A 144,179-nucleotide genomic window follows, 5' to 3' on the forward strand; every position below is an offset into this window, starting at 1 on the left:
CCAATGAAAAAGCTGCAAAAGTTTTTCCTGGTATATTAAAGATTTGGTTGGCTGTATGAACTGCTGTGATAACATTAGGGAATTTGGTGCACAGTGTTTTGAGAAAATTATGCTTTTGATTTGTAATTTGTATGAAATGAAGGAAAATTTACTATCTGTTTAGGACAATTACGAAGTGTACAGATCACTGTGTTAAATGTTTTGAGAGCAGTTACCCGAGTTTAGAGAAATGTACCAAATCGATTGAGAAAAACTGTAATAGCGTAAGAAACCAGATCCAGAGCTCCGTACGCCGACCTCAACATCTTGTGCACAAAACACAATGTCGTTAACACTCAACAGATAATTTTTTGGATCATGAACTTCTCAAATAATTTTGAGAAGAAAATTAACTCAAAACAAAACATTACCAAATGCACATAACACCAAAATAAACTATAAAAACTGTGTAAATCAACTTAAATACAGTGAAACCATGCAAGCTCATTAATTATTCACGAATTCGCTTATTTATATTACCTGATTAATTTACTCAAATTAGCAAATAAATATGACAAGATTTTCTACTTTTGGTTTTGTACATGATGATGCATCGTTAAGATAACAAACAATCATAAATAATATTTACTAATAAGCTGTTAGAGAATTAATTTGTACATGCGAGTACAAATATAAAACTTACATAATATTTTCAAGTTCATGCTTAAACTAACTTATTCAGTGTAGAAAGTACTTAATTTCTGCTATATTTAATTTACAACAAAAAAATGATACAAAAAAATGTAGTCTACATAAAGTGGGGACCAAACATCTGAGACGATAATAAAAATATTTATATTTTTGGCAATAATTTAATAAGTTAATAAAAAACTAAAACTAATTAAACATTATACACTCGTTGTAAGAAAATGTAGTTGAAAAAGTAATGAATTTCAGAATTATTTAGTGTTTGCTACAGTATGTCACCCTTTTGCTTTAATGAAAGCATGCACTGGAATTGGCATGGGCTCCTTAAGTTTGTGCAAAACATGATGATCCATATTATCCTAGCATGATTTAGCAGACATGTACTCTTGACATTTTCTCAACCAACTTCTTGAGGAATCACCCTGGGATGCTTTTTAAATAGTATTGAAGGAGTTCCCATCTATATGCTGGGCACTTATTGGCTGCTTTTCTTAATTATTTGGTCCACATCATTAATTCCAAAACCTATTTTTTTCAACTATGTTCAATATTGGGTCCAAAATGGCAAAAAAGAAACAGCTTTCTCTAAAAACTCATCAGTCAATCATTGTTTTGAGGAATGAAGGCTATACAATGCTTGAAATTGCCAAAAAACTGAAGATTTCATACAAAGGTGTACACTGCACTCTTCAAAGACAAAGGACAACTGACTCTAACAAGGACAGAAAGAGATGTGGAAGGCCATATGTTCAACTAAACAAGTGGATAAGTACATCAGAGTCTCTAGTTTGAGAAACAGACACCTCACATGTCCTCAGCTGACAGCTTCATTGAATTCTACCCGCTCAACACCAGTTTCATGTACAACAGTAAAGAGAAGATTCAGGGGTGCAGGCCTTATGGGAAGAATTGCAAAGAAAAAGCCACTTTTGAAACAGAAAAACAAAAAGAAAATGTTGAAAAGAGTGGTCAAAGAAATGGACGTTGGACAACAGATAATTGGAAAAGAGAGTTATGGATCTTAACCCCATTGAGCATTTGTGGGATCAGCTAGAGAGTAAGGTGCGTGAGAAGTGCCCAACAAGACAGTCACATCTATGGCAAGTGCTACAGGAAGTGTGGAGTGAAATGTCACCTGAGTATCTAGACAAACTAACAGCTAGAATGCCAAGGATCTGTAAATCTGTCATTGCTGCACATGGAGGACTATTTGATGAGAACTTTGAAGTAGTTTAAGAAGCTATACATTGATATCAGTGCATATCAGTGTTATCAGAGCATAAAACCATGTGAATATAGATCAGGAGCTTCAGTTAATGTTCACATCAACCATCGGAATGGGGAAACAATTTGATCACAGAGATTTGGACCGAGGTATGATTGTTGGTGCCAAATGGGCTGGTTTGAGTATTTCTGTAACTGCTGATGTCCTGGGATTTTTCATGCACAACAGTCTCTAGAATTTAATCAGAATGGTGCTGGAAACAAAAAACATCCAGAGAGCAGCAGTTCTGTGGATGGAAATTACTTGTTGATTATAGAGGTCAACAGAGAATGGCCAGACTGGTTCGAACTGACAAAGTCTGCGGTAACTCAGATAACCACTCTGTACAATTGTGGTGAGAAGTATAGCATCTAAGAATGGTTGGCACTGTTTTGGCGGCACTTTATTTTAAGCATAAATCTAATACAATTATATGAGGTTTCTTTTTAAAACAAGAAAAAAATGCTGATGGGGTAAGAAAAATATTATTTGACAGCAAGTCCAACACACAATCCTCACACAATGTTAATATATCTTGTGTTTATATTTTTTTTACAACACAAAAATACTGATTTAGAAACAGATTTTTTGCTGTGTTGTCTCTTTAATCACAGTTCAGTGGTAAAATATGCCACCTGGAAAGTAGGGATAGGAGAGATCAAAGGTGGGCACAAATATGATTTGTGTTTCATTGTTTCAAATAAAGCTGTGATTACAATCCAGCAATTCAATGTTGTTTTAATAGCACTATGCCTAGAAGGGTTGCTAGGGGTATGCTACTTGTCTAGCAGGCCATGTAGCCATAGTAACAGTGGAAAAGCAATGAGGCCAGGAAGAGACGAACAAGAAACAGGAAATTATAACATACAGGAGGAGGTGATAACAAGCAGACATATCCTCCATGGAGTGTATGAACCGAATTGACTTTGCAAATGGTCAAGTTGTTATCCATCGTGCAGCAACCCATATCACCATTTTCTTTAATAAATCAGTCCATGCACAGCAAGATTTAAGACTAGCTTCAGCCTCCAATTGAAAGATGCATATATACCACACATCTTGTGAGCACAGATTGGAGGGAATAAAATCCAGTTTTCTGTCACAGTTTTCTCAGTATTTGCAAAAAATGTATGCATAATTATTTTAAAAAGTCAAAATAACATTGTGTTGGGTTACCACTTGATGTACAAAGTGAAATCTGGGTCCTGAAGCAAAACCACTGATCTTAGAGGTTTGTTCACTCTGAAAGTGTACTACTAATTTACATTTGGATATCTTGTTACCTCACTTTGAACAATCAACAGTGTGTCTTTTAAAATCTCGCTACACACTTACAAAGCTGCTTATAAATAACCACAAATATGCTGGGTTTAACCTCAAATGTCAGTGCTGGAAAGAATCAGAGCTTGTTGCCTGTGTATGTGCTGTCTGTGTATAAGTGTGTTTCTCAGTGTTGAGTCACAGAGAGGAAAAGACAAGCAATGGAGAATGATGGTACAGGCCAAGATTTTGCCGATGTGCAAAAGGAGAAAAAAATAAACCAGCTGAAGGACAGATTTACTAAAAGAAAACATACTCTATATAAATAAAATAAAAAATAGGGTGAATAAGCATCGGTCTGCCATTGCTTATCCATTCAGACATTTAAGCTAGGCACATTAAAACCAGTTAAAGCTTTTTATTACTTATTTTTACTTTCTACTTGTCATTATTCTTCATCTCAGCTGACAATAAGGTTAAGCAACATCCACAAAATACATCTTTTATTAGCTCTGCTAAGAGTTTGCCAACAGATCAGTTGTTGCCCTTTGTGCTTTTGGACTAAATCAGATGAAACCCTACTGAAATACACAGCTTAAACTAGACTATGGTGGTTTCCTGGATTTAGCTGGTTTTACATCCTGATCAGGCCAGTCAACTGATTTTAGACATAACTGTTCAGATAAGTATTTTTATAAGCTCTACTGCTAACATTGGGCTAACAAAGCTAACCTAGCGGGCTAACAGATCATTTGTTGATCTTTGTATTCTTAAACCAAATCAGACGAAACCTTGCTGAAATAAACAGCTTAAACCAGCCTATTCTGGTTTGCTGGAATTAGCTGGTTTCCCAGCCTGATCAGGCCAGTCTGGTTAACTTCTTTTAAACTTAGCTGGTCATGGATACCAGTTGGCACATTGCACAAATCTAACAAAATACATATTTTGATTAGCTCTACTGCTAACAGTGTGCTAACATACCTCACTTGCTAACAAATCAGTTGCCTTTTGTGTTTTCAGACCAAATCAGAAGAAACACGAGGAAAGGATGATGGTAACTAGACATTCCTGTAAGCACTATGGGGAATGTCCATCCTCACAACCTTGCTGAAACCTTTATACAATCATGCCAATCCTTTGATTGGCAGTGGTGTCAGAGCCACGCCCCTTCAGCCATTCAGTCACTCCTTTTATGAAACTCTAAAGTAGTAGAGCGGACAGATTTCGCAATGTCTCATTCCCTGATTTCAGGGAACTGAGGTTACATGTGTAACCGGAGACGTTCCCTTTCGATTCAGTTCACTCGACATTGCTGTAAGCACTATGTGGCACTACATGACATCACACTCCAGGAGTTATAACACTAAATAGAGATTTTCATATGGAGTCACAGGCCACAGGCAGATGACTTATAAGTAATTTTTAAGTGTATATGAATAGTTCCACGTGGCTGAGACCAGATGGAATTTAATGTATTCTGAACCAAATGGATATACACAGTATGGTTTATTAACCCTCTCATAATATGGTTGGAAAAGTAGGTTTTAGGGGCAGTTCCTTCTACCAACACCCTGTGGGTAGAAGGCCGGCACTGTCCATGGTGCTAGAGCAGCCAGGCAATTGATGCAAACCAGTTCTGAGTACCAAATCTGTTTCTGAGTTAGCATTTCGAATGGGCGCTTCACGAGCATGTGATTGAAGCGTCTCAGATCTACATTGGGCTAAAGCCTGCCATCTTTCTACAGAAAGAGAAAATAACGGTGAATCTCTGCATGCAACACCGGTGCATCCTGTGGTCAGACCACAAATTGCTTAATGCAGGTGAAGTGTGGTGGCCGGCTTACAAACTGAATAATTTACCACACTCGATTGTTTTTAACACCCAGTTCGTGCAGCAGGACAGTGAGCTTGTTGATTTGCTCACTATGTTTTGTTGAAGAAACGGTTCACTGAGAGCGTCTTTGATGTGGAGAACTCTTAACCAGAACACACAGGGTAGCTGTAAGTCTCCCGGTGCAGGCGCTGAGCACAGATGACAAGTTATCCTGTTCATGTCTTGCCGAGAATTTCTGTCCATTGTAAGAGTATCTCGACGGTAAAGCAGAGAGTGTTCCAAGATGAAGACGAAGTTTGCAGTCTTGAAAGAAGAAAATTCTGAAGAAACGGTGACTGAGCATCCGCTTATATAGACCAACTGTATGTCTGAAGGGGCGGGGCTCAGACACAATTGCCAATCAGAGGATTGCCGTTATTGTATAAGGGTTTCAGCAAGGACACTCCCCATAGAGCTTACAGCAATGTCGAGTGAACTGAATCGAAAGGGAACCAGGTCATGCTGGGATGCCAGCTGACCAACCACCAAAACAAGCTGTACACCAGCTTGGTCAGGTTGGAAGACCAGCTAGACCAGCTTAAACCAGCTAAGACAGGGAATGTATTTCAGTAGGGAAAACAAGCACACAAATAGAAAAATCTTTCATTCATTCTATAAAAAATAAATAAAAAAATGACACTACCGAAGGGCAATTGTTGAACATGGTCAAACTTCCTGTATTTTATTTATTTTTTGACAATGTTAAGCATTTAATTACGGCACAAAATAGACATTGCATGGACATTAGGAATGGCAATGTGACAACTCAGAAAAGCAAGTCTTGTAAAAGCATTATGAAAAGGAGTTAAGAGAAAATTCTGGCACCTTTGTATCGGTTAACTGGCTATTTTACATTTAACAGCCTTTAAGTTTTTCAACTAAAAACATGAACAAGCTTACTGTATGTAAGAGTACTCAAAGTGATTAATACATCTCAGGCACAGCTTGGATTTAAGCATACAAAAAAGAAGACATTAATTTCTGTGAAATCACGTTTGTTAAAATAGAAAGTAACAGCATAGTCACTTAATACTGTGTAAAATCTCGGCTGAAGGACTTTTAACATGGCATATTTGCAGTGTACAGCAACCAGGCCTACAGCACTGACTAGGTTTTGGCTCACAAACCTTAGGAAATTGTTACTAATATCACAGTGTCACGCCATTATTTATGTTCTTCATTAGTGGCGTACCACCAAGAAAGAGAGTTCTTCTTCAATCTTAAAGTGATTAAAATTAAATCCTGTCACCATTCACTCACTCTCATATCATCCCAGATGGATATGACTTTCTTTCTTCTGTAGAACACAAAAAAAGCAAACAAAGATTTTTAGAAGTATATTTTAGCTCTTTTGGTCCATGCAATGCAAGTGAATGGTGACCAGACCTTTGAAAGTCTAAAAAGCAGATAAAGTCAGCATAAATGTAATCCATAAGACTCCAGTGGTTAAATCCATTTCTTCAAAAGTGATAGAATTATGGGTGAGATAAAGGTGGATATTTAATTCCTTTTTACTAGAAATCTTCACTTTCTTTCACATTTTGAAAGTGAATGTGGAGATGTATGGTTAAAAAGGACTTACATATTGATCTGTTTCTCACACACACTTATCATATCACTTCTGAAGAAATGGATTTAACCACTGGAGCCATATAGATTACTTTCATGTGGCCTTTATATGATTTTTTGAGCTTCATAGGTCTGGTCACCATGACCCACAGTGCTGAGATATTCTTCTAAAAAAATGCAGAAGATAGAAAGTCATACACATCTGGGATGGCACAAGGGTGAGAAAATGATGACAGAATGTTCAATTTTGGGTGAACTATCCCTTTAAGGTGTGGTTATACTAGACTATGTGCTTCAAAGCTGCATGGTTTGCAGTATTGTGGCAAAGTGGAGAAGGTTGTATATTTTAACATTCTGAATTTATTATTATTTTATTTGTTATTAACTAAAAAACAAAAGTAAATTTGCATGTTCAAAGCCTTGTGTGACCTCATCTTTATACTTGACCTATACTTGTCACTTTGTTGCAATTTCTCTAGCTGTCACTTATGCCTTGCATGTACTGCACCTGCTGCGAATATGCCCAGAAAGCTCCCAGAAGTGTATCCTTACACGAGGTCATCAGTTTCCAGTACCCTCTCACAGTGGCTTAACAGTTCGCTATTTTTACCACTACCAATTTAAAGCAGCTTAAAAAATTAAAATAAAAAATACAACTTTTTATATTATTATTGAATTCCCTTCGAAATAGGACTTGGGGCCAAAACAGTTGCATTCAACTATCACTTGCAGTCATGTTTTCTCCAGCTTAGCTCACTGCTTGTTTTTACATGCGGTTTCGTCTTCATTAACATTAAAAGTGCCAAGCATAAATATCTCTGGTTGTGAAACAACTTTTGGATTTCAATTACCAAGTCTTGCGGGTTAACCACTGGAAAATATTTATTTTATTAACTGCGTACAGATATTATCATATTGAATGTCATGTCAGCTGTGAATGTGAATACGGTCAGCTGTGAATGTTGGTCTAAATGTACTGACTGTTAAAACGTAATGAGACATTCTTAAGAATAATGATATTCCTACATGTTTTAAAGGGATAGTTAAACCAAAAATGAAAATTCTGTCATCATTTATTCATCCTCATATTGTTCAAAACCCATATGGCTTTCTTTCTCCAATTGGAAAGCAAAACAAGGTGTATGACAACACATGTTCAATCTTACTCACCACTCACTTTCATTGCATTTTGTCCCATACAATTATAGTGAATTGTGATCAGTGTTGGGCAAGTTACTCAAAAAAGTAATCCACTACAAATTACTATTTATATTTCAATATTGTAATCAGGTTACTTTACTTCATTGAAAGGTAATCACAATTACAAATCTCTTAACTTTTAAGTTACTTTCTAAAGCACTTTTTACTGAAACAATCGTTAATTCGCTCAACAAATTCAAAATAATGTCCACCTCCTTGTTCATTGTCATACACCTTTCAGCTGTCACAGAAACACAAACAGACGTACATATGATAATTTGAATTCATATGTTAAATGTATTATACATTGAGTTGAGTTATGTGTAATGTCCTTAAAAGTAATTACCTAAATGACATTAACTGAGATGTAGAAACTATAATCTAATTACAAGATGTGTTAAACTACTTTTTTGTAATTAGATTACAGTAACCAACAGCCAACACCTGATGACTGACATCTTTTTTATTTCACAGAAGAAATAAAGTCATAGAGGTTTGGAACATCATGAGGGTGAGTAAATGATGACAGAATGTACATTTTATATTCACTATCCCTTTAGTACACTTTTAGCCTCAAACAATGAAATGAGAAACCCAGTACACTATCCCGCTTGCCTTATTAATAAAGTAACAATGATAAACAACAGCTTTCTATAACACTCACTTGATCCCTCTGATTTAAAAAGAAATAAAGTTAAATACAAAAATAATAACATGACTTATGGTGGGTAAAAAGTACAGTATAAAAATCATACAATCAGAAGTGCTCAAATGTGGTTGTTACATTTTTACTTCTCTTCACATGAGGCAAATGCTTTTTTCTCAAGATGTCTCCTCTAGGAAGTGGTGTAGGTTCGGGGAAGAAAACAGGGGTACTGGGGCAAGAGGTAAGGGGTTGGGAGACTAGGGAGTGGAGAATCATAGGCCCTTTAGAGGGTTTGGCATTTGTGATCTGAGCAAACACCTCGGTTTATAGACATCCCAACCCCCTATTCTGCTGTTGACTGAAGGGAGCTCTAGCCCAGGCTGGTAATGTTGGCTCTGCCACCAGGGGGCGCAACGATGCGTTGGGTGTTGCGACGAGGGATGTTGTCGTCAACCTGAGCACCTGAAAAAACAGAGTAACCAAGATTAAAAGGATGGCTCACCAAAGAATAAACCTTTTTAAGGTTATACAGGTTTGGAACAACATGAAGGCAAGTAAATGATGACAGAGTTTACATTTTTGGGTGAACGATTCCTTTAAATCAACCTCTTGGCTTATAAATTTAAAAGTGATGACAAAGTTCCTTTTGTGCATATGGCATTAGTCCATGTCACTGACATCATTCTACATGTTGCTGTGGCTTTAACGGATCCTAAGCTATTCCAGATGTTTGATCAGATTCAAATTCTCCAGGGAAATGTTGCAATAAAAGACTTACAATATTAGCTCATTGATTTCTAGTTCAGTTTCTTACCAGAGAGGCTAAAGCCGGAATGATGCAGGTTGCGGACAGGTTGACCGGCCTGCTTGGCCGGAGAGGTTTTGGCAGAGGAAGCAGGGGTCCCAGCTTTGGGCGTCACCGAGACCTCACAGACCGGCCCATCATAGAGACCTCTGGGGACACCCCTCAATTCAGCAAGCTAAGAAACAATGAAGAGGGGTGTTATTATATAACACTATAAAAATCAGTGAAACAAAAAAGTGAAATTGGTCATCAAAACATTATAATGTACAGTACAAAATATATCTGTTTACTACCTATCAGACCTGGCTCCAAAAACAGTATACTATTAGAAATGTCTTTTATTTTCATAATTTACTCCTGAACGTGCAACAGACGTCAAGACTGTCACTGAAAAATAACTTTAAACTTAGCATATGCCTTCAGTAGACTTGGAATATGATGCATAAGTTGCATGGACTACTTTTACCTTTTCTAAGCTTTAAAGTGAGGCACTAACCGATGCCACTGTATTGAGAAAAGGGACCGAACTATATATATTTACGTGATGTTCTTGTCATACAGTACGTGCTTGTAATGACATGAGAGTGAGTAAATGAGGCCTATGACAGAATTTTTATTTTGGGGTGAAGCATTCCTTTAAAATAAAAGTGTAAAAGTTGTACATGTCCTGTAAATTAACCGGTAGAGCATGGTGCTGGCAACGCTGAGATCATGGGTTTGATTCCTAGGGGTACACACAAACTAATAAAATGCATATCCTGAATCCACAATAAGTCGCTTTAGTCTGCCAAATGCCTAAATGTAAATGTAAAAAAAGGCTAATATTGACTAATATGTACACTAATTGTTTGTGCATTCCAGATCGAGGAATCTTTCATTTACAGTCTTTGCACACTCACCCTACTGCGAGCCTTTATCCTCTTGTAGACGTGGTCAGGGAAAGGTTTACGAGGCACGTAGCGTCCACATCCCTCAGTGGTATGGAGGTTCCCATCCTCCAGAACGATCTTTCCCTGGCTGATGACCACCAGGGGTGCCCCACGCACTTCTGTGCCCTCAAAGATGTTGTACTCCACAGCCTGGAGAACAAGAAAAAATGCATGACACATGACACTGGATCAGGGACAGCACAGACCAATAATTCCCAACTAGGGGTACGTCACTTGTATCCCAAGGGGGTACTTAAAGGGACAGTTCACACAAAAATGAAAATTATGTTATCATTTCCTCACTCTCATGTTGTTCTAACCCCATATGACTTTCTGTCTTCCATGTTAAATGTTAAATAAAGAAATCCAGATTTTTTTTGTATACATATTTATCAATATTGGTATTGATGAAGGTGTACTTAAGCTTTTCTGATGGGTCTTAAGGCAGCCTGATCTCATGAAAATGAGGTGACTGTGGCAACATATTTTTTCATTACACGTATCGAGGCAGTTCCGTTATGAAATGTCCACTGTGTGGCACTAAAAGCAAGTTAAATTGTCTCCAAAACAGATGAGGTTTTTAAGGTAAACGCTCTTTCAAGTCATAAATCAACAAAACCGACTTCCCTACCCCAAACCTTAAACCTAAACCTAACCGATAGTGTCATAAAAAGCAAACGTGACATGAAAAACACAATTGCTGAAGAAACCACTTTATTTTGTGCTGCTTCTATGACATGTTCAGCTCACGTGCCGACTAGTAAAACTTGCAAGTGCAGCGCTCTATCAGATGAGCTACAGCACAATTTGATCGTGCTTGGGCAGGCTTGTAAATTTAGTTGGTTATGTAATGCAAATGTTATGTATGTATTGCCTTTCAAGTCATGCGCTATAGAAAAAGTGTTTTGATGTCATGAGATAGCATTGTGTGACAAACAATGCAAAAGGTAAGTGAGATCTACTGTATGAGACCAGGTTGGCTAAGGGGGTATATGAGACAAAAAAGCTTGGGAAACACTAGTGTAGGGAGTGTGCCGGAAGAATTGATTTACAAATGCTTCCAACACATGACATTTTGTGTGCTTTCAATGGTTATGAAGAAATCATTACTATTCATATACTGTATATATGTTTATTATATTTTACTCATTTTTTTAAGGTAAAATGTTTAACGTGCATGTGTATATGTACTGTATATATGTGTGTGGATATATGTATATATGTAAATGTATTAGTGTGTATATGTACATATGTATATGTAGACCTGTATGTATATTCTTACATAGTGAATGTTTTTAAGTTTCCCTTATTTTTCTTACCAGCTATATGACAATAAATAAATAAAATAAATTACACAAACAATATGCTCTCCTGGCGGGATAATTATGTTGAGTTGCTCATGTTGGAAATCATTATTGATCCCTTCAGACCGCTATAAAAACAGTGTGTTGAGGGTAAATCTAATATATAGACAATGCAAAGAAAACATGGAAGGTTGGAAATAGAGGGAGTGAATGAGAGAGGAAGTATATTAAAATGTACAGGATGTGTGCATGTGTGTGTGTGTGCACATGCGTGTGTGCTGACCACCCTTCTAAATGCTATTGGCGCTTTGCTAAAAGCAATATAGTAAATCCCTCATGACCTAAAACAGCATTAAGTCATTCAGTTTCTCCGATAACCAGCACACACACATGTACACACACACACACACACACACACACACACACACACACACAAACACACACTAACCGGCTGTCCCCTTCCTTTGAACTTACATGCAACATGTCTTTTCTGACTGTGTTGAATATAAAATCTACAAGACAAAAAAAAACATTCTTTGAAAGCTGGTGTTGTAAGCTCACATGCAAATAGAACACATTTAAAAAAAGATCTGCATGGAGTTGCATACACGGTTGCGCCTCCAAACCAGGAAGGAGACATCAATTACCCAGCTGAGCTGAGAGCTGAGAATGACATCACTCCCATGAGTAACATGCACACACCCAAGATCTGGTCAGCACAACCAGGCTACAAACCAAGTATATAAAAACACAATTTTGGCAATTGGTCTCTTATAGAAGAAATAAAAATCAACTCAGAATATAGGTGGTTGAATTTAGAACTGAAGTCTTCTAAACAAACAAAATGGCAAAAAAAAAAAAAAAAAAAAGGATCCATGAAACCCCTCCCCTGTCTCCCATTGGTTGAAAAACATATAGTCCAGCCCCAAACTCCTTGATGATGTTAGGAGAGAAGGAAACTCATTTCCTAGCCAAAAAAATTGTATTAAAGTTTTTTATTAATTAAATGAATTTTTATAAACTTTATAAAAGGCAACGAAAACAAACAGAACGTTTTATTTTTTAAATAATGTGCAGTGATGAATTGTGCACAATAAGACTTGAAGGTTTATCAAGAAAGTAAATAGGTTCAATTTTGATTGCATCTTTATTTTAAATACATGTTTATTTTCAAATCCATATGATTTATTTTGTACAGAAAATTAAGGGTTTATTTATAATTGTATTATTTTTTCTATTTATTTAGCCTTTTATTGTGCAAATATCACAGTATAGTGATAATAGGTCATATTTTATTCTAAATAGAAAAAGAAAATGTTTTACTGAATTATTTCTAAATTGTAAAGGTTCAAGTAATTTCATTCAAATAGGTTTAATTTTGAAGCATCAAATAAACTAATACAAAAAGGGTTCATTTTGATTTCATATTGACTTTAAGTACACATGATATTCCTAAAAGCAGAACTCACCAGATTGTGGCTCTTTGCTGATATAATCTTTGTAACATCAGGATCCCAAAGCACCAGGTCAGCATCTGAGCCCACGGCAATGCGACCCTTGCGTGGGTACAAGTTGAATATCTTAGCTGCGTTGGTGCTGGTGACGGCCACAAACTGATTTTCGTCCATTTTTCCAGTTACCTATGAAAAACGGGGACCACCTTGAGAGATTGTTTTCTTTGTATTTGCGTCCACATCCACGTGTGTTTAGTTGTCTGTTCAGCTGGGAATATTTAGACTCACATCTCATTTTGATTATTAGATTGAAAAATGAACAGAGACTGTAAACAAAATCATACTGGCAGATTGCGATTAAATGTCCCCTCTTATTGCTTGCAGATCAGTATATTTCTGTCTCACCACACATTTGTCCCAGATGATGGACATTCTTTCCTCGGTGCCATTGGTTCCTTCAGGGATGAGGGTGAAATCATCTTTACCCACAGCTCTCTGGGCAGTGTTAAAGGTACAGTGAGCACTTCCTGTAACCTGCAGATCCCCACTAAAGGAAAGTATGGAGAAGCAAATACCATTTTAGGACAAAAGAAATGAGTGCAAGACAGCAAACATATCGACTTTCCAATGCATTGCGATCTTCATTTGTATAATGGTGGAGAATTAATCAGCAAAATCATTTCACTGTGTGTTGGGAGTAATGGGTGTCCAAAGATGAGATACATGCAAACCATTTGTAATTGAACAATGTCTCTATTAAAACCCTTTCTGTCCTTCACAGTCAGCTGTTGATCAAAAGTAAAAATAAATAAAATATCATTCTAATCACGCATAGCACGCATAAGATAAAGCCATTGGAGTCCTCTCTCTTTATTATGCGCCAATTTACAGACACTCTTTTCTTAAAGAGACAGAGATGTTTTTTTTTTTTTATCACATATTCAACAAAACAATGTAAATACCTGTAAATAGTACAAATTATGCAATAAACAATAAACATGTACAAAAATAGAATCCATGCAATATAATATCATATTAATTGATTGAAGACATGGATTTGTTCAGTTTAAAATGTAAAATGTGACCAAAATGAATCTTTTCTTAATGTACATAGTTAGAAGGTCCCTTGTATAATTAACAGCATTAGCTGGGAGATCATTTCTTTCATTTGTAAACAAAAGGGACATTATAACTGAAATGTACCCATATGATTCGATATTGTATTGTGTATTTTTTTTTTATAATGTACTATATTTATTTAGCAGACCCTTTTATCCAGAGTGTTTTATGGTGCTTCATAAGTGGGTCCTTTATATATATATATATATATATATATATATATATATATATATATATATATATATATATATATATATATATACATATATATATATATATATATATATATATATATATTTAATTTGTTTTACTTTACATACAGTCGATCATAAAGTAGTGTAAAAAGTTTTCTTCGGATTAACACAGTATCTGGTTCTAAAATTGAGCTTAGGTCTCATTTTGATCCCGTTACCAGTATCAGTCCACTTTTCATTTACACTATTATTTTTTTGTAACCCAGACCACTACATTCATCACCAGTTCTTCTTTATCTTCTTATTTTTATAATAATAATAATAATAATAATAATAATAATGAATAAGCTAAATAATAATGCAACTAAATTATAATAAAAATTGTATTTATAAAATGTATTTATTAATAATAATAATTAAACAAAATAAGTAATACTAATAAATAAACACAATTAATAATAAAATAATAATAGAAAACTAAATAATAAAAACTTGATTAATAATAATAATTAATAATTACTAATAATCCAAATAAATAAACACAAAATTATAATACAAATAATAACTAACATTTAATACAAATTACTGAATAATAATAATAATAGGAGTAGTAAAAATAAAGCAATATTTAATAATCACTTAGTAATTAATAATAATATTTATAAATTAACACAATGATAATAAAACTACATAATAATAATAACAACTAATATTTATTCAAATTATTTATTAATAATAATAATAAATAATAACACATTGATTGTTTCTCATATGTGAAAACACCCTTAAGGTACACTCATTACAGAGGGTACAATGGTATTTTTGGATCAACTCTTGTGGGATTTGAACCTACAACCCTGTGGTGACCAGCCCAGATTTTTCACCACTAGGCTACACCTCCAAAAATGCATATTACAAATAAAGTCTTTGAGGGCTCTTACCAAGACAGCAGTGAGTTTAGATAGTCCGGTGTGGTTGGATCTGGACTCAAGGGCGGGGACGTGACGTAGGCGGCAGCCTTGGCCCAGTTCTTGCTCCAGTAGTGTGATCCGTCTGTGCCAAGACTTGCTGTGATTGGCTCTCCATACACAACGGTACCTAAATGGTTCAATGATCCTGAATTACTAACAGCATATATAATTTTACTGTAATAACCTTGCCTAATTCTGAGGCCTGACCAGCATGATGTCATTTCTTGTTGTCTAGCCAAGAACAGTCAAAGTGTGCTGTATATTGTGTTGGACTGCAGTGCATCACTGCTCATAAAACCTGCACTGAAAAAAAAATTTGTCATTTCAATTTAGAAAATGCACTTCATGTGGTAATATCCAAATTAACTGGTTTTGTTGAAATGAAAGTAAGTGTTTAAGATCCTGAATATAACTGAATTTAATCAACCTGAAATAGTAAGGTTTTACTAAGGCATAAATTTCAGTAGATACAATTAGATTTGCCCTGTAAAATTTGACCTTGTATAACCTGATATGTCTTGTAAGCTCGAATCACATTTTGACTTTAATGTAAGTTTATATGCCCGTTGAACACTTTTCTTCTGTAGGCTGCAAAAGGAAGGTTGAAAAAAAGCTCCCCATTCATTTGTATGGTATCTGCAAATGGGACTAAGGGCGCCTACACACCAGAGTTAATGCTGCGTCAGAGAATGCTGCGAATGCATTGATTTCAAAGGGGATGGTGCATTGGAAGGATGGACACATCATGATATATGAATGAACCCACCTGCAAACAGTCATATAACCAAAAACATCTAGGTTACGTATGTAACCTCCGTTCCCCGATGGAGGGAACGAGACGTTGTGTCAGAGAAGCGACACTAGGGGTCTCTCTTGAGCGCCGATATTCACCTCTGGACTATGAAAAAAGGCCAATGAGAGTTGGCAACCAGTATTTGCATGTCCCGCCCCAGGACATACGGGTATTTAAGCAGCGCATATACGGGAGTTCATTCAGGATTTTTCTGAGGAGCCGGAAATGGTCCGGCCACAACAGTGGCTCGGCTCAGCGACGTGGCAGGGGAGACACAACGTCTCGTTCCCTCCATCGGGGAACGGAGGTTACATACGTAACCTAGACGTTCCCCTTCTGTCGCCCTCTCCACGTTGTGTCAGAGAAGCGACACTAGGGGTCCACTTATAAAAGTGCCATGCGCTGAGCCGTGTACGTGAACCGCTGATACAGGAGCGAGCAGGTATTCTTACGTGCAGGACGACCAACTGTATCAGGCTGCACGTACCCTTCCACAATGCCCCATTTACGCCATCAGGATTCCTTATCGTTACCCTGGAGGGGGGAACAAGGTGCTGGCTGCCAACCTGGGAATGGGCCAAGCCTGGCCTCTTTTCTCTCTATGTTTCTCGCAGAGATCAACTAAGGCCGGGACCCTTACACGCATTGACGGAAGGGGGTCTTAGACCTTATTCAGGGCGGAGAAGACCCTGCGGAGGCCATGCCTACCCGAGAGGGGAGGCAAGTTTAAGTGGCAAAACCATCAGAGCCTCAGCCTCATAGAGGGGGGAACATACAGCAAGGCAACCGAGGCAGCCGTGACTGCCTAAGGGAAACACGGGAGTCCGCTCGCCAGAGGGGACAGAACCGTGGTGTTACACACAGGGGAAGTCCGAAGGAGGCCTTACCTGTGGAGCACCTATACCAGTACAGGGTAGCTTGCGGTACCCTCAGTGGCTTGGGTCGGCGAGTTCCTCTGCTGAACTGCGACCCACGAGGGCTAGGGAGGAATCAACCAGTGTCCCAAACCTGAGATCTCCTGGGAATGAAGGCGCACTGTTTCCCCTGGTAAGGGGGAAGGGCGCTAGGTGCAAGCGATTCACCCGGTCAGATCATGGGCATGCTATCGAGTTCTACGGGCTCGGTACCTGAGAAAGCATGGGACGATACTGACTCAACTCGGAGATTGTAGAATCTCACAAAAGTGTTAGGTGTTGCCCAGCCCGCTGCTCTACAAATGTCTGCTAGGGCAGTGCCCCTAGCCAGTGCCCATGAGGACGCAACACCCCTGGTGGAGTGAGCTCGGACCCGCAAGGGGGGGGGCACGGCCTGGGTGTGATAAGCCATGGGAAATGGCGTCGATAACCCAGCGTTCCCTTTCTGCTGTCCCCCAAAGCAGATGAAGAGCTGCTCAGAGCGTCTGGTGCTCTGTGTGCGGTCCAGATAAATACGTAAAGCACGTACTGGACACAGCAGTGAAAGGGCTGGGTCTGCCTCCTCCCGGGGCAGCGCTTGCAGGTTCACCACCTGATCCCTGAAGGGCGTGGTAGGAACCTTGGGCACATAGCCCGATCGCGGTCTTAGGCGAACTCCAGGCAAGCGTCGCTAACAGAGAATGCATGCAGGTCCCTGACCCTCTTGATGGAAGCGAGCGCGATCAGCAGGGCAGTCTTGAGAGAGAGGGCCCTGGGTCCAACTGAATCAAGCGGCTCGAAGGGGGGGTCTCTAGAGTCCCGTAAGGACGACCGAGAGATCCCAGGAGGGGAACAGGTTAGGCCGGGAGGGAGTTATCCTCCGGGCACCTTTTAGGAACCTGACGATTAAGTCGTGCTTACCAAGAGACTTGCCGTCTACCGTGTCGTGGTGGGCCGTGATAGCGGCGACATACACCTTGAGGGTGGAGGGGGACAGCCTCCTCTCCAGCCTCTCCTGAAGAAACACGAGCACTGACCTAACTGCGCACTTCTGCGGGTCTTCGGCTCGGGAAGAACACCAGTCCGCGAACAGACACCACTTTAGAGCATAGAGATGCCTGGTAGAGGGGGCTCTGGCTTGATTGATTGTATCTATGACGGTCGGTGGTAGGCCGGCTAGATCTTCCGCATCCCGTCCAAGGGCCAGACGTGGAGGTTCCAGAGGTCTGGGTGCGGGTGCCAGAGCGTGCCCCGTCCCTGAGAAAGAAGGTCCTTCCTCAGGGGAATTCGCCAGGGAGGGGCTGTTGTGAGGAGCGTGAGGTCCGAAAACCAAGTCCGGGTGGGCCAGTAAGGGGCTACCAGAATGACTTGCTCCTTGTCCTCCCTGACCTTGCATAGCACCTGTGCAAGAAGGCTCACTGGGGGAAATGCGTACTTGCGCAGCCACGCCGGCCAGCCGTGTGGCAACGCGTCTGCCCCGAGGGGAGCCTCTGTCCGGGCATACCAGAGCGGGCAGTGGGAGGTTTCTTGGGAGGCAAACAGGTCTACCTGAGCCTCGCCGAACCGGTCCCAAATCAGCTGGACCGACTGGGGGTGGAGCCTCCACTCTCCGCCAGGCAAGCTTTGTCTTGACAGCGCGTCCAATATCACACTGAGGTTGCAGGGATGTGAGTGGCGTGCAGTTACTTTAGTCGCTGCTGACTCCAAAAGGAGGAGACGACGGGCGAGCTGTGACATGTGGAGGGAGCGTACTCCGCCTTGGCGGTTTATGTAGGCTACAACCGTGGTGCTGTCTGTCCTGACTAGGACGTGTTTGTTCCGAATTAACGGAAGAAACTTCTGCAGGGCCAGAAAAACAGCCAGAAGCTCTAGGCAGTTGATGTGCCAGTGCAGCAGGCCTCGGTTCCACCGGCCTGCGGCTGCGCGCCCGTTGCACACGGCGCCCCAACCCAGTTTGGAGGCGTCGGTTGTGACCAGAACGTGTCGGGACACCTGCTGCAAGGGTACTCCTGCCCTTAGAAGGCAGAGGTCTGTCCAGGGTTTGAAGGTTTGGCGGCAGGCAGAGGTAACTTTTACGTTGTGCGTGCCGGGGCGCCATGCTCGTCCGGAGCCAGTGCTGAAGTGGTCTCATATGCATCAACCCCAGCGGCACGGCCGCCGCGGAGGATGCCATATGCCCCAGGAGCTGTTGGAAACGTTTTAGCGGGACCACGGCGCCTGGCTTGAAGGAAGCGAGGCATTTCAGCACTGACTGAGCACGCTCGTTGGAGAGGCGTGCTGTCATTGGGACTGAGTCTAACTCCAGACCGAGAAAAGAGATGCTCTGGACCGGGGAGAGCTTGCTCTTTTCCCAGTTGACCTGAAGCCCCAAACGGCTGAGGTGGCTGAGCACCTGGTCTCTGTGTGCGCATAGTAACTCTCTACTGGGAGTGGGCCAGTATGAGCCAGTCATCGAGGTAATTGAGTATGTGTATGCCGGCGACTTTTGTGAAGACGCGAGGGGACAGAGACAGGCCGAAGGGGAGGACTTTGTACTGATGCGCCTGGCCGTCGAACGCGAACCTTAGGAAGGGTCGATGTCGAGGGCGAATTGAGATGTGGAAGTATGCGTCCTTCAGGTCTACCGCTGCGAACCAATCTAGATGCCGGACGCCAGATAGAATTTGTTTCCGGGTGAGCATTTTGAACGGGAGTTTGGACAAGGTCCGATTGAAAACTCGCAGGTCCAAGATCGGTCGTAAGCTGCCGCCTTTCTTGGGTACAACGAAGTAAGGGCTGTAGAAACCCTTCTTCGTTTCGGTTGGAGGGACAGGCTCTATCGTGTCCTTTAATAGAAGGGAGGCAATTTCTTCACACAGGGAATGGGCATGTTGGCCATGTACTACGGAAAAATGAAAGCCCACAAAGGAGGGCGGAGACCTGGCAAATTGAATTGCGTAACCGAGTCGAATGGTCCGGTGCAGCCAGCGTGACGGGTCGGGCAGTGAAAGCCACGCCTCTAAACTTCGTGCTAGGGGCACCAAGGGGACGAGTTTTTTGGACGTACCCGGTGGGGCTTCGCAGCGGTGCGGAACAGGTAACGCGGCGTCGGGAGGCAACGTGGCGTCCCGAGGCTCTGGTGCTGAGAATAAACTCAAAGCACTTACCTTGCTCCGCGCATCCGGCAGGGGGCGGGTTCGTGACTGAGGAGGTCTGATGTTGGAGTCCTCTGGACTCGTCTGAACCGGCCGGCCGGGGAACAGTCGTGGGGCTGAAGGCGGGGACACTGCGTCCATGGAGCAGGGACTGTTGAGGCCTGAAAGCAGAGTGCCGTGAGAACGGCATTTGCGAGCCAGGTGACCCCAGAGACAACAAGGAAATAGCTCTATAGAGTGTAAAGAATTTAACAAAAAATTCTCCTCCCGGCCCTCCACCAGAGAACGGAGTGGTCTTACCAGCTCCGGAGCTAACGTCTCGGTCTCTGGGTCTGTCATCTCAGGAGCGCCTGGGAGCCTTCTGGGTCCTCAAGGGGGTCCGTGAGACGATGGGCCTCCAACTTCTGCGGGGAGCTCAACGCTGGGGCTGAGAGCTGGGCCCACTCACTTGTTAGTTGAGGCGGAGCACCACTTTCTTTCTTTCTTGAAAGCCGCAGGAGGACGCCCTCGGCGAGCAGACAGGGCATGGCCCCTTGTGGCAGGTTTGCGGCAGGACAGGATGCTCTTTTTTTGCTTGAAAATAGCCTTCATCTGTTCCTTCACCGAGGACTGCTGGGTGAAGTCGTAAAGTGGTGTTGCCGAATGGACGGAGCTGGGAGATGGGGGCGTTTGAGAAAGCGTGCTTTGTCTGCCTCCCGTACTGCCTGTCCATCGTTGCGTTTCTGGACCACGGAGTGGCCATCGCCTGTTTGAGTGCAGTTCCTGCAGCACGTCAAGAACAGGACCACCCACGTGCAGATTTGAAGTGCCCTGGCCCGGTGGACTTGCAGGAGGGGGCCATGGCATGCAGGGGGGAGCGATCTGGGACCGTTCTACCACCGAGGGTAGCGAGATGTCATGCACGTGGGGGGGGGCGCAGCTGTGAGCGGCGCACATGCCCACGGAACCAATTAAGCCCGGGGAAGCATAGTGGACCTTCTTGCGTCAGGCTCAGACTGGGCGGAGACCCGAAGGTGGCGGCCCAGGCGAGTTATCCGCATCCGACGCCGCTGTTACGCTCACCGATGCAGCGGTGATGTCATCATCCAATGCCGGGGAGCTCGAGGGACCGGATGGTAAGCGGACCGCACTAATCCTGAGCTCGGGGGAAGCAGGCAAGCGTGCCGGGGAGGCGGGAGGTTTTAGAGGGGATTTACCCAGCGAAAGCGTCCCCTAATTCTCCCCAGATCGTTCTCAATCGCCCGCGGCGCCTGCCTCAATCCCGTAGGAAGGAGGCGAGGCGCGGGGGGTGGCCAAAATGGCTCTCTCTCACTACAAGAGAAAGCAGAGATCGCAACGCTGCCGCGGTTATGTTCCCACACTGAAAACATAACCCATTGGACAGAATGCTCATCCCGAGCTCAGACGGAAACAAGCAAGCGTGCCGGGGAGGCAGGGGGTTTCGAGGGGGTTCACCCGGCGAAATGGAGCCCGTCACTGTCCCCAGATCGTTTTCATCGCCCGCGGCACCTGCCTCATTCCCGTAGGAAGGAGGCGAGGCACGGGGGGCGGCTGAAGCGGCTTTTTCTCACTACAAGAAAAAGCCTACGACCGCAATGCTGTCATGGCTATGTTCTCATACTGAAAACATAAACCATTCATAAAAACGCTGCCTGCGTGTGATCGCAACCCAGGAATGCAAGGCAGTTTTTATGGCCATCAGAGGTGGGGAGAATCAACGCATCCAGAAACTACACAGAGGCGGAAAATCGTCTTTAAAAAGATGCGTCCTGAGAAGGACGTTCAATGCCGCAGTGTTTTGCTCTTTTAGAGCGAAATTCACTCTTTTAGAATAACTCTTTCGAGTTGTCTGCGCTGTCGAAGCGCCCAGGGGCAAGAATGCACAGCCGTGCACGAATGAGAAAGCCGCTGTTATGCGCCGTCAGATCCAACAGCATGCAGAGCGTCAGAGGATTAAACAGGAACTTGGTGTGTAACTCGCAGCAGACTGCATGCACGACCATCGGCTCCGAAGAAATTTTCTGAATGAACTCCCGTATTTGCGCCGCTTAAATACCCGTATCTCCGGGGGTGGGACATGCAAATACTGGTTGCCAACTCTCATTGGCCTTTTTTCATAGCCCAGAGGTGAATATCGGCGCTCAAGAGAGACCCCTAGTGTCGCTTCTCTGAAACAACGTGGAGAGAGCGACAGAAGGGGAACCCTTTATAAGGGAGAAATAAAACACAAAAACTGAGCATCTAACACAAAAGGGCCAGTCTTAGCCAAACACGGCAGATAAATGAAATTACCCTTAAAAGGGAAAAACTGAGAAGATAAAACAAACTAGTACCAACTGACACAAACCAGACCGACCAACACAGGACAGAGCACAACAGAGGAAATAAATAGAGAAGAAAATAAGGAGGGTAACAAGGGAAGGCAGGTGTAACTGATACAAGACAAATGAGGGGGTGGGGTTTCACTCAACACTGAAATGACACATTGAGTGCACAAAGCAATGAAAAACCAACAAAGCCAAAAAAAGGGAGACACATATAAATGTCAGGATCCAGCCACAAGTCAACAGAAGTGGCAGTATCCTGACAGGACAGGGAAAACGCAAGGGTTTCCGATAGTGAAGCTCCGTCGTGCGACCAAAGTTGAGGACATTTCAAATTTTGCTGCAACGCACTCTGGTGTAAGCATCCGTTGACCAATGAGAATCTCAGAGAGGCGGGTCTAGCTATACTGTGAAATCGAGAAAACATGGCGGACAAGCTCAAGCATGCTGTGTATTCATTCCCTGTCCTCTATTATCCTTCTCTGTCAGGCTAAAAAGATAGTAATTGTGGAGAGAGAGCCTGGAGAAGAATTTCAGTGTTTACTGGTACATTGTCAGAAATATATATTTGATATATAATAGCCATCTCTATTCGTGACCACCTCTACCCTATGTTGTGCACACCTTCCAAACGGACCTGTGATCTGTGAGTTGTGCTTTTAAAAGCTCAACTGCATCTCAACGTGGTGCTCATGGCGTGAGATACTTAAAAAACAATGAGACACATCGCAACACTCAAATACGTCCATCTAGCACGTGACCGTCTCGGGTTTTGATCTCACCTTTCTTCCTGGCCTGGGCGATGACATCAGCGGCACTCTTGCTCATCACCTTGGTGATGTAAAGAGGACAGTTGGTCTGATTGGCCACTGTTACAGAACGGTTTACTGCCTCCGCCTCCACCTAATCAATCGAGAAATCCATCCATTACAAACATTTTCTCTATTAAAGAGGAATGAAAAGGACAGTCTCTTTTTGTTGGGAAATTGAAAATGTATTTTCTCAGAAATCATTGCCATCTCCCAACCTCTTCTGGCCGGCTGAGGACATGTCCCTCTGGTCCAGTGATACCCAACTCAAGGATCCTGCCCTGTTCCTGTTGATGGCAAAAAAGTTTGAAGAGAAAATAGGAGGGAAGGGAAGATAATAGTAAGATGAGAGGGACCAATTTTGAAATAATTATGTCATAGACTCACTGTATACTTTATCTAAAAAAATGACACATTTTATCCTCGCAGTCAAACTTGGTCCTCAGTGCAAAGAGTTTTCTTATCTTCGGAAATGATCATGATAAATAATACACATAATCATGGTCCAAAAGTCAGCTGCAATTAATTATATTGACCTCATGTAGGAATATTTGCTTTGGTTTCATTTGCCAATATAAAGTCTGAGTGTTCATTGTAGAACACATGTTTTCATTTAACATCTCCAAACAGTTTATTGTTGATATTGACTGTGAGTATTTGGAGCTCAGTGACGAACTATGTAACCTCTGAATATCTCACCTCGGCTATGATATCTCCATTCTCAGCATGAACCTGAGCAATGGCCCCAAGATCCCGAATGACACTTAACACTTCATAGATCTGCACAGAAACACAAACACGTTAACACACACTTGAGAATTTAGCAAGGAATGCCAAAAATTGTGTACGTATTCTTAAACTTAATCAGCGGCAAATTCCAAGCATCATTCGTTTATGATAATACTCTTTTTGTAGAAAACACTGTGTTTCATACTTTTATGTAAAACCGGACCACAAGGTCAAAAAAAAGGAGAAAAAAAAAAAGACACAAACAACACAAAAAGAATTAAAAAATTTTATATGTGTCTTGGTGCTTCTATATTTCCCCACAAAAAATAAAATGAAAAAAATAATAAAAAATAAATAAATAAATACAAATATATATATATATATATATATATATATATATATATATATATATATATATATATATATATTAGGGCTGTCGATTCAGTGCGATTAATTGTACAAAAAATAATGCATTAAAACATTTTACGTAATTAATTGCATGCCCCCGGACCATAATAAGGAAGATTCCTCAGAAATGCAAGCTTGTAGTACCACCTGTTTACTCCAGAGGGCAGTAAGTGAAGTTTCAGCTGTATGAGCAACACACAGTTTATACAGTGAAGAACACTTCAGTAGGCAGAACAACACAAACATGAGATACGTTCTTGCGTTCAAAACACTTGAAGGAGCACAAATGCGAACTTAGGGATCTCAAGATGTGTTTAAGATTGAGAATTAAACTATATTTAACTTGACACAGTGACCTAAACATTCTATGTTTATGAGACCTGAGACACAACACAAGCATGTCTGAAGCAGGTGTAAATTGGCAGGTCCTTAGACAAGCCCTCATAATGAATATCAAACTGATTGGCAAATTCATTTGTGAAATGATTATTGTGAACTGTATGCCAATGATTGACTTATGATCAATAATATAGTAGTAAACATTGTATTCTAAAGCCGCTTTTTGAATGGTCTTATCAATGATTAACTCTTCTGCCACAAGAATGTAATGCATTTTAATTATCTAAATATTTTTTATTTTTTATATATATCATTTTTAAATATTTAAAGATAACTATGTATAATTATACATCAATATAGATATGTATAATCATTATATATTAAATTATTGTTATATGAGGGTCTTTCTCAGCAAATATTTGTATATGCAATTAATTAATCGGAAAACCATGTAATTAATTAATCAATTGACAGCCCTAATATATATACATGCAATATTTTTTTCTCCAATTTTTTATTATCTGTAGAAAAAAGATCTCTCTTTTTTTATTTGCTGTTACCAATTAAATTAGATCAGCCATAGTATGTATTATGGCAAGAATAACATTTTAGGAAATATAACATATGTTACTAATACATTTTTATAAACTAAATTAATTACAAAAGCATTTTTTGGCATTACTTTTTTAATGTCATTTGCATTTTTGTCACTTTCAATTTACGTAGGTATAGCTGCAGGCCAGAGATCTCTAAATGGGGCAGAATCTCCAAAAGAGGGTGGGGTTACTCCAGAAGGGGGCAGGGTTACTCAAAAGGTGGTATCACTTCCACTCACGGTTAAGGTAAGGTAAAGGGTTCAGTTAGGGGCTCAGCATATCTTTGCTGGTGGTTTGGAGCTCTTGCCCCTTTTTGGAGCTCTTCCTACAGCTACATCCTTCTCCTTTTGGTGGCAGTTTTCCTCTGAGCCCTTATAAAAGACCCTAGTATAGATGGTAATACAACAGAACTTCAGAGAATACCATTGTACTATTGCACTATGTATTACTATGTCCAAAATAAAGGTCATAAGCAAGTTGTTTTTTATTTTTTATGTCAAGCGTGTTCAATATACATTGCAAAAGACGTACGAGACAAGCGGTGGGTACTACTCAACATTAGGTATGTAACCTGAAGTAGGTCAGGGAGGAATTCATACCTGGGAATCAGTGAGCTGAAAGACATCTTTGTAAGCCAGGTAGACAAGGAAAGAGTTAATTCCTGCAGACAAAGATGGGGTATGAAATTACATGAGAAATGAGGGAGTCTATGAGACATTAGGAGAAACAGCACAGCAGCAAAATTCCTGACCGATGGAGTAAACTCTAATTCTGGTCGGTTTGTACAGCCAATAAAGATGTTCACATAGGTGGTTTACCATGGTCTTTGACGAGTGCCTCCATCTCCTCCTGGATGCCCTTATGCCATTCGGTGATGTCCACGTGAAGGGAGTAATCACAGCATGCTTTGCTGTCTGCCCATTCACGCCACTGATTGAACGCAGAGATCAGACCCATCCCGGGTTCAGGCACCACGTGGTCAACTGTTTACATAAACAAAGTGGTTAGGTAGATATTGAGAAGCTTCTACACATTTAAGGTGTAGTTCCTCAAAAAATGATAATTACTCTCCCTCATATTGTTCTAAACCTGTATGACTTCCATACAAAGAAAGTGAATTGGGACCGAGGCAAACATTCTGCCTAAAATCTCCTATTGTGTTCCACGAAAGAAGGAAAGTCATATTGGTTTGGAACAACTGAAAACCTATAAAAACAAACTACCATATGTTTTTTATTGAAAATAGTGGTTGCTAGGTGGTTGCTTACTGGCCCAAGTCAAAAGAGCCCACCCTCAAGTCTCAAGTACACACATACTGATCATGGTGGTTCCGCCAGCCAGGGCGGCACGAGTGCCTTGGTAGAAGTCATCAGCTGCAGTCATGCCCCTGTCGGGCATCTGGAAGCGTGTATGCACATCAATGCCACCTGGCATCACCATGCGCCCATGAGCATCAATGGTTTTCACACCACCAGGTACTATCAGATTTTCTCCAATTTGTCTGTAAAGCACAAAGGAAGACCAGAGTGAGATGTGAGAGGATCTCTTGGAACTTTAACTGAATACCCCTGAAATAGATTTTAAATAAATGTGTGTTATGTAATCAAATCCTGTCATCTCTTAAACCTACTTGATCAAGCCATCCTCCATATAGATGTCGGCACAGAACGACTGATCATCGTTCACAATCTTAGCCCCTTTAATCAGAAGGCGGTCACTCTGCAGAGAGAGATAAAGACAGTGTTAGCATCATGTTCACATCATATTGAAGTATGCATGCTGCAGACGATGTCTATACACATTTACACAGCACTTTAAACTGTTCCAAGGTGATGATGGTGTAAGAAGGTGTAATTACACATACAATCAAGAATAGTATGCAAAAAAAAAACATTTGTATGCAGGGCTGCAACCACCATTCAGATTAGAGGTCAACAGATATCGTTTTTTGTTGATTACATTTGGTTCCCCCTAATCTTGAATATGTGGTTTCAGTCTCATTTTCCAGTATAGGAGAATGGTACTGAAAAGTAACACATTTACAAATTAAACTGGAACAAAAAAAACAAGCTTATGAGTTTTTACGAACCAGTATATCATCAGCCACATTCTTAATAAGGAGCATCAGTGAATTCTCTGGCCTTCACAATTATAAACAAACATTTACCTTGGATCATTTATCTGTCAATGCATGCTCTACAATGTGCTCAGCTAAAGCGTGATATAATGTGTTCCAAAAGATACTGCTTCAATCAACAATTTGAGTTTAAATTGGTCCTTCATTCATGAGTGTAATATTTTGAAGGCTAATGTGTTCATATACACTGTACAAAGTGGTGACCTGCAATTGTTACCTAGAGGATCTATTTTTACTAGAGCTGCCAGAATAAATAATGAATAAATCAGGTTTTCAAAAAACCTTTGTAATGTGTCCACCCGGAGTCATTACACTGACACACACTTCACAACACACAAACAACAGTTCTTCCCTGTCAGTGATAAAATGATGAAGAAAGGAACTCTTAACACTATTTGATGTACAAAACAAGCCCAGATGGGTCTTGTGATAGAAATAAAGAGTTTTTCAGCCTAAGTAAGGCACTTTGTTTCACAGATGCACGTCAAGTCTTAACTATCACTAAAATTCTGCAAGTGCTTTTTATGTGGAGTTCAAAGTGGGCTTGATGTGAATCATGAACGCAGCTTCACGATTGCTGTAGGGAAGTGGATAGTCACAGTCTACTGGCAGATTAATATTGTGGACGATAAGAGTTTAAGAGATGTAATGCCCATTCCAATTAAAATGCAACCTATGAGGAGACTAGTTCTTTCAATTAGTCAAACTACCACTTTTAATGTTGGTGCTATTTTAGTGCATTTCTATCTTTATACTGAATGTTATAAAAGCACTGTATTATACATGTTGTTTTGTTTACTTTCCTAAGATGAAAATAAATGTATTTGTATAGGAAATATAGTATCAAATTACAGCGATTAATTGTGATTACAAAACATTATGTGATTAATTTTGATAAAAACTTTTAATCGACTGACAACACTAGTTTTTATCTGATCTAATACTTTAAATCTGTTTTGTTGGTGTAACCTAATGATGATTCAGATATGTTCAATATTATTTTTGACTTGAATCAAACCAGTTTATTTTTATGGATCACATTTTTAGGTTAAAAACAACTTTCAGAGGAGTATTGTCTATTTTCTCCATATGCTGTTCCAAAGGTATTTATTCCTCAGTTAATATTGATATCTGTCTGTAGTCAATCAAAAATAGGGTGAATTCACATCATTCAGACAAATGACGTGAACAAATTTTGACAAATTACATCTCAAATATTTAATACACAAATCTCACTGAGCACGTTTACAGCCATGATCTACACTGATTATGCTTAGTAAGCAGACAGATGTGAAAGATGATGTAAGCACCTTCAACGATTTTTTATGTTATCGTGGTACAGTCATAAACGGTTTAAGCAAAAAAAGGAACGAGTCAGTTTACTTGCACTTGCTGATTACTCCCATAAATGTAAGCACAGCGTAGTTCTAGCGGGAAGACTAGCATCTGCACATCATCGCACCATTAGCGGGGTAACTCCCAGCCAATCACATGTAAGCCATTGCTTTATTAGTCTGCTCACAATCTATCACATTGCTGTTTCGGTGTGCTAACACGGCAACCTCGACCACCCCACCCCACCACCACTAGTTCAATCCTGCCTCCTATCTACGGCAGGATATGACTGTTCCGAGTACAACTTCTCCGGACCGCCAGATGAGGCCTACACCAAAGAGAGGCATTACCTTTCTGTTTAATATCCATCAAATAAATGTCATCTTAACATTTAACAAGTCTTCCTGATAGAAATAAGCTTATTTAAAAAAACTGACAAAGCAAGAAAAACACATTTACATGAGAATTGAAATAATCAAGTCATTCTCTGTTTTTGATGTCAAACCATTAAAAGACATGCGCACAAGACTTGCATACACTGGACAAGCCAGTAAGAATGCCAGTGAAGATGTTTACATGCAACACGAAATCGGGGTAGTGGGCAAAAATCTACCAGTGTCAATCGGTTTATTCTTAAGCCATTTATGACTGATAAAGGAAAGCGGTTTAATGACCACACAGATTGTCGGCTTATTTCGCATAATTGGTGTAAGAACGTGCATGTAAACATACTCATTGACACAGGTAGATTTTTTTTCAATTACCCAGATTTAGCGTACTTTCATGTTAACAACTTTACTGCATTCTTACCAGCTTATCGAAGTGTTGTGAGTATGATTGTTTTCATTTTGATGACAAAGCAGAGAAAATCCAATGATTTTAAATAACATTTCAACTTGGTTTCATTATGTTGTCATATTTCTTTAAACAAACTGATTTTTTATTTTTAGCAGCATATTGATGTGCATGTAAACGGGCTCAATCTCAAAAGGCACCCAATTTACTTGAATTCACCCTATACTTTGTACAATCGTTGATTTTAGCATATGCTACCGTTATCATAGCTGAATGGGAAATATCCTGCTTCCAAATCTCAAAGACTGCTGATCTTGGTGTACAGTATGATTAGAGACAACATTTTGATGGGTCGGCCCCCTCTCCCTCCGGCCCAGTGGGTAGACCAGGAATATTTACAGTAAATCCAGACCTGGAAGGCCACCATCCTGTAGTGTTAGGTCCGCCCCTGCTCTTACGCACCTGTCTGTAATTCTCAAGTGATCCTGAAGACATTGCATAGCTTGCTCATGTATGCTTGATAAGGATTGGAACTCAACTCTGCAGGATCATGGCCCCCTCATCCCAAGGCCTAGGACAATGTTCCCAGTTTTCCCCTTCCCAACGACAACCCTGATTAGGACTAAGTGTATAAGTGTTCAGGGTTTAACAGGATACTCAGTTGTGACTCATCTGCAACAATTTTCCATGCAATGAATGAATAGGGTGAAATTAGACTGTAGAACGTCTATCTTTCCCTACAGATCTTTGTATAAAGGGTAACACAGTTGGCTAGATACCCCAGGTATGGACACAGCAACCCAGGATTCTTTTTACATGCAAGGCCTCAGCAGAAATTTAATTGATCTGAAAGAGGAGCGGAGAAACAATTCTAGTCATGAGGCCTCTGCATCATAATGGGACAAAGGCGGCTCTGTCTCAGTTTCTGCCTCTTTGCGTGCTTGTTGGCAACCCAGCAACATGAGGCACTGGGTGGCTTCACAAACCCTGTCCTGATTAATTTACCAATAAAAGAAAATACTCCAGTGACCTGACATCTTCTACTATACATCGCAAGACTACATAAAAGTGAAAAACATGAAGACAAAACAACACAGATATGGTTTGACTGAAGACCAAATGGTGGTCCTTAGCTGAGGGGCTTCTGGGCAAGTGCAAGTGGTTTTGGCGGTCAGCCACATCGAACAGCTGCTTTATAACTTTCATTACATAACCGACAATCACTCTTATCTGTTTACTCAGCCTCTGTGTATCACTTGACCAACCTCAGCCACCAATTCCACCAAGTATTATGACATCATTAAACAGGTCTTAATTTGAGGAAGTTTGAAAAAGATTAACATACTACATGAAGTGGTTTCAGCCATACACTAGGATATATATTCCTGAGAGTCACAGACACACCAACCAATGCTAGGCTAAAGCATTATGACATCATCAAACAGGTCAAAATTTTAATTAGAGGAAGTTTGGAGGGGGAAAAAATATGCACTCCGTGCCTGGATTTTTGTTTATGTTGGAACTTTTCCAGAGAATCACAGTGCTGGATACTTAGCGCATGAGAACATAATGGGAACAGACGCTCACAGGAAGTCTAATGCTCGGCAGGTTTATTGCTTGGAACCACAGTTTGACCACTGCTTGCCATTAATGATGATGTATGTTAGAACATCAAGTCATCCGTCATTTATAACTGATTTGGGGTTTGGCACTTTTCTCCAAATCAGCAAGACAGGCTTGTCAAACATGCCTGTTACATGCTGTCTACAGTAAGTCATTTTTAACCTACACTGTAAAAACTGATAATCTGCAATTGTTACCAGTATTTCTATGTTTAGTTTTGTTCGTGTAACCTACTGTATTCCGGTTGATTCAGTGATGTTAAATACATTTATGATGTGAATCAAAAATTTTCTGCTGTGCACTAAAGAAGTACTCTAAATTAAAGTTATATACTGTCTCATGAACACTGGTGCGTAGCAATGATTTGAAAATTCGGACACGGTATAGACCTCATCAGCTTGGCTCATGAATAAAATAGAATATTCAAGGCACTTACAAAAGAAGTATATGGGGTCAATCAGTAACCGTTAAAATACTCACTATTTCAAAGTATAGCCACAAGACAAACAATATGTGTTAACATGATTTTATGTGATAAAATCCTTGTTTAGTCCTTGTTACTAACAATTTCTGTGTAATGTTATTGCCAATTTTACAACTTCGTTGGCATGATGATGTAATATCAACAAACCCTAAAATGACTGTAAAAAATTATGATTTAAACAACTTTAAAGCTCAAATAATACAAGTGTTTTAACAGAAGAATTATTGTAAGTGCTTTTATGGAAATATAAGCTTCACATTTCTGTCTTATAAACCCTTCAAATATTTGCTCCATTCACTTCCATTGTAAGTGAATCTCTGTAACTTCAATTTTTGCTTCTTTTTTTTTATGAAAAAGACGGACGGAGACTAAATAATTTTTTGTGGTAATCAACATTATGCCACAAATGCCGTTGACGGAGCTTAAATTTTATTGAACCCGGAATATTCCTTTAACACTGTTAAAGGTGGGTTGTAAAGGTAAACATTTTTTTAATATATGAAAAACTAATTTAGTTACATTAATGGTAATTAATTGTATTTCAGTTAAGTTTAGCTTATTTATGATAAAAAAAAATTGTAGCTTAAAAATTTACAGTTACTGTATGTTTAATTAGATTTTTTATTTCTGTTAGTGTTACCTTTTTAGTTTTCGCAGGGTGCGAAATACACATTGACTTTTGGGCTAGGGGAGTGACTTATAAAATAGCTTTGTTTGAGTAAGCAAGAGAGTAAAACGTGGGGGGTGCTTTTTAGAAAATCTCAACAAAAGAATTAACAATTTTTGTCAAATTTAATACATGCATAAAAACAGCATTAAAAAAATAACTGTGTTAAACAACATATTTAATTAATCACTTGATTTCAAATGAGACCCCACAATAATGTGCAAATAAGCTTCCAGAGTGTCTCCTGTTGCATTCAAGTGGTAATTCCCAGACCCCCGTAATTCGCATCATGAGATTTTGTTAACAATAATTACACTGGTATAAACATATCAGCCATAATGAGACTCACATTTGTGGCTTGTAGCAGGAAAGACCAATATAGTGATGCTAACTGAGTCATCCTATATTCATCCACACTCAAGGAATTATCTCGGGGGAAAAAAGAGCCTTGTTGACATACTGATCCAAGCTAACTGGCTTCCAGTCTCTAGATTAAAACTTCTTGCAATTCCATCCCTCAAACAGATTTTGTTGAGCCAGAATCTAGAGTTCAGACTGCAGCTTAATCCCCATATAATCCTCTTAAAAGAAAACTGAAAGTGTGTTTCCGAGTGTTTTTGGCCCTAGTGTGAATGCATGTTATTAGCCTGAATACTAGCAACTTAGACCACTATCTAGAGTTCTCTCCTTTAAGGGGCAAAAATAGCTCATTGCTAAGTCGTTATGAATAGGAAGAATCAAACACATTCCTGGCAGAGTGTTTGTTATGAATCAAAGCTGAGTTTGAGCACTGTTTGGGGGTGAAAATGAGACACAACAGCGGGTCAGTATAGCATTCTGAGATGGCTAACTGGGTTGCACTGGAGCTGCTGTGGTTGCCATGGTAAATCATGGCATTCTACACCATAGCAACTATCTGCACTAAAAATAAAAAAACAAAATAATATTTTTTATTCTGGGTTTTTAGCAATTCAGTCCACTGTCAGCCATCTTTGGAACGCTCACATCATGACAGTCATGCCAGTACAGCTCCTATCTACTTGAATGGAGAAAGACAAAAATCTACAAAACGGTCTGTCAAGATTACAATCAAATAATATATTTCAAATCAGCAATAAAATCAGACAACACTGGTATCATAAATTGTTCTTCTTTACTTCGGATTACACACACACACAAAATTGCTATTTTCCCGGCTTGAATAGTTAATGCGCATTCTCGAGTTGATTGACAGGAGATGACTGTATCTAAAAGGTGATTGGCTCATTTACCTGTAAGGTGGGACTTTCTTTCTACATCCGTTGACCATTGGCTAAGGTTGGGTGTTCCAATTTATCCCATTTATTTAAATTCAAGTGGCCCGTCTCTGCTAAATAGCCTCTGGTTCAATACAAGTTAAGCTTAATTGAAAGCATATGACAATGTTGATTATCACAAAAAATTATTTTTCCCTTTAATTCTTTAACAACATCAAAAATCTGGGTTACAGTAAGGTACTTACAATGGAAGTAAATGGGGCCAATGTTTGGGGGTTAAAGGCAAATATGTGAAGAAGTAGGGATTAAGGGTTTACAGTGTTACGTCGTCATGGTTACAAAGTTGTAAAATTGGATATAACTTTACACAGAAAAGGTTTGTAAGTGATTTTATCACAGTAAAATCACACAATTCATGTTTACACATTGTGGCTATACTTTTAAGAGTATTTTAATGTTTACGGATTGGCCCCATTCCCTTCCATTGTACTGTAATTGCCTCACTATAACTCATTTTTGTGGAAATCAATATTATGCTACAAATGCTGTTAATTGAGCTTAACTTGTATTGAACCTGGAATATTCCTTTAATAATGAATCTGATTGTTCCGAATCTAAATTGTGATTGGGTGAGCCAGGTTATAAATGCACACCTGTAACTGCAAATTCTATATTAATGCACAACTTTACAAAAGCCTAAATGTTAGGATAATTAACTATATTGCTTCAGAAGATTTTTAAAAACAATAAGCCCCTCAATTAACAGCATTTGTAGCATAATATTGATTACCACAAAAATAACTTTTGAATTGTCCCATGCTTTCCAGTGATTTTAATGCAAGTAAGGGATTTCACCTTTCTGCCAGGTTTTGCTTAACACTTTACCTGTGGTAAAATCACTGTAACCTACATCCTATCATGGATTATTGCTTTTTTATATGTATTTATTCATTTGAATCCTTTAACAGTAGGTCTAATGCAAATAAAATCTAAAAATTAAATCAAGAATGCAAAAGAACTATTATCGGCATTCTAAAAGTGATGAAAAAGTGGCTACACAACAATATCAGTAAGAGATTAATGCAATATCTATATAAAGATATCTGCAATAAAGTAAAATCAATAATGTATTCAATGAATTTATGAAAATAAAAACAGTTAACTGAAATCTGACCTCATGACTATGACTAAAAATGTATAGGCATGTGGTGAAGCTAACATACATCATTAATGAGGCCCAAGAAGGTGTCACTCTCCGCCGCCTGTCTGCGCAGCTGACCAATGCAGCTGGTCCAACCAATCCCACCCCATAAACCATTCCAGCAAACCGACATCAGACCAGTCAAGCGGCCATATGCTTGAGTGTGTAAAATATGTGTGTATTCAAACCACGGGAAATACAGTATCAACAAATCTAATAAACCTATAATGGTGGTGTCAAACCATATCTGTATAGGATATATGTGCGAACAGTTGCTCAGCCATTTCACTTGCTCTTAAATATTTGCCTTCTCTGCAACTCTTACCAAAATAAGTCACTGAATTGTTCTGAAGCTTTGGGTCTTTGCAGGTCTACTGTGTACAGTCCACTGCACATGAATTCCACTACATTACAGAGAGAACAGGGAGTGATGACAGAAGAAGCCAAGCTGTGAGTAACAGTGAGAATGGATGCAACTAGTAAAAATATCAACCAAGAGATCACGGCACTCAGAAGAAATTTGATGTCAATCGACAGATCTGTTTTCAAGTGTGAATTCCTTTTCGATTGTCTTTGATGTGGCATATATGCAATAGCCACTGTAATAGGAGTGTGGCACAGATATCTTTGGCTTACTCCAATAACTTCTGTCTATGCTGAGAGGTTTGACTTCCAATATGTCATTCTTCTTGAATATTTTCCCTTCTTATACCTTGTTTCCTCTCTGAATATTTTACGACTTGTTAGCTGCATTCTGAATCTTTTTTTTTTTCTGGTATGCAGTTCTGCATGTGCTGAGGATGAAGTCTTGGACTGGCCTGTCTCCAGCCTCTTAGATCAGTAAGAGTTGCTGGATGTGGTTTCCGTAACATGCTGGATGGAAACCACAACCCACCTACATCTTATTCAGCATATAGCTTAGATAATCTATTATCAAAAAATTTGAGAACCCCTGTCCTAAAGCGCTCCCCCACAGCTCCTTGCCTAAGCTGGAGTGAAAGTGCTCCCTTTGAAAAGAAACAATGGCACACCCACCACCAGCCAAGACAAGTAAGAGCTCCATTTAACTGTGCTATCAGCAGCATGCATTATTATACAAATAGTACCAAAGCTTTACGTAATTAGGAAGATTGTGATGTCACAAAGATAAGTTATAATCAAAGGAGTGGGGACGCATGGCAATATCTATACTATTGTAACTCCATGTACTGCTGAATGTTGCCATTGTTTATAGATATGGATTAATGTAATGCAGAACCACACAGGTTCACTTCCTCTACCATTTCCACTATACATTTCCAAGGTGTAGTGGGGTGTGGAAGGAAATTAGTTCATTTTCACACCGTTTGCTGATCTTATTTTCCATTATCCTGCACCGCTCCGTCATTTAGTCACAGTTCCTAACGGTTTCTGAGCGACTTTCCTGAAACCAGCCCATCGATGCGCCCTGGGCCCGATTTCAGACCACCAATTATTTTAAAGTATAACTGTCCTGCGTTACTGCGCCTGGGCGGAAATCCATCGCATAGCACTAGCAGTTCTTGAGCCGGACAGTTTAAACAAAGAGCGTCGCCGTGTCGACACAGCATTATGTCCAGAGCCATTCCGGTGCGTTTTGCCAGCATCATATACTAACAAACTGAGAATTTGGTGTTTCTTAAATGGTCTTTTTTATGCAAACTTTTGGCACGAGACATTCGCTATACATTGTAACTCTGAAAAGTAACACCTCATGTAGCCCTATAGCCTACACTGCAAGCGAGCGACAAATCTAGGCTCAGTATAATCTCTAAATAACGCAACCTATTACTATGTTGTCCACATGTAGCATGACGAAAACTTCATTTATGATAACGGAGCGGTTAGTTTTGTCGCTTCGCTTGACATGTAGATGGGGTGTGAATCTCATAAGGGACCGTTCACATCGAACACGTCATGGCGCTAAATCTGAATGAATAAATAAACAGGGCAAGAAAAGGCAAACGCGTACGCAGGTGTCTCGAAGCGCGTTTTTAACAGTTGGAGTGCTTTTAAATTTGACACGGTGTCTTAAAAAGGCGCCACTCCTTCGCGAGACGCGAAAAACAACAGAAAGACAAGGCGTAACGGTCGAGGACGATTTCGGTATGAACGGCCCCTAACAGTAGGCTACTAGAACACAATCCTGTGCTGCAGTACTGGACGAATTTTATAGTTTGACAACTGAATTCAGCTGAAGACATCAAGTCAGATGCACAGACGGGCTTCGAACACCTGATCAATTCTTTATAGCCTAATCTACGCGTTTCGCGGTGGTTTCGCAACTGTTGCAAAAAGGGTTTCAGGGTGTAGGAGCAGTGCAATGTCAAATACATAGATTGTCAAAACATCCAAGGTTTTAAATCTCTCTTAACACTCTTCATGCTCAGGAAATCATTAAAGAAGATATTCCATAACTCACGGTTATGCGTGGAATATTCTTCTTGCCCTGATAGCCAGACATCTTCGTTATGCTCTATTCCCTTTGATAAACCGTTATCACTGCAATAATGGATGCAAAGATCTGCTTTGGGAGGGGAAATGGCTTGTTTCAGGACAAGTCTGAAGTCCTAAAGAAATCGAGATGCCAATTGAGCAGGTAAAAGCGCTAGGAATGAAGGACAAAGGACCTGTGCCCAATATCTCCTCTCCCTTTCTCCACTGATGCACCAAGTCCACTCAGACTGTATGAGACGAAACGAGATTTTCATAGCGAAGAGCAGCGCGCATGCGCACAACCCCGCCCTGGACAGCATGCAGCTCCTCCCAGAGTCCTGATCCCGAGTCCAGAGAGGGCATGTTTCAGACAATGATTATATGTCACAAGATCACGAAGCTGATATAAAACAAATTGATAACAATAATAAATAAACTTGAATACAAGTGAATATTTAAATGAATTATAAAATGAATTATACTGAATATTTTAGTCATGCAAATCTAAACTGCATTTAAACCCTGCAATAAAATCCAAAACCCAAAAAAAAAAAAAATTCTGTGCACACAATTTTACTCACAATGAGCACCAAGATAACCAATACACTGAAAAAAATAATTGGTTTGACTTAATTACATGTCGGACGTCAGTTGATGAACAATGACAATGAGTTTGATATGCAATTAATAATAATGTTGGCTCTACTCAAATACTTTGTGTAGCATATATATATATATATATTTCTTTATTTATTTTTTGTATTGTGTGTAACAATTGTGTTGCTGCTAAGAGTTCACAGATGTCCAATCAGTTCTTATTCTAACAATCCTTCAGTATTTTCTACATGAGAAAAGCAATACACACTGATTTTTATGAAGAAAAATACCCAACCTGGACCTAACCATTTGCTCCACTGTTTTCCACAATGATAACCTCCAAAAAAATTAAACATGACAGAAACTCTTCTAAATTCCAACACAATAGCACATTAATAACTAACAAGTCTCCAGCTTGTTTCATTTTGTTTCATTTTATTCTCCCAATCAAGTCCCATGCAAATCATGCTGGGAACTGGAAATCCTCTGCCCGGTTTCAGCAATACTTTGATGCAACAAATATAATTCACACAGTCCCAACAAAACTGGATGAAGTAAACATACAGTAGATGGATTGTACATACTGAAATTAAGATAAGACCAAATGCGAAAGAATTAAGTTGCATTAGCTCATTTAAATCAAGTAGTACAAGCAGTAAAAATCACGTTGAGTGAACACTGTAACACTCAACTTGAATCAATTTGAACATTTAGCAATGTGATCATTTCCCTCTTTGATGTCTGTGTTGAATATCACTATAACATTACACAATTTAATTGTTCTTAACTGAAACATAAATGTATAAAGTTCATTTCAAGTAATATTTTCAATAGAGCTGCTTTCCCTTTTTTTCAGTGCAAATGTGAGAGTATGTGTGTGGACCTTGGAATTGTTGAATATTGGTTTTACACCCACAACTGCCTGCAACAAGCAAAACATTGTGGATTAACTGCCTAATATCATGTAAAACAGAAGGGCAAAATAAACCCAATAATCACTTAATGCAATCTTTTGCTTAAAACACTTGTATATACATAAATGCAAAGGCTATAGCTCAATTTACGTCTCCTGGCTTCATGTGGTCTCAATGCAGCAGACTTAAACATACTATTGATCTCTGCAGTCATTATAGACCATCAGGGAGGAAAAAGGCATAGCAATGGCCTTAAATCACACTTACCAAACACAGAACCACTTCCTGCTGCAGGGTGGGTGACAGCAGTTTTCTAGACCCTTGTATCGTGTTGCCATGCATGCAAGCTAGGAGCATCTACCCTGAATAACAACTTTTAAATAAATTGTACAGAGAATTAGAAAAAAAGACTTGCATAAAATGTGCCTTTTCTATGACAGTTTGTGGGAATGATAAGGGTAATTCTTAATATAAAAAGGAAAAATAGGCAGACTCTCATGGGCTTTTTTACAGTTTAAGAATTACGGCTCTTAAAGCCCTATTGGGGTGTACTTCAATCATCTGTAGCTATGGATACGGCATGGCAGAGACCAAGGCCCACACATTCAATCTCTTAGATTATTAGGCTCAAAGGAACAAGAACTAGTGGGTGAAAAATGAAGTACAGGTTTATCCGCAGGCTTCATTTAGTAGAGTTTTTACATTTTAAGTAGATCAGTAAACACAATCGGCAGGTCTACATTTTTTAACTTAATTTTAAATGTACAGAACTTGGCAAGGTATAATGACCACTGAAGTTCATTTTTGCATCCCTGACCTGAACAAGAGTTCACAAAAATGGTAGATAGTTTCTGACATGATTGTATTAATTTGCAAGAAGCCTGAAAATAAATTTACAGTATAATAGGTATACATTGGTGATGATGGAATGCTATCAAAAGGTAATACTTTGCGGTTCCTTTTACTGATATTTCATAGCAGGAAAGCACTTTCTGACCACTTGACCACTAGGTTGGTTGTATGATTATGCATCCTATATTTCTGTATTCATAGTTTCTATACGTATGATTAGAAGCCTTTTTTTTATTATTATTTAATCAACAAGCTTTTAGATCAAGGTACATTACAATACTCTATACGTTCATGAAAAACAAATCATGACAGTGCACTATCACAGGATCACTTACCTCGTCGTTTAGGTTCTGGAGAATCTCCTTACCAGCACTTCTTCTGATCTCCACCTTTCGTGGTTTGGAGATGTCCTTCTGCCTCTCTATCACTCGACCTTTACCTGAGGACAGCGAGTTAAAGTCCAGCGTCTTGTTATCTGCCGAACCCTCCACCGGGCAGAACATGCCACAGAATTTCTGGCGAGGATGGTTGGGACTGGAGCTCCCCATGTTCTGGAAGAAGGCAGGTACATCTCCGGTTGCAGACATTTCTCTTGCTGTTAGAGAACTGTGAGCAAAGGCATGTAAACCTCCGGTTAGAGCGCAGGGAAATGCTCTGTGTACATTAGAAATACCATTAGCTATATGGTCAGACGGTGTTTTTTATTTATTTTTATTTTTTTTATTTATTACCATTCAACCGTGCTCCTTCATTTGCTTTTGAAATGCCTTTTTTGAGAATAAATGCTTACTCATAGTCTATATAAACAATCTCCAATCTGTTGAAGAGATCAAAACCTTAAGAATTTGCGCAACAACAACAAAAAAATATAAATATATATTTTTTTTACATTTTATAACATTTGATACATTATTGGAGGAATAGTACAAACATTAGGCTATATCTAAAAGCGATGTCAGATAGCAGATTACAGATGATGTTACCGCTGATGTGAGACCGATGGGTGAGGTGACGCTCTGCTGTAGGAATGAGAAGAGAAACAGCGGAAGTGATGCGGTTTTTGGAGGGTTAAACATGTAATGTGTCCATATCTGAGAGCTCTTTTTTTCTCGGATGACTTGCCACTTAATGTCTATTGTGCTGTGCGATACCATTGTCGGCACAGACTACATGATTGGTGAACACGTTACGCGGTTAACGTGGCCGATATGCGAAGAGCCAAATATGTATAATAGGTTTTCTATTGTATGATCACCTAACAATTTTTATGTTCTTTATTTTCTTTTCTGGATTCATGAAGAATTGTTACTCTTTGAGTAGTTGAAGTGCCACGCCCATGCAGGTTTAAAGTTAGGGGCGCTGTCCTTTCAGCACCACCGCGACGACTCACTGACGAGGCGTAAAAGGAATATTCCAAGTTATGCTCAATCGACAGCATTTGTGGCATAATGTTAAATAACAAAAACATTTTTTTTTTAAAATAAAAATTATTTCGACTATTTCCGTCCTTTTCTTAAAAAAATAAAATACAAATAAATCAAAGTTACAGTGAGGCACTTTGTGAGACAAAATTTGGAAGATTTAAAGGCAGAATTGTTTATCTTATACTTTTATAAAATCATTTACATACATTCTTCTGTTAAAAAATCATGTATTATTTGAGCTGTAACATTCATAATTTTACAGTAATTTTAGGGTTTGCTAGCATTACAACGAAATTGTAAAATGACTATAACTTTACACAGAAAGCGATCCCCTGCTCGAAACTGCTCAGTCAAGGGCCCCTGGTCACTGGCCCCATTGGCCAGGTCGATAATCCATCCCTGGCCCACAAGTGTGATAAAATCACTTGGGGATATTTGGCCCCGGGGCCTTTGCAAGTCATAATCCATACCTGCTTGTTGCTATATTTTTGAAACAGTGAGTACGCTAACGGATTGGCCCCATTTACTTCCATTGTAAGTGCCTCAATGGAACCCAGATTTTATTATTTATTTATTTATTTTTTTTACATTTTTGAGAAAAGGAGGTGTATGTAAAAATATTTTAGTGGTAATCATCATTATGCCACAAATGCTACCCGGAATATTCCCTTAATGTTTGTATCACAACAGGGGCCGTTAACACTCGTTCCATTCCATTATGCTTCATCTACTGTTTTAAATGCAAGATCACTTCCCGTGTAAACGGCCCCAAAGTACTTTAATGTGCCATTCACTCCTAACTCGTTTTTGCATCCGTCCTCGCTGTTTTTAGATTGTGTTCCTATGTTAACATGCACTAGACGGATGTCTTGACCCTTAAGCTGCATCTTGCTGTTTAATTCACTGTCTTTCATTTTGTAGACACCGTGTCAAGTTAAAAAGGACTTAAAGGAATATTCCAGGTTCAATACAAGTTAAGATCAATCAACAGCATTTGTGTCATAATGTTGATTAACAAAACAAATATTCTGAATATTTTTGTTTAAAAAAAAGGACAAATCGAAGTTACAGTGAGGTATTTCAAATGGAAGTCAATAGGGACATTTTATCAGGGTTTAAAGGAATAAATATAAAGCTTTTAAATTTATAAAATATCTTACTTTAATTGTTCTGTAAAATTTGTGTATTATTTGAGATGTAATGTTGTTTAATTTATTGTATTACATGGTTTACAGTGTCATGTCGGCATGGCTTTAAAATTGTAAAATGCGATATACATTTTCACAGAAAAGTGATTTTATCACACTAAAATCATGTTAACATGCATATTCTTTATGTGTTGTGGCTGTACTTTTGAAACAGTGAGCATTTTAAAGTTTACGGATTGACCCCATTTACTTCCATTGCTAGTGCCTCACAGGAACCCGGATTTTGTCATTTTTAAAAGAAAAGGAGGGACGAGTCGAAATTTATTTTTGTGGTAATCAATATTATATCACAAATGCTGCCGAGCTTAACTTATATCAAACCAGGAATATGTCTTTAAAATTCTAAAAACGCGCCTTATTAGTGCGAAGACGTTTTCAGCGTGAACGGCCCCTTACTTTCGTAACGTTAAGATGCGTTTGTTTCGAAATTTAAAAGGTTTGCGTTCAAGAAAGGGTTAAATAAAATATGTTGGTAGCTATTTCTCTTCACATTTTGCTGAGTACCCTATTTTCATATAAAAACCTTGGGCGGTGGCACATACTGTTTTTCAGTGGAAAGTCCAATTCGCCCAGCGCAGACACAAGACCATTCTGTTCACTTCAGTTTCCATAACAACAACGTCTGCTCTCACTTGCGAATAGAAGAGTTTGTACCTTGGGTACTGTCGTTGCAGACTGGATTGAAAGGAAAAGAGAGAGAAATACAGTTTGGGTAAAAAAAAAAAAAAATAATAAAAAAAGATAAATCCATTAAATAATGCATGTATTAACATGTTTAATATACTTTTCCAAACCACTTTTCTGGTTAACATAGTGGTCCCTATGGGTCATTGTGCAACTTAGATAATGGTATTGTGTTGTTGAAGCACTACACACAAACATACATACTTTCGTCATCATACAGAACCACAGAACATGTTTCAGCCAATCACAACATGACAAATTCAATAACAGCTCCTCCCCCCACAGCCAGTTCGGTTGCCATGGGTCACTGGGAGGCAGCCTTTTAGTAGACATTTAAATTATAATATAACACTCCAATTTCATGCCTCTTATTTTCAATTAATTGTCTTTAATGCCAAGGCTCTCTCTCTCTCTATATATTCTTGTTTATTTAAATACAAAAATAATGTATACACAAAGCTCTGGTGTTAGAATTGTCATTGAATAGGAAGCTGATTAGCGTACATAGAAATACAAAAGAATGCAATTAATCACAGTTCAAGCAACATGTCAGTATATGGGCATTCACAATGTGGATGCTTCAGAACTACCACTTAAATATGCATATAGTTGAAATCATGCATACAAATAACAAAAATGAATGCTAATTTTGAATTGTTGCTGTGCTCTCATAAATATGAAAAAGCACTGCAGGTTTCAGCCATTGTAGAGCCAGTCATATTAAAACAGCAAATTATGTTGTATATGTGTACAGGGGACATTTAAGGTATAATACAGTTGCCACCCTACAAGCACACCAGGCCCCATCATGGCTCGCCCAGTCAAAATGGTCTAGAACCGCCCCTGTTGCTGACTCATCTAATTTGGTTTCTACACTACAGTGCTCATGATATGATGAACCAGATAGAACCAAACACTGACACTTAGATTTATAGGTGTAGGCGAATGCATGCATAAACAGATACAACAATATTTTTGAATACTGTTGTCACTCATTCATCATCCATCCTCACCTTCTTTCTAGTCTTTACTCAGAATGAGGCACACCTTTCATTTCCCATCTCTGCCACTAGAGAGCAGTTGAGTCGTGCTTTAGGGAGCCAGTTTAGCTCTTCCGTCCATTTAAACTGATTAATTTTAATGAAATTAAAACCAGGCGAACTCTCAAAGGTAATTTAGCCCTTTTAGTCTTGGTAAATTGGGTTTTTAGCTACTTAGCTGTGGGTAAATGTATGTAGAAGCCTCTGAGAATATGGTACAAGAATTTGTAAAGTATTTCACCAAAAATCAATGGTTGAGATGGATTCAGTAGTGGATTCTGTTAATATTTTCTGCACTGTTCTAAAACCAATTCCACAGACGGATGATGTATTTTGAAAGATTTTAAATGGATAGTTCACCCAAAACTGAAAAATCTCTCATCATGTACTCACCCTCATGCCATCCCAGATGTGTATGGCTTTCTTTATTCTGCTGAAATCAAATTAAACTTTGTAGAGGAATATTTCAGCTCTGTTGGTCCATACAATGCAAGTGAATGGGGACCAAAATTTGAAGCTAAAAAAAGCACATAAATGCAGCATGAAAGTAATCCGTAAGACTCCAGTGGTTTAATCCAGGTCTTCAGAAGTGATCCAACCGGTTTTGGATGAGATCAGACCAAAATACAGTATATCTCCTTTTTCACTATAAATATTGACATCAGCAGTCTCATGATTTCAAGCTGGATTACACTTCCTGGTGCTTGACACATGCACAGAGCACTAGATGGCGCTTGGAAGTTTAATCGAGTTTGAAATCATGATTGTGCCTATAGAGACTGCAATGGAAAGATTTATATTGAAAAATTAGTTATATTTTGGTCTGTTCTCACCCAAAATTGATTAGATTGATTCAGAATAATTTTATTAAATCACTTGAGTCTTATGGATTACTTTTATGCTGCTGCTATGTGCCACTGTCCACTGTTCATTTGCATTGTATGGACCAAAAGAGCTAAGATATTCTTCTAAAATTCTTTGTTTCTGCAGAAGAAAGAGTTTTACACATCTAGGTTGGCATGAGGGTGAGTAAATGATAAGACAATGTTCAGTTTTGGGTGAACCCTTCATTTAACATTAACCCTAACCTAACCCTTCACATCTTCCAGAAGAAAGACAGTCATAATTGTCACTGTGGTGCTCGAATAATTCTCAGTTATTGACCTTTGAGGGACTTAAGCAAGAGGCTGTGAAAAGACCATATTATCTCATAGAGTGAAACAACACAACAGAACAAATACAGTTGGGTCCAAAAGTCTGAGACCACATTTAAAATCAGGGGTTTAATATGCCATTTTGATGGAGGCATTAACTTGACATGCACAAGTGACAAAAAGAAACATGACATCTCTAAGAGAACATGTGCCGACACAAATGTATTGAATGTAGTGAGATCATAGCAGGGACTAGCGATGAAATCCCATCTGCTGTGTGAGTTTGTAGGGTTTGCTAAGGCAAACATAGACACAGAGCTGTGTGCAACATGACTAAAGATCTATACTAATGGTTAATGCAAGGACAAGATATCACCCCAACAGCCCAGGCTCAGTATCCGCTCCCTTCCAGCTCCAAAATAATCATCTCAAAAAAGTATAAGGCTCAGTGTGTGAGCTGATGTGAGTGATGGAGAACCAGACATGTGCTTGAGAGCGCTACGTTGATGCCATGGTGAGCTGTGGAGATAGTTAACTGCTTTGAATATGTTTATAGACCATATTTACAGATGCACCATCTTTGATTTTGGAAATGCACTGTATTAAGCTATAACAAATCTCTTAGATAAAATCTACTTTTCCCAAACTATTGTTGTCTAGAGTGTTTTGTTTACTGAAATTTCTTGCAAATATGTTTCATCAGTGGAACCATTTAAAAACACTTTAAACAACTGTACAACAGATTTTAGAGAGTATACGTCTATCCCTGTTTTGTGGTTGTAAGCACAAAACTATATGGTTGCTAGGGTGTTAGGTACTGGACCAAGTAAAAAGAGGTGATTTTGAATCTGTCAAATCAATAAAACGTGGTAACAGTCTGAAAAAGTATCTCCACAAATGTGGTTTATTCACTTGTTTACAACTTCAATGAACAATCAAAAAACTAAAACCCCATTTAATATATCTTTGTTTATTAACAGCTATCCTGTGCCTTCTCTTCTGTGTTCTCTACACTAGTTTGCCTTGATTATTAAAGAACTAAAGTTCAACTTAATGTATAGGAGAAACCTTGAAAATGTTGTATTAACAGAGAAGGTGGCACAGATAAAATAAAGTCTGGCACAGAACACAGACAAATGAGCTTTGTTAAACAATGACATCATAAAGTATCAAACATGATTAAGGAGCCGAGGCACAAAGATATATTTTGGCAGTTGTGTTTGAGAAGAGGCAATTCCTTCATAGATTTAGATGAAGACCAAAAGAAATGTGTGCACACATCCAAAAAAACACTTAAAATGTCCTGACAAAAAACGCTATTCGACTTAAGTACAATTCTGTTCAGGGTAATAGCTAAACAAAACCCTGTTCCCATAAGCATTTGGATGTTCATGTCCACTGGTTTATTACATTGTCACCTGTTGTGCTGGAGTGTTAGTGTTAACTAAATGTGCATGACTAGACTGTGTGTGTGCGTGTGTGTGTGTTTCCCCCCATACATTGAAAGCCTATAGTGATCAGGGGCTTAAAAGAATCCAAAAAGAAAAAGTCCATATGAATAGTGCACTTCATTTAGAGTCTTCTAAAGCCATTTGGAAGTTTTTTGTGAGGAACAGATCAAAATGTAAGCCTTGGACTAGTTGTACTGATATGTTTCACCATTAATTTCCAATGTTAAAGAGCAGTGGGAACATTCTTCAAAATGTCTCATTTTGCATTACAGAGAAAAATTTAAGTAATTTGTGTTTGGAACGACATGAGTGTGAGTAAACGATTATTTGAAAATATTCCTTTAAGATAAATTCTGCTAGATGGAGCATATCACAACGGGTCATTTGTTATACTGTGGTGCACGTATTCAGTCCTTATTCACGGTAGCGCCATCATATTTTAATGGGAAAGACAAAGAGGCTGTGAGGAATAGACTTAGGCCTACCATCTCTTCAACACTCAACTCTTCAACTCGTGTTGTCAATATATTTTTTTGTCTACTGAATGTTCTTGGAAATGTGTTTTTCCAATGTTTTGTCCGCGGAACGATCCAGAAACACTATAAACTGCAGTAGCCTACAGCCCAGACTCACAGCCTCGTTGTGATTCCCGTCACAAACCAAAGATGTCGCTGCTGTACCTCTTCCATTTCAAGACAACCTCCTCAACAGCATGGAAATCATTATGCTATAAATATGTATGAGATAGATGTTATAACAAAATGTTTGCCACAAGCAGGTTGCCTGAATTTTTTTTGTGTCCGCCTGGACTGCTTTTCCATAATTTGTTTTTAGTTCTCTAGAGACGGACGTCTTTGACCGTTGAGCCGCGACTAGCGTTTTTATATTTGTATCGCCACACTCAGGAGCGCCATATGTTTAGACGCCTTGTCAATGTAAAAAAAATACTGCATTCTGTTCTATTCGTTGCGGTCTAACTTTTTAGCACAAGAACGTGTTCGGTCTGAACGGCCCCTTTACTGCCACACAGATATGAAATCACTACCTGATATGTATTTAAAGGAAACAAGGGGCAAACAAAATGACAACAAACACAGAGAAACAAGCACAGAAATAATTTAAATAAAATAATATTTTTTCATACATGGATCCATCAGTCCTATCCGACTAAATGTATTATGGCAGGCAATATGTTTATGAGATTACATTTTTCAAACATGAATTTATGTATCAGTCATTTCCTTGTACCAAACACTTTCTCTGTGTACTGTCAAAGATTATGCTTTCAACTTTGTATAGAATTGCATCTGGTACAGTGAAATACATATATTATGTTTCATCTTATTAACAAGCTATTCTTTAATTGCCCTTTTCCAACATGACAGGATGTGGATGGGGTCTACAGAGAGCCCTGTCTTTCCAAAAACACAAATAACTCAATCATTCTAACATTTCTACCAAAACGTAAATAAAACAACCAAAAGGAAAGCATTTGAAAAGCATAAAAAACTTTTAGCTACCACCCAGGCATGCTCATATGTCTTCAATAAGTCTATATATTTTGGTTTATCCCATTTAAAAAAAGAGGCCAAATTAGTGGGATCCTTTATTACTTTGTCATTATGTGTGTGGCCCACTTTTGGCCATGTGATCAGACCCAAAAGGGCACAGACAGATCTCTGATCAGGCTAGTGCTCAACTAGCATGTAGGTTTGGTTTAACATACTGCCCTCAAACACTTACAAATTAAATGATATACATATAAAGAGCTAAGGGGGTGTTTGTTACAACATTCACTTTTGTGAAAAAAAAAAAAAAAACAGAAAAAAGGGATACCACAAATAAAAAATATGTGACAAAAAAAAGAAAAAGAAAAAAGAAGAGGGCCTGAAATGGAGAGAAGTACAATTCTCTTAATCTACAATGTGCAAATGTCACTTCCCATTGTGGAAAGGCCATGTAAAAGGAAACACCAAAAAGGGAAGGAAATAGAAAATGGTATGGGAGGGAAAGAGTGAAAGCAGAAGAAAGGGGAAGCAGGGGTCATTCTTTGTCCAAACTACAAACTTCACCCTAATCCACCTGGGCCATGCCTGAGGCATTTCATCAGAATTGTGTTCAAATGGAGCTTGCAGGAGTAGTCAGTCTTTTCCCAATGTAGACCCTGTATTAGAGATAAAGGGAGAGAAATAAGAAGTCATATGTTGAATATTACATTGTTGCTAAGCTACATGCTCATCAAGGGTGTGTGAACTGTCCTGGTTGTGCAATATGAACATTGTTAGGTATGTGCGATTATACGCATGAATGTTTAAGCAGGTGGCAGCCAACTAGTGGTTTAGGCAGCGGAGTATTAGCCTCAGCCTCAGACGGAGCCGTCTGATGCATATTGCTCATTGAAATGCCAAGAGTTTTCCAAAAGATGGTAAGACCAACCTGACTGTCTGGCTTCAATGTAATTTCTGGGAGTCAGGGTGCAGAGGTTTTTAGCAGTCTACTGAGAAAGAATTCAGGCTTTTGAGGATAAGCTTGAGAGGATGAATTAGTTGCTGGATTTGTTGATGTTTGCAAGATTCATGGCATCAAATCTTTGAAAGATATTTATGGTGGTTCGTTTGAGGTGGATAGTAGCAAATAATGAGATATCCCTAAACATTGTGGGCAAATTCAAAACTGCAATTTTGCACCCTTGAAGGGCACTTCAGAAAGAGGACGCCATCTGAAGGGTTGTTCAAAACGATCGACTCTTCTACAAGGCCGTTAGTGAAGGGTACATGCGATGGTCACTTAAAAGAATTAAAGAAATATTATGGGTTCAATACAAGTTAAGCATTTGTGGCATAATGCCGATTAACACAAAAAATTATTTTGACTTGTCTCTCGTTTTCTTTAAAAAGTTACAGTGAGGCACTTACAATGGAAGTGAATGGGTTCAATTTTTGCAGGGTTTAAAGGCAGAAATGTGAAGCTTATAATTTTATAAAAGCACACTTTAATTCTTCTGTTAAAGGGGTCATGTGATGAGGAATAAAATTTTCTGTTATATTTTGACATGTAAGAGGTCATACTATAAAAACATACTGTATATTTCAGAATTTGAATCTTAATCTCAAATGCAATAAAAACATTTATTGAAACCAAGCTGCAAAAAACGCCTCATTCTCTACACCAGTGACTTCCCAACTTCACTAGGGGGCTAATTAATTAATGACCGCCTTTATAGTGAAAAACATTGACTCTATTTTGCATCATTGCACCCTTGGCCCCGCCCATTAGTTCATCAACTGAGAGAGAGAGAGAGAGAGAGCAGGACAGACAGGCCTACTGTGGCCTAACTATTCCTGAACACCAAAGGGGACCCATCCGGACTATTTAGAATTTTGTTTGAATATAAATATGCACTAGAAAGACATCTTTGACCATTGTCATGTATTTCAGGCAACTTTTAAAAGACATGGTGTCAAGTTACAACTCTGCAAAGGAATGTCATGACAGTTTGATAGTTTATGGTGCTGACACCCTACACCGAGAGCCATGCGTCAACGCAGACTTTCAAACCATTACATTTGTGTTGTTGGCAGTAGTAGCCAGTACGTGCTGCACAAAATGGAGTAGGGCAGCGGTTTACTGTCGGTACGATGCAACAGATGCATGGTAGACAGCATCAATAATTATAATGGGTTCTATTGGTTTTGACACAACACGATTCTTGCATCCAGTGTAGACAGGGTGTGGGAGTGTTAACAGTTGTGCTTGAAATGGAATGTGTTGGATGTGCGTAATGTGTATACCCTGAAATTTAGATTTATATGGTGCTTATTCATTTTCTTCTGATTGAGTTTCAAATATGGCTGTATTTGAGGAGCTGCATGATGTTAGCCAATCATAACATTATGCAATTCCGTTGAAGTTTAAAGAGGGGCACTTATAAAAAAAGTGTTTCAGACAGAGGGCCATGTGTAACTTTAATAACATTGTCAGGGGACCTCAGGTAAGATAATAAAACTATATATAAAAAGAGCATTTCAGGACCACTTTAAAACTTGTGTATTATTTGAGCTGTACATTTTTTTACATTTTCAAATTAGGTTTACGTGGTCATGTCAAAAAAGTTGTATAATTGGATATAACTTTACACAGAAAAGGTTTTGAAGCGATTTTATCACACGAAAATCATGTTAAAGAATGTTCCCGAGCTCAATTCAAGTTAAGCTAAATCGACAGCATTTGACCACAAAAATATATTACGACTCGTTCCTCCTTTTCTATCAAAAAAGCAAAAATCGAGGTTACAGTGAGGCACAATGGAAGTGAATGGGGCCAACCTTTGAAGGGTTTAAACACAAAAATGTGAAGCTTATAATTTTAATAAAAACATGAATTCTTCAGTTAAAACTTAAATTGTAATTTTTACAGTCAATTTAGGGTTTGATGACATTACATCATCATGGTAATGTAGTTGTAAAATTGGCTAAAACTTTATACAGAAAAGTATTTTTTAAGTGATTTTATCACACTAAAATCATGTTTACACACCCATCCTTTATGACTTGTGGTTATACTTTTGAAAAAGTGAGTATTTTAACGTAAAGAAATTGGCCCCCAGGATCAGAGAACCCAGTGGGTTTCGGGCCGGGTTCGTGGCTTCAAGTAGGAACTTGTTTCATGCACTCGCTCTCACTCACAGACATGCGTGAATGGATGAGTTAGGGGCCATTCGCATGAACGTGTTTTTGCACATATCTGTTCTGTTTTCTCATTGTTTAAACACATGCTGGACGAATGTCTTTGACATTTGCACCACGTCTCTCTTTTTCTTCCGTGTCTTGCACAGGACTGTCATATTTTAAACACCATTTCAAGTTAAAAATAACAAATTGTCAAAAATGCATGTTGAGACACCTGTGCTCTGTTTCATACTTTGCACTATGTCTAGATTGATTTTCGTGAAGGTGTCACAAAGATTCAACATTCTAAACAAGTTGCTGCATAGAGGTGACTGTTGCATTGTTTCGTATTATTCCAGATTGTTCTGCCCCAAGTGAAGTTTCAGCAAGTAAATGGTAAGTCAATGCTTTTTTCCTCTTCTGCTCAAGTGCACTAAGGGGCTGCTGTGCCTTGTTAAAACTGTATGTTTACTGTTTCAATACTGTTTCCAATGTTGCCTATATGCTTAAATAAAATACAGCCTATTGCACCAGTAATTGCTAAGAGAAGAAATGAGATAGTAAGCAATATAGGGTTCTGGTCGGGTTCAGGCTTAAAATCTGATGGTATGGTTCGGGTTTCATTTTAAGTCTCACTTTTGTTTTTATATATATATATATATAATTAAACAAGGGGCAAAATAATTTTGTGGTTATCAACATTATGCCACAAATGCTATTGATTGAGGTTAACTTGTAATGATCCCGGAATGTATCTTTAATTTCACCATTTACAATCCTGTGATCCTGTGTGCCGTGTGATTAATTTCTGCACTTCAGAGTGCATAGGGCATAGGAATGCTCCCTTTCGATTGATTGACTCTCTATATGCCTCTTTGTATGCAGAGTTTTATCTGTGAAATAATCAGTACTATTGGAAGGACGGAATTTCCGACCAAATAGTTTACACACATTTTTCTTTGGTGGTGTTTACAACTGTTTGCAAATACTGCTGCATTACTATTTTGAAGAAATTACTACTTAGTTGCAAGCCAGAATAATATTCTGTTATTATCAATTTCAGATTTACTCGCCACTAAAAAAAAGGTTGTGGTTAGACATTTAATGTGTCGTCAGAGGGCCTCTTCCTGTATAAGTGGCCGGTTTCAAGTCAGAATAAACTGCAAAGTGAACCAGACTTAATGCTCACTGTGAAAAGTCTGGCTCTGTGTGACTTTCTGAATATGGCATACTGCTGGACAAAACCGAGACCCACAAGCAGTGTTTAAAACACCAATTATTTTAAAATCACCAGAGACCCTGTACAGTTACATCTGCAAAACTTTGCAGGATAGTAGATTTAAGCTGAGCACCCTGATGTAAATGGAAATATGGAAATGAAAGAACTAGACATGTGTTATTGTGATTGTTTTAGGTGAATGTACCCTAGACCCAAGACCAGGATGTGGGACAGGAGAAGTGAGGGGATGAACACTTTGAGAAACTCAGCAGAGAATATGCCTCCTTTCTTCATCGCTCCTGTCTTCCTCATGCTAAGAGTCACTGAACGCCGTGGGTGCCGGAAGTGGAACTCCCTGCAGGACAGATAAATCCATACCATCATCATCATTTACTTGATCATAGCTTGTGTGAATATCTGTATGCTTGTCCTCATAAGTTCTTACTTAGGTGGAATATTCTCTGGTCTACTCGACCAGTCTGCCACCCAGTCTGAATCCTTCATTAATATGTCATCATCTCTCATCTTCTCCATGACGTCCTCCTGAGTGGACATGAACACCCACCAGCACACATAAGCAAACAAACCAGGTCATGGATATATGCCAGAACATCCATAAATTATTATTATTATTATTATTATTATTATTATTTTCTCCCCTTTTCTCCCCAATTTGGCATGCCCCATTCCCAATTCGCTCTAGGTCCTCGTGGTGGCATAGTGACTCGCCTCAATCCGGGTGGCGGAGGACGTTGCCTCCGCATCTGAGACCATCAATCCGCTAATCTTATCATGTGTCTTGTTGAGCATATTACTGCGGAGACCTAGTGTGTGTGGAGGCTTCACGCTATTCTCCGCGGCATCCCTGCACAATTCACCACGTGCCCCACCGAGAGCTAGAACCACATTATAGCAACCACGAGGAGGTTAACCCAACGTGACTCTACCCACCCTAGCGACTGAGCCAATTGGTTGCTAAGGAAGCCTGACTGGAGTCACTCAGCACACCATGGATTTGAACTCGCGACTCCAGGTGTGGTAGTCAGCGTCTTTACCTGCTGTGCTACCCAAGCCCCCATAAATTATATCTTGATCCACAAACAAACCTGAATGTCTCTCCTCGTGTCCACGTCAAAAATGATCTGTCCATCATCCTGAGGACTGTGGGGTCGAGGAGGGCTGTGGGAGAGAGTTAAACAACAATTACATTGATATAGTGCAATGACAAGTTACTACACACTGTGGTTTTGCAGTATATGTGGTTCTTGAGAAAACGCTAGTATGCAAAATCAGACAAAAATAGAAATATTTCCCTATGTACAGTAAGCACACACACACACACACACACACACACACACACAGCATAATTTCACTGCAATTCAAATTAGTTCTAGGGGTGAGCCTTTTCAAATAATTTTTTTGTCTATTTCTCTAACCAACAAAAAAAGGAGTAATCAATAACTTGTAAATTATAATGTCAGTTATAATATAAGTATGACACGTATGTAAAATTTACATTTTGTTGTATTTACAAACATTACCAAAAACGGTTTCAGCATAAGTTTACTTCAACAAACTATGCTTTCCTTTTGGGGAAAAAATTAAATGAACAATATGCATTAATAATAATAATAATAATAATAATAATAATAATAATATTAAAATAACAGTAAAAAAAGATTTGTATTTACCTGGAGCTTACATAAAAACCAATACTGACAGCATTAGGGTAATGCATGTATATAAACTACATAAAAAGTTTACTATAAAAACACATTTTTATAATTTATAATATAAATAGGGCTGTCAATCAATAACATTTCTTTATCAAATTAATTACATGGTATGCCGATGAATTAATCGCATATGTAAATATTTGCTGAGAAAGCCCCTCAAATAACAATGATTCAATAAATGATTAAATAGAATCCAATATGTTTATGTTTATGAGGGCTTTTCTAAGGACACATGAATGTACACCAGTGTCAGATGGACGCTTTTGAAACGTCTCACTTTGGTAGCGTTGCGCCATAAACATATTGATTTTAGGTGGCTGTGTCAAGTTAACAGTAGTTACCTAAACTTAGAAAAACACGTTTTGAGATCCCAGCGTTCATATTTGCACTCCATCAAGCTTGTTTGAGTGCAATAACATGTTTTTATCTTGTTCTGTCTGCTGTCGGTGAGTGTGGTTTGTTCTCTGTATAAGCTGTGAGTTTTTGCTTACTGCCCCCTGGAGAAAACAGGTGGTACTTCAAGGTTGATTTGTTCCCGTTAGTATGAATATTCCTTATTATGATCTGGACATGATTAATTGCATAAATTTTTTTAAAGAGTTATTTTGTTATATAATTAATTACACCTAACATGTTAAAATGACAGTACTAATAACTTCACGTTATTTTTCAGAATAACAAATGGTGAAAGTTGTTCAGATATTTAATGCACTTACTGGTCTAAAAATTTCTCATTCCGCTTTGCATTTATTTAACGCCATAAAAAGAGATCCTTGTCCACTGGTATGTACATTATGACTCAAACAAAAACCAAACACCAATAGAGTAGAATTCAACTTGGCTTTGCTTAAAAGCACACAAAGATGCCATCTTGTCTTCTCTCATCCATCACCTTGATGACAGATATTCACAGCACCCACCAGTGGAGTCAGTTGTATTACTCACATTAACAATGGACATCATGTTCCATTAACATTGACAGCCATATTTTAAAAATACTGTCATGTTTATTTTTTTTTATTCTTTCTTGTTTTGCTTGAAAAGTGTGCTTATGCTAGCTTTCTTTAAAATAAATGCCACTTTAATGGATATTTTGCAATCTAATGCAATGATACATACATTTTTGTGTGACTTAAGTGTCCAAATACATTTAGGCCATATTCGCTTGTGTACATAAGAGAGAAACAGTTTTATCTAACTGTAAACACCATGAATCTTATGACTCATTGAATTTGAGTGAGATAAGTGTTACCGTGATGCTATCCTATCAGCATGAGCCATAATCAATGTGAGGATATGTAATTTAGTATGTTTATAGCAGTACTCCCTATCTATCTATGAGTGCTATATAACTTAGGCTGGGAAGTCATGTGACATTTGATATATATATATATATATATATATATATATATATATATATATATATATATATATACACACACATGTGTAATATGTAAAAAACACAAGTACAACATGAAGGCTATTGTGCCAAAAGGCATAGTTCCCCCTTAAAAAATTTTATTCTGTCATAATTTACTCCCCCTTATATTGTTTGTCCTTCGGTGTAGCTCTCAAATGTAATTTGTGCTCATGCTTTTTCAAATTTGGTGTGTCACATCAGGTTTGACGTCAGTGATATCAGACACATTAGCTCTCATATGTCACGCAACCCATTTTAGATTTAGCTATGGTGGAGCGGAAGATTTTCAGCGAGTAACACAAAACTATCATATGGCTTTAGAAGATTTGATATATTGTACAAGTCAAATGAACTACTTTCATTTAGCTTTTTTTATTGACAGCCCCTGGTCACTGTCTGCTTTTGTTATGTTGGAAACAGCAGCTTGGACATTCTGCCAAATCCTTTTGTGTTCCACTGAAAAAAGAAAGTCATATGAACTTGGAACAGCATGAGGGTGTGTTTTTTGGGGTGAACTATGCCTGTAATGAATTGGTGACAAATAAATACGTTTGCCGTCTACCTGTCGCAAGAGGAGTTACTGCGGCTGGACTCGTGCTGGGCATCTAGCAGGATTTTCTCCATGTCTCCATTGTGAATGGAGGACGAAGAGGGAACGTGTTCTAGCCCTCCCACCATTCCATCATCCTCCTCTACAACCTGAGCTAGAGGAGGCAGCACCGAGGCGGTGGACGAAGCGAGCGATGCAGAGTTTCTGTTCATCTCCAGCTCCACCCATGATCCTAAAAAGATATCATAAAACAATCAGAACAATGACACACAGGCAGACAAATACTGTATATGTTGCTTTCAGCAGTAAACATCTCTATGGACTGCCAGGATGAATCTAACAAAACAAAATAGCTTGATAAGTGCAGTTTTCTTTCCTGTATAAATTTATTTCCTATTGTCTGGCGGGGGCATTTTGAAAGGGCTCATCTGTTTTTATAAAATAACCAATAGTCTTCAGTTTACATCACAGCTGTGAACTATGATTTGGTAGGTAGGTAATATTAGAGGGAGGGACATTCTGATTCTAAAGAGCATTTGATTGGGCAAATATTTGTAAAACCCATTCATTAATATTTCAGTCACCAATATTTTTGATATTGTAATTTTCCCAAAGAGAAAGACTATTTAAAGTGAATTTTGTCAACATTTAAGAGTACACTAGCACATCGATGTCCTCAAAGCTCAACATAGATGTCCAAAAAATACATTGGGTCTTTAAACTTGTGTGACCCAGGGTACACATGCATGGGCGTTGTATTTTGGCCTCACTATACGCAACATATAATTTCAATTTATTTAAACCGACTGATCTCAGTTCAGGAGACTCTATGCTGTAAGAATAGGGTAAAACTTTCGACGTACCGAGTCATGTGAAAAAACAACATGGTGCTGATCACAGCTGAGTTTGTCTTTGGGAGAAACGCAAACAAAACTACACCTGGTAAGAAACCTTATTACGTTTTTACATTGAAACATGTTTGAGTCCAAAAAGTCATTTCATCCAATTGGGTGATTTATGGTGAAACACCATGCTGCTAAACACAATGTACGCTAATTTGTACTTAAGAAAAAAATTTCTTTCGAAATCCTATATTTACTGTGCATAATCACATTTAGAATGGCTTTCAGAGGCTTTAAACGGAGATAGGATTAAAATAAGGTGCATTTCAAACTGTTCTGAGACCAGTGCAGACATACAGCACACTGGAGGATAAGTAATTCACTAAATATGGAGCAAGGAAGCATTGGGGCTTCCTAAAGCTTTCTATGCAGCTAAGTGCATTCAAACCTAAAATCCAACCGAAAGTTCAGTTTCAGGCTGCAGATGATATTCGAATCACTCAACATGTTTGGCAGTACATAGATTCAGAATTATAATGTATCATTTTATTTTAACATGGTTCGCAGTGGTTGGAAGATGCTGGCCATTACTTTGAATCAGAATCAATTATGCTAATCTCTGATGTAATGTCTGTAATGTATCAAACACATGAATTACTAACATTCTTGGAAACATATAAAACAATATGACTTTCTATAACTTTGTATTATTTAAAATTTCACAACTTAGACCTGCTGTCCACATATATTGCCAACAATTTTTAGGGAAAAGATGTTTATTAAGTGCTACTAGCTACGAATCAAAATTGCACATAGCAATCACGCTCAGGTCTCAGGAGGTTAAATAAAATAAAAAAGTGTATAACTGTATTAAACTGTTACTCCTCCACTTACTGTAGAAGTGGAAATGCATACTAATCTCACCATAGCACCCCTTGTGGCAACATTGAGAATGCAACGCATACTTGCGTTGTGTTATGAATTGTGGTCTGACAGATTTTTGAAACCACACGGAAACTGAGCTTGTGTATCTAGAAGCGTGTGCGTATGCGCAGTTCCTTGGATTATGTTTTGGTCTTCAGAATTTTTGGTGAAAGTGTGCTTAATTTCACTAACAAATGTAATTAAAACAATGTTACAATGCAAATAATGGTCCTAAAACAGTGTGCATTTCTTTAAGCAAAATTTAATTCACAATACTTTTTTGTTTCTTTTGATTTTGGGGTTAACATCAGGTTTATGTAAGATTCGTCCATCAGGATTTTGTAGTTATTGTGAAAATTTGTTGAAAATTGCCAGGTAATGACATTGTATCCAAAAGGTACTGAGGCTAATTGAGACATACTGAGGCAGATACAGGGATCTCCTTGTACATGTGTGGTGGTCTGGCTTAACTTCTATTTACTGGGTGGTGAAAAGGCAATAAATGCCTCTCTCTTCAGCTCATTACAACCCCAATGATATATGACTCACACCTGACCTCACTGCTCCATGCTCTACGTGAGCACAAGCAGGGACACACTCCACAGAAGCAGACAACTTCACAAATACAAACACAAACACAAAGACTACTTTGTCCATGAGTTAGGCATGAGGGCGCCGAAGCTTTCCAGGTTCCTCTTTCACCCAAATTTGCTTTGCTGTCTCATCAGAAACGCCTGTGTTACTGTAAAGTGAATCTACTGTTTACATCCGTCTGCTATGTTTGCCATGTTCGCTCGCACACAGTACTGACCAACCAGGATGAGCTAAGTATAAATTGAATGCCTCGAGCCAAAGCCCCATTTCCAGGAAAAAGAAAAGAAAAAAGAAAAGAAGAAAACAATGCAGAGGTCAGAGCACATGACTTCCTTAGGTTAAGTAAACATGTGGATCATGTGACATGTGTCCTGTTTTGACTTGGTGGTGATAAAGTTCATCGATTACATCTGCCCATCAGTATGGGCAGCTGCCATCTAAATGCCGATACTCATATACTATATACTCTAAGCAAGTACATGAACTCAGGCACTTCTTGCTATGCAAGCTCGATTTCCACACTCTTGCATTCTAAAATGTGTAAGACCTGCAATACACAGGGATGGATTACCGACCGGGTCAAAAACCCTGGCAATAAATAACACAACTTGCTTCTCGCTATTGGGGCGCTATTGCCAACATTTATGTTATTTGTCAATTTCTACAGTACATTTTCACTCTCAAGTCAACTACTGCAATGGCAGAGCAGCAGCTTGAAGAGAATATTGCTTAGCAAGTAAGTTAAAGACAATATATTTAGAGCATCTTACCTGTATAATAAAACCATTTAATGGTAAAGACTTTTGAAGGTAACTGAATTGCCCCCTTGAGTCCTGAGGTTTGTTACCCTCACAGTAAGGCAAGAACACAAGTTATATACTGTATTACAGTATATACTGTGATGGCACTCACATCTGCATGTCTGCACTGTTTTTGAATTGTAAACATGCACTACAGCAATGTTTTTGACTGTTGCGCTGTCCCACATCTCGCTGTTATTTCAGCAACTCATGCATGAGCCCCAGGTTTTGTCAAGTTAACAAGCACCATGTCGAGGAAAAAAACGTGTCTCAAGACACCTGTGTTTGTTCTATTATTCTGCACTCCGTTTAGCTTTTTAAAACACAAGAACGCTTTCTGTGAGAATGGCCCCTAAGGCAGTATCCTAATTAAATAGTAACCTCATAACAGACTAATATGGAACACTACATAGGCAGTAACTCTCTGCAACATACGAATAGCATTACTCACTTACAGGAGGGAGGAGACTGAACTGATTTCAATAGAGTTTGGCATTTGCATGTTGCTAAGCTAATGATGTGATACTCTAACAGACATACAAATAAACACACATGCAAAGCATAGGCCTACACAATATTGTGAAACATAAACCATCTTTAACAAATTATCAGTATGGAATTAATTATACATAATTTAAGTTTAAGCCTTGTCCGCCATCTTGGATAGCCTTTTTTATTTTTACCTAGCATATTGCAATGCTTTATGATGTGGCCTTCCCCATAAATGATTCATATGATGCTGCCTTAGACTATGGCCAAAAGAAAGTATTTTAAGGCTGCATAATTATTGGAAAAGCTTTTTTTGAACAGCCTTTGCATTGGGAGAGCATCTACGATTAAAATGCTGTCTACGTAAGCAGCTCACTAAGCACTGGAACAGATCCATATAGTGCACAGGGAACCGGACAGTGCTACGGTCTCCTGACTTCTGCTTTAATCCACTAACATAAACATTGTAACCATGACACCGGGCAAGCTGAATATTCTGGCCAATGGTGAAACAAGCTGTGTTGGCTGTCACCAGGAAATTAACATAGATCAAAAGATCAGATGTTCAGATTGAGAATGTTTATTACATAAGCTTATCCTTGCTCACTAATGAAATGATGATGCAAAATGGCTCCACAATTATTGATGTTGATCACTATCTGCACTCAAATATGAAAAGTTAAAAAGGAAAGCATTGTGACATTATTTATAACAAAAAGCCTCACTAAATTCTCATTACTGTAATGTGCCCTGATGTTTTACTTTTGAGGTTTGTATGCAATTCTCATTATTATCAATGATGATTGTCATTAAACTCATTACTGTAAAACAATGATTAACATTACAATCTGAATAAAAGCAATGCAACAAATACTATTTATAAATACTTTATAATTATACTTTTTTCACATTAAAGAGAATGGGGGAGGGATCATTAATTGCCATGCATATGTCACAATATGTCTAAATAAGCCTTCAAACAGGCTTTATTTTCTTGTGAACTATGTGAAATATGACCTGGACAGGTACTGTAGTTAACAGATTTTGTGAGATTCACCCTATTAGAGCTTCGACTGTGGACAAAGTTTCTTAACACATCATCCAAGTAGCAGTCGTCCTGTCTAGTACTCAGCCAGGTTGATCTAAATTGCCAAACAAAAGTGCAAGCCAAACGCTGAGTCCAAATTTGCCCATCTGTTACATCAAAAGGACTTGGCAAAGAAAAAGATTGCATTTCTCTTTATGACCACACGTCTCTAAAGAATTTCACCAGTTAACTTGTTTTTATCCCCAGTGCACATGAATGCTGTTGTCATCACATTACTGCATTTAGTTCGGGCAAAGCAGTCTAGTTAGCAGAAAAGTAAAGGAGTTTTCTGAGATAATGCCAATGCGGTGCTGATGATGCAGCTTTAGAATGCAGCCTAATGAATTAAAAGATGAACTCGAATACTACAGATAATAATTTAAAAACAAATCAGTTCAGAGAATTTATTCAGAAACTTAGTCAGAAGCAAAACCCATTTTCACTGCATCGTTCCAGATTAATTTAGATGTTACACCACCACTCATCCTCATGACTCAGTCACCTAGTTTACATGAAACATAGTGCTGCATAAAAAAACGGATACTTTATGGTTTAAAATATCATGACTAATTCTCCTCTCCCAATCTGATTTTCTGATCTGACTCTTTCCACATGGCATGACCACTGTTGCTTTTGCCAGAAAAGGAGAGACAAGTCACATTGATCTCGAAATTACAAATCCTACAGTAGAGTGCAACAGTGCCTACCCACTTTTTCAGCCGTCTGGGTCCTATGCCATGTACCAAACTAACCAGCCTAAACTAACCAGTTGAATCACAACATTACAAACTTTGATTTGAAGCAAAAAAGTATTTGAAAATCATTCAAAATGACAAAGGCACAAGACCCCATGTAGATTTGCCAATGAAGTTATTGAATAAAAAACTATGGAAATATATAAACTATCGATTTTAGGTTTTTAATTATAAGTATAGAAACAATATATTTGTAGTTTGTGGGTGTAGGGACTCTGTCTTGATAGCGTCATTCACAATGCGACATAGAAGTGGGTGGACGCTGCTAGACTTATTTGGTGAGCTTTGTTTGCCATGGTTCTCTGAATGGTGGATCTTTCTCTAATGAATCATGGGTAGTGCAGTTGTTCAACAGAATTTCCGTATTGAAAAAGTTTTTAACAATGACTGATGGCTTCAACTAAGGCATATACCATTTATGAACCACCTTGGAGCTCATGGTAGGTCTGTCTTTAAAGGTTTATAAGTCATCATCTAAAATCAATTTGCCTATGGAAAACATGAATGGGATTTACTTCCAGAATAAAACTGTTGCGCTCTGTAGTGAAGGCTTAGTTCATGAATATTAGCTATGTTATGCTAAGGGTGCTTTGAAACTTTCCTGTCCTGCTCAATCCAGAAGATATTCATTAGCCTATTTATTTAATATTAAGAGATTCAATATTCATTAGCCACGCATTTGCGTTCATTAACTGACCACCTGACGCTGATGGTGGGTCACACCGAGTGCGTACCTGCATCCATCTGTCAAATGCGTTTCTATGTAAACATTAGCTAGAGTGATATCTGTTTTTAACGCAGCAACGTCACGTTTTATAGGCTCAGTGTCACGTTAAAAACAACGTCAACCGTTAAAAGTGCGTCTCGAGACACTTGCGTTCTGTTATTTTCGTTGCCCTGCGTTTTAGAAACAAGAACGTATTCGCTCTGAATGGCCCCTTACGCTCACGTAAAATGACTGCCTTTAAGCCAATCATTTATGCCTGCTGGGTATACGGTACGTTCCTTAATTAATATTCATGACCCAAGCCTTCGCCACAGTTGAACGTATACACTGGCGTCCTGAAATAGGGTCACAGCTGTAACTAGAGCAATGGTGCTAGTGCGCATGTAGCCAACTCAGCATTGCATTAGTGATAGGTTATTTACTTTACTGTTGATGCAATATTACGCCAAGAAAAGCCTGTGGTCTTAATATTTAGACACTGCAAGATGTAGCAGTCTGATTTTCGCTTTTTATAAGACACACCACGAATATTAAAAAGAGTTATTGTGTTCCTGTAACTTTAGAGCATCTTTTAGGAATTTCCGCTTGTTACCAAAATTGTACGCTGGCACCCAAAACGTATAAATTGATGCGGGTTTGAATGAGTTGACAAAGAAATAATTTGTCAATGTAAGGGATTTGTGATCAACCCACATGACACTGATCTCATTATCGTTTATTGTCTGTCTCCATATGCTAATGGGTATTTGTGCAGCTTTTAAATGATTTTGGTCTACTAAGTGAGTAACGTATTAGTTGGTGAGAAGAATCACATGATGGTCTGTAAAGTCATAAGGAAATTATTTCTGTAAATCATTAGACCTGTTTGTTGTCAAGCTCGCAGGTTTCAGACAAACACATTCTCTGGCACCTGTCACCATAAAAAAACAAAACAACGAGCTCCTCTGTAGAGCCAGTTTACTTCCACACACCAGAGAAGCACATTTATGAGTTATATATATGTTAACGAAACAAAGAATCACATGGTGGTCTGTAAAGTCATAGGAAAATTATATATGTCAATAATTAGACCGGTCTGATGTCAAGCTCGCAGGTTTCAGACAAACACATTACATTCTCTGGCACATGTCACCATAAAAAACAAACAAACAAACAACGAGCTCTTCTTTAGAGTCAGTTCAATTCCACACACCAGAGAAGCACATTTATGAGTTATATATATGTTAACGAAACAAAGAAAAATGGATTTCGAACATCTGCACAATCTCCATTATCGAGTTGCTCTAGTTAGAGATCTCGCCTTGCTGACATCTCCTTTGGACCGCCTCCTTAAAACATCCTGTCATGCTATTGGGTTAGACAGATTTCAATCACTTCTTAAGGCCCGCCTCGTAAGAAATCCTCCACCGCCATTGGTCAGAATGTTCGTCAGTAAACATGACGCATGTCTCATACAGCAAGCCCCTACCTCAGTCATGTCTATCGCAAAGAAATGTTGACTTGAACTAACAAAAGCGCAATTTACATTAAGCAAATCAGTGAAAAGTAACAGAAAACACCAAACCGTACACGTCGAATGCTTCTCTAACAGATTCTACGGATGACAATACAATACAACCAGGCGCTCCGGCTGTACGTACCGTTTAATCCAGGCTCCCCATTGTTGTTGTCTGCTGGGGCATCAGCGTCAGACATCGTGGCTCTGTGTAGGGCGACTTACGTGAGACTGTCAGCAACACTGCACGAACACTCTGAGCGCTCATTCAGACCAGCGCGCACGCGTGATCCAGAGCCTGACCGCAGAACGGACGTTCTTTGGCAGAACCCAATTCAATGTGGGAAACAACTGGGTTTGGTGCCTGATCTTAGAACGGTTGAGGGGAGTGCAGATTTTCAACAGTGCTAAAATGACGCAAACACGGTCGGCGCTTCTGATAACAAAGGCACAAAGATTACGTAATGGGGCTAGAGGGTTTTATCTTATTGGAAATACACAAAATGCGTGTGGATTAAGGAAATAGTGCTCTGAAACACACTTGTCTTAAAGGGTCGTGTTGGCCTTCCCTTTAGGACTGAGGAGGACGTTTTGAGTTCTGGAACTTACAGTATGTTTTATAGTACAATGAGCTCTTATAAGTCAAAAGATCAAGACAAATTTGATTCTTCGTGTCATGACCCCATTAAAGGATTGTTCCGGGTTCAATTCAAGTTAAACTTAATCGACAGCATTTGTGGCATAATATTGATTACCACAAAAAAATTGTATTGACTGATTCCTCCTTTTCTTTAAAAACAGTAAATATCGAGGTTACGTTGAGGCACTAACTATAGAAGTAAACAGGAACCATTTTTTGAGTTTAAAGGCAAAAATTTAAAGTTTATAATTTTCTAAAAGCACTTGCATTCATTCTGTTAAAACTGGTGTATTATTTGAGCTATAAAGTAGTTTAAATAATTTTCACAGCAGACTATACGGTTTTAGTCAGATAAACCTAGTTATTTGTCAACAACATAACATCGTCATGGCAACAAAGTTGTACAATTGGAGGTAAATTTACATTATAAAAAGTTAGTAAGCAATTTAATCACACTAAAATCATGTTTACATGCATTTTGTTTACAGATTGGCCCCATTCACTTCCATTGTAAGTGCTTCACTGTAACTCAGATGCTTGCTTTTTTTTTTTTTAAAGAAAATACAAGTCAACATTTATTTTTGTGGTAATTAACATTGCGCCACAAATTCTGTCAATTGAGCTGAACTTACATTTATTCAGGAATATTCCTTTAACAATCAGTGAGCAAAATATTTTGTGGGAAATCTCTGCCGTCATGCTGGGTGAGAAAGTAATTTGTAATTAAAAATTAAATGCAGCTAATTAAGGATAAGATTCCATCTCACAAACATCAACACTAGTCATACAAAGCATTTGAAAGTGGATATTATAGTAAGAGGAAATCTATTGTTTTATGTGTTTTTAAATTTTACTCAAGTGCATAAATTTAATGTGTAAATATCAGACAACATATGAATTTAAATCTCCAAAAATGCAAATAATTGATTCTAGAGCATCCAACAAGGTTCTCATAAGTCTTCCATATTCTGACCCTCAGTTTTTTTGAAACCATACCAGCTGCATTTAAAATGTGATTTTCACCTGAGCTTTTCATTGGTTATGCTTTGCATATTTAAAAGAAGAGGACACAACTCTGATTTGTTTGTTCAGTTTATAAATACCATTTCATTATCATAATCTCTATAATCTTTCTCAATTTGTAACTCTTGAGAGAGAGAGAGTAGACAGAAAGTGGGTATGGATCACAAAGGAAAATAAATCCATTAAGGCCGTACGACTCTTACATGAGTGAGCAGTCCGAATGGAGTGTATGTGCTTAAGTGTAGACTTTAGATTACAACCGCAAGCACTGCAAGTGACAATGCCTGCCACAGGCCTGTTTGTGCCAAATGAAGCTCTTTGGGTCACTGTGAGGGTATACGTATGGGTATATCTTCAAAAGAAATATGGCCTTGCTCTTTGACACAGCCGAAACCATTTGTAGCTGTTTGGAGTGTTTTGGACAGAAAGAAATGTATCAAAATGAGTAACCTAAAAAAATTATTCTTTAAAAAACAAAAACAAAAAACAAGTTGAAAACACTTATTCTTGAACAAGAATTTAAAGAAACTAAACAACTTGGCAGTTTCTCTGATAAATTTTAAAAACAAGTTACAATGGCACAAACAACAAATTAAAGGACACAGGGACACATTCACATGAGTTCAATTGAGTTTTTATACAGAAACCTTGCATAAACCAAAGTAAAAATCTATGAGAAAAAAAACCCAACGACCTACGGTTGATATCTGTCAAAGATTGGAACTTGCCGCCCATTTTGTCCCTGGGCTCGGACTTGTGGGTAAAGGGAAAAGGGATGGAGGGTACAGACAAAGGTTGGCACAACATCATCCAAGCATGGCGCATGCCGTGGTGCCAGAGGCTAGAAGCCAGGTTGTATTCTCTCCAGACCAGTTTGAACCAGTTTATTCAGTATTGGCAGCCATGTGGCTTCACTAGTTCATCCTGTCCTGGAGTAGGCCAATGTTGGGTATGTGAGGATGGTGGATGTCACAGAAATTATTTTTGCTAGTTCAACTTTTTTTCCACATAGAGAGAAAGAGGTTTTCTTTCCCCATGGCGACAGTATTAGTTAACTTTTTCCTGGAAGATGTAGAGGTTGTTGGTGGTTGCCACGGCAATTATATTTTCCTGCGGGTGCCAGGCAGTGTGTAGAATCTTCTTGTTGAAGTCCAGGCTGTCCACGCTGATCTCATCCTTCTTTCGTTTGCCACCCGCACACACCCTACGTGGCTTCAGGAACTGCCGGGGCTTGCAGCTCTCGCGTGAAGCCTCAAGGGTAACGTCCCGCCGCTGGGTGCGGTCCAGCATTCGGAAGAAGTTGTTGTAGGATCCTGTCATCACCACACTAATGGGACAAAAGAACAGAAACACTTAATGGTAAGCTAACAAAGTGGCTTTAGGTGGAGAGTAGTCTGGTGGTTAAAGATTTAGGTTGGTAACTGATGTCCTACAACTGACTAATCAAATAATGATTAGCACAGAGGTGGTTCATCAATGGCCTTTACAGCACAATTACTGTCAGTTTCAGGGTTCTTACAACTTTTTAAGAGCAAAAATCAAGCATTTCAAGGTGTCTTAATGTACATTTTCGAACACCTCGAAGCTTTAAATATTATCCAATTCTAAAAATTTACAAAAAAGCAATGATCAAAAAGCATTTAAAAAAAATTGCCCAATCTATAAAAAAGAATGTTTCAAGAATTCCTTTAAACACACAGACAGCTAAGACTGGAATCCTTAATATAATTACAACCGAAGTCTTGCACATAATCGGCATCACCGGTTATCAATAGGGCGTGAATTACCATTGGAGAAAACAAATCCTAGTTAATGTAGTTACTTGTTCATTTGCATAAATAAAATGAAAAGAAATATCAAATAGATCTAGCTATTTTAAAGAAAGTTTGAATGTGTGTGATTCTACTTCAAATAAAAGCTAAAATTCTACAACTGATATTTTGTCCCCATCTATTTGAATAAAAGGTTAAAAGACTGCTTTGAAAAATACAAGCTGTTCAGTGATAAGATGTGAGATACATCTAGAATCACACCTCTAAACATGCACCTCTGCAACATAAATACATTTAGTGTGATGGGATTGTTTCCCCCCACACCATTATAAGACATGACTGCAATTATCAGACTGATTTGAAGATTATGAATTCAAGCTGTCAGAATTAATGCGTTAATGCATGCGATTAAATTTTTTTTTTAATCGCGATGAACACATTTACTGTTAATACGCCAGCATAAACAATGGCTTGAAGGCGGAACCTCTGTAATGCGTCTACCCGAATCATTACTCTAATGCGCACGCAACAGCGCCAGAGCCCCTCTACCAAGGGAGCCTACAAGTTTAGCATAAAACGGCATAACATGGTGGTTCCATAGGCATTCGCAGTTAGCACATTCATACATTTACAATAGGTGGTACTAATTGGCGAGCAATTTTACCCCGTAGGTGGCTCAATGCCCCTTTGAACACTTGACAAGTTTGCAGAATAAACAAGACATGCAAACGAGTTCTCTAGTGAGCAGATAAAAACATTTTTAGATATTATAGATTTTTCTAAAATCTGCAGCAGTGATAACAAGTTTGTTGTTGATTTGCTCAATGAGAAAAAAAAAACTTTAGAGACACGTCTCAAACTATTTCAGTTCACTTGCTGGACAAGTTGACTGACAGTATTATCTTGTATACACAGTCTGAGGGGTGATTAGTGTGTAAAAAATAAAATGTATCATTAAAACAATACTGATTATATGCAACCGTCATGCATACAGTATATACATGTTATAATGACTGTTAAAACAAATGTTTGACTGCATCTTATTGCCATGTACATCTACTTGTGTTATATTTGCTAAAAATCATACATATTTTTAATTAAACATGACGAAATGTAAACGCTCCAAGAGTTTTCATAACGCAAGCAATAAAACACAGATCTCACCCAAAAATACCCATATTCAGTCTGACCCATTAGAAGATATTTTAATATTGCTAACAACAGACAAGGCTGTTAACTATTAAAAATAGCACAACAATAAGGATTTTGTGGAGACACCTCTTTTTTGCTATGCAAAGGCATTTTGAATAGAAAGATATACAGTATATAAACTCAGTGCACAGCAAGTCACAGCAATAGTATTAATATTATTCTTATTTGGTGAAGAAAAACAATAAAGATTCATAGTCGATTAATAAAAGGTGATACAAATGCAAAGATGCCGCAATGTATATTAAATTAGATATAAGAGAATTAAATGCAAAGGCCAAACTATGCAGCAATATGGAATAAATGATGAAGACAATCCATATAAGATCAGATCACAAGGATATGCAAGGCAGTGATGCAGCAATTTTATTTACATGTTAAGAGATCTTATGATATTTTTGTATTTTATCAGTTTTTAAGGCATTTGATACAAATGATGTCTCCTTAAGATGAATCGCTTCTGATGCATTATTCCTCTTTTGGAAGTCGCTTTGGATAAAAGCATCTCCCGGATGAATAAATTAAATGTTAAAAAATTAAACGCACATCCTCATAACCGGTTAAGGATATCTTCCCCATTAACGTTTAATGTCGGTGGCCAAAACTGCTTTCTGTGCTTTAGCGCCATCAGTTGAGTAGTTCTGGTAACTGCAACGGCTCCTGACAAGTGATCTAAATCTTATATTTTATGGTCAGGGCATTTCTTCGCCTGGCGAACAAAAATAAATAACAATCACCGTTAAAGCTTTGCTTTTTTGTCACGCGATTCAGTGGGAATGTTCGCTCCAGGTGAGAATGGCTTGTTAGGAATATACCGTTTCGATTTAAAATGTTGATCACAGTGAGAAATCTCACCATAAATTCACATTTGGTGTGCAGCGGCCTTAAAGTGCTTTGGAAAAAAAAGGGTCCACTCAATGACAAATAAGCATTTAGAAAAAGCTTCGACGAAACCAAAGACATTTCTGAATTAAAAACGCACTTCAAATTAAACGAAAAAGCAATTAAAATAACAAGTAAATAAAAGTGGCTTAAAAACCCCAAAACATATTTCCAACCTTTCCATTTACCGTCACGCAAGACTGAGGTGGAAAATTACTAATACAAATAAAGATTATATTTTTTTTTTATAAATGTAAACATAATTATAATGATAATCACTGAAATATAAATCATGGTTCGAGGTGCATGTGTTTTTGTATTATTTTATGATTTAATCACAGATGTATAGGCTATATATAAAGTGACACTGCAGAGTTGAGCTCACAACAAACTGCTCTGTGGAAATAAAGCGAACTGAACTCAAAGCACTTCCTGAGCTGAGATGGTCTGAGGTCATTTGCAGCATCCTCACAAGACGATACAATTCTAGCAATAATATTTCAGAATACTGAAACAAAGAAAGAGTGAGACTCCTTTACATGTGTGTGCGTGTCCCCCCAAAATGTTCGCTCGTGAGGAAAGCTGCGATGCTCTGTTTTGTTGTTGCTGTGATTAATGAAGCGTTCCATTCAACTCCTTTCAACCTTTCCAGCTTTCAACTGGGGAACGTGCAACGGAATGACACTATATCGGACATCTATCTTGGAAACTTGCGGAAATGTATTTAATCGAGATGCAGGTGTGTTACGTCACGCAGGACTGGGAGGTTTACAGTCAGTGACAAACATTCATTTATATTAAATAATATCCATTAACGAGTCAAAGTTCTTACATTAAATGATAATACAACGTGTTTAGCAAATGTTTTGCAGAGACAGATGTTCAAATCACGGTTAATTACACACTTTTGATTATCGTAACGATAGCTATATCAGTTTGATTGCTATGAGACATCTCTGACAATCAATGTACCCCTCAAAATCACAACGTAATCAATCTCAAAATTAAAAATAAGCTCCCTCTTTGACACGTGCGTGTGTTTTGTTGTCTGGTAATTGTCACTGGATTTCAAAATAAGTGAAAAGTCACATAATGCGTGATCACTATTGATCATCTTTTTCATGATCGTTCATTGCTGCCACGTCCGAGTACTTGAGCTCTCGTGCCCATCTCTAATGTCTAACAGTATTTCTTGTGTCATTCTGAATCCGATATGTCTTACAAACCATGCACATTATATTAGCTACCTGCAATTTAACATCATCTGTCAGTGCGTGTACTTTGCTGTCTATGTAATTTGATATGTTGATAAAGAACATCAGGCTTTCAATGTGTTTAGGTTAATTTATAATGGGTCGCAAACTCTTCACTCTCTCACTTCATTAGGCAACTATTCTTTATTTAAGGCTATTCTATTCATTAGGCTATTGTATTGATATTGGAAGTTCCATTCATAATGTTTCCCCTTTTACCTGGTATAAAATATCAAATGTACAGAGTAAAACTGGTAACACTGTGGCAACCCGAAAGCATACCCAATCTTCCACTGACTTGACTACTGCCACTTTGTCTGTCTAAGAGTGATAAGAGGGTTTCCTCAAGATAAGAGCCCCTGCTGAGGGAGTGCCACACAGGGAGTCATGTTCAGTGGCTGGTCTAAATGTTTTTGATTGGAGCGTTAGCATGTTCAATCCCAAAAGTGTATTTAATTAATGTAATAATTAGGGCTGCTAATCAATTAAAAATGTATGAATGTACATACCAAACAAACTGATTCTCTAAAATAAATCGGACGTCCCAAGGACAGCATGACTGATTACCCCATCTAGCTCATCTGTAAAGCTGTATGTGCAGCGGAAGGGAAAAACAAAAAAACAAAAACCCACACTTTGGAAAAAGTAGCTCAATACTGAAAAAGCTACAATAGCTCCACTGTTTTGAAAACAGTAGAGCTACTGTCACCCTGCAGAAAAATGAATTAAAGTTAGTAGGATTGCTACGTTTATATACTACCCAACACAGTTGTAGAACTATATATTACTGACAGAATTTTACAAGAAATTTAGTTAACAGATCTTCAAAGTGTTTACATTTAGGGCACTCTTCCATTACTGAAATTATCTCATGAGGGCTTGTGGAGATTCTGACCTGTCATTTCCGTTCCAGCAGCATTCAAACTTGTCAAAGATGCAGTCGTTCTCATACAGCGAGCACAACTTACTCCTGAGGTACTCGTGAACCTGCGGAAGCAAAAGGACAACAGGTCATGACCTCTGATCTCCAGCATTCACAACATTCACTGCAGGGTCAGAGGCAATAAAATAACCTGAGGGTCAAGTCTGGTAATGCTGCCAATAATTACCTCATATAAGCCATGAATGTCAAATATCTGACACACTGCACACTCCCAGGTCTATGCGGATGGTGCAAACTCCTGACTTTGATGTCTAATCTCAACACTATGTTGCTAAATAATGTGGGGATTAGGGTTGCAATGGTATTAGATTTTCATGGTATGATAACAGTCTCAGAAAATATCACGGTGTACGGTATTACACAATTACTATTATTAGTGCAAACAGAAGGGTTATTTACTTATTTATTTTTGAGCAAACACTTTATTATAATTGAAACTTGAAACCATTTATTTTATTGAAGAATGTGTAAAAAAAAGTCTCCCTTTTGAAAATAAAATAAATAGAAAAAATAAGAAAGCTAACAGAATTATAATAATAAATCAAATTATAAACATGATAAAAATGATATAATGTTTAATATAACTAAAGCATGTTATTTTACATGTTAAATGAACTACTAAATGAAAAATAACATCAGCTGTGTGAGCTTTTAAAGTAATGTCCTATGATTATTAATAATGAACATATACTGCTCCTGTCTGTAACTTTATCTCAGTGCTTCTCAACTGCTTTTGCTTCAGGACAGATTTACATTGGACATCAAGTGGCAACCCACCATAGTAAAAACATAACCTGTATTTAATGTATCCTGGGTTGCATTTCCTTTTATGTTGCATAGTCATATTCATGGTTTTCCAGTACAAGGACATACATCAAGTGACATTATTTGTTGTTGATGTCAACGTTTCACTTTCAGCACACAACTGAATAACACAGGCTGCATGACTATGATAAATGATTATTGCAAGAGTTAGATTAACAAAGGCGCTAAGAGACTTTTCTCAACTGAACAAATCAAAAATACATATACATATACATATTTGTCTCTGGCTTGCATGTCAATGATGCCGAGATCTACTTTTATATTTATTTTAATCACCAAGAAGGTTTACCTGCAAAATTAGTAGCACCAAACATCACAAGCAGCCTCAAGAATGGACACAGAGTAGCTGTATAACACTTTTCCTTGAGCAGAATATTGCACTACAGATCGCTCAGTTTGTTCAAAGGGGAAAGCGAGACGTGCACGGTTGCCAGATTGCACAAAATAAGTATAAAATTAGGCAGAATATTTCCAATTTGCGCAAGTATAAATCTCAATCTGGGGGTGTTTCGTCTCTTATCTGGCAACCCTGGTCATGTTAAACGCTTGTGGAGACGTGTTAGGTCCCAATACAAGTTAACTGAAATGTCCAATAAAAAAAAATAAAAACCGCTTTTATGATAAATGAGCCGCGGGCCACATTAAACCATGTGGAGGGCCTGATCCGGACAGCGGGCCATATGTTGCCCATGTCTGCTTTAGCCGTTTGCTAGATTATCATTAAATCTGCCTCGGCAGTCCTAAATAGTAGATCACTTGGGTGGCCCCCGAAATATCTTCAATGGGAGAACCATGGCATTGTTCTTTCCCTGCTGTCCGTGACTCAGTCCGAATAGACCAGTTGAGAAACACTGCTTTAACTCACACAACACACACACACGTAGACCCCCTCGCCTCGATTCTCTCTGACATTTTCTACGCTGCATTTGTGTGTGTGGCGCAAGTTGACGAGTTAGGCAGACAAGGAGGAAAGATGCGCACGCGCATGTAAGATTCTCCGTCCGGTAGCATTTTTTTCTCAATACCGTAGAAAAGCAAATGTCCATGGTATGGTAACAATCAATTTTCAAACCGTGGTATACCGTGAAACCGGTATACCGCTGCAAACCTAGTGGGGAGTGCCATAATGTATGTTATGACAAAATTTTAAATATTTACTTGAACATACTGGAATGTTCCCTCTTTTAAATGGAATCTGTGAATCAATAAAGGGCAACAGTTAATGCCCCACCATTACTTTTTTTACCATTAAAATATCTACAGCAGCAAGAAAAAGTATGTGAACCCATTGGAATTACCTGCATTTAAGTATACATTTTTCTTAAAATCTGTTTGGTCTTCATCCAAGTTACAATAATTAACAAAAACAATCTGTTTTAACTAATAACACACAAATTACTGTATTGTTCTTGTGCATATTGAATACATAATTGAAACATTCACAGTGTAGGTTGAAACAATTTAGCGCAATTTGAATTTAGAAATAAAATTGATTTAAGTTTTTAGTTTTTAAATAAGTACGTTTTCAATGCAAAATCACTAAAGCAAGAATATTCACAGATCCCTCAGCCCGGGGGTTGCCGATGTCATTGGAGATATACACACTCACCTAAAGGATTATTAGGAACACCATACTAATACTGTATTTGACCCCCTTTCGCCTTCAGAACTGCCTTAATTCTACGTGGTATTGATTCAACAAGGTGCTGAAAGCATTCTTTAGAAATGTTGGCCCATATTGATAGGATAGCATCTTGCAGTTGATGGAGATTTGTGGGATGCACATCCAGGGCACGAAGCTCCCGTTCCACCACATCCCAAAGATGCTCTATTGGGTTGAGATCTGGTGACTGTGGGGGCCATTTTAGTACAGTGAACTCATTGTCATGTTCACAAAACCAATTTGAAATGATTCGAGCTTTGTGACATGGTGCATTATCCTGCTGAAAGTAGCCATTAGAGGATGGGTACATGGTGGCCATAAAGGGATGGACATGGTCAGAAACAATGCTCAGGTAGGCCGTGGCATTTAAACGATGCCCAATTGGCACTAAGGGGCCTAAAGTGCTCCAAGAAAACATCCCCCACACCATTACACCACCACCACCACCAGCCTGCACAGTGGTAACAAGGCATGATGGATCCATGTTCTCATTCTGTTTATGCCAAATTCTGACTCTACCATCTGAATGTCTCAACAGAAATCGAGACACATCAGACCAGGCAACATTTTTCCAGTCTTCAACTGTCCAATTTTGGTGAGCTCTTGCAAATTGTAGCCTCTTTTTCCTATTTGTAGTGGAGATGAGTGGTACCCGGTGGGGTCTTCTGCTGTTGTAGCCCATCAGCCTCAAGGTTGTGAGTGTTGTGGCTTCACAAATGCTTTGCTGCATACCTCGGTTGTAACGAGTGGTTATTTCAGGCAAAGTTGCTCTTCTATCAGCTTGAATCAGTCGGCCCATTCTCCTCTGACTTCTAGCATCAACAAGGCATTTTCGCCCACAGGACTGCCGCATACTGGATGTTTTTCCCTTTTCACACCATTCTTTGTAAACCCTAGAAATGGTTGTGCATGAAAATCCCAGTAACTGAGCAGATTGTGAAATACTCAGACCGGCCTGTCTGGCACCAACAACCATTCCACGCTCAAAATGGCTTAAATCACCTTTCTTTCCCATTCTGACATTCAGTTTGGAGTTCAGGAGATTGTCTTGACCAGGACCACACCCCTAAATGCAGTGAAGCAACTGCCATGTGATTGGTTGATTAGATAATTGCATCAATGAGAAATTTAACAGGTGTTCCTAATAATCCTTTAGGTGAGTGTATATATATATATATATATATATATATATATATATATATATATATATATATATATATATATATATATATATATACACACACATATATATATACATACATATACACACATGTAGTGAAGGAGGGAAAAAACATGATGTATTTTGCCAGACAAAGAAATACCCGTCTGGTAGAGAATGCAGAGGTAGGTTCTTTGCCAGAGAGATGTTGACAACTGTTGAAAAGCTATCTTTCAAAAAGTGTAACACATTTTAATTGCACTTAATTGTTTTCCAGTTTCATTAGAATTTTTTGTTAAAATAAAGTTCAAAGTTTGAAATCAAGGTGTTTTGCTTTATTGTGTAGGCTTAACCCTAAACCTGCTTAACTAAAATTACCCCATAGTACCACCTAGTGTCCAACCAGTGGTAATACCGATGTTCATTGGTTTCCTGTGGTTTGTTTTTTGTCTGCGACCAACCAGCCAATCAAAACATGGTCAACCAAGACTCTTCTCATCAAGTAATGTTTGGTCAACTATCAGGGGGCAGCCCTAGGTGTTTCCCACAGATATTTCAGATAATATAGAAACTGCTGTATTGATCATGTGTATCCAGCTTCGATAAAGCTCAAGCCTTCGCTGCTAGTTGGAAAAGAGCACTTTAGAACTAGCAATGGATGCGCTTATTTTCGGCATTTGAGCAAAAGAGAGGGGGAGGGGCAAAGCTATGTGAGGCTGATTAGTGTGAAATATATTGAAACAAAAAGTTTCACATATTAAAAAGTTATTTCGGATAATAGAAACTGTTGTATTAATCAAGTCACGGGGGTGCGGCTCTATTTGTTGGTTGAGAAACGAGTCTCAATGTGTGGGTGTGAGGCTGATTAGGGCGAAATACATTGAAACATACAAATTTCAAGTTCTTAACCAATTTACTTTAATCAATGTATTTGTTTATATGGTTATTTTGCTGTGGTAGCATGTAGGGCTCTTTGAAATAATTTGGCGAAGTGATTTGGACCTATTATGCGGTCAAGACCTGGAACTACTTCATAGCCCTGCATATAATTGCACACCTTAGAACGTCCGTCAACCAATCAGAATTGAGCATTCAACAGACCCGTGGTATAAAACAATATAAACAATTATAAGTAAACATTGTCATCTCATCAACATTATCATCAACAGATGATCATTAGTTATCGCTTGTCATAAATTTCCGATATGTCCTAATGATTGCGAACTGCTCTGCAATAGCTGGAAACACTCACAAGCCCCTGTATAATTGGAAAAAATACAAGTTACGTTTTCACATTTAAAGGATGCATTTAATGAAATTGTATTCTTTTGAAGTGTCACATTAGGTCATATCAGGATTCCTGTCTTTCCGCCTCCAAATTTAAGACTTTTGTTGTATCATTTAAGATATTTTAGACATTTTATGACTTTAAATTATCAGCAATTATCATTTTTGGGTGAACTATTCCTTTTCTCACCCTCAGGCCATCCAAGAGTATATTTCTTCATCAAAACAGAATTTAAGATTTTTAGGATTTCATTACAGGCCTCATCTAAACAATGCAAGTGAATGTACTCATTTTATTGACGGTCCAAAATGCATATTTAGGGTGCATCAAAATAATCCACACGACTCCAGTCGACAAATAAAGTTATTCTGAACACAAACGATTGATCATTTTTAGAAACAAAACAATACTTATACTTTTTAACTACATCCGTACATCTGTGATGTGCACTTGTGAGAGTGATGATGTAAGCTGGTTGGTAAGGTCACTCGTGGAGGTGGAAGCAGGAAGCGCATCATTGTTTACAAGAGGAGCGCTGTACAAAATTTAATGGTCTTTGTTGTAGATTTGTATTTGTATAGGTGTATTGTTCAAAATGTTTGTTAGGTGTCACGTATCCATATACATGATCATGAGGGATTGAAGCTCTGGCTTATCACGCTGAACATGGATATCAGTACACCCCTACATTCTCTCAATAGTGGAGGGTGTGCAGTGAACATTTTACCCCTGAGGATTTCAGACCATCGAAAGAAACAAAGGGTTGATATCAGAATTCATCGGCTGTGCCCATGCTGTTTTTCCAGCGAACTCAGGTATGTGTGAAAACTTTGTCAGATAGCCTATATAAACACTCACCTAAAGGATTATTAGGAACACCTGTTCAATTTCTCATTAATGCAATTATCTAATCAACCAATCACATGGCAGTTGCTTCAATGCATTTAGGGGTGTGGTCCTGGTCAAGACAATCTCCTGAACTCCAAACTGAATGTCAGAATGGGAAAGAAAGGTGATTTAAGCAATTTTGAGCGTGGCATGGTTGTTGGTGCCAGACGGGCCGGTCTGAGTATTTCACAATCTGCTCAGTTACTGGGATTTTCACGCACAACCATTTCTAGGGTTTACAAAGAATGGTGTGAAAAGGAAAAACATCCAGTATGCGGCAGTCCTGTGGGTGAAAATGCCTTGTTGATGCTAGAGGTCAGAGGACAATGGGCCGACTGATTCAAGCTGATAGAAGAGCAACTTTGCCTGAAATAACCACTCGCTACAACCGAGGTATGCAGCAAAGCATTTGTGAAGCCACAACACGCACAACCTTGAGGCGGATGGGCTACAACAGCAGAAGACCCCACCGGTACCACTCATCTCCACTACAAATAGGAAAAAGAGGCTACAATTTGCAAGAGCTCACCAAACTTGGACAGTTGAAGACTGGAAAAATGTTGCCTGGTCTGATGAGTCTCGATTTCTGTTGAGACATTCAGATGGTAGAGTCAGAATTTGGCGTAAACCGAATGAGAACATGGATCCATCATGCATTGTTACCACTGTGCAGGCTGGTGGTGGTGGTGTAATGGTGTGGGGGATGTTTTCTTGGCACACTTTAGGCCCCTTAGTGCCAATTGGGCATCGTTTAAATGCCACGGCCTACCTGAGCATTGTTTCTGACCATGTCCATCCCTTTATGGCCACCATGTACCCATCCTCTGATGGCTACTTCCAGCAGGATAATGCACCATGTCACAAAGCTCGAATCATTTCAAATTGGTTTCTTGAACATGACAGTGAGTTCAGTGTACAAAAATGGCCCCCACAGTCACCAGATCTCAACCCAATAGAGCATCTTTGGGATGTGGTGGAACGGGAGCTTCGTGCCCTGGATGTGCATCCCACAAATCTCCATCAACTGCAAGATGCTATCCTATCAATATGGGCCAACATTTCTAAAGAATGCTTTCAGCACCTTGTTGAATTAATGCCACGTAGAATTAAGGCAGTTCTGAAGGCGAAAGGGGGTCAAACACAGTATTAGTATGGTGTTCCTAATAATCCTTTAGGTGAGTGTGTATATATATATATATATATATATCTATATAGTAGCTATAGTAACAAACAAAACATGAAACTTACTCCACTGATAGGGTGCCATTGGGTCATTCTGGCCTCGGACAGCACTACCAGTTTATTCGTGGCAAACAGAAAAACACCTCTAAAATGCTGGGGCTCATTAATTGTGAAAAACATTATGTTAATTAATGCAGCTAGGACTAGGAGTGTTCTCACCGTCTGCTTTGCTAATTGTTTCCAACGGTGGGATTGCTATGGTCCAATCATGGCAGCACAGGCTCTCTGCCTCTGTTGGTATTGACTACATGTGCACCACAATGTCCCAGAGACTTGTGATTGCACTGTTGCAGCCTACTCCATTTCCCTCAGTTTCTCATCTGTGCATTTGGCTCAAATAGGTAGGGTTGGGTGAAAAACTCCATCTCCTCTTCTCAAATCCTCCGACATAGTGTTTGAAATTGTTTTGGTTTGTCTCTGGTCTGTGCAAGTTTCTCTTGTAAACAATGATGCGCTTCATGCCTCCTCCTCCAAACGTGACCTTACCAACAAGCTTACATCAGAGATATCACAGAGATGTATGGAAGAGAACAATTATAAAATCGAATATTCAATCGTTTGGGTTCAGAAGAACTTATTTGTCGACTGGAGTCGTGTATTTTGATGCACCCTAAATATGCATTCTGGACCATCAAAAAAAATTAAGTACATTCACTTGCATTGTTTAAATGAGGAGGCCTGTAATGAAATCTTAAAAATCTTAAATTCTGTTTTGATGAAGAAACAAACTCTGATACAAGATACATCTCGGATGGCCTGAGGTCGAGTAAATTATCAGCAAATTTAAATTTTTGGGTGGACTATACCTTTAAATTTGTGAAATTGAATTTAAGACATTTTAAGACTAAGGATCTGCGGGAAACCTGGGGAAAAGTATGTGAACCCCTAGGCTAATGACATAAAAAAAAAAGACAAAAAGCCTATTAGAGTCAGGAGTTCATCCATTTAATGAAAGCGAGTTAGAGCTACTTTGACTTAAAAAAAAAACTGTCTATAATGGAGATGATTTAGTATTTTGGCTACTCTCCCTTGAAGTGGCTGTCCAGCCAAAATGATTCAAAGGGCACACCACAGAATGCTCAATGAGATAAAAAAAAAAAGAACCCTAGTGACAGCTAAAGACTTGAAGGAATCATTGGAACTGTTTAACATCTCAGTTCATGAGTCTAATATATGGAAAACTTGGATTAAACAGACATTGTGTACATGGCAGGACACCACGAATGAAGCCGCTGCTTTCCAACAAAAACATTGCTGCGTCTGAAGTTTGCCAAATACCAACTTAACACTAGTACTGTCAACAGGGCAGAGAAACACTGAAATATTTCCAATATTAAATTTTTATTAGAATTTTAAAGACTTTATTCCAGGTAGTGGTAAAAATCTACAAGACTTTTATAGCAATTTTTTATGTGTGTAAAATTATAGTCAAAAGATTTATCCAGTTAATTTTCTTAAATCAAACGTAAAAGCAACACTTCAAAAGATGGTTCTATGTTAACTTGTTGTTGCATGCTGTACTTATTCCATTGCCATAGTAGCCAACTACCACAGACTCCAGCCTTATAATACCTGCGGTATTATTTCTCTCAGTTGAATGTACGTAACTAATGCTAATGCAGTGAGATGCTGATGAGAGAGTAAGACAAAGTGAAGACACAACTGCCAAAGACCTCCATCTCAGGGGGGCCATTCACTCCAAACACGTCTTTTTTCTATGCAAGCATGTGCTAAATGGATGACTTGGACCGTTGTGTTGTATCTCACGTTTTCTTTCAGTATCTCATGAAGGTACCATGTATTTTCTTCAGACACTTTGTCAATTTAATATGAAATTCAGCATTTAAAACGTGTTGTGAGACACCCGTGCTCTGTTACTCGTTGCACTGCGTCTGTTTTAGTCCAAGAATATAAGTCATCGTCAGTGCTTGGCACACATCCAATACTCGAATGCTCATTTTCGTGTTCGAATGAGCATTTTTATCGATATATCGGTTTTGCCGATTAATTGGCACCGATAACATATTTGTGGACCTATCGGTTATCAGCAAAAATCCACACCGATAGATTTTCCCTGTTGTGTCTGGTGCTGGAGCAGCTGGGAAGGGTCCACTGTCGTTATATAGTATGAGAGCAGACTCTAGAAGCGAAATAAGAACCATCACTTCACTGATGCCTTGTGGTGCTTGTATTGATTGACACGTGAGACTACACCCTGCATGAAGCAGAACACTTCAGATGTGGATTTAAAATATCAACAATGAAAAGGTATGTAAACAGCACTTTGTCATATCATTATAAGGTAATTCATTTGTTGACTAGATGCTGCATTAGTAGAGAAGAGCGTATGTTTGCCGACAAGGCTGGGAGGATGCTAACATTAAAGCTAACCTCAAGAGGTTAGAACAATGTGATCAAAATAGTCCTAACCAAACGTTTAAATGTCACGATTGTTAATACCTAATACCATACTTTTCTTTTTTTGTTTATATCCAGCCGGTCACGTTTATGTATTTGTTAGCCAGTTAAGTTGCATATTTAAAGCTAGTGATAGCGAAAATTTGATAGTGATATTTGCTAGTGAAAGCAAATATCTTCATGCAGCCGAGAGGCAGACCCCCGGTACGGTGGACGGAGCCTCATGATTTTGCCTAGTCAGAGCCCAGACCAATAGAGATGCTGTGGAATGACCTTAAGAGAGCCATTCTCACCAGACATCCTAAGAATGTGGCTGAGCTGAAGCAGTTCTGCAAGGAAGAATTATTAAAATTCCTTCTGAACGCTGTGAAGGTCTAATCCGCAGCTACCAGAAACACTTGGTTGAGGTTATTGCTGCCTAAGGAGGATCGACCAGTTATCAAATCCAAGGGTTCACTTACTTTTTCCACAGCACTGTGAATATTTAACACATCCCATTAAATAAAGACATGAAAGATTAAAATTGTTTGTGTTTTGTTAGCTCATGTTTCATGCAAAGGCCCAAATTAACAGATTTGGATCAGTTGGTTTGTTCAAATGAAAACTGCAATTAATCAGAAAAAAAAAAAAAGAACATTTAAGAACAACTTTATCCATTTGGGACTCTCACTTGGTATGTCTCAACAGGTCGATTCTCCATGTTGATGTCCCAGATTTTGACAGACAGGTAGTCTCGGGTCATCATGTAGCGGCCGTTGTGACTGAACTTTACATCCGAGATGGACGAGATGATTTCAGAGAAGAAAGAGCGGTTGCTGGGGTCTTCTGGCTCCTCAAACACTAGTCAAGTTAAAAGGAGGAGAAAATCATTTTGTGGAACATATGTGGAAAAAAAAAACAGAATTTTACTACCATGGCATGACATCATGCAGTGACCACATCTTACTGATTAATTTTACCTTTAAGGAACAATACAAATTCAACTCAAAGGGAAAAAGTTTATGTTTTACAGGATTGATCTACAAATGAAATTTCTGAACGAATACTCACATTTAGAATGCTTGTCACAAAGTGCTGACGCACGCATGTCACACAGGCGAATGGTGCCCTTACTGCTGCTGTAGACAAATGTGTTGCATTGGTGAGGATGGAACTCTGCAGCTGTGATCACCTCAGTCAGCTCCTCCATATTGACTGGCTTTATGTCCACAATGTCTGGCACAAAGTTAAAGCTACTTAACACACTTGACACAAGAAACCTCAATAGCCTCCACACAATACTCTCAGACAATTTCTGTTGTGAAAACTGAATATCATCTAAAAACAAACAATTTTATATCTGCCAGCATTAGTTTAAACACATGTATTGCCTTTCCTGCCAACTTTTATTGGATACTGAAGCTGCGATCTGTGATCTCTAGGTGCCACAGATTGATGCGCAGGTCGTCTGCGGACAGATAGGTCTCATTGTCGCTGTTGACCGAGATGGAGTTGATGTGGTATGTGTGGGCGTTGGCAAAGACCCTCCTTGGACTGGCCTCCACCATGAGATCCATTGGCCTGAATACTGGCACCTGAACAAGAACAGAGTTAAACTTCTAAAGTTCTTGGCCACGAGAATAAAATATTATTTTTTTTTTGCAGAATATTTAATACATTGTGTTTTAATGGCCATTATAGGAAGTTAATGACAGCTTATAAGGCAAATCAATGAGATTTGATTAATAATAGAGCAGTCTGCATATATAAAGTGCATACAGATATCAGTTCACATTCTATATACTCAAGGAAGTCATAAACCAAAAGGCTAAGGTATACTTTCTTTTTCCATGTGCCACTCCTAGCACATGGTCAAGTACTAAGCCTTTCAAAGTGTACTCTTCTGACCACACATATAGGCTTTAATGTAAATGTAACAGCATTTTATGTTTAACCTGTTGATACGCACCCCCTGTCTGAGCACAAACCATGAAAATGACATACCTGAACTTAAATGGTTGTATTTACTGAACACTTAGGACACAGTTGTAATATCTTTTGAAAGAAGACACGTTGGGCTTTATTTCCCAAGTTTCAGAATTAATACATGTTGTTATTTTTTAAAGTTAGAGAAGCTGAAGTTTATAGTAATGGAAATATTTGGTACTGAACATGTTTTTATAATCTAAAAAACAATAATAAAAGAACCAAGACAACCCAGAAAAATTCTCTCAAAGCCACAAGTATGTGTTTCAAATTTGAAGATCTAACAAAGAATGAGGTTCCTGCAAGCTTTATTCTCAGTAAAATCACTGGTGGTATAGGGAGTAAATTTAAGGCTCCGCCTTTCAAGACAACACAAAATCTGACTGCACTGCTTGGCTATTATGAACAAAACTACGCCACATTTTTAAAAATAGACTTTGGAGACATGCTGATTTTGTTTATAAGACTCTAATATATAAGATATTATACAGTTTTACAACATGAATGCTGCTCAGATTGCATAGTTTGTTGAAGAACGATGATGAAGGGAAATTCTTTCAGGCGAGATCTCATGTAAACAATGTAGAATATATAAATATTTCTCAGATTTATCACTTTTATGGACAAAAAGTGCTACTGGATGTTTTTCAATGAACGCTTGTCATGGACAATTGACCCAAGTGTGGCGAACTGGATTCATCTGGTGATCGCATTTTCATAACAAAGGTATGAAGTTCCGTTTTGATATTGCATGTTTTCATTTGTACTCCTGGCACAAATAACTAAATTGCTGTTTCTGGAGTATTGCTATCGTGAAACAGAGATCGGATATTAATATTGAACCCTTAGACCTTTGAAAAGATGTAGAATTTGTTAACATTAATTACTTTTATAGATGGTAAATTATGTATTAAATGTGAGCAGAGTGATGTCACTACCGCGTGCGGTTGATTGCGTATCAACAGGTTAGAGGTTGTGTGTACAGGACCCATAGTTGAAATGCCAGCAAATCAACCCTGAATACCAGCAAATGACACAACATAGTTTTTTATTTTGGTGCCGATGTGTGATGTTCTTTACATGTACTTGTACTTGAGTGCAAAGTGTGGACAAGCATGCATGAATTTACTCACCCGTAGAGTTGTGATGGTAGCAGCATCTCTGTAGCGTCCGTCCTCCTCTTTAAGATTGTATCCCTCTGGTCTCTTGTCACGTTCACTGATCTTCCACAACTTTATTGTTTTATCTACAAACACAATTAAGAAATGGCTTTACTTTCAAATTCATGATCAGCCCCACAATTAAAACAAAATACATTTCACTGGCAAAACAGATACAATGAAGAAATATTCTCCTCTTTCTTGCAAATGTCATCTTGCATAAAAAGCTAAAGTATTTACACGTGTAATAAGTGTTAGCTTGACTTGCATAACGAATCAAGCTGACAATTAACCAAATTTGAAAAACATCAGCACATTTTTCCCATGCCTAATCTGTAGTCCATCACAAACATCTTTTTCCAGTTATGTGGGTGAATAGAAGACCAGAGTTCAGTCCATTCAAGAGTCTCTATATAAAAACACACTAGTTGTGTAACACATCCGAGAGATCTTATTTTTAGACAGCAGCGATACTGTATCCGTGTATCAGGGAAAAATGGATTTGGAGAACTTGCAGGGCTTAAACCAATCCCACAGAAATAAATGATCAAATGCATGTCTAGTTGCAAATATATTTTGTACCAAGTACTGTATTGTATGGACTGTATAGTACAGGGTTTACCAACCGCTTAACTCCTGGCATACATTTTATACTTGAAATACCCACTAAAAATGTCAAGTAATCCACTAAGCTTTTACTAAACAATGAATATATGTTTCAAGACCAGACTCAAGTTTTAGATTTGAAACTTAGATTTATATATATAGATTTGATATATAAGCAGTATATATCTATATCTATCTATATACAGTATATATATATATATATATATATATATATATATATATATGGGCTGTCAATAGATAAAAAATTCAATCGAAATAATTACATGACATGCTAATTATTTAAATGAATGAATTGCATATTTAAATATTTGCTAAGTGTAAATATTTGCCTTCAAATAACATTTATTCAATATATAATGATTAAATAATTATAAAGAGATATTTAAATTATAAATATATTATATACAGGGTTCATACAGCTTTTTAAGAGTGAAATTCAAGCATTTTCAAGGTACCTTAATCTTTTTCAAACACCTCAAATCTTTAAATATTATATCTAAATGTTAATTGACAAAAATGCAATGATAAAAAAAAAAAGTGTTTCCTCTGTGATTTCATACATTGTCCAATCTATACAAATGAAGGTTTCAAGAATTCCTTTAAACACACAGACAGCTGAGACTGACAATCCTTAATATAATTACAACCAAATTCATGCAACAACACACAGATACAGGCAGAAACCAGTTATATATAGGGCGTGAATTACCATTGGAGAAAACAAATCCTGGTTACAGTAGTAACAAATATAAAAGTTTGTGTGTGTGTGTTTGTGTTCCACTTATTTTGTCTCCAGCTATTTAAATAAAGGCTACCGTTTACTCGACTGCAAATATCAGGCAGATTTGAAGAATAGTATGTTATTGTCATTGTACAACCAAGCTGGGGCACACATTCAACTAGACCTTAGAGCATGTAACACTGCTTATCAAACTGAGTTTCAGCAAGTTTAAAAAAAATCATGTTTTCCACTTAATGAGTTCATGGAAGGATAATATTCATCAGAAACATACATTTGTTTTAATCATATTAAAATTGGCACACGACCACGCCTCCATCCCCACAATGCCATAACATTTAAAAGTTGGCCAAAATATTTTTATTAATAGGATCAAATGGGCAGATTCAGTTCATCTCAAGCTTTATTGGCAAGATAAATTTAAGTGTCCATTGCCAATGCATTATTAGACACTACACATGAACAGTACATATAAAACAAACTGAATTCTGAAAAGTTTAATTTGCTGAAGTTTATAATCTCAAAAATATAATTTTCTCTGTTTGCAGTTCAGTCTCTATCGCGCACACGCTGGGTTTCGCTTTCGACACTGGTTCAGATGACAGTGAGTTTTCAGGTGAAGTGAAGAGATAAGGCAAGTTGCCTGTATCTTTCCCACACCTGGCTCAACATTTGCGGTTAAGGTCTACATTCTCTGTACAGTAAAACCGCTCCAGTGTTTATTAAGACCAGGACATGTGTTGCACATAATGAAACGTGCACTGTTCCACAAAAATGTATGCCAATTTTAGCCACAGAAAGCGGGATAAAACATTAGAAGTTTAGGAAGTGGGAAAAAACGAATACTGCATTCACTGCATTAACATTAAAACACATTACATTTCCCAGCCCTAAAATATATCTAATCTATATATATATATAGATTAGATATATTTTAGGGCTGGGAAATGTAATGTGTTTTAATGTTAATGCAGTGAATGCAGTATTCGTGAATATATATATATATATATATATATATATATATATATATATATATATATATATATATAGATTAGATATATTTTAGGGCTGGGAAATGTAATGTGTTTTAATGTTAATGCAGTGAATGCAGTATTACGTGAATATATATATATATATATATATATATATATATATATATATATATATAAATATATATATATATATTTATGTCTGTGTGCTTAAACTGACTGCAAGAATGTGCAACATAATGTCCCAATACTGTACTAACCATTTGTGGACAACAAAAATTGTGCAGCATTCTTTTGTCGTAGCCAGCGAATCTTGTTAATCTTCTCTTCAATTTCCAAGCTCTTCAGGTAGTCAAACTCAGGCTCGTGGCTCTGAAATGTGCTGTAAACATTGTATTCACTACGGCACTGTGGCTGACTCTTGTTCTGGAAGAAGAAAATAAAAGTTTGAATGAGAAAGACATAAGGGAATAAACGCATATATAATTTTGGGTGTTACTACGGGATTGTAAGATCATGTACCTCGGTCTCTTGCTGAAAGATGACAACCCGACCGCCTTTGTCCCCTGTGGCTAGCAGCTCCCCTGAGTGGTTGAACTCCACAGTAGAGATGATATCAGCTGTTGGATGGGAAGAAACATACATGCACACAACATTTGTCAAATCTCCTCCACCACTGTACTCCTGAAAGATACAGATACATTATGCCAAACATTTCTTTTGTATTGCCTGGAAGAAAGTCAAAGAGTGTGAGTAAATAATGACAGAAACACCAAATGATGTCATAATTTTATCTAAGGGTTGCTTTAAACATATTTAGCATCAGGAAGTCAGACAGTCACTCTTGCCTTGACTGACTCAAACAAGATATTATTTAAATATAAATACAATTTATGTTTCCTGCCTCAGTCATAGAGCAGCTGCTGGATGCACAGCAAGCAGCAGACTGACTCATACAAATGTAACTCTTTGTTAACCAGAAGAACGCAGGAGAAAAGAAAAAAGCAAGGGCCCTTTGTGTTAGCCTGACCCCACCCGAGGGGCCAAAGCAGGGGCCAGAGGTTCTGTGCTTGTATCCGTGTGCAAACCTGAAAGAAAGCCACTGCTTCAGGCCAAAAGGCTTTGAAAAAAAGAGGCCATCTAATATGAAACAAGCACAAGAGCCTTTAAATATACTCAAAAGTTTTAAAGCAAAACAGTTCACTCAGCAACCACAATGCCCCCGGGCAGCTATTTTTCCTTATACTCATGAGCTGGTTCTGCTCATGTCCACTTTAATACAACAGAGTGCAACATTTCCCGCCCACTTTAAGTTAAGTTCTGAAGTAGTTTTTTTTAAATACATTTTTCCCATCGGGATATCACAAAATCCTTTGTAAAAAAAAAAAAATGTCTAATCAGTCAACCAAACAGCTGCTAAATGAATCACAACATTAAAAACTGTAATGTGAAGCAAAAAAGTCTTTGGAAATCAGACAACAAAAAAGAACAAGACAATCCCATTAAGTATGGCTAATGATAAAATGTAAATAAAAACTTTATATATAAAGAATCTACATTTAACTAACAAAAACTTTAATTCAATAGCTTTGTATTTTTAAAGTCTATTAAAAGATGTTAAGATACCAGTGTTACTGAGTACCGAGCACCGACTCAATCCGGAACCAGCGCGCAGTATGACTGACAAACCATAGCTTTAGAATGCTCATTTTGTGCACATGCTCTGTTACTCCTTACACTGAAATTGACAATTTATCAAATTAAAATCATGACGTCCTAGTGTGATTTATTAAATCGCTAAAGGCTACAATCTTAGTGGAAGAGATGTGTACTTTGAATGAATGTATAAATCTGACTGCTAATACACTGGAAACTCAGACATTGGGAATCATTTAAAACAAGTTGTATGAGATGACAGAGCAGAGCACTAAGCTACTGTGAACCACGCAGCACACGTAAACTATACATTTACATAATTAAATAACAACATATGCACTTTGATCTCTACGTTGTTGTACGATTTAAAACATAAAATTTAAAATGTACCACATACACAGCACCAGTAATCTAAAACACCAAGTACAAACACTCAAAAACTGTGTCCAACATTTAATTTGTCAGACTCAAAGGTCAGTATAAAGAGATTTCAGACGTGACTTAAAAGTCCCAGTGTCGCAAACTGTTTATCCGGAAAGTGAAGCTTCAGGCAAAAAATACAAATCATAATAAAAGCATGTTTCAAAATATAAGCTGGAGCCCTGAAATTTATTACAACTGTATAGGAAAATTTGATATTCACTGTAGTAGTAGTAGTAATAATAATAATAATAATAATGATGAAGCAATATCACATGAAAGACTGCTGTTTGGCAAAAAGAAAATGCAATGACATGTTGAAAAGTTATATTTTAACTTACTACAATTTTTAAGAATTAATTTATTAGACACCATTTTGATGATGCAATTAAATTAAAATAAAACATGGAGTTCTGGAAAATAATAATAATAACAAGAAGGAAAACATGATTTGGTAAAGAATAAAACAGATTTCAGGAGGGTGCTACTTAAAAACACTAACAATGCATCCTTGATTGAGAAACACTTGAAGGAAACATGCATTTTTTTAAATTTATTATTTACATTAAAATGTAACTTTTTAAATAGGCTAAATAAGTGTGTTCAATAGCACATTGTCATATTAGCATATTTATGCTGAGGTACTGAATCTGGTATCGAGAACCATGAAATTTCACTGGTATCGGAACAGACTACTGAAATTTTGGTCCCAACACTATCAGATAGATACAAATATGAGCAGTGTGTCATCAAAGTGGGTGGTCACTGCAGAGCTCTTTTGCAGCACTTTTAGTTTGCTGAAATTATCTGATTGGTGGCCTTTTCCCCTAAGGATCATGGGTAATGTAGTATTTGTAAGGAATTGTCCTATTAAACAGTTTTTTTTTTCTTTCAAAATAGTAAAAAAGAAGACTTATTGCTTCAACACAAGAATATCCACTCGAATGACAACCTCAGAGCTCACAGTAGGTCTGTTTTTAAAGGCTTAAATTATCATTTATTATAAATTTGCCTAAGGAAAACATGAATGGGATTTTTACTTCAGGAAAATGAATGTTTACATATTATTGAAATATGCAAACGCGTGCTCCATGCAACAAATATATAGCCTATTCACATTGCATGCACTTGTGAATAAATTTGTAGAAATATCAGAAAGAACTCTGACGTTCTCTTCAAACAGTAATGTGTTATTAATGTGCAAGATTGCACAAAATGGTCTTGCTCAGTTGATCAGTATATTTGCAAAGTGATGCTTATATACTGTAGGTACTATATAATGTAATTTAGATACAGGTGTGGTACTATGCACAGTGCACACTGGACAGATCATGAATAGTTTCTAAAAAGAAGCTTACAACAAAGTGCTCTGCGTTGCAGAGAACTTACATGAACATGAGCTTAATGTCCAAATTTGGTAAATTAAGTTATGATAGGTGTTCTTGGGAAAAGACCTGAAGGACTATTGGAGAGCGAGGTCTGACGAATGAAAGGTCACATAATCCAGCAACACATCCTGCCATTTTGACCGATGTTGACAGGAAACTACTTCCGTTACATCAAGCAGTTGGTTATTGTTAATAAGTATGAATGTGGCTTTTTGGACAAAATGTGTATAGAATATGATCATTGATGATCAGAATACCAGTCCATCCAACAGTGGGAAGTATAGATATACCTCAAAATACAAAGCAGTGTATGCAATTGTGTTCGTGAAAATCTAGTTTACTTGCTACTAAGCACCTTAAACAAATATTTATCTATCAAAGACGTGATATCATAGATCTGTCAAACCAGGACAAATCAAGCGATTAATTATTTCTTGGAAGCACTCATATCAAGCATTTAAAACCATTAATACATTATTTCTCTTCATGGCATACTGGTAAAAGCCCTGATGCCTTGCAGTTGCAGTCAGCCAATACAATTGGAACTTGTAAGTTTTTGTGTAGGTTGCCCATGGGCGTGCCATTGTATGCTGACACTATTTGGGTGGGTACTCACCTTCGGCTACGTCATCATCAATCGCCCCTTTCACTTGCGAAAAGCACCATTGCACATCGTTGCCCCCGCCTCCGGCTCCTGAAAAAATAAAAGCATGTTCAAGTTTCTTGCAACACACACTTCAAGAAAAAATACATACTGTGGACAAGGGCACAATCTGAGGCCAAGTGTAAATGGTCATGAAACCCCAAAACACATTTTTTGAGATGTTAGCTGATATATACATATGTTGCACATCAATGAAAACAAAGCACCAATTATGTTTATGGTTAAGAGTTAAGTAGTTATTCGTTTTAGCAGTTTCATTCTTCCGTTTTAAAACTTAAAATACGAGGTATACACTGATGAGCCAAAACATTATGACCTAATATGCCACCAAAACAGCACCAATTTGCAGAGGCATGACTCAACAAGTCCCCTGAAGGTGTCTTGTGGTGTCTGGCACCAAGATATTAGCAGCAGATCCTTTAATCCTGTAAATTGCAAGGTGGAGCTGCCATGGATCAGACTTGTTGGTCCAGCACATCCCACAGATGCTTAATCGAATTGCGAACTGGGGAATTTAAAGGCCAGGGCAACACCTTGAACTCTTCAGCATGTTCCTCAATCCATTCCAGAACAATGTGTGGAGTGTGGCAGGGTGTATTATCCTTCTGAAAGAGGCCACTTCTATCAGACAATACCATTGTCATGAAAAGGTGCTTGCAACGATGTTTAGGTATGTGGCACGTGTCAAATTGATGTCCACATGAATGGCCGGACCCAATGTTTGCCAACAGAACATTGCCCAGAGCATCACACTCCCTTCACCAGCTTGCTGTCTTCCCACAGTGCATCCTGGTGCAATCACTTACCCAGGTAAACGGAGCACACGTACATGGTAGTCCATGTGATGTAAAAGAAAACAGGACTCATCAGACCAGGCAAACTTCTTCCACTGCTCCAAGGTCCAGTTCCGATTGGCCTTGTTAGGAGATGATCAATGTTATTCCTTTCACCTATGTGTGGTCAGCAGTAGAGGAATACTTCCATCCAATCGCTGTGCTGCCTCATGCATTAGCTCACATTACAGCAGAGAATTCAAAATGGCACGCAAACGCAAAAACAGTTCCTTGCCCAGATACGAGAGCTGACGTTTACACAGAATGGAACGCAGTGGATTACCGGACCGGAGCGAGTTTGTTGGCTGAAGTTCTGCTACATGATGCAGCTTAGAGACGCACATATTCTCTGATCATGTACAGGATAACATGACTGCTTGTTTAAAAACAGAAAACAATGATTGAAACAGAAATCTCATGTCAACCCTTTGTTTAGCTTCCTTTACCTCGTCTGAAAGTTACCAGGATTTAGGCCTACAGGGTTTCCTAGCACTCCGTCGTCAAGACATCAAAGTTGAAATACTACACAACTTTATGCAGACAAGGTTAGAAAGCAATTTTATCACATTAGTCATGTTAACAAAACTTGTTTTTTAAATATTAAGGCTGTACTTTTGAAACAATGTGTAGTTAATGTTTTGTGTACTGGACCCGTTTTCTTTAACTATGTTCCTTATTGAACATAATTTTTCTTTGAAAAGGTTTACATTATTTTCTCTGGTAATCAACATTATGACACAAATGCTAACATTTGAGTTTAACTTGTATTAAACCAGAAACATTCATTGTAATATTATCCATGAATTTTTATTAGGTCTCTAAGTAGTCCTTGTTTTGGTGGCAATGGCTGATTTCACTTCATTCTCAAAAGTTTGAACACAATTATTAAAACTTTGATTTGTAAACAGTTTTAACATTTTCACAAAAGTGTCCCAAAACGCTTAATTCTTCTCGCATTTTGATAGTCTGCCATTTCTACTGTGAGGGAATTGTTGTGCTTGACCTCCTCCTATCCTCAGATTTGACTCTTATGGAAATACATTGCCACTTTTATTGACCAAATTGGCATTCAACTGATCACAATGTAAAGTCAGGCCATTAATAATGTGAAAAATTACTATTACAATAAAAAATAATAATAATAATTTAGAACTTCTTAAACTACTTCAAGACTTCATTCAAATAGTGATGGTGGTGTTTATTACATCAGTAATGTGCTGACTATACTTTATGATCAGTTGAAAGCCACTTTGGAGAATCAAATTACCAATTTCCTTCCAAATAGCAAAATCTGTACATTATTCCAAATTTTGTCTGCCAGTGTATATTGAAAATTACAATTCATGTCTTTAGGACTTATAATACTGAAAGATGGTAGAGAAAAATATCTACAGTAATAGCTAAGGAAATGAGGTAGAGGGCTTGCAACTCTTCACTATTGTCAGCCTCAAAAAACTCCCTGCTTGGACAAACAGATCAACGAGCTTGGAAGCACTCAAAAAATATGACTAGCTACACTCCCAACAATTCACATAATGGCTGTATGATAGCGCTTGCGTCATTTATTAATGAGAAACAGGCTGTTGAAATATCGAGAAGCAGCTCGAAACTTGTTGGATTTGTTCATGAGACAAGTGACTGTAAGAGACCGAAACAAACTCCCAACACATCTCTCCACCTGGGTGTGTATAATGTTCAATCGTCAAAACACGCTTAAATTGAGCTCATTTTAGTCTTTTAGTGAACAAGTTAAGAAATTATTTGGCGCATATATATATATATATATATATACACACACACACACACAATACAGCCATATGAGAAACATTGTTTATTGAACGAAAGTTTTTCAGTGGCAAGGGTCTGATTTTTATATAACAGCGCAGGGCTGCTATAATTTCAGTCAGTAGCATTTAACGTAATCCTCCCACCAAGTGTCACGACTGTTCTCAAAGATTTCTGAAGAGCAACCATCTGGAAAAAGATTTAAAAACCGAAAGCATCATCCAACTTTTTCATTTCACATCTTGGTGGTTTTAGCGGTTTAAAGTCACAGTGTGGCTCGCGCGGCGGTTCGTCAGCTGCACATGACTCTGCAGAAGCCGATTAAAGTTCGTTAGTTTGGGGAAGCTGATTGAACGAGGCCGAGATGAAGAACAGATTTATACATCGGGCAAGCTAAAATACACTCATGGGAAGAAGCAGGAGATGATACTGACTGTCGATGGATTTTTATACACTCGAGTTTAAAACAAGCACGCAGCATGAGAGCGCATCTCAGCTAACAAACAATGAGGGGGGTTACTCAAATACATTTACACCCATATGCAACTCATCACTTAAACAAATGGCTCCCAGTTACATTCAAGATCACAGAGAAGGGTCAGTATTTATAAAACACACGAAAATGATCGTGACTCCCGATTGCTGTCTAACTGGAGGGAAACGAGGCAGCTAACTGGCTACAGTAGACCTCTAATGCTGATGATGATGGTTTCAGTACAATCAAGTCTCGGCATGCGATACATTTTAAGTAAGGGATCATAAAATAAAATCAGTTGATATTAACAGTGCGGTTGAGCAGCTCATAAACTTGTTTAGTTACCTGCCATGGCGAGAGTGGCGATGTTGGACCCTAGTCTTGATAAGCAGTGTGAAGGCAGAGACCAGAACAAGATGTCCAAGAGAGTCACCGGAAATGCTGTTTTTCAAAATAAAAGCGTGGATATGTACACTGTGAAAAGTGAAGGGGAGATCTTTAGTTAAATAGATATTAATTTTTATTTAATTACATTTTAATTTATTAATTTTGCATTATCTGCATTATACAATGTAAACAAATTGACATTGTTTACTTCACAAGGGGCCTCATCCAGTGAATAATTTTGATGTGTGTCAGGAGTCAGTGCTGCTACTAATATTCTCAGGACCAGGGACAAACTTTTATGAGTGGGCCCCCCTCTTCTCTGGGCCTAATGAGAGTAGGCTTAGTGGGCCCCCCTCATTGCAGGGACCCCTTAACACACCTTTTCTGACAATATATATTCATACATATGTCATTCATACTCATAGGCTCGGTATTTGTTGAAGTGTCTACTGTAACTGAATATTTAATTTAGTTTTTGCAATCTCAGAGATAAATACAATCAATCAGTCTGTCTTACTAACTCCATCTATCCATTATCTATAAATAACCTTAGTGATACATGATGCTGAAATCTTGGATATGAAGTAAAGATAAAGGACGTCACTAGTACACAACAACATTTTTAAGTGATTTAGTTAATATAATTATATCAGGACTGTAACATTTATTGCTACATTATACCAGTTCTATGACAGCCCTGATGTCAATCTTTAATTACCAAACTGCAATTGGGAAATATCCACTTTATAGAGCTGTTCAGACATGTTGTCAATTTGTAGGCGAACATCTCTGGTTACTCTTGTAACCTCGGTTCCCTGAGATGAGGGGAACGAGATACTGTTGAACGCATTGGGGAATTCCTTTTCCACAACCTAGTTGAAGCCTTTGTATCATAATAGCAATCTTATGATTGGCAATGTTGTTTGAGCCCCAACCTTATGCATTTGCCCTATATAAGCAGGTGCTCACACACCATTTCTTCAGAATTTTCTAACTGAGGACAAGAACGCATTCACTCGTACATCGAAACTCTGAAGTAGAAGTGCGGCTAAGTTTGCAATGTCTTGTTCCCTTCATCTCAAGGAACAGAGGTTACAAGAGTAACCGGAGACATTCCCTATCGATTCAGTTCATGAGACATTGCTGAATGCTTAGTCCCATCACACCACGCTACGTAACTTAATACACTTGGATGCATGCACCAGGGTATAAATCACTTAGAAATATATATATATATATATATATATATATATATATATATATATATATATATATACACATGTATAACGTCACAGGCCTGTCGGGTGGTAACTTAGTATAATATCTCTTAAGTGTGTATGAAAATGAATAACCCCACATGGTGACAACCAGATGGGAAGTAAATCTGAGGATGTGTATGAGTCATATTATACACACAGTATAGTTTAACCACTTTGTACCAGAGGTAGGGAGGGAGGTTTTATTATTTTTTGGAAGTGTTTGTGACTTCTAGAGGGAGTAGCGGCCTACTCAGGCGACTGTTTTAAAATATAATAGGTACCCCGCCCATGATAAGGGGCCCGACGGGTGTTGGAATAGTAAGTTCTCTAGACAAAGAGGGCTTGTGAAGCGATGGACGCCATGTCTAGGTTAAAAAACCTCATGAACGTGTTTTGCTTTCCATATGTCCTGTTTGGATATACCGTTTGTCAATTCCCACGAATAGGCCATGCCTCTAGTTGCGCTTTTAAGCCAATAGGGCATCTTACACCCTGTAATTCATTAGCGAGGGCGATCACATCAATAATCCAGCGAGATAGCTTTTGTTTGGAGATCGACATGCATTTTGTGCATCCTCCATAACAAACAAAGAGCTGATCTGATAATCTAAACTGCGAGTGCGCTCTATATGCATTTCTAATGCCCGCACGGGGCATAATAATGCCCTAACTGCTCCTCATCCAAATTAGACAGTGGCGAAGATAAAGCTTGTAAGTGCACTATATGAGCTATAAAGGGTGTGGAAAGCACTTTAGGCACATAGCCTTTTTTGGGTTTGGTGGCGGCTTTTGAAAGCCCAGGACCGAATTCCAGACATGTCTACCGACAGCGCCTGTATGTCGCCAACATGTTTGACTGAGGACTGAGCCAAGAGCAGTGCCGTCTTTAAAGAGAGCACATGTAGCTAAACGGATTCCAAAGGTTTGAACGGGGCTTGTGAGCACCCTAAGCACAAGATTCAAGCCCCATGTTGGAACCGTAGCAGGGCGAGGGGGGTTCAAGTGCCCTGCTCCCCTTAGGAACTTTAAGATCAGATTGTGTCTGCCCATAGAGCCAGCCAGCCTCTGGAGTGTGAAATTCCGAGATGGTTGCTAAATACACCTTAAGCGTTGACTGAGTAACACCTGGGTCCAACCTCTCTTGAAGAAATGTAAGGATCTTCTTTATGAGGCAGTTCACTGGGTATTTGCTGCGTAAAAAAAAACACATGCCATTTTAGTGCATAAAGGCATCTCGTAGACGGTGCACTAGCCTGCAAAACAGTGTTTATTACAGACTGAGCAAATTCTGGCTCGTTTTTTGCGCTCCGTTCAGGGACCATACGTGTAGGATCCAAAGCTCTGGCTGGAGATGCCAAATCGTGCCCTGCACTTGAGAGAGCAGATCCCTCCTCAGCTGTATCTCCTATGGAGGGCTGGCTAATATCTCCATAATTTCCAGAAACCATGGTTGGTTGAGCCATTTTGGCATAAAGAACTGTTTCCTTGTCCTCTTGGACTGCTGATGATAGCATGGAGGAAACTAATAGCGGGAAATGCATATTTGTGTGTCGTCGGGCACTTGTTGGCCAAGGTGTCCACTCCCAGCGGGGCTTGGGACATGGAGTATCAAAGACGACAGTGGGCTGTCTCTGTGAAGGCAAATAACCCAGCATTTTCTGAGAAGACTTCAGTGGAAATGTTTTACCCAGTTTGAACTGAGACAGACACTGGTCTGGACATGCTCGCTCTTGAGGTGCACACGCATGCTCATGGAGTCGAGTCAAACCCCCAGAAAGGAGATTTGTTGGCTGGGGAAAGTGTTCTTTTCACCCAGTTGATATTGATATCATTGTTCAAATGGTGAAGTATAATGTCCCTGTGCTCGCATAGCAGAGCCTCTGATTGGGCCAGTAATGGCCAATTGTCAAGGTAATTAAGAATGCACATGCATGACGTACATCTTCAAAGGGGCGAGTGCTGCATTAACATATTTCATGAACGTGCAAGGTGCCAGAGACAATCCGAAGGAAAGGATATGAATTGATATGTCATCCCTTCTAACGCAAAGCTCAAGAACAGTCTGTTGTGCAGTACAATTCGGATATGAAAGTACACATCCTTTAGATCTATTGATGCAAACCAGTCCCATGGGCGGATATACGATAAGATCGGTTTCAGAGTTAACATAGAATGGGTGTTTTGCCAGCATGTGATTCGAGAATCTCAGATCTAGGATCAGCCAAAGCTGCCGTCTTTCTTAGGAAAGAAAGGGTAGAAAGTAAAACGCTTTGCTGCCATGGCAGTTCGGAGCAACCTCTATTGCATCTTTTGCAGGGTGACTGAATTTCAAAGAGTTCCATTCATTCAAAACCACTGTCAGTTAAGACATTAACTGATTAGACAGCAAGGTAGCAATCAGCTGCCTATGTTTCAGATGCAGCCCAAGGTAAAAGCTCTTCACTTGTGCTCTAAGTAAATGTCTTACTATGTACTGTATGTATAATTGGTTTGATTCTGTATTTTTTTAGCAAATGTGACCGCTAACGTGAACATGCCATACATGGTTGCTGGACTACTGTGTGTACTGTTATGCCCTTCTTTCTAATATATTGACAATTTCTTTATGTGAAGAAACTGATATCTACCATTTAAAATACAATATATTTTTTTTGTTTTGTGTAAAATTGAGTTAATATAGTGCTAAATAAGAGTTTATAATTATTATGTTTTTAGTAATTGAATGTTATTTGCTATATTAAATTGTGTGATATATCGGCATTGTATAGGCCAATCGGCCACCCTGCTCCCAGGATATCGGCATCAGCCATAAAAAAAAACCTAATGATCGACCACTATAAATTACACACCGTCATACCTCAAACATGACTTTTAAGCCATATTGATTTATATATTTTAAATTTTTTTTAAAAGCACAGCGGCTTTAAAATTCACGTTTGAGGTTTGAATGCGTGTTATTTATGTAGTAGAACAAAATGTCAACATTTCATCAAGTACTGTTTATCGCAGACCTTATATTACTCATAAGTTCAAAAAGCCCATTATAAAAATCCCATAGGAGACACATGGCGAATTATCCTCCGGGTTTTTTGACTACAAGTTGCTTACATGATGTTTAAATGTTGTTTTTGAAGTTTGTAAAAAAATTAAATAATCATATGTATTAGCATTACAATACAATATTTACTATATTAAAAAGAAACGTGATTAAGCAATATTTAACTAATTATCTTCCAAAATCACAATTAGTATAAAGTAAACTACAAGGTTTTCATAAAATAAATAAATCCTCAACTCGAATATGACATATAATGATTACATGAAATCCTCTACCAATTGTTTAAAAAAAATCTAAATTATGTTAAGAATTTAAAAGACACTTTTAGTATTTAATTTCAAATTTATTTCATTATTTTGAAAGGAAATCGCGAGCCAGGGACCTCTGTTGCGTCATATCCGCCTCTTACCTTTGCTTGCTGCTGCTGAGTTTTGGTATCAAAACTGTCCTGAGAACTTTTCCGGGTTTGTTTTACTGCAAGCAGTTTGTCTAGGAATTAATGAAATTGCTATGGTAAAGAAGCCGTTTTCGGCATTCCTTTTGTTCTCTCTGCAATCTTAAGCTCCCCTGTCTTTATTGCTACTAGATTTCATCCTCTCTGCACTTTCCTCCAACACTCCTCACAATATTCAAAATGGCGCAACACCGCCCTGTACTGACGTCGTTAACATTGTCCATTCACTAGAACGGGGTGGGTGGGGCAACTGTTTCTGTTGGGGCTGCTGGAGGGGTGATGATGTATAATGATCAGGATAGCCTGTCACTGTGTGGGCTGCAATGGATATGGAAATTATACTCCCAAGAAACTGCGGATCAAACAAACGCAACATGTTTTGACCTTTAGCAGAAAATGACTAAAAAAATGTGTCATTCCATAAAATTATGTCACATGATTATTATTATTGTGTAAAATGTAATTAATTGTATAATTACATAACGGAAGCCCTCTACTGTTACACCAATGTTTCCAAGCTTAATACATAATAATAATAATAATAATAATAATAATATAGTTCTGAAAGTAGTGGAGTACAGGGTTTTTGTTATGTTTTTACTAAATTACTGGAATTCAATTTAGATTAAATGGGTTCATGTCATGAAAACATGTCCAGGTCACATTTCACCCCAAACAAAAAAATTACAGAAAATAAATCATATAAACTATATATTGAATAAAGAGTATTGTTGTTGTTGTTGTGCAAAATGTTTAATTCAATGGATGACACAGCGTTCCATGTTACTTTGAATATAAACTGACACTGTAGGCTAATTAAGGTAGCTGGGATGATTGTTTAGTAGGCCCACATAATAAAGCTTTTCTTTGGAGAGGTTCTGAGAAGTATAGTCAAGGCACTTCTGTATGATTGGAAGCTGGAAGTTTTTATTTGAGATGGAGAATAGGGGAGAGCAGAGAGTGAGTCATTGTGTGGGAGTATGGGTAATGACCATTTGACCTTAGCCTCTGGGTATTGGAGCTGTACATGAGAGCTGCTTAGTACTGCAGTATTATTAACTGGGTTTCGTGGCAGCTCAGTGACAAATGATGTGGAAACAACATAACAATGTATTTTATACTTGATCTATGATATATTATGCATCACTTACTGTTTTACATAAGTAGCAATTTGCAACAGTTCACCATTTTTGGCATGATTAAATGAGCTTCTTTTATACCTCATTTAAACTTGCATAAGGATGCACTTGGAATCGAAAAGAACAAAAGGTTACAGATTTTTACAATGTACCAAAACAGCAATTAGGGAAAGGCACATTTTGAATAACGTAATCAGGAATATGGTAACAGATGGGTTACATTGCCTATCCAAAAGAAGAAATCAAATACCAGCAGATGGCAGTCTAGCACCACCTAAATATCAACCTACCCTTGCTGATCAACAACCAATTTCCTCTCAGACCATAAACTATGGCATTATTTCATAAACCTCAAAACTGATTTTGGATCAGCTGTAACTGTCACCAATACTGGCCTTATAAAAGTAGAAACACATTTGATGCAACAAGGATGAAGAGTATCACCATTTCGCCTACTCATTTGATTGCTGCCAAAATCTAATACACTTCACCACCAATATCTGCAATATGTTGAGCACTGATGTTTATAGAGATGAGAAAAGAAACAGCAAGTGTGATGATTGGGAAATATTACCACTATAATCAGGCTATGCTGTGTTTCTGGCATTCAAATGCTCTTTTGGAAGTTTAATTCCACAGTGTTAAGAGTCACACTAACACATGAGTGCAAGACTTCCAGGACACTCGGGCTGGCAGGGCAGCAAACCTGACCATTGCTGCAACCTATTCCAGAGAGAATCTGGCTGTGATTGCATTTGGTGCAGTGTGCCAACGCGAGGCTTTTGGAAATAGCCCTAAAATCTGTCGGCTTTGTGGGGATTGAGATGGTCCTAGCACCTGCAAGCTTTTTTAATGCACCTTTCATGGATGGGGTACAAAATAGGGCCTGAAACTCTAAAAACTCTTTGAACAAATGGTCAAAGAAACAATTCATTGTCAACTTCAGGAGGTCCAAGAAAATATTCCAATTTTCATTCAAAATGAGGTTTGCGATTTAAGCAGACCTGTTACCAGAAATAATTAACCAGTCTAAATACTGTTTATAGGCCTTATTTGTGTGATTTTCTAATTTCCTACCAATAAACATTAAATAAAATGTTATGAAATATTTTTTTTTTTATATGAAAACCACGACAGAATGGGGTTTCGCCTAAATTAAGCTATCACTCTGTATACACTCACAAAAAAAATTAAGTGGGATTTACATAAAAAGGCCTAGGAAACAATTTTCATGCAGAAATTGCTAGTGAATTTAATGGACCATATTTTCAAGGAAAGGCTACAAACAATTACTGATGGCTTTAATTAGAAATTATCAAGTAAGTTTGCACATTTTACTCAAACAATGTGCTGTTTAAGCCTTGTTTTTAAATATATACTAGCATTTCAATACTTTTCTAACATACTTAACTTAATGTATATGCTAATGTAATCTATAAGACAGCATTACCTTGCATTACTGGCATCAGAAACAAGATTCAGAGCTGTGCATACAGACCTCAAATTATTGCACAAAGCACAATTACTTTTACTGATCATGAATGTGTCATTTTGACTTCAGAATTCACAAATCAACAAGTTACAAACATAACAACAAAAGCAACATTAAAAACAGTGTAATTTAACTTGCAAACAGTGATACCAAGCTCATTAATTATTCCAGTGCATGCTGGGAACACCAGCTGTGAAAAGTTAAGTAAAAGTGACATATTTTATTTACCTGTGAAATTTACTGAAATTAGCGAATAAATATGACAAGGTTTTCTACTTTAGGATTAATTCATGATGATGGTATTATGAAGATAACAAACAATCATAATGTAGAACATACTTAATCTTATCAGGTATATTTACTTCACCACAACTTTAGTCACAGCAGCAGCATCATAGATTTTCTTTTTACAATAATGACAACGAGGATGTGAGGGATAGACTTCTTCAGGTTCTTCAGTTGGTTTGTAGCTATTGATAAACTTATATTATTTGTTTATTCATTTTTATGTTGTGCTTGAAAAATTCATTTTACACAACAACATTAGTAAAAAGGGAGAAAATGAAATGAAATTATTTGGGTGATTCTGATTAAACTTATCCTGGTTCTACTGTATTTAATTGTGACATTGTTTTCATGACAGTTATGCACATTTTATCCTCCAATTCTCATTACCGCAGTGGGGAAAAAAGGTGGTCATTATGTTATTGTCATTACTGCAACGTGGGAAAAATTATATTATCATTATATATACTGTATATATACATTTATGTGAATGACAACATTTTTACATAATAGCAGTCCCTTACTGACCTTCAATAATTAAAAAAATAATAATAATAATTGTACAACAGCATATTTTTTTACTATAATAATGCAACCAAACAAAAAAAATTATTACTGTGCTATGATAATGAGAATCATCACTGAAAACAAGTGCCCTGAAAAATAATATAAAAATGCAAAAAATCTTAATGGTCCTAAATGTAGGCTTAATTTTCTTTATGCAAAATACACTGCCTGGCCAAAAAAAGTTGCATACCCTAATATTTAGTTGGACCGTCTTTAGCTTTGATAACAGGGCGCATTTGTCGTGACATTGTTTCGACAACCTAATGCAATGTTTTAACATTTATTTCCATCCAGAGTTTTATAAATTTTTGGCCGAGATCTTGTATTGATGGCGATATCGATGGAGAGTCAAACCACTCCGTAAAGTCTTCTCCAGCACATCCCAAAGGCTTTCAATGGGGTTAAGGTCAGGACTCTGTGGTGGCCAATTCATGGGTGAAAATAATTTCTCTTGCTCCCTGAATCACACTTTCACAATTTGAGCACGATGAATCTTAGCATTGTCGTCTTGGAATATGCCTGTGCCATTAGGGAAGAAAAAATCCATTGATGGTATAACCTGATCATTCAGTATATTCATATAGTCAGCTATCGTCATTTTATTGCCGCATAACGTTGCTGATTCTAGACCTGACCAATTGAAGCTTTCTTTCCGATTAGCCTCACTAACAAGTGGATTTCTTGTGGCCAAACAGTTGTCCCAATCTTGTACGTTTTTCGTCGCATTGTGCATGTGGAAATGCTCTTACATTCACTATTAAACATCTTTTACACAATCACGGGATACGTCTTCCGATATGGTTGTTTAAGAAATGAGAAGCCACACACTGCATCAGTTAGGGTTAAAATAATAGTTGTCAGCTGAAATATATTAGTCACTGCAATAATGTATTCGCTTATTTAAATCCAAACGGCGACTTTTTATGGCCAGGCAGTGTATAATATTGAGGTTGTACTAGGGTTGCTCACAAAACATGAAACAAATATTACATTTTCATTAAAATTTGTAATTAATTAGTTCTTTAAATAATGGATTGAATATCAGAGACAAAATGCCAAAATTCTAACGCCATACGATTTGAATGGTTGGATACAATCGGGAAGGTCATGACCCCTAAGGTGGGACATGCCAATAAGAAAGGCTCATCGCTTTCACTGCAAATATTTACATACACCATAAACAGAGTGTTTACAGATGAAGCTAAAATGGATTGCAATGTTGTTAGCAATGTATTTATGGAAATCATTTGTTGATAAAAATGCCTTCCATTCAGTAGCATCATTATTACATCAGATTCCATTAAGATCACAATTAACAGAAGTCACAGTTAACATTGATCTTAATTACCTACATTATCCTATAACTGAGTGATGTTTTCACTGGTTTATCTCTCAAGGGACGTTTGAGAATATTGACCTTCTTCCTATGAGATTAGAAGAGTCAAGTTGGCTATTTGACTGTGAAGATGCTTTACGGTGCTAAACATAAAGATCATAGGATCATTTTAAAGGAATTAGTTTAAAAATTAACTTGGAGTTCAAGACAAATTTTAAACATAAGATGTCTCCCTCATACTTAAACATGAATTCAAAAGCAAATAGATACTTAAGGCTTAGTTATAAATAGTGAACACTATATTTTCTTTCTGTTCTTCAAGTTTATCAGATTATTAACGGAATTTTTAGAACAGAACTTTTTGAGAATATCCATATAAGTGGCAATTATCCACTTGAACTATCCAAATCATCACATTTGATTGAAAAATAAGATGACAAAGAAACATGAATGCAACACATATCCAGTGTATTTTTAGCGGCACTATACTTGTGAGATTCCTGTAAGGATATGGAGATGTGGAGTCTTATGGCCCTTAATTGTTTCTCATTAAGGCCTGTCAGTGTGGAACATTACACAGACAAAAGGATAATCACATCCCCAGTGAACTGACCTCTTTATGCTTCTGTTTAGGGTTAAACAGAATAACAGCACACCTCAGCTGTAGTGGTCCACTTCCACAAAATCTGTATACAATAGCGAGTCTGGACTCTGACACATCATTAATTTTGTTTATGAGGCGATGTGGACCTCCTCCAAGGCTCTTAGGGTGTTTTGAAAACACATAAATTGGCCTTTTAGATGTTATATTTCAATAAGCTCTTCATTTTGATTCTTGTAAAGTGAGTTGGACAGAATAAACAATCAATACACAGAAATGACAAATCTGAAAATGTTATATGGTTTGTTGCCAGCAGTTGTTCAATTAGAGCGACACAACTTGACAGCTGGTTTTACTACGTTGCTATGCAAAATGTAAACATACAGTCATCATAATGGAACTTAAATAGTAACAAGCCACCATGTATTTCTTGTCATTCTAATCAGCGATCACCTGTAACTACTGCATATTTTCCTCTGTATAATTTTATATGGCAGGGGTATTTAATTTAATAAAAGATCCAAGAGGTCCAGTTTTAAAATTGACTTCCTTACAAAGGTCTCAAAATACCTTTAACTGTACCAGGAGTCAATATAATGTCTGGCTATTGTACATTTCAGGTAGTTGGCAGCTACATTGTCAAACTTAACCCATTTAATCCCAAATTTCGTAATTTGTGGGATAACATTGCATTTAGTTTTTTATTTAGTATTGCCCTGAAGAATTTGGCATAACATATACTCACATACAGTACTGTGAAAAGTCTTAAACTCAAGATGCCCATAAGATGTTTCACAAAAGCATTTATCTGCAAGAAGGTTATTTATATCTTCAGCTTTAGTGTGTCAATAGGAGATATAAATGTTAGACTACCAAACATTACTTTTGCAAATAGAAAAGAGTAGAATAGAAGAACAGGGAGCCCTGCAATAGATGGCATGTCCCCCACAAAGCCCCCCACTGAACATCGTGTCAGTCTGAGATTACATAAAGAGACAGAAGCAAATGAGACAGCAGAAATAGATAGAAGAACTGTGGTGAATTCTCCAAGAATCTTGGAACATCCTATCAGCCAACAACCAAGAAAAACTGTGTCCAGGTGTACCTAGGAGAATTGGTGCTGTTTTAAGGTGGTCACGCCAAATATTGATTTAGCTTTTTTAATGTTTGCTGGACTTTGTATGACATAAAGTGATAAATGGAAATTATTTATGTAATTATTTTTTTAAGACACCCTCACTATGCAACCATTTTAACAAGTGTCTAAAACGTTTGCATGGTACTGTATATTCCACAATCACAAAATAGTAACTGAAATTACACAAATGGCCCTGTTGAAAAGTTTACATTCCCTTGATTCTTAATATGGTGTGTTGCTTTCTCGATGATCAATGACTGTGTGTGTAATAACTGTTCACGAGTCCATGCTTTGTTCTGAGTAGTGAAGCTGCCCACTTTTCTTAAGAAAAATCCTCCAGGTCTTGCTCATTCTTTGGTTTCCCAGCATCTTCTGCACATTTCAGCTGTTTCCAACAGTGGCTGCACGATGTTGACATCCAGCTTTTCACACGTAGGACAATTGAGGTACTCATACACAACTATTACAAAAGGTGCAAATATTCCTTGACGCTCAAGAAGGCATCACAAAACCAAGAGGTTACAAACTTTTGAACAAAATGGTTTGTGTAAACGAGATAAAATGCTGTTTTATGTAGCTTCTTAAGGGCAGAACTACATAAATAAACTATCTTTTATCTCTTACATGTGTGTACATTCTTAAAGAGGTGTGAAAACGTATAAAACAAAAGGGGCATGCAAACTTCTGCACTTAACTGTATATATAGTTTGTGAAAATGCATATTTTATTTTATATTTTGTTTTTCACGATTTAACTTTTTTTTTTTTTTTTTAAATGTACACTGTATAAAAGTAAACTTTAAAAAATAAGGCAACAGCAGCAAGGCATTTCTGAGTTTACTCAAAAATGTTCAGTGGGGGGCTTTGTGGGGGACATGACATCTGTTGCAGGGCTCCCTGTTCTTCTATTCCAATCATTTCTATTTGCAAAAGTAATGTTTGGGAATCCAACATTTATATTTCCTATTGACACACTGAAGCTGAAGATATAAATAACCATCTTAAGACAAATACTTTTGTGAAACATCTTATGTGCCTAAGACTTTTGCATAGTACTGTATGTCCTCATAAGTATGCACACTTTGACCAAACACACTTCAAGAGCAGGGGATTGTGGGTAGTGTCTTCAGCCACAGTGCTTCTCCTGTGGGCATGCTCAGTAGCAGGTGCAACAATGTGAAGTTCATAGTGCTCAGCCTTACAGGGTTCCCCAGATTTTGACCCATTCATTTTCAAGACCTTTCCATGACTTTAACAAATGGATAACATCATTAAAGATATTAGTCAAAATCAAATATTTATATATTTCCTGATTTTCCATGGTAGAACCTGGCTTTATAGACTTACAACAGTAAAATTTAAACTTCCATTTCACAGAGGTGGACAAAGTTTCAAATAGGAGGGTGTTGGAGTGTCAGGGATCAAACTGAGCATGCTCAAAAGCCTGTATGTTCTACCTTCACCACCAAACTTGATATTGTATGTTTTCACTGTTTAATAATGTAAGTTGCTCTGACTTAAATGGCATAAAAGTTGACTAAATTGCTTGTTTTAAGTAAATTCACTTTTTGCAACATTAGATAGTTCAATCAACTTTTAAAATTGAGCTTTTTTGACAAACTTGATGTTGGATTTTTACAGTGTACAAATTCCATGTAGCCTATGCTATCCATATGATGTCATATTGCATGTGTAATTATGAAATTACTTGTCATGTCAGGTACAAATGATAACACAATATTCACAACATTGGGACATAAAATTCAAAATACAACCCCACATATCAACATTTAAGTGCTTGTATGATGTGAAAAGTGCAGTGTAGCTGTCAGAATGTGACATTGTGTGATTTACCTCCATGGTAATGTGGAAATGAACCTTCACAGCAAAACAACTTGTTTACATTTTCACGTCATGCAAAAAATGGATCGGCTATATATATATATATATATATTATATGGATATAATACAATTTGCAGTCTGGGTCTGGATCTCCAAATTAGAGATCCTTTGCTATATTGTATCACTACGTAACTGGTGGACGTGTTCCTTCCGAGGAACTTCGCACTGCGTCGTTGAAAACGACTCTTTGAGGAACGCTCCTTAGCGTGCGCCTCTGAAGTATGAATGAAACTATTCCAATCTTGATTGGTGTTGCGTCATGGCGTAACATGTGACGGCATAACCGGATGCATAAAAGTGGCGCCGGCACACATACACATTAGCTTTAAGCTCTTCAGCAAGCTCTATGTATATTGTTTGTCTTATTTGGTGTTGTTTGTCCTATTTAAAGAATTATGGCCACCAAGCAGTTCAAGAAGTGCGTGCACCCCTGCCCTCGTTTTATTACGGGTAGGGACACGCACGATTTGTGTGTGAACTGTTTGGGGCGCAGCTACGCACAGGCAGCTCTCGAGGGATCTGCCTGTGTAAGTTGTGAAGCACTACCCATGAGAGTGCTGCGCTCCGGTTGGCGTGCTTTGATGAGCACGGTCAGGCTCGCGTTCCCCACGGTTCTGGTCCAGCGTCTGTTGAGGCAGCGGCGATTGAGATCGTGGGGTTCAGCGAGGATCTTGCAGATGAGAATGAGACTGCTGCGGCACTTTCTCATTCTTCATTTGAGGATCCGAGCCTACTGTGAGTGGTGCAGAAGCCAGCGTCGCGGCTTCTTCTGCCCACGATCAGGTCCCAATGCTCGAGCTCTCTGCTTCGAGGAAGTGGAAATGCTCAGCATTGATCGCGGGCGACCGTGAGCAGCCAAGCACGCCGGTTTTCGGCCAGGCTTTTGAGGAGCTGATTCAGGTTGTGGCGTGCTGTGGCCAGACTTAACATTAGCTGGCCACAAAATGAGCAGAGAGCGCGCGTCGGAAGCAAATTAGGCGGCGTTTCCTGCAGCACGCGTCACAACCCCAGCGCCGGGGTTTGCCGTTTTCCCGATCTCCACAAAGAGATCTCGAGATCGTGGGATAAACCACATTAGATCCGTGTCTCCACCCCCAGTGTGGTCGATTACAGCGGCGTTTTAGGGGCGCGGGATATGGGCTATGGGAAGATGCCTGGTGTGGAGGAGGCTTTGGCGGTTACCTCTCTCCTGAGTCGGCATCTTCCTTAAAACCCGGCGCTGCCTAGTAAGCCCTGCAGAGATACATCTGCATTAATAAGCAGGGCTTACATGGCGGCAGGTCGGGCTGGTTCGTGCCTGCACTCAATGGCGATTTTGCAGGCGTACCAGGCCGATCTCCTGAAAGACTTAGGCGAGGGGAGGGCCAACTCCGAAGATATCGCGGAGTTACGCAGAGCACGCAGATCTGTCTCTCCGGGCAACTAAAGAGGCGGCCCAGCTATTGGCGGCTCTATGGCAGCTATGGTGACCACGGAGAGGCATCTGTGGCTAAATTTATCGGGAATAAAAGAAAAGACAGAGCTTTTTTGCTTGATGCCCGCTCTCAGCCCTCTGGCCTGTTAGACGCGCCGTTACATCGATCGTCGACAGGTTTCAAGAGGCGAGGAAACAATCTGCGGCGTTCAAGCAGTTTCTCCCCGTAAATCCAAGTCTAAGTCAAGTAGGGTGGGGCAAACACATCAGCCCCAGCCTTCAGTCAGCTCCTCGCGCAGCTGAGCAAAGGAGAGCGTTTCCTCTAGAGCCCCTCCTCCAGGAGCTTGGCAACAGAGGAAGCGGCTCCCAGCAAGCCCTCCAGCCAGGGGCCGACCTGAGGGGCGTCCTTAAGGCTAGGAGGGCTTGGGAAGAGGTCCTAACCGGGTGTTAGAACCTCGGAGGGCTGCCCCAGCTGCAGAGCAACCGAGGTTGTTCTGCATGGCGGAGTCCTCAGGAAATCGGTGTTGGTTTCCGCCGTCTCTGGCAGCCGGGCCACACCAATCTCCAGCGAAGCACACCGTGCCGTTAGCGTCAAAAAATAAAAAACACACATCAATTGTGGTCACAAGCACTGTATCGACCAAATCCTGCGGTATCCGCTTCAGGAAGTCGAGAACAGTGCTCAGCTTACCGAGACCAGCCTCGAGAGGCTGGTTCCATAGTAGATTTTGTAGAGGCATGGAATCATCTTCCCAACATATCTGCATGGGTCCTGCATATAATAAATTCAGGGTACAGACTGCAGTTCGGGCACCGCCCCCAAATTCTCTGGGGTGGTGCAGACTACAGTGGTTCGGAGCAGGCTCAGGTGATGGAACAAGAAGTGCAATCTCTGCTGCTGAAGGAGGCCATAGAGCGTGTTCATCATTCAGACAGGGAGTCCGGTCTTTACAGCCGGTACTTTATAGTTCCAAAAAGGATGGGGGTTGAGGCCGATTTTAGATCTCAGAGTTTTGAACCGGTCTCTGAGGAGGTTCAGGTTCAAAATGCTTACTATTCCTGTCATCGTGAGTCAGATCAGATCCGAGGACTGGTTTGTCACGATAGATCTAAAAGATGCCTATTTTCATGTATCCATCCTTCCATGTCACAGGAGGTTCCTGAGGTTAAGCTTTGGGTGAAGCTTACCAATATCGGGTTCTTCCGTTCGGCCTAGCACTATCTCCCGCACATTCACCAAATGTATGGATGCAGCTCTTGCTCCACTGAGACTTCAGGGCATCCGTATACTGAATTATATCGACGACTGGCTCATTCTGGCCCAGTCTCGAGAAATGGCGATTCGGCATCGAGATGTCGTTCTTGGCCACATTCGAAGTTTGGGGTTGAGACTCAACACAAAAAGAGTGTGTTACAACCATCCCAGTGCACAGCGTTTCTGGGCGTTGTGTGGAACTCTGTTACGATGCAGGCACGCATGTCTCCTGCGCGTGTCGAGTCCCTTATGGCGATGGTGTCGGGTTAAAAGCTAGGCCAGGCCATCACTGTAAAGCAATTTCAAAGACTGCTGGGCCTCATGGCAGCGGCATCCAACATTGTACCGTTGGGCCTTCTACACATGAGGCCCCTCCAGTGGTGGCTGAAAGCCAAGGGGTTTTCCCCAGCGGGAATCCATTTCAGTATAATCAGAGTAGCAGCGCAGGTGCCTTCGTTCTCTGCTAATATGGAAGAAACCTTGGTTCCTGTCCCAAGGGCCAGTGTTGGGGCGTCATGTCGCGGAAAACCGTTTCGACAGGCGCCTCCCTCACTGGCTGAAGCGCTGATCATGGGCGGCAGCTTTGCCAGGGGTCTGTGGCAGGACCATCATCATTCTTGGCACATAAACTGTCTAGAGATGTTGGCTGTGTTCAGGGCTCTGAGGAGCTTCCTTCCAGACATCAAGGGTTACCATGTCCTAATGCGTTCGGACAATACATCAGTGGTAGCTTATCTGAACCGACAAGGAGGACTCAGATCGCGCCCTCTGTGCAGACTGGCGCATCAGATAATTCTTTGGTCCCAAGGGAAAATACTGTCTATCAGAGCAATGTATATTCCGGGGTTCAGAATCAGGGAGCAGACATCCTGTCGAGGCAGGGGCTGAGGCCGGGGAATGGAGACTTCATCCAGAGGTGGTGAAGTTGATATGGGACAAATTTGGACCATCAGAAGTGGATCTGTTAGCGTCTCGAGGCGTCCCACTGTCCACTTTGGTTCTCCCTCTCACATCCAGCCCCACTGGGGTTGGGCGCCATGGTACAGGCTTGGCGAGGCTTAGCCTGTGCGCATTTCCCCGATCGCTCTGCTCCGGGAGTCCTGGAAAGGGTCCGCCAAGAGGGCATCAGTCTACTTCTGGTTGCCCCCATGTGGCCGGCCAGTATGGTTCTCAGACATAATTTCACTCCTGATAGCTCCGCCATGGCAGATTCCTCTGAGGAGGGATCTGTTGTCTCAGGCGGGGGCACAGTCTTCCACCCTCGTCCAGAGCTGTGGAAACTGTGGGTCTGGCCCCTGAGGGGTTCAGTACCTAAATGCTGGTCTATCAGCGGGGGTGGTTGAAACCATACTTAGCTCTAGGGCTCCGTCTACTAGGAGATTATATGGCCTCAAGTGGAATGTGTTCTCCACTTGGTGTAGAGAACATGAAGTAGATCCAGTTAACTGCCCGGTGGCTTCAGTTCTGGAGTTTCTTCAAGATCGTTTCTCTGTGGTCTCTCCCTTCCACACTCAAGGTGTGCGTGGCTGCCATTTGACGTTCCATGCACCACTGAGTGATGGGCCTCTGGGGAGGCACCAGCTGGTCATTCGTTTTCTCCGTGGTACATGGAGGATGAGACCGACAACCAGGTCCAGGGTTCCTGCCTGGGACCTGGCGGTGGTTCTCGAAGGGTTATCCCTGGCCCCCTTGAACCCCTTCAGTCGGCTTAGCCCAAGGACCTGGCGTTCAAGATGGCTTTTCTCTTAGCTATTACCTCTCTAAAGAGGGTGGGTGATCTTCAAGCCCTGGCAGTGGCGCCAGCTTGCTTGGAGTTTGCCCCTGGCGGAGTTAAAGCCATTTTACACCGAGACCTGGCTATGTGCCTAAGGTGCCGTCTAACACGGCACGGTCTACGATCCTGCAGGCTTTTCATCCTCCACCTCATGTGTCGGCAGAAGAAGAGAGGCTCCATTTGCTCTGCCCTGTCAGAGCTTTGGCGTTACCTCGAGAGGTCCTCTTCTTGGAGGAGGTCGGACCAACTGTTAGTGTGTTTTGGGTCACCTAAGAAGGGGCTCCCTGCCTCGAAACAAACCATTAGTAATTGGATTGTTCAGGCTATTATCTCGGCCTACAAGGTGCTAATTTGCCTTCACCTTTGGCCGTGAGGGCTCATTCAACTAGAGGCATGGCGTCCTCTAGGGCTCTCTTATCGGGAGTACCCCTCCAGGAGATCTGTGAGGCAGCCGGTTGGGCTACCCGCACACTTTCATCAGGTTTTACAGTCTGCACCTCCCTAGTACGCCTGGCGCGCGTGTGCTCTCGTCCTAGCTGAGTGCCTGAGTTCAGTTTCACCCTAGGGCAGGCCTTTTTTGGTCGCGTGGCCTAGTGGGCATTCGTTCCCCAAAGAGTGGTTTTCAGCGGCGCAGTCGCGAGTTCCCTCGGAAGGAGCGTCTCGGGTTATGACTATAACCCTTGTTCCCTGAGAGGGAGCGAGACACTGCGTCGTCCTGCCACGCCCCTCAAGGCCTGAGGCGGCTTGCTTCATCGCTAGGCTAATGTGTATGTGTGCGGCGTCACTTTTATGCATCGGTTATGCCGTCACATGTTACGTCATGGCGCTAACACCAATCAAGATTGGAATAGTTTCATTCATACTTCAGAGGCGTGCGCTAAGGGCGTTCCCCAAAGAGTCGTTTTCAACGACGCAGTGTCTCGTTCCCTTCTCAGGGAACAAGGGTTATAGTCATAACCCGAGACGTTTTCCATGTAATAAAGTTGTAGATTTATGAGGAAGGTTCGGGCAAAATAGCTTTACCTTTTTGAAGAAACCAGTCTACTGTAAATACCCCTAAAGCATCCATGTCAACATTTAGAGCATTGAACTAAAATATGTCAGAAACACAGCTGTTGGCATGTACAGCTCCGTTGTGTGTCACTTCATATTTAAAATTTTTGATTTATCACACCCACCTCTTAACCTCCCTTTTCATTTTATCTCTTCTGTGTCGGTTTGGCCTGAGGGCTCGGCAAGAGAGCAGCCCGTGATCGTTTTACCTTCACAGGATTTTCCTTCCTTAACATCAGTTTCCCGCAGCTCATTACAAGGGCTGTGCTTTGCTGTCTCAAGGGGCTGAGTGGAGTTTCCAGAAGGCCTATTAGTGCACGCCTCTCTCCTCAGTCTTTTAAGCTCATTCACTGTTATATTTCACCCGCTAGTGAGCAACTGTTTCAGTTGAACTGCTTCATTATGGAGCACTACTCATCTTCACACTTGGGAGTGCCTCACTTCACAACACTCAGGCTTTTTTTTAGGGACAGTAGCACTCTGGAGATGTCTCATCAGCTGGAATAGTTCTCCATAAATGCAACGTTCAATTTACTGGTGTGGTGCCAAATTATCACAACATGTCTCATGCTGGATAATAATCTTCTGGTGGAAAATAAACTCAATGGTGGAAAACCACAACCTCATAGAATTTATATTTCTGTTTAAGCCATTTTTCCCCAAATACTGAGTATATCCAATGTAATTATACTATGTTATACATATTGTAATATTGAAAATAAAATTGTGTATTGCTGTTGAAAGACACCAAGGGGTGAAATTCACTAAACAGATGAGTCACTTTTGCACATGATTAACCCTAACCCCCCACTGATGTCTGGTCGCATGGGCTGTTGGTTCATTTTTCCGTTAGCCAAATAGCTACAATAGTACAACATGAATTATGTCTAAAATCTTGGCAATAGTTAACCAAGTGATTTAATGCTGGTGACCACTAATGTAATAAAGATTGTTGCAATAAAACATAATAACAATTAATTTGAAAAAGAACCATTACCATTGGGATATGAGGAGATTAAAGATGTGCCAGGATGGTCAACTAATCATCTAGTTATCCAACAGCAAGTTGCATTTGTTACCATGCAATTGTAAATGCATTTGGATTCATGAACTAACAATGAACAGTATTTTATATATTACAGCATTTATTCATCTTGGTTCATGTTAATTTATGAAAATACAATTAGTTCATTTTAGTTCATGATAGATTATCTAATGTTAACACTTTTTATTTTAAAGTTAATATAAACCAAGATTAATTCATGCTTAATAAATAATAAAACAGTATCAAAACATCTCACAAAAGCACACTACTTCCTAGTACTTGACACATGCACAAAATGCTAAATGGCGCTATATGAAGTGTAATCAAGCTTGAAATCATGACCGCCAAGGAGATTGCTTTCAAGATGTAGAGAGGAAAAGGAGTTAGATTTTGGTCTGTTCTCACCCAAAATCAACTGGATCGCTTCAGAAGACATCAATTAAACCACTGGAGACTTATGGATTATGTTTAAGATAACTTTATCTCCTTTATCAAGCTTAAAAGGCCTGACCATCATTCACTTGCATTGAAAGGACCTACAGAGTGAGATATTCTTCTAAAAATCTTTGTTTGTCTTCAGTAGAATAAAGAAAGTCATACACATCTGGGATGGCAGGAGGGTGAGTAAATGATGAGAGAATTTGTAGAAGGATTTTTGGGTGAACTATCCCTTTAGAAATGTATTACTATATGTTGAAATTAACATTAACCAAGATTAAAACATGCAATTCAAGTAGTTCTGTAATGTTGTTGCTGGCACTGGCACTGGCAATGACGAAGACGATGACCAGGAAGTAAATAACCCAAGTGCAAATTTATTCCAAAAGAGTAATCCATAAACCAAACGTATATAAACATAAATAAAACATAAACATGTACTTATCTTGACATAAACTTGAACTAACAACCAAAGTTACAACAACCAACATCAATACCTGACAATGGACAAATGAAAACTTGAGGATTAAATACATGACATTGGAAAACACATGACAAAGATAACCAATAAACACCAAAAAACTAATGAAAACAAGACACATGAACATGGAGGGAAACAAGAAATCACATGACAATAGAACCACATGACATGAAACAGGAACTGGAATTTAAAAATAAAAGACATGAAAAACATGAACCAACAAAATACACATGACATATCTCCCCCACTAAGGGGTGGTTCCCGACGCCCCAACCTATGAACAAAACATATTAAAGATAACATAAACCCAAAGTTCTTGAAGTGTGGCTAGTCAAGACATGGCGTAGGGAGTGGCCTGGCAGAGTCAATTGAAAGTGGGGCCCTGAGAGGCTCGAGGGGCAACACCAGGGAACTTGGTTCCTGGAGAGTAGCCGACGGCTCGAAGGACCATGGTGGAGCCGGAGGTATGGAGAACCAAGGTAGCACCGAAGGCTCGGAGGACAGAGGCGGAGCCGGTGGGACTGAGGACCAAGGCAGAGTCGTAGGGAAGGAGGTCCCCGGTGGAGCCGCAGGCTTGGATTGGTGAAGCATAGCTGTGGGATTGCAGAGCTCAGGCGGAGCCAGGTGACGACTGACCAAGGTGGAGCTGGAGAGACGAGGGACCCCGGTGAAGCTGATTGGCCAAAGGACCACGATGGAGACAACGGGACATAGAGCCAAGGTGAAACTGAGGGCTCGGAGAACCAAGGCAGAGTCCAGGGCTCAGAGGGTCTAGGCAGATTTGGAGGGTTGGAAGTTCCCCTTGTCTGATCCTGAGGAAACATTCATAGGGTGGGTACAAGGACGGGAACCATCTCCAGGCCCAATAGCTCAGATGTGGCTATGACATGGCTTGAAACAGACTCAGGCTTGGCTGTGACATGGCATGGAGCAGGCTGAGGCATTACTGTGACATGGCATGGAGCAGGCTGAGGCATTACTGTGACATGGCATGGAGAAGGCTGAAGCGTTGCTGTGACATGGCATGGATCAGGCTGAGGCATTGCTGTGACATGGCATGAAGCAAGGCAAGAGATGGTGCTTGCTCAGAAACCATGATGAGGAACTCTGGCTCAGCGGCCATGACATGGAGCTCTGGATTGTATGGCTTATTTTGTTTTGCTCTATGCTTCTGCGTTCGTCACTTCTCACCGGAGCTTATGCTACGCCTACGTTATGTGCCAAACTAACCCTTTAAATACATGACATGGGAGATCACATGACAAAGATAACCAAAAAACACAAAGAACTCTAAACAAGATAACAAGACAATCAACCAATGAAAACAAGACACATGAACATGGAGGGAAACATGAAATCACATGACAAGGGAACCACATATAATTTCAAAATAAAAGACATTTAAATAAAAGACAATTGTTAGTTCAAGTTAATACAACCTTTTTTTAAGTGTTGCAGAGAAACTTTTCATGCACTTCAGTGACTAACAGTCAGCAATGCGAAACACTCAAAAGGTTTGTGTCTTTAATGCTTTAGGTGAAGTATTTGAAGCCCATCGCAAAAGGGGTTTTGCACTGTTCAATATTGGAGCCTTTCATAATTTGTGGAATATACGGTACAATAAATTCCTGTGCTTATTGTTCATACTCTATATCCATATAAAATTGTCTGATCAGGACAAAGACTAATTATACACAGGTTACTTAAAGGGGTCACGACATTTTTTATAATGGTATTATCTTACCTGAGGTCCACCGATAATGTTAGTGTAGTGGGGAATTCAGTTGTCTTCCTAATAATTGTATTGGGGTCAGTAAGCCAATGTCCATCTAGTGTATGTTTACATACACCAACAATTAATAAAGCACACCCCCTTTCCCTGGGGAGGGGCGTGCCTTTGCCCCGCTCTGCTGGCAGGTCATCCCCTTCTACCTGGACCGAGGGATGGGACAAGGGAGGGAAACAGAAATAATTAAATGGGGGTACTTCCTGTAATAGTGTAGTATCCCGCAAAAAACATTGTAAAATTTAAACGAGAGGGAAAAGGCCAATGCGGAGCGGCAGTGAGAGAGAGAGAGAGAGAGAGAGAGAGGAGATGAAAAAAAAAAAAACTTACTCGCCGGTTCTCTGATACACCGTTGCATGGTCCTCGATCACTCCTCCACCCTCTCAGGCGGAAACAGCCACTCCCCCCAGGTGGACCGGTGTCAGACCCACGACCCCCAGCGGAAAGAATGGCCCACTGCATTCACGGCGACTCCTGGGGACACTCCTCCGCCCCTGGCAGCGGCCCTACCCAAGGCTGGATTTACCACCGGGTAACCTGTAGGGGGCCTCCAAGACCCCACTAACTGTGTGGCCTCATCCTTTTTTTTTTTCATATTTTTTTTTTTTCATTTAAAATTAAATTAATTAATGAGTGTGTTTTTGTGTGTATGTGTGTTAACAATAATTTATTTGCAAACAAAAAAAGTATCATGATCAGATTTTTGGCTGTGTCAGCTGTGTCTGATGACAATGAGTCAGGTTACCCTGGTACTGTTGATAGTAGCAATACCGGCGGTAGAAGAAAAAAGAGAATCGAGAACATCGAAAAAACAAACAACATGGATAAAAAACGGTGGAGCAGTGGAGCCACAAAACGGAAAGCTAAAAGGGAGAAGGATAGCAGAGAGGATTTAATTAGAAGACATATTCCAACCATCCTGTTCAAGTGCCCCCCCCCCACCACCACAGACTCCGACTCCGCTTGAGACCGAAACCGAAGCAGGCGCTTCAGAAGCTGCTGAATGTGGCAGAGACCCGTCGGTGATGGGTAGGTTAACGTACATTACCAGTTTGACAGCCTCAGAATGTAGGTCTATCTATTACTTTTTCCACTTATTAAAAACCCTGATTATTATAGATGTTCGAATCTGCGTGCACCGGCCCACCTAAATAAATATTTGAGTGAGTTTGAGCCATTAGTTCTGGGGGTGTTCACCACGTCCGGGTGGTCGGGCTACTCCCTCCCCCAGCGGATGGCAGCGGTGCTCCTCCGGGTGGACAACAGTGTCGAGGACTCCGCGACGGGTATCCCTCCTCCTCCCCAGATTTCGGCACCATTGTAACATAGTTCAATGGAAAGGAGGAGGCAAGAACCAGCTTGATAACATAAACAATAGTTTAATTATAACCTTGTCTGTAAACGATCTCTTTCTCCCTCACCACCGTCCGCAATCGGCCTTTATCCCTCTCGGAGGCTTAATTAGCCTGATAAGGGACCGGGTATGTATAATCACGACCCGGCCCCGCCCTCCGCCCTGCCACAGTATGTTTTTAATTTTCTTTGTTAATTGTATGAATCAATAAAAACTGTCAATCAGAAAACTATACAAATTTGCACCAGTGGGTGGGGCCAAGGGTGCAATGACGCATGTTATGGAATGTGTAAATACAAATGAGCACTGTCTTGTGATATCACGAACACAAAGATTTCAAAGTGAGATGCTTCTGCAGAGTGGTAACTATAAATACTCTTTTTAGACTGGGGAGGATGTTATGAGTTCTGAAATTTACAGTATGTTTTATGGTACAGTTACCTATTATATGTCAAAATATCAAGGAAAGGAAAATCCCCGCAGACCTCCCGTTCCCCAGCACTCTTGTTTGCTCCCGTCAGTTTCCGAAATGAGACCAGCCCACCTCATGGTCAGCTTGACGTCTCTCTCGGGGCCTGCGAACAGGATGAGTCTTCGATCACTGCATCAAGAAGCGCACTGGCGATGTCGGACGCTGAGGACTCGACTGGGCTGCCGCTTCTGGTCTGCCCGCCCAGTTTGAAGCTGACGCAGAGCTGACCGGCATGCTTGCCTGGGCCGCCACGAGTATCGGTTTGGACTGGAACCCTCCACCCTCCCCTGAGCACTCGCAGCTTGATGATTGGTTCCTGGGTTGGGGGTGCCACACACAGCCAATTTTCGCTGTTGATAACACATTTTGAACAATACTTTAAAATAAATTATTTTAAATAGTGTAACTTTTTGTTATATTGTTGAGACTTTACATGTTAATGAAGTTGCCTGCTTGGAACTTGGATCACCCACCAAAATAGCATTTTGTTTCATAAATCACATAAGCTATATCCTGCTTAGTAAGTATATAGATCAACAGGATAAGGTCCTCTTTGGTCACGTCCAGAGAAATTGATATGAATGGCAGTCAGAAGTGAAAGACCTGAGTCTGTGTAATCTCCCCAGAGCTAATAGAAAAACTCAAAGGCTCAGATATGAAAAGGTCAGGTCCAGTGGGAGAGAGAGAGAATGTATTTCCAGAACCAATTGAAGTGTGGAGAGTGATAGCAGACTCATCACAGAGAGGGCTTGTCTGGCCTTTGTTTCTGAGGGTCATGGGTAGCTCAGGCCTGATCATTTGCTCTGGAATTCATGAATATCATCAAAACGTGAGACTGGCACCAGAGCGGTGGTGTTCACATGCCTTTGAACCTGTGATCCAAATAAGACATCTTTCGCTGACTGTACCATTTCTGTGGTGTCATTGCGGGTGATAAATGTCTTGTGACTTGCCACATTAATGCAAAACATCTGTTTTATGTTAGCTGAATGTGGATGTCAATGAGGACAACTAAAACTGCACATCTTCCGGTAACCTACAGAGATAATTCACCCGAAAATGAAAATTATGTAATTGTTTACTGTCATCTTGTTCTAAATCCACATGCCATTCTTTGTTTTTTCAAAAGATTTGTTTGCCATAATGTAAGTGAATAGTGATTCCAGTCTGTCAAGCTCCAAAAAGGACAAAAAGCAGAATAAATATTTATCACAAATGTAATTTATATAACTTGTGTGCAATATTCCAAGTATTTTGAAGACATATAACAGCATTGTGTGAGGAACAGACCAAAATTTTAGTTGTTATTCACTGAAAATATTACCCTCTTCCACAGCTCTCAAATTTCATTTGCACATCTGCATATTCAAACTTGACCAGATTAAATCAAACTTTGTCTTTCCTGACCTTTTGTCAATGTCTAATAGGATGCATCGAAACTTCGGCCACCGAATATTTTCGGCCAAAAAAAAAAAAAAAAATTTTAACCAAAAGAGAAAAAGCCTGAAAATAAATGCCCCTAAGTGCTCAGGTTTCACTCTCGATCGATCTAGCCATTATCACGGTGCTGCCAAGCAAAGGCTGATATCAGCGGTGTGGAAATACTTCAAAGCAGTACCGCCACTTCCTATACACATACTATGCTGTCTGCGTAGGGCACCAACTCCCTAGGAGGGCACCATCTTACTCAAGGACCCGAAAGCAGTTGCGGAACACAGACGATCACTTCATGCTCATATCACGCTAACGCGACAATCCTCTTACTGACCATGAACAAAGATCGCTTTCCATTACTTGTGTAGACTGCACACAGGTATTTATCTGCCCCAAGCACCAGTACAGAGAGAGAGAGACTATTAAGTGCAGCATCTCATATTCTTGGTGAGAAGATGAACCGTCTCTCCTGCCAGAAAGCTGAGCAACTTTTGTTCTTGAAGAGAAACCTGCCACATTTACTTAAAAAGCAGTCCAATTTGCTATGTGTTTAGCAATTACATTAAAACTTGTTTAGCCCTGCAAAACTTTGTTCTTCACTTGGGGCTACACCCAAGTGTACGTTTTAGTTCTATTACTGCAGTTTTGCACTGTTGTTTTGCACAAAAATTTGATTTTAATGTATAAATACGTTTACATAAACGGAATAGAGGCCCTCTGCCGTTCTGTGTTCTGTGTAGAATATTTAAACTTTTTGTATTTGCATGATGCTAGCCTAGAGCTGCTAAGTTAATTACTTGACTGCTGTTTTGCATATCATTATAGTTTTCTAGAACGTTATATTACTTGGATAATTGGTTAAAGAAAATCTGTTAAATTTGATAGTTAAAGAACTGAATAAAGTATAATATATTTCATATTGTTTTAATATATTTTCTGTCCAATTTTGGTGTTACTTTCAAAAAAGTGTGATCATTTTATTGGTTTGTAGTTTTTCAATTCAGATTCATTAAATTCATGAAATTAATTAAAAAGTGTAATATTAATATTTTTATATATACTGTATATATATATACAAAAAAGTTTGTAATGAGATGACTGCGATTTGGCAGTCATCTCATTACAAACAACTGAAGTAGTATCAGGGACAGCACACCCTGTTCAGACCACAAATTACTCTGGCAAGGCATTCTGTAATATTTTCCCAATGATCCAGGCAGCTTCAAAATGCTTTTGTCAACTGCTTTTGAACATTCGCAATTGTTATCTCAGACTTCTTGATCCAAGAAGATTGCAAATTATGTCTCTATACATTTTGTATACAGTATGTCTTACAAATATGAAATTTGACTGAAGAGAGGCTTCAAAAGTTTCAGAAATTAGAGTTTTACCTGTTTACTCTACAATGTAAATCTTTGAAGAAATATTTGATATAACTGAATGTAAACATTATTAAATATATATGCAATCTTTTGACTACTTTGACTACTACTTCACCCAGATTTATTTGCTTTTATTTATTTGTGTGCAATTTGCATAGATGACATTTAAGTAAATTACATTTTAAGTGCACACATGAGATTATGCTTAATAAGCAGACAAAGTGCAAGGTCATGTAAATATCTTAAATGGTGTTCCTTTATCAGCGGAAGTTCGAAAATGGTTTAAGCCAAAAATGAGTGCCATACGTAGATTTTTGCCCATTACCCAAGTTTCACGTTGCATTTAAACACCATTACCAGCATTCTTAACAACATGTCCAATTTACGCAACTTTTATGGGCACAACAATGGGAAGTCAATGTTTAAAACTTTTAATTGAATTAATTGCATGGTATGCCATCGCAATTAATTGCATATATAAATACTTGCTGAGAAAACCCCTCAAATAACAATGATTCAATAATTATATAAATAAATAAATAAATAAATATATATATATATATAGAGAGAGAGAGAGAGAGAGAGAGAGATAAAAAATTATAATTCAGATAATTAAGAAGCATTACATTATTGTCGTAGATGAGTAAGTAGCAGACACTGATAAAATACAAAGGCTTTATATCTCAAGTATATCAATATCACTTGAATCCAATATATCTCTTATTTAAATATAAGTGAACTAAAGCCAGTCATTGGCCTACAGTCCACAGCAATCCATTTTGCAATTCGTCAATCAGTCAGAGATTTATTATAAGGACTCACGTCTAAGTACGTGTCAATGTACACATGTGTCAGACGAACATAAACATACTGTTTTTAGGTCGCTGTGTCAAGTTAAACGTAGGTTGAAATTCAGAAAAACAATATATTATTTTACCAGAAGGTAGTCTTTACTTTCCTGTTCATTTAACATAGTCTCTCTGTAATCTTGTTGGCTGCTTTTAAGTAGGGCTCCAAAACATTACTTTATTGTAGTTTACTGTTAAGTGTTCTATTCACCAGCTTCTTCATAAAAACTGAATACTAAAAATGTAATGTGTTATCTTGTGTACCGAAATCTGTTGTCCAATAAAATAGTTTGCTCTGAATTCTAGATAAAGGCAGGGAAATATGTGTCTTCTGCAACAATCTGCCACAGTGTCAACACCAACAATGCTCTTGTTGAGGCATACTGTATGTAAGCATTGGGAGCTGCATTGAAAAGATTGCTAATATGCTCTCTGAAGGCCCTGAAGAGTGACCTTTCTGTTCACATACCTCATTGACCTATTTGCACCCATCACTGAGGGCCGTTTAGTAAATGTACATAAACTTTTCTCAGTTGAGCTATGCTATAGCAATAATGTGCTTAATGAGGCTGTAAAGTTACATATTTTACTAAGGCACCCTGCTGCTGAATGTACACTAATAGTAATTTTACTAAGGCACCCTGCTGCTGAATGTACACCAATAACCCAAATGAATTATATATTTTGGCTTATTGTTTTCATTTTCTATGTTTACAACATGAAATAAAAATCTTCAACAGACACAGACAGTGATACAGAGCTAATTTTGACAAAGAGATAGTTCACGCAAAAATAAAAATTCTCTCATCATTTACTCACCCTCAAACCATACCATATGTGTTTGACTTTCTTTTTCCTTGGGGCACAAAAGAAGAAATTTTGCACAATTGTACTGGTCACACTTTTCCAGGCCTTTACAATGAATGGGGAGTGAGGCTTTCGAGCTTCAAAAAGGACCAAAGGGACCATTAAAGTGGTTCACACAACCAGTGAACTATATTCTAAGCCTTCTAAAGTAGCTTGGTACCATACAATAGCCAAAATTTATCAAACCCAGGAAGTTTAGGTACCAGAACGTCCTTAGGACAAGCTTGCAAGTTCTAGTCTTTCCCGGGTGTCCAGAAGGGAAGGAAGCATGAGCCCACTGCAAACCTGGGCGATAGGAAAGAGTGAAATTAAATCGGTTAAAAAAAAGGGCTTGTTGAGAATTCAACCTCTTTGCCTCCCGGATGTAATTGAGGTTTCTATGGTCCGTCCATATGAGAAAAGTGTATTCGGCCTACTCCAACCAACACCTCTACTCTTCCAATGCCAGTTTAATGGCCAGCAGCTCCCTGTTCCCAATATCATAATTCCTCTGAGTTGGGGTAGGCCGACGAGAGAAGAACGCACATGGGTGAAGCTTGTTATCACTCCTACTCCTCTGTGACAGGGCAGCTCCTACCCCCACATCTGAGGCATCCACCTCCAACACAAAGGGCATCTCACTGGATCCGTGAGAGTTAGGATTGAGGCAGATGTGGAGTCGCTTCAATCTATTGAAGGCTTTGTTAGCGCTGCTGGTCATTTATCAGGCCGAATGGCATTACCTGGAATTCCTAGTGGCCTGTCGGGGTATTGAATGCAGTCTTCCTCATGTCTCCCTCACAGATTCTAACTAGATGATATGCATTACAAAGGTCTAGTTTAGTAAAGATGGTGGCACCCTGCAGGATCTCAAAAGCCATGGTCATGACAGGTTCTTGATGGTAATACGGTTAAAACCACATTAGTCTATGCAGGGTCAACGGCTGCCATCCTTCTTTTCAACAAAGAAAACCTGGCTCCTGCAGGTAAGGTGGAAGGCCAGATGAATCCACTCTCCAGAGCTTCTTTGAGGTATTTGTCCATGGCTAATCTTTCAGGACCAGAGAGAGAGTAGAGCCTTCCACGAGGAGGGAAGGTACCAGGGACCAGTTCAATAGTGCAAGCATAAGATCTATGAGGGGCAGTGAGGCAGCTCTGTCTTTACTGAAGACTTCATGGAGCTCTGCATACTCCGGGGGAACTCTGGAAGATGAGTTAGAGACTTGGGTTTAGCTGGCTCCATCTTGAGAACAGCCATGATTTCCGTGGTTAGGGTCTTGGAAGCAGAGGCAGAGCTCCACCTGGAGTTATCTGGCGAAGGTTCTGGGAAAGATTCTAGTAGATTGGGGGAATGGCAGATGGCTATGTCTGAGACCCTGCAGTTGGTTCCCCAGGTTCTAACAACCCCTCTGGACCAGTCAATATGTGGGTTGTGAGCGGTCAGCAATGAGAAGCCAAGGATTAGAGGGAGCTTAGGAGAATTAATAAAAAAGAACTGTATCTGTTCCTGGTGTTGCCCCACATTTAGCTGGAGAGTAGGGGGACATTGACTAACATATCCCGAACCCAGAGGACTGCCATCCACTGCTGAGATGTTTAGGGGTTTCTGAAGGATTGCAGGCTGAATAGAAAGTCTCTTGGCCAACTCAAAGTCCAAAAAACTTCCGGTGGCACAAACTTTATGTTGAATGCCCTGGGTGATGGTGGCATGGATGGTCAACCAGTGGTCGCTGAGCAGGGGATGGTTCCTATTCTCGCCCTGGCCCCCCTCCTCCTGGTCGAGAGTTGGATTTTCCTGACAACTCAGTACATGCAAAACGAAAGTAGCCCGGCTTGCCACAATAGAGGCAGCATCTGTCCCTCATCTGTCAGTTGCGTTCAGCTTTGGATATACTGGTTCCTTGGGGTCACTAGGAGACAAAGGCAGTTTAATAGGGCTCAAGCAATCTGATCTCCTGCTATCGCTCCTGTTGGCGTTCCTTGAGGTCTACCCAGATTTTTACATCAATTAGGGATTGGAGATCAGGCGCAGGGTCTTGGAATGCTAACTCCTTGAGCTCAGGAGACAAGGCATGGTGAAAGGTAGCTTTCAGGGCGTGTTGATCCCATCCACTCTCTGTGGCGAGAGTGCGAAATTCAATAGCAAACTCTGCTGCACGCTGGGTACCTTGAGAGAGAAGAATGCATTGATCCACATCTCCCTTACTAGCTGGATGGTGGAAAACTCTCTTCATTTCAGAAATGAAGTCCTGACTGTTGGCTGTAAGTGGAGAATTCTGGTCCCACAAGGCTGGGGCCCAGTCCAATGCCTTGCCTGTGAGAAGGGTAATGATGTAAGCCACTTTACTACTTTCAGCGGGAAGGCTGCTGGGTTGGAGCTGGAAGGCCAGGGTACACTGGATAATGAATTCTCTTCATCTCTCAGGACTTCCATCAAATCGTTCAGGGGCTGGAAGTCTGGGTTCTGATGTTAAAGCAAACATAGCTCTGGGTGGAAGGTCAGGCTCAGGATGAGGAGGCTTGAGACTGGTGGCTCAGAAGGTGAAGGACCTCTGATAAAGCCTGGTCGTGCCTCTCCGTGGCTTGATCCGAAAGGGCTGACAGAATCCGTTCTACGTTAAAGGGTGGTGAGGATCCTGGGTCTGCAGTGCCCAGGTGTAAGGTGTTTACCACTGAGCTAACTCTCCAATAGTTAAATGGGTGGGATGTATTGTTCAGCGCCTGAGCTTAGAGTTCAGTAGGCTGACAGCTGAGGGAAAGAAACTGTTCCTGAGTCTGCTGGTGCAACAGCGAAGACGCCTATAGCGTCTCCCGGATGGGAGAGGAGTAAACAGATCGTGGTTGGGGTGAGAGGTGTCTTTGATAATGCTTCTCACCCTCCCTAGGCAGCGTTTATTGTGAATTTCTTTGATGGAGGGTAGCTGAACACCAGTGATGTATCGGGCTGTTTTCACCAGCCGCTGGAGTGCCTTCTGGTTTGAGACAGTGCAGTTGCTATACCACACTTTGATGCAGTTTGTTAAGACACTTTCAATAGTGCAGCGGTAAAAGTTCAGCAGGATGTGGGGGGACAGGTGAGCTTTCCTTAGCTTCCTAAGGAAGTCAAGGCACTGTTGAACCTTTTTGTTCAGAGTGGAGGTGTTGTAGGTCCAGAAAATATCTTCAGAGATATGGACACCCAGGAACTTGAAGCTTGTCACACGCTCCACTTCGTCCCCATCAATGTAGATTGTCGGTAGCCCACAATCAGTTCCTTGGTCTTCTGGGTGTTGAGTGTGAGATTGTTGTAGGCACACCACACTACCAGGTGTTGTAGCTCTTCCCTGTAGGCCATCTCATCGTCACCGTTGATCAGGCCTACCACAGTGGTGTCATCTGCAAACTTGATTATGGAGTTGGAGCCATGCTCAGGAATGCAGTTGAGGGTGAAGAGAGAGTAGAGGATTGGACTCAGCACACAGCCCTGTGGTGCACCAGTGTTCAAATTGAGGGTGGATGATTTGTGGTTGCTGATCCTAACAGACTGTGGTCCAAGTGAGTCAGGGCGGGGTGAAGAACTGAGGTGATAGCATCCTCAGTTGACCAGTTGGGTTTGTAGGCAAACTGATATGGGTCAAGTGTTGGGGGCAGACATGTTTTTAGGTGGGAGAGGACCAGCCTCTTAAAATACTGCTATGATGGGAGTAAGAGCAACAGGGTGGAAGTCGTTGAGGGCCACTGCAGCAGCATGTTTTGGTACTGGTACAATGGTGGCTGTTTTGAAGCAGGTGGGGACAATGGCCTGGGCCAAGGAGAGGTTGAAAATGTTGGTGAAGACGTCAGCCAGCTGTTCTGCACAGGCCCTGAGCACTCGGCCCGGGATGTCATCAGGGCCAGCAGCTTTATGTGCATTCAATCTGCTCAGGGTGGAGCACACGTCACTGGAGGAAAATATGAGTGGCAGATCATGAGGTGGGAGCTCAGCTTTTATGGGTTGTTCTGTGTTTCCACGATCAAAGCGAGCATAAAAGGTGTTCAGTTTGTCTGGGAGGTTGGCATTACTAGTTGGGGGGTGTGCTGTTCACTGGTTTGTAATTTGTGAGGTCATGGATGCCTGTCCACATTAGTCAGAGGTCATTGTTCGTAAAATTGTCCTCAATCCACAGTTTGTAGTTGTATTTGGCTGCTTTAATTCTCCACTTAAGATTGGCCCTGGATAAAGTGTAGGCTTCCCGGTCACCAGATCTGAAAGCAGCATCACGTGCCTTCAGCAGGAGTCGGAGCCTTGTTCATCCAGGGTTTCTGAGTGGGGTATATTTTAATTGTTTTAAAATACACACCTGTTACACACCTGTTGAGGGGTTGAAGAACAGAATTTGTGTAGCTGTTAATGTCTGTGTGGGAGTCCAGTTTGGCCTGAGAAGCAAACACATTCCAGTCTGTGTTCTGGAACTCATGCTGTAGTGAAGAGTCTGCTCCTTCCAGCCACACATTAACAGTCCTCACTGTGGGTTTCACACATATCAGTGGAGTCCAACACGAAGCACAAATGAAGCTGGATCCAGCCGGTTCTGGTGACCTCAGAATAAGAGTCCCGAGGTTGAGACAGGGAAACAAATAAATAATATTAGCATAGTTGCCATTCAATTTATTGCAGAGTTATAGATCATGATCACTGTTTCTGGTTCCGGCAGACCTAACTAAAGCAGCCTAATTGTGAGTTGAAAGATACATTAGGTGTATGCTTGGCTAAATAGATGAGTCTTTAGATTTAAACTTACTGAGTATCTCGAACAGTGCTAGTGTCACGATTGTGGATGAAGGCAGACACAGGACGAGGATCTATCTGCAGCGGCGGTTTATTATACAAAAGGGGTAATACAAAAACATGAACAAAGGAAAACATCCACGATGGGAAAAAGGTAAACAAAAACACGGAAGGCACACAAGGAGATAACAGAGGCGAAAACAACAACGACGGAAAACATGGGCATCAGGCATCTACATTAAACAAAGACCGACAGGGGAAGGGAGAAACAAACAGGGTTAAATAAATAAACACAATGAAGACTAAACGAGACACAGGTGAGAACAATGAAGAGTGCAGGCAGTGAAAGAGACCAGGAATTGTGGGAATTGTAGTTTATACACAGACAGTGAAACACGGGGTGGACAACAAGGACAACGTGACATGGAATATGACGTGCTGAGTGAAACAGACAACACGGGGCAGACAACACAGGAACGTGACATAGCCCCCTCAAAAGGACCGGATTCCTGTCGGTCCTAACAAGAATAGAAAAAATAAGCAAGTGTTCAAGGAGAGGGGGGCTAGACAAGGGGGAAAACAGACAGACCAAAGGGGCCACAAGGGACACAAAGACAGACTAAGGAGGCACAAGGGACACAGAGACAGACCAAGGAGGCACAAGGGACAATTAGGCAGTCCATGGGGGCAAAAGAGGCAATTGAGCAGTCCACGGGGCAAAAAGGGAAATGAGACAGCCACGGGGCAATTAGGCAGTCCATGATGGCACAAAGGGCAGACCAGGGAGGCCGAGAGGGCAGACTGGCAGACCAGGGAGGCAGAGAGGGCAGGCAAGCAGTCTCTGGGGGTGTGTGAAGGGAACCGGGTCAGGTGGCCTGGGGGGCGTCCACCGGGTAGGGACAGGTTTAGGTGGTCTGGGAGACGGCCACAATAGCGGGACAGGTTTGGATGGCCCGGGAGCTGGCCCCAAGGCAAGGGCCAGTTCTGGGGGCCTGGGAGGTGGCCACAGGACAGAGGCCGGTTTAAGTGGCCTGGGAGGCGACTACGCTATGGGGACAGGTTTGGGTGGCCCGGGAGCTGGCCACAAGGCAAGGGCCGGTTCAGGGGGCCTGGGAGGTGGCCACAGGACAGAGGCCGGTTTAGATGGCCCGGGAGCTGGCCACTTGGCATGGGCCGGTTCAGGGGACCTGGGAGGTGGCCACAGGACAGAGGCCGGTTTAGATGGCCCGGGAGCTGGCCACTTGGCATGGGCCGGTTCAGGGGACCTGGGAGGTGGCCACAGGACAGAGGGTGGTTGAGGTGGCCTAGGAGGTGGCCGTAGGGTAAGGACCGGTTCGGGGTGCCTGGGAAGCGGAGCCGTGGAAGGCGAAGCCGCGGAAGGCTCGGGAGGCAGAGCCGTGGGAGGCTCCGGAGGCAGAGCCGTGGGAGGCCCGGGAGGCGGAACCGAGGGAGGCTCGAGAGACGGAGCCGAGGAAGGTGGTGCCGTAGGAGGCTCTAGAGGCGAAGCCCTGGAAGGCTCTGGAGGCGGAGCCGAGGGAGGTGGCGCCGTAGGAGGCTTTAAAGGCAGAGTCCTGGAAGGCTCTGGAGGCAGAGCTGAGGGAGGTTGCGCCGTAGGAGGTCCTAGAGGCGGAGGCCTAGAAGGCTCTGGAGGTGGAGCCGAGGGAGGTGACGCCATAGAAGGTTTCAGAGGTGGAGCCCTAGAAGGCTCTGGAGTCTCTTGGAGCAGAGCCGTAGGAAGCTCGGGAGGCGGAGTCGTAGGAGACTCTGGAATCTCTGGGTGAGGAGCCGTAGGAGGCTCGGGAGGCGGAGCCGTAGGAGGCTCGGGAGGCGGAGCCGTAGGAGGCTCGGGGAGAAGAGCTGTAGGAGGCTCAGGAGGCGGAGCCCTAGAAAGCTCTGGAGTCTCTGGGAGCAGAGCCGTAGGAGGCTCGGGGAGAAGGGCAGTGGAAGGCTCGAGAGCCTCTGGAGGTGGAGCCCTGGAAGGCTCGAGAGGCCTGAGGGGCGGGGCCCTAGAAGACTCGAGTGACTTGAGGGGCAGAGACATGGGAGGCTCGAGAGACTTGAGGGGCGGAGCCCTGGGAGGCTCGAGAGACTTGAGAGGCGGGGCCCTGGAAGGATCGAGAGGCGGAGCCCTGGAAGGCTCGAGAGGCGGAGCCCTGGAAGGCTCGAGAGGCTTGAGAGGCGGAGCACTGGAAGACTGGAGAGGCTTGAGAGGCGGAGCCCTGGAAGTCTCGAGTGACTTGAGGAGCGGAGCCCTGGGAGGCTCGAGAGGTGGAGCCCTGGAAGGCTTGAGAGGCGGAGCCTTGGGAGGCTCGGGAGGAGGAGCCCTGGAAGACTCGAGAGACTTGAGAGGCGGAGCCCTAGGAGGCTCGAGAGGCTTGAGAGGCGGAGCCCTAGGAGGCTCGAGAGGAGGAGCCCTGGAAGACTCGAGAGACTTGGGAGGCAGAGCTCTGGAAGGCTCGGGAGGAGGAGCCCTGGAAGACTCGAGAGACTTGGGAGGCGGAGCCCTGGGAGGCTCGGGAGGTTCGAGAGGCAGAGCCTTGGAAGGCTTGAGGGGTGCTGGCTTTTGGACGGTCCTGGCTACTGGCGCTGGCCCTTGGACGGTCATGGCTACTGGCGTTGGCCCTGGGACGGTCATGGCTGCTGGCGTTGGCCCTGGGACGGTCATGGCTGCTGGCGCTGGCTCTTGGACGGTCATGGATGCTGGCGCTGGCTCTGGGACGGTCGAGGCTACAGGCGCTGGCTCAGGGACGGTCGAGGCTACAGGCGCTGGCTCAGGGACGGTCGACGCTACAGGTGCTGGCTCAGGGACGGTCGAGGCTACAGGTGCTGGCTTGCTGACCGTGGCAGGCGTGGGCTCAGGATCGCTGACCGTGGGAGGCGTAGGCACTGGCTCGCTGACCGTGGCAGACGTGGGCTCAGGATTGCTGACTGTGGCAGGCGTAGGCGCTGGCTCACTGACCGTGGCAGGCGTGAGCTGGAGAGCGGAGGCTTTCCTTCTCCTCCTCCTCCGGGCGGAAGAAGTTGGTAGTGCTGGCTCATTGATCCGGGTAGGCAGGGGCTCAGGCTTGACAGCCGGAATCATGAGGGGTGGTTCCTCGGGCGCGAGTTTTCTCAGAACGAGACTCACGTCCTCCCTCCACGGGTGGTCTCCGGGTTCCGGCGCCTCTCCCCGCCGGGATGACGGTTACCCGACCCAGTAGATGGTCTTAAGGGCGTCATCGTCGAACCCGGTGTGGATGGCGACCGTGGAGAAGAGTCGTGAGTACTCGCGGATGGGAAAATTTGCCCGGGCCAGTTCGAGGAAAACCGCTGCTAGATCCATTAGAGGTCAGTCTTTCTGTCATGATTGTGGATGAAGGCAGACACAGGACGAGGATCTATCTGCAGCGGCGGTTTATTATACAAAAGGGGTAATACAAAAACATGAACAAAGGAAAACATCCACGATGGGAAAAAGGTAAACAAAAACATGGAAGGCACACAAGGAGTTAACAGGAACACGGACGGCAGACAAGGAGATAACAGAGGCGAAAACAACGACGGAAAACATGGGCATCAGGCATCTACATTAAGGGCAATTCCATGCAAAGGTCATCTTTACCATGAAAAAAATAAAGTTTTAACCAAAAGAACAAAACCCTTTTTAAGTTGTCCATTTAGGTCTGTAATATACTGTATTAATGTGCTTTAACAAAAATTTTAAGAAAATTGCCTTGTTTATCCACCAGATATGAGGTGAGCAACAATGCTTAAATTACATTTTCAACCAGCCATATTTCATGCTTTCAAAAAAAGGTATCAAAGACCCCCCTTTTTTAACTTTATTTTAACAGTAAGCATTTTGCAGAAAGATGGAGGCATGCCTGAGAAATAAATATACTAATTTGGTCATAACAGCACTGCCTGTTGAATTTATAAGGGCTATAATAAAGAGGTCTTGACGCTTCAGTGCACTGTCACGTCCATAACGTTTTAAAGGTTTAGTTTATTTAATATGACAATTATAAATGCAAATAACTTGAAACTTTATTTACAAAGCTAAATTATGTTTATGCTTATTAGCATAGACAATTCATCTGACTACTTTGCTCTGAACAACCATAATAATGCGTTACGGACGTGACCGTTACGGACGCTTCATATTAAATCATGCATATGACTATTGTGATCTGTTTCAAGACAGAAATGATTTTGGCCACTTCATTTCAAGTTTTGTTTTGTAGAAAGACTTTATTTAAAGTGAATTTCGTTTTGTATAAATTGTATCTTAATTTTAATCAAAGTTTCATCAACCAATTGCCTGGATTTAATAAATAAGCAAATATAGCATGGAGGTGCGATCACTGGCAACACGTAAACTTGAGCGCGTCTCATAACTGAACAGAAACTCAACGTATGCCTCTCAGAAATATAGCCTATCTATAAAAAGATTGCAAAGATCAAAACGAAAAGAAACAGGCAACTCTCTGATTGTGTAATCTGTATGTGCTTTTTCCACCACCACGTCCCTTTAGAGGCTCGGTACGATCACGCTGACAAAATAATAATAATAATAATAATAGGCTAATAATATTGCGTGTCAATTATTTTGTCAAATCATTTTTATACGAAATAAAATGTAATGATTTTGACTCGCGACTGTGCATTAAAATCCATAAACTGGCCGAAAACCGTGCGATCATTTAGACACAAAAAACGTAGGCGTTACATGATTGCTAGTGACTCACATCTACGGACAATAATGTCCATCGGTTCACCTGACTGTGGAGGAAACCTGTGATTTGAACTCCTATATGACAAACATTAATTGTTAATGTATTTTAATTTTGACTGTCTTCCGTAATAGTCTCTGCTTTAATGTTCCGTCTGTGTGTTTATAGTAGGCTATTCACGTCCTAGTCGAGAGGCGCCCTGCAATTGCGCGAGGAACCTGATTGGTTTAGGCGCGAAACAGGCGCTCTCTAATTCGCTCGCGCTTCCTGTCATTCAAGCTCAGGTTTTGACAGCTCGACGATAGCGTTATCTTAAAGCTAAACGCCTACCACAACGACAGATGGATAAAATGGTAAGATGATACTAAAAACCGCACACAATCAGGGAAAATAAATTGAATAAAAATCTAGTTATATTAATGTGTCATATCAAATAGCCTTGTCACCTCAGAGTCATCACCTCAGATAAGATACCATGACAATATAACAACCTACTTTATAGCAGGCTATACATATATGTGTGTGTGTGTGTGTGTGTGTGTGTGTGTACACACATACATATTCACACATACATATACATACATATACACACACATATGTTAAATAATTTTATAAAAATTATAAATGCCAATGGACCTAATACTAGGCTGCTACACTATAGGTAAAAGGTATGTCCAATGCTGAATGTCAGAAAGCTTTCAGGGAAAGGCACAAAAATTATGAAAACTACAAAGAAAAGGAAAGGAAAAGAAAGAGAGAGGAAAGGGCCAGAAAAAAAACTCTGCAAACTAATGAGGAGAAAGAAAAAGTTTGCACTCTTGCAAAAGAGAGACAAAGGAAAAGGAGACTCCGTTTTAAACGTCAACATTTAGATGAACAAAGGGCTCCTGTCCCGGCATACAAGAGTAAGCAGTCTTTAGGGAGGGCAGTCAAACGAGTCCTCACTGCTCTTCCTCAAAGTCCAAACAAAAAAAAAAGCAGTGATGAAAAAGATTTTTGACACAGTTGGATGTGTTGAGCACAGTGAAACGAAACAAGTAGGCCTATCAGTTACAACAGACCACATTAAAGAAAAGGTTAAGCAATTTTATGTCCGGGATGACATCTCACGACAGGCACCTGGGAGGAAAGATTCTGTTACCATAAAAGAAGATGGAGATAAGAAGACATATCAAAAGAGGCACTTAACTATGTCTATTTTAGAGGCATATAGAGTCTTTCAGCAAGAGTACCCAGAGATTAAAATCGGAAAATCTAAATTTGCAGCACTGCGGCCAGGAGAGGTCTTCACAAAAGCAGAAACACCTTGAAATGTTTGCCTCTGTAAATACCATGAGAACACACAAATGCTGCTTGAGAGTGTACATAAACACATCCCACGACATGCTTTCGAAAGCATACCAGCATTTATCAGAGCTGTGGTCTGCAGTCCTGACTCTCTGGAGTGTATGTTAAATGGATGTGAAACATGTTGTGATGCAATTCTCCTTCAGAACATCATTAGTAATATCCCAGATGAATATAAGAACATCCAAACAACATGGCATTCATGGGAATCTGAAGGGGGGTTTCAGGTTAAGATAATGAAGAGTGGAGTATTGCGCGGTGTGTTCGCATTGCTGCTGGCGTCGACCACTAAATTTCTTAAGCACTGCTTTATAAAAAGAAATCAAAGTGCAGTTTTCCAACAGAAGATGAAAGAGGGAAGTGAGACTACAGTGGTGTTACAGATTGATTTTGCAGAAAATTACACTACTGCATATCAAGATGAAATCCAGGCAGCCCACTGGACCAGCAGACAAGTCACACTTTTCACTGCTGTTGGATGGAGCAAAGCAGAGGTGCAATCCTATGCTATTGTCAGTGATACACTGGAGCATGAAAAGAAGGCTGTTGCTACATTTCTCTCCAAGGTGGTGGATGACCTGATGAAAAAAAAACCAAGCATGGAAAAGTTGCACATCTTCAGTGATGGAGCAGCATCGCAGTTTAAAAACAAATTAATTTGGTCATTCATGTCCACAATTTTCAGGAACATCTTTCCAGACCTTAAGGTATGACTATTCAAATGTTATTGTATCATTATGGACTTGTGTGTTAGAAGGTTACATATGGTGTTCTTTAGTGATATTCATTTGACTCTTTAATCCAGGTGGAATGGCACTTCTTTGCCACAAGTCATGGAAAGGGAGCCTTTGATGGAGTAGGTGGGACAGTGAAAAGGTGCGTTAGATCAGCTGTGCTAAGCCGCAAGGTAATTGTGAACAATCCACAGTCCTTTGCGGAAACAGCTGCACATTACTGCCCGAACATTAATATTAAACTCGTTTTGGAAAGGGACATCCAGATGTTCACACATGAACACCAGCTAGACCGTCTGTGGACTAATGTAAGACCTCTCATAGGTAAGTATTGGATAGCAATTTGTGCTCCCTAATGAATGTGTACATAATGTTATTCAAAGCGATATCTGTATTATTATGATGACCTCTTTGCACTCTTTCTTAGGAACCCAAAGTGTGCACCACATTGAGCCCACCTCTTGGGGCCTCATCAAACATAGTCCGTATTCATCCTCAGAGGCAGCAACACACGTGTTTCATCATTCAAGTGAGGTTGAGCCTCAAGCCCACCCATGTGAGCCATTGGGCAACATAAAAACAGGTGATTGCCTGCTGATCAATTACAAAGGAAAGAAGTCCAGCAGGCAGTTTGTCGGCCTTGTCACTGATTTGGATCCTGGTGGTTTTGAAATGCAATTCCTAAGGAGAAACGATGAACTGGGCTTTGTCTATATCCTGCCCACAAAGGAGGACAAGTCGTGGGTGGAGAAAGGACAAATTATCCACCATCTCAATCCTTTCGTTGACAACAGAGGCCGTTATAATTTCAAAGAGGCTGTACTGGCAGAATGAATGAATGAAAAATATTAATTAGTTAAGAAGAATTTTCATGAATTACAATTATAAAGATGAAAGTGTTAAGCATGAACGAATGTAATACATAAATCAAATAAATACCTTCACCCTCATCTTCTCTTATTGTCAATTATTTTACATATTGAATTAAGATGTACAGTAAGATCCAAGCTAAAAAATAACTAATTCATAATTGGGGGGTCTTCAGAATCATTTCAGACAGTCTTCTTAATGTGAAAACACAGCCATTATGTGTCAACAAAAGTGCTATGATGGTTTGATTGTTGATTTTCCAAACAGATTCTATGTATTTCAGACGCATCACATCCATAACAGGGTTTTTGTCACATCCATAACGTTGGTTTTTCCTCATAATACACTTCATAAAAATATATATATTTTAAACATTGATATTTTTATGTTCAGCTAAGACCCCTTCATCATGTGGATAGTAATATTTATACATTGGATTTAAAAGTTCACAGACTTTAAAGGAAATCGTACAGTATACCAAAAACTCTGTCATTTCCCGTCACATCCATAACGCATGCATATTTTCCTTTTTTGGGGGTGCTTAAATATATTTAAGAAAAACATATTTTGCCTGTCAATTCCCCAGATTGGGTGCTCTCTGAGAATATGCATTTCCAATTTAAATATTGTAAGAAGTTTTTTTTTTCTGAGACATTTCACCTGTCATTATGAGTTCAAATGTCACATCCATAATGCTGGAATTACCCTTAAACAAAGACCGACAGGGGAAGGGAGAAACAAACAGGGTTAAATAAACAAACACAATGAAGACTAAACGAGACACAGGTGAGAACAATGAAGAGTGCAGGCAGTGAGAGAGGCCAGGAATTGTGGGAATTGTAGTTTATACACAGACAGTGAAACACGGGGCGGACAACAAGGAAAACGTGACATGGAATATGACGTGCTGAGTGAAACAGACAACACGGGGCAGACAACACAGGAACGTGACAGCTAGGTAGACTATTCCATGGTTTATGAGTCAAATAGGAAAAGGATCTACCTCCTTTTTTGTGGATTTGGATACTATTAACAGGTTAGATTTTTGCGATCGTATGAATGTGATGGAATATATTGTGGTAGAAGGTCACTTAAGCACTGCGGAGCTAGACCATTCAAAACTTTCTATGTAGATAACAGAATTTTTTAATTAATACGAAATTTAACAGGTAGCCAATGTAATGATGATAAAATGGGGCTAATATGATCATATTTCTTGGTTAATTTTGAACCAATTGAAGTTTATTTATTGATCTTGCTGGACATCCTCCCACTAATGCATTACAATAACCTAGTCTTGAGGTCATGAACGCATTAATTCGTTTTTCGGCATCAGCAACAGAGAGCATGTGTCATAATTTTTGCAATATTTTTTAGGCAGAAGAATGATGTTCTGCAAACATTGGTAATTTGATTTCCAAAGGACATATTGATATCAAATATAACACCTATGTTCTTTGCTGTTGAAGATGATGTAACAGTACATCCATCGAGAGTCAAATTATATTTTAGCGTCATATTTTTAGAGGTTTTTGGTCCAATAATTGGTACCTCTGTTTTGTCAGAATTGAGTAGAAGTAAATTTCTGCCCATCCAATCTTTTATTTCATTGATACACTCTGCTAATTTGGAGAAATGTGAAATCTCATCAGGTTTTGATGAAATATAAAGTTGGGTATCGTCGGCATAACAGTGGAAACTTGTTCCACAATTCCTGATAATATCTCCCAGGGGAAGCATATACAAGGAGATAAGCAGAGGCCTGATCCCTGTGGCACTCCATACTTTACTTTTGTTTGGTTTGAAAATTCCTCATTTACATAGACAAAGTGGTAGTGGTCTGCTATATAGGACCTAAACCATGCTAATGCAACTCCACAAATGCCAACTTAATTCTTTAGCCTATTCAAGAGAATGCCATGATCTATCTTGTCGAATGCAGAACTAAGATCTAAAAGCACTACAAGTGAAATGCAGCCGCAATCAGATGATAAGAGCAAGTAATTTGTAAATCTGATAAGTGCAGTCTCTGTACTGTGATGAGGCCTAAATCCTGACTGAAATAGTTCATATATACTATTTACTATTTATATAATTTTAGAAAATCTACATTAAGCATTAGCCAGCACTTGTAAATTGGATTTGATGTCAGACACTCTGGCACCCAAAATGCATTTAACAATAGTGGTTGGAGTCTCTATTTCCACGTTCCTTATAATAGAGTCACCAATAAAAAGGGCTTTTTCGACATAATTTTCAGTGGGTGCACCACTGTTTGGGGAGAATCGATTGGAAACCCTAACAGGAATGGGAGAGTGGTGTTGCTTTGCTGAGCATGTATGCTGCCGAGACGTCAACCAAAAGCCCTGCTGCGGGGGCTCTACAGCTGGAACCAAAGTTTGTGTGTTGTTCTCTGTACTGCCCACATCCGAAATAAAATCTACTGGCTTCTCTTTCTCACTGATCTCCACTAGCGTTCAGATGCATGACTCTAACTCATTAACCATCTCCGTCAGCCTGACTAATTCCTTACATTTAATACATGTAAATCCCTCACTGCTGATGGAAGAGGCTATTGTAAAGATGTGAAATGCAATGCAGGAAGAAATAACATTAGCGGATGCCATGACTTACCACAGTTGTTTGTTGTTGGTGGTTCCTGAGCGTTAGGGTTTGAGATTGATGAGAATCCTTAATGCAATTGTTTTTTGTTGTTGGTTGTTCTTGATAAGTGGTGCTTTGAGATCGATGCAATAATCCGTGTAGAAAAATGCACGCAGTTTAATTGCAATAAAAATAGATCGCAAGAATAGCTAGGCAGATTTTCAGTAAATAATGAGTTGCATTTTGCTTCCTCACATAAAGCTACAATATGGCTACAAAAGTCTTTTAATTTTGTGCATGGATAGTATGGACCACTTTTATGAAACTTTGATGGTGCTTTTTTGTCATTTTGACAATGCCAAATGCCTAGCTGACATAGAATGCCTAGCCATTCTTTTCCATATAATGAAAGTTGAATGGAGACTGGGCCAGTCTCCATTCAATTTCATTATATAGTCTTCATAAAATTTTATTATATGGAAAAGAATGGCTAGGATATTCATAAAAAAAATGTTCTGTTCTGTTGTCCATGGAAGAAGAAAAAACAAAGTCATACAGGTTTCGAATTAGGAAATGATAATAGAATCAAATTTTGGGGGGAACTTTTCTTTTAAAAAATTCATGACATTTTACCAAACACTTTCAGAAGCACTTCAAGGGATATTCTGGTGAGAGAGAGAGAGAGAAAAAAGTATTTTCTCAAAGTGGGAGGGCATTATTGGAGAACAGTCTAAAACCCACTGAAGGGGTTCAGACTGTAGATTATAATCCCAACAGAAGACCAACTGCCACAAACCCTTCAAGTGAACTCTAAAATTTACCCCATCTCCTTCCCAACAGTGCAAACATGTATTAAGACTCTCAACTGATTTATGAAGAGCAAACTCCAAAAGTCTAGATTATCCTAAGGAGGGTTTTGATGCTTTCACCACAAGCTACATGGAGAGCAGAGCAGATGTTCCACTCTTATGAGGTAAACACTGTTTGTAAAGCGTGAAATGAATGCCAAGCCTTTTAATCGAGTTAGAAGGGGAAAAAACACATTAAATAAAACCAAAAGAGCACTGTGGGTTCACTCAAGGTAATAAGACAGGAAACGAGAGAGGCAGGTTGAGGCAAAGAAGAATTCAATTGACAGAAATTCATTATGTCAGTTTTTCGGAGCAATTTGAAGTTGATTCGTCAGGATAAAAGGAGCTGTACATTTTAATCCTCATCCGCAACTCCACCTGCATGTTGAAAGGAACCTTCAGGAGAGGTGGTGTTGCATTTTGAATGTCTTTTGTTTAGCTGGCAACTGAAACAAGAACCATCCCAGCCTTGGTAATCAATGCTGTGAACTGTTATAAAACACCTTCAGTTTTGTGAAATATATAATGTGGTATCCTGCTATGATATCAAACATGTAACATTATACTGTTTGTGTTTCATCTCAGCAGAAAGGGCAGGGGGCCGGTGTTTGTGGTGACTGGGCCAGGGGCCATGGATGTGTTACCACAGCAGCCATAGAAAGGGTCAAGGATACATATATGTGTGGTCTAAAACTGGAAATATAAAAAAACAGACAGTACAGGAAAAATATTACTTATAATATTTCAGCTTTATGTTATGTATTTGGGGAACACATTTCATCTTGTAGATTCAGTAACCGTGTCCCTTTAAAATTTTTGTTTGACATCTAAGTGTATCCTATTAACTCTTTCCCCGCCAGCGTTTTTAAAAAAAGTTGCCAGCCACCGCCAGGGTTTTTGACGATTTTCGCTAAACTTTAATGGCCCGCAGAATATTTTCTTCCATGAATATATGAAGATGCTATATATCAAAATAAAGATCTGAGCCTCTGCTTTTAGGCAAAAAAAAAACGATTTTTATTGCCACTTGAACAGAGGTAGGTTTTGTCAAAAACAACATTTCGGACAAAAAGCTGAGAAAAAGGCATTTTTATCAAACAAGTGCTTTAGTATTAGTATGTTGTTCCACTTCACGTTTGAGACGATCGCAGACTGTTTCTTTGATCAAAGAGTTGCATACTCTTGTAACACTCTCCAATATTAAAGTTGAGTTTACACTATGGATCTTCCGTACCGTTTCTAGAGATAGGAATGTGGAGAAAATAAATAGCAACACTGATGAAAATCAATAAACCAAGTGTATTAACAAAACCAATAATATTTACAATAATACGAAACAAGGTGTATATGCAAGTAAAAGTGAAGTCCAGAGTGCACAGAGTTATTTACAGTGTTCAGATCAGCCTCACCGGGTGTTTGTATAGTCCGTGAGCACGATCAAGTGATGAAGTGATGACGTGATGAATGACCAAATGTCCTCTGATAAAAAGTAATCCTGGCAGCGAGCCAAACAAAAATACTTCCAAAGAGGAACGGCGTCTCAGCGCTCCCAGGTCAGTCACCAGCGTAATCCAATGTGTATGTATATATGGTGTGAGCGTACTCGCAAATGAGCCCTGGAAACCGGCATAGCGGTTCTTTAAAAAGAAACTGAAAGTACTTCCTTAATACGTGGCAGGAAAACACGTAAGGTGAATTCACGCAAAGATCTCGCGTGAACAGAGATCGGGGATAAACACACAACAACTGAGGGATATAACAGGTTACAGGGGAAAGTAATACAACTAATAGGCAAAACATGGCTAAACATAATTAGTTTGAACCATATATAAAACATCCCCTTATGTGGCCATGCTACATAGATCCCCCCCCCCAGCCTTCGGCATAGGAGGAGATCGTCCGTACCAGCGTTTCAGGTTAACCACACTTAAAATGTCTGTTTTACATGGGTCTCCCCAGCGAACGGTGTAATTTATTGGCCCCATTTTTTTTATTACTTCAGCTGGACCCTCCCACTTGGGCGCTAGCTTAGCAGAGTATTTATTCGAGGCAGACGAGAGAGGGTGAGTTTTAACCCAGACTAGATCACCCGGCTGGAACTGCGCATCTTTCCGTCGGGCATTATAATATCTAGCTTGTCTAGATTGTTGTACACCTACTCGGTGCTTTACCTCCTCTGCCATGATGTTCTGTCTTTCAACTATATTATATGCTGTTTGGTCAGGAGTGGGGTTTTTGAGGATTAACCTCTCTAGTGGACCGTGTAGCTGTCTGCCCATCATTAATTCAGCAGGTGCTCTACCTGTAGTTTCTTGATGTGCCGTTTTGATGCCAAATCTTAATTCAGGCAACCACTGGTCCCATCTCTCATGATGTTGTCCCACATATGACGCAATCATTGTTTTTAACGTCCTGTTAACTCTCTCCGTCAGGTTTGTCTGAGGGTGATAGCTGGTAGTAAGTTTTTGAATACTTCCCCAGGATTTGCAGAGCTCAGCGAGCACATTGGAGGTGAATTGGGCTCCCCGGTCAGAAATGAGGTACTTTGGCACCCCCCATCGGGTAAAGATCTCTTCCCTGAGAATTTTGACAATCTTAGGGGTCTTACTATCTCGAAGGGGGAACAAATCTACCCATTTGGTGTAATAATCAACTAACACCAGTAAGTAAGCGTTTTGTTTCTTACTGGTCGGGAAAGGTCCCATGAAATTCATCCCCCAAGTGTGACCTGGTTCTGTCACTTGTGTATGCTGTAGGAAACCGCTGGGTTTTGTATTGTCATGTTTGTATTTTTGACATGTTTCACATCCTTTTACATACTGCCAGACATCCTTACAGACAGTGGGCCACCACGCCACCTCCAAGAGCCTCAGTAAGGTTTTCAGCCATCCCAGATGTCCTCCCAGTGGGTTATCGTGTACGTAGTGCAAGAAACCAGGAATTAATGCCTGAGGAACAACCAGATGGAATTTATTTCCATTGTTCTTGACAGGAACCCGGCCATATAGCACCCCCTGGTGGACCTCAAAGGTTATTTGGATTTCTTGAACCTTTCTGGTTTTTTGGGCCAGTTGGCGGAGAGACACCGTATTGTCATGTCTTTGTGCTTGTGAGATTTTCTGTAACATGTGGGGTATGTCAGAGGCACATTTTGATTTGATTATGGCTAGACAGGGCACACCTTCACTTTCAGGAGCTTCACAGACTCGTGACAAGGCATCTGGTCCTAGGTTCATACATCCTCTTCTGTGATGTACTTGGAAGATGAATTGCTGTAACCTAAGAGTCCACCGGGTCAGCCGAGAGGAGGTTTTAGGGCTGTTGAAGGCCCAAGTTAAGGCAGCATGGTCGCTGTAAACGTCGAACTGTCTTCCTTCCAGGTAATGTTTCCACTTTTCCACCGCCCAGACTACAGCTAGACACTCTTTTTCAGCCGTTGAATAATTCAGTTCAGGTCCACGCAATGTTCGTGATGCGTATGCTATTACCCGTTCCCCCTCAGACGTTTGCTGGGTAATAATGGCTCCTAAGCCCACATCACTGGCATCTGTATGAACCTGGAAAGGTTGATTGAGGTCAGGTTGCATCAATACTGGGGGGTTCTGTAATATTTGTTTTATATTCTCCAGGTTGGTTTGGCACTCAGGCGTCCAATCCCATTTAACTCCTTTCTTTTTTAGATTGTTTAAGGGAGCTGTGATGTCGGCAAAATGGGGAATGAACTTGTGGTAAAGATCTCTTCCCCCTCCAACACTTCTAATCCCAAGAAGTGTTGGAGGGTTTTAATGTCTTTGGGAGGAGGATAGTCAGCAACCGCTCTGGTCTTTTCAGGATCGACCTCCACTCCTTTCTCTGAGACTATATGTCCAAGAAACTTCAGCTGCTTCTTAAAGAAGTGACACTTCTTCATGTTCAGAGTAAGTGATGCTTGGTTTAGTCGTTGCAGGATGGTGTTCAGATGTTGTACATGTTCTGATAAAGACCTTGAGTAGATTATGATGTCATCAATGTACACGAAACAAAACTTCCCTCTCAACTCTGCTAGGACCTTCTCCATCAGCCTCTGGAAGGTGGCAGCGGCATTCCGTAATCCATAAGGCATGGAGCGGAACTGGAATAGACCTTGGGAGGTGATGAAGGCTGTTTTGGCTTTACTGGCTTCCTCCATTTCAACCTGCCAGTACCCTGACTGCAAATCCAATGTGCTGAACCAGGAGGCGCCTTCCATGGATTCTAAGATGTCGTGAATAATTGGCATTGGATAAGCGTCAGGTACGGTCTTACTATTCAGTCTCCTATAGTCCACACAGAACCTGTAGGAACCATCGGGTTTGGGGACCAGGACTACAGGTGATGACCAAGGAGAGAAAGAAGGCTCGATGATCTGGTCTCGTAGCATTTGTTCTACTTGTGCATCAATAATCTTCTTCTTGAATGGTGAGACCCTATAAGCTCTGGATCTCATGGGCATTTCATCGGACAGTGTAATTTTGAGCTGTTCCACAGATGTTTTTCCCAGGACTTGAGAGGTGGTACGAGGCCAATTATCCATCAGCTTCCGTAATTCCTCCTGATTGTCGGAGTCCCAGCTGGGAACAACTTGTGTGGGTAAGTCATATGTAGGTGGATTCCAGGTTGGAGGTAAGGCATAATATAGACTCACCTCAGCGGTCGTACCCATGTTTTCATCCATCAGATGTGAAGACAGCATCGGATTTATAAGTGCATTTAGGAATGGATGATAAACATATCCTTTGCCCATTTTCAGACCATATCTCCAATGTCCCACGTCCACTATGGCTTCAGCGGCTCTCAGGAAGTCCGGACCAGCTATAAGGGGAAAGGCCAGGTGAGCATCATACATAACATAGGTGTCCAACCTGCATATCTTTTCATGCCACTCATAACAGACTGTCTTCCTGTTGATCGCCTGGTGCATTTTTCCATCAGCCATAATGAACTGTTGAAGAAGGCCTGGAGTGTAAGGTTTTGTTTCCCCTCCTAATTGTCTCCACAGGCTTTCCTGCATAAGGGTGTATGTGCTCCCTGTATCCAGTACCGCCTTCACCTCTCGTCCTTTTATAGTTATTGGCACTACTAGAAGGGATGTCATAGGGTGTGCTTGAGCAATGGATACTCCTGCTAGATTTTTTGAGGTATGGCGTTCAGGTGGTCTTTTATTTGTTGTTTCATTGCTGTTCAATTTACCCACTCCAGCAGTAACGTCATAGGTAGCGTTGCATCTGTTAACAGGTGGGACTTTAAGTCGTGTTGCTGGTATGGGAGTTTTCAAGGCCTTGACTGTAGATGGGGAAGAGGCAGGGTAAG

General features: G+C 39.8%; 3 protein-coding genes across 5 annotated transcripts; all 3 read right to left on the bottom strand.

The window, feature by feature from the left end:
- Window positions 1-5,735: 5,735 nt before the first annotated feature.
- On the bottom strand, window positions 5,736-40,204 carry dpysl2b (dihydropyrimidinase like 2b). Of its 2 annotated transcripts, none has more exons than XM_052117583.1 (14): window positions 39,951-40,204; window positions 26,931-27,019; window positions 26,617-26,801; window positions 26,119-26,283; window positions 25,900-25,961; window positions 23,928-24,008; window positions 23,447-23,515; window positions 23,202-23,322; window positions 15,246-15,402; window positions 13,397-13,538; window positions 13,007-13,177; window positions 10,204-10,383; window positions 9,314-9,479; window positions 5,736-8,961 (listed from the first exon to the last, which is right to left on the bottom strand). In XM_052117583.1, the coding sequence occupies exons 1-14, from the start codon at window positions 40,200-40,202 to the stop codon at window positions 8,870-8,872; spliced, it is 1,932 nt and encodes a 643-aa protein (XP_051973543.1). In that variant the 5' UTR covers window positions 40,203-40,204; the 3' UTR covers window positions 5,736-8,869. The 2 variants fall into 2 exon arrangements, with proteins under 2 accessions (XP_051973543.1, XP_051973544.1); XM_052117584.1 differs by lacking the exon at window positions 39,951-40,204 and adding an exon at window positions 37,239-37,525.
- Window positions 40,205-46,001: 5,797 nt separating this feature from the next.
- bnip3lb (BCL2 interacting protein 3 like b) lies at window positions 46,002-64,231 on the bottom strand. The gene is made up of 6 exons (XM_052117316.1): window positions 64,027-64,231; window positions 56,181-56,400; window positions 53,569-53,641; window positions 52,908-53,005; window positions 52,668-52,817; window positions 46,002-48,740 (listed from the first exon to the last, which is right to left on the bottom strand). The coding sequence occupies exons 1-6, from the start codon at window positions 64,079-64,081 to the stop codon at window positions 48,695-48,697; spliced, it is 642 nt and encodes a 213-aa protein (XP_051973276.1). The 5' UTR covers window positions 64,082-64,231; the 3' UTR covers window positions 46,002-48,694.
- Window positions 64,232-65,605: 1,374 nt separating this feature from the next.
- On the bottom strand, window positions 65,606-99,123 carry ppp2r2ab (protein phosphatase 2, regulatory subunit B, alpha b). Of its 2 annotated transcripts, none has more exons than XM_052117260.1 (11): window positions 98,901-99,123; window positions 94,133-94,228; window positions 90,647-90,724; window positions 87,089-87,186; window positions 86,827-86,992; window positions 84,185-84,297; window positions 82,483-82,660; window positions 82,137-82,301; window positions 81,757-81,926; window positions 71,556-71,647; window positions 65,606-66,871 (listed from the first exon to the last, which is right to left on the bottom strand). In XM_052117260.1, the coding sequence occupies exons 2-11, from the start codon at window positions 94,137-94,139 to the stop codon at window positions 66,592-66,594; spliced, it is 1,347 nt and encodes a 448-aa protein (XP_051973220.1). In that variant the 5' UTR covers window positions 94,140-94,228; window positions 98,901-99,123; the 3' UTR covers window positions 65,606-66,591. The 2 variants fall into 2 exon arrangements, with proteins under 2 accessions (XP_051973220.1, XP_051973219.1); XM_052117259.1 differs by having other exon boundaries at window positions 94,133-94,261.
- Window positions 99,124-144,179: the final 45,056 nt, after the last annotated feature.

The sequence above is a fragment of the Xyrauchen texanus genome, chromosome 44 (assembly GCF_025860055.1).
Source record: "Xyrauchen texanus isolate HMW12.3.18 chromosome 44, RBS_HiC_50CHRs, whole genome shotgun sequence".
Taxonomy (NCBI): Eukaryota; Metazoa; Chordata; class Actinopteri; order Cypriniformes; family Catostomidae; genus Xyrauchen; species Xyrauchen texanus.

Bases quoted from the DNA above. Each gene is read 5' to 3' on its own strand.
- dpysl2b (XM_052117583.1), bottom strand. From the start codon at position 40,202: ATGTCTGCAACCGGAGATGTACCTGCCTTCTTCCAGAACATGGGGAGC. The intron at 24,009-25,899 runs GTATGAATTCCT...GTTTCTGTGCAG, and splicing joins TTCAGCTCACTGATTCCCAG to ATCTATGAAGTGTTAAGTGT. The intron at 15,403-23,201 runs GTGAGATCAAAA...TGAACCATTTAG, and splicing joins CGCCCAGGCCAGGAAGAAAG to GTACCGTTGTGTATGGAGAG.
- bnip3lb (XM_052117316.1), bottom strand. From the start codon at position 64,081: ATGTCTGACGCTGATGCCCCAGCAGACAACAACAATGGGGAGCCTGGA. The intron at 56,401-64,026 runs GTACGTACAGCC...ATATCTTTTTAG, and splicing joins TGGGGAGCCTGGATTAAACG to GATCATGGGTGGAGCTGGAG. The intron at 53,642-56,180 runs GTAGACGGCAAA...TCTCTCCCACAG, and splicing joins AGTAACTCCTCTTGCGACAG to CCCTCCTCGACCCCACAGTC.
- ppp2r2ab (XM_052117260.1), bottom strand. The intron at 82,661-84,184 runs GTGAGTAAATTC...GTTCTTGTTCAG, and splicing joins CTACCATCACAACTCTACGG to GTGCCAGTATTCAGGCCAAT. The intron at 66,872-71,555 runs GTCAGAATCTCC...TTGTCCCATTAG, and splicing joins TGCTGGAACGGAAATGACAG to TGTGGTGATGACAGGATCCT.